We start from the raw sequence: 128,045 nt of genomic DNA on the forward strand, positions 1-128,045 counted from the left end.
AAAGGTGTGTTGAGATGGTTTGGACATGTGGAACGAATGAGTGGGTAAAGAACGGTAAAACAAATTCACGGGGCCAAGTTGGTAATAGAAGAAGAGGAAGACAGTCAGTTAGTTAGTTTTATCATTATAACAGTTTTCGTATTAACCTCCTTCCACGATGAGTGCATATATCGCTCACTCCTTTCAAGAACGTCATAAATCAAAAATTTGATTTTTCAGGATAACGTTTTAAATTTTTAATATATACTTAATACAATATTTTTAAAATAAGTATTAAGCCACTTATTGAACTTTTTACTGTGCAATAGATCTCTTTAGGTAAAACCTAAGGGTTTTTTCTCCATTTAAAAATATTTAGTATATTTAAAAAAAAAATAATTAAACAATACCTTTTCTTCAAAATGCAAAAACAACACTTTCTGCCCTGCCCTCTCTGCCCTGCAATAGATCTGTGCAATAAGATCTCTTTAGGTAAAAAAAAACCTAAGGGTTTTTTCTCCATTTAAAAATATTTAGTATATTTAAAAAAGTAATTAAACAATACCTTTTCTATAAAATGCAAAAACAACACTTTCCGCCCTGTAGCGGGTAAATATTAAGTTAAAAATATGCCTCTTTTGCTGGGATATAGTACATTTTCTGGGCATTCTGAAAATATGCACAACTGAAAATTGACGATTTTTTTATTTATGACGTTCTTGAAAGGATTGAGCGATATGTAATTTAACCGTGTTTAGTATTGGGGACAACGAAAAACATATAGATATATTTATTGATTTATTTAAGAAAAGCAGTTTCTTATTAGTCCATATAAGGATTTATGACGAATTAAGAAAGGGGGCAGTAGGTGATATTTGAACGCGTAGGATGCCTGAAGAATATCGGTAGATATGGTACTGTGCAGTGGCGTGCATTTCATATAGGCAGAAAACTATTTGTTGTCTGAATGTTTTTCGCAGATACTTTGTGGCACATTTATAAACTCTAGAAAATTCATCAACTGTATGGTGTACAGAGTGTGTGGAAGTTTTTGGTACCGTAGAACGGGGCTCCTTGAACTTTGATGTGTTACTTGATACCACGATCTAAATATTTTTTTGTACTGGGCTCAAGTAACACATCAAAGTTCAAGTAGCCCCGTTCTACGGTAAGGGATTGTAATTAACTGTGAGTATTTAAATGTTTTTAATGTTTTAGAATTTAAAAAACCCTGATGATGACAAGGTTCTTGTCGAAACCGGTTGGTTAAAGTGTACTAATAATAAAAAAGTGGTTAAAACAAAGTTGTTTAATTTTATAAAGAAAACTATTTTATCTGATTTGGTTCTTTGAAACATGCTTCTTACATTATTTTATTTATTGTTTCGGCATTCACTTTTATTTTAAATGAAAACACTTGTTTTTTTACCACTTGAGTTTATTTTATGACGACTAGTTTCGGAAGCCATGCTTCCATCTTCATAATAAATAATACATTGTTTCAAATTTCTTCACCTTTGCTTTACATTTTTCCTATATTTTCAAACTCCACCCTCTTGACTAACCCCCCTTCTCTCTTACTTTCACCTCTCATTATTTATAGAGCAGTTTATTATTTATTATGATTTAGTTTACATTTAGACCTGAAGATGGAAGCTTAGCTTCCGAAACTAGTTGTTATAAAATAAACGCAAGTGGTAAAAAAACAAGTGTTTTTAATTGAAAATTGCTGCTTACCTTACGTTTTTCTCATTTGTTTCTTTTAAACATGTTTCTTACCTTATGTTCCTTCATACCTACATCTACAGCCTTTTTAGATGAGAATTGCGTTTATTATTTACGTTCTTATTATGTACTAGTTTTATAGATCATTGATCAAGTGGATTTTTGTTTCTTCTAACTAAATAAAAATATTTTAGTTAAATCTGTGTTGGGAACAGGAGGGATGATCTAGTGTGGGCCAATCAGGAACTTGTCAGCATTTGCTCATTGCAACCACGTTGCACTCCTCAGGAGAAGGCGGACTGTTGACTGTCGTCAGCAGACCTTCCGTTCCACTAGAAGAGGTTCCGGCATTTTGTGTCCTAGCTTGTACCTCTACTGCCTATTCTAATTTATCTGTGTACGCCACTGGTACTGTGCAATATTTTAAAGTCCAACCCACTCGTGTGAACATAACATACATACATGGATGGTCCTCAAAAGATCTATCTCATGTGTGATTTTTTTTCTGAAATAATCAATCAACCAGTTGCCTGAGATATCGCTCACCAACGTCATATATAAAAAAAACCTTAGTTCAGGAGATAAAGTCTTTAAAATTTAAGAATATTATAAAATGTATTAAAAATAAATATCGAGCTACTAATTGAACTTTTTACTGTGCAACAGATCTTTTTAGGTCAAATCTGAAGGTTTTTTCTCTATTTGAAAAATATTTAGTATATTTAAAAAATTAATTAAATATTACCTTTTCTTCAAAATGCAAAAGCAACACTTTCTGCCCTGTAGCGGGTAAATATTAAGTTAGAAATATGTTAAACTAGAACGTCACTAGAGACATCTATTGATAGGATGAAAATAAGCTTTTTTATTGAGCAGAAACTCTTTTATTAGTATGTGAGGTCCGAATCCTGGATTATAATCACATACATGAGAAACACCAGAAAATATCATTTTCATTTTTACTTTTTTTAGCTTATAATTTGACCAGTTAATTTATTTACTATATAAATAAATTAAATAAGATTATATTTAGTCGCGTTTGGTTCCTTTAAACGTGCTTCTTACTTTGCGTTTTTTATATGCCTTATATTTATTATACCCATATTTAGTTTTATATTTTATATTTTTCCCCGTGTTAATTTTACTTTCTTATTTGTGTTTCAGTCTTGTTAACCTTAATCCCATTCTTTACATCTCACCAATATAGATGTCTCTAGTGAAGTTCTAGTGATTCAAGAACAATTTTTCAAAATTGTTTCATATATATATATATATATATATATATATATATATATATATATATATATATATATATATATATATATATATATATATATATATATATATATATATATATATATATATATATATATATATATATATATATATATATATATATGTATATATATATATATATATATATATATATATAGAACTTCCAAGAATTTGAGTATAGTCGTTTGTCAATAATGGGTAGAATTGGTGAATGCTACACTTGTGTAAAGTGATCATATAAACCAGCCTATGACGGTCGTCAGCCCCGTAAATGCCCAGACATCCATATTCTTCTTCATCTTCGATGAGATGTCAAAAAATATTATGAAAATAACTCATGTAATTGGAGATAATACAGATTTTGTGAACAATTATTTGGACACACTTAAAATGTCGTAATCCAATAAAATATTAATAACTTAATCTATTGAAATAAAATAAATCTTGTCTTGAAAACAGCTAGTAAAAGTGTGATTGTCACCGATCGCTAAATAAATTCAAGACAGATTTTTTTCAATTGGTCTGGGCATTTGTGATGTGTTTTTCACATCTACCTTAGTAAGGATAGAGATCCTTACTGTCCAGCCTGCAGACAAGTCTCTAAGAGTAGAGGTTTTGCGGGTTATTCCTTTAAGGAAAAATAAGTGAAAATTGGTAAAGTGCCAGTGTAAATTTGGATTATATTTTGAGGGAAAACTCACCATCCTCTCGAAGATTTTACATCTGTTGAATCATCCTCAATATCATGGCAAGTTCTCAGGAAGATGTGTGGAAATCTGGACCAGTTGTCGGGGTATGGAAGCACTTTGGTCGGAGCCCGCCGTGTGTCGAATATCAAACGCGGTATATTAATTCAATTACGTCGAAATGTCACCAGCTTTACAGCTAAACGAAACGAACTCGTCGGGTATCGTTACGAGCGCTCGCGCCACCCATTTCGGACACTTTATGTAACAGGGACTTCGGAGACGAACGGATGACGTTTGGTTCGAGATCGCTTATATTTACCGATATTAAAAGAGTGAGAAGATGATTATTTCCTGGGCTGGCGACCAGTTAGACGAGGGGAAGTGTCGCGAACGCGGATCTGCGTTCATCGAGTCCCGCGGACACGGTAGGCGCGTTCCCGCACGCAGAGCGCCCGCAAAAAGAAAAGCAACCAAAAAATCTAATTGTCACGCCTAAGGCCCGGTGGTGACACTCGCGAACTGCATGCCCGATGAAAAATCGATTCCTGGCGGACCACTCTACCCAGTCGCCATCTTTACGATATCCGGGTAGAATGCGGCCCCCTTTCGCGCGAATCCCGCCCTTAGCCGCTTCTGCTTCCGCTGCTTCCGGCGGCGAGAATGGCGCGAGAGTTCAGCGGCGCTTACTGCGCTCGGCCGACGTCGGCATTCGGAGGAACCCCGTGCAAAAAGGGGGCGGCCTACCCCTAACGGCGTGGTCTCGAGAGGGACGCCTTGTTGCGCGGGGCGCGTCGAAACGGAGTATTTTCGGCGAGCCGGCGGGATGCGCAGCGTAGGCGCCGGCGCCGCGACGCTGCGCCGGTGCTGCCAGCTAAAGAAAACACAGTACCTAATTAAATTTCTTAGAATTTTTTTTTATTTAATTTAACCATCTTAGTGTTGGATTATTTCCTGAGTTAATTTTGTAAAAAAATCTTTTTTTTTTCAACAGAATTATGAAAACAATGTGTGTTGTATTCATGCAGTCCCTAATTAAATATCTAACATTATTTTTTATTTAATTTAACCATCTTAGTCTCGGGTTATTTTCTGAGTTAGTTCACTTATTGAACTTTTTACTGTGCCACAGATCTTTTTAGGTAAATGCTGAATGTTTTTTCTCCATTTGAAAAATATCGAGTATATTTAAAAAAAAAATAATAATAATACCTTTTCTTCAAAATGCAAAAACAACACTCTCTACCCTGTAGCGGGTAAATATAAAGTTAAAAAGATGCCGTTTTTGCTGGGATATAGTATATTTTCCTGGCATTCCGAAAACATGCACAACTGAAAATTGATAATATTTGATATATGACCTTCTTGAATGGAGTGAGCGAAATGAGTAAAATTTCAAATAGCGTCTTGATAGCAGCAATCATCATAGCGTATATGATAACATTGAGTATGTAACAGGGCGTAATCAAAATATTGATCAAGAAATGTGAAAATCAAGTCAAGTAAATGTGTTTTTTTTAATTACCTAACGTCCAAGTGATTCTGAAATCTAGCTACGGCTTATGCAACACCGCTTATCATGACCCTACTCAAGCTTCAATTTTTTAAGTTTCATACCCTATTCTGATTGTAAGCACTATATACGATTGTAGATAATAGATTATTTTGTATGTTTTCTTTTTGTTTTATTGTATTAAAAGTAAAAGAGGTAATGAGGGGATCCCGAGGGGTGGGGATGAAGTGTCCTCTGTCCGTACATCCTCCCCCCCCCTCATTAATTGAATAGAGCAATATTTATTTCTTCAGAAATATTTTGAAGATTTTCCTCTATGTGCAGCTGACAGAGAGTCCCTCAGGACTCTATAACTGCTGCGGGTGGATGGCGGGCTCAGATTAAAAAAAAAAAATAGATAATAGACCATGCTAAGTTCTTCTCGGTCTTACTCTGCCCCTTTTTCCAACTACATTCTTCTCATGTATTTGTTTCACCAATATTTCCTTTAAACACACCTTTTTAAAAAATATATCAATATAGCTTATCTCAGCCTTGCATTATTTCCTTATTTTACCATTCAAACATCTATCAAACATCGTTTTGCCTCACATTTTAAAGAGTGATGAGGAGAGATTAAGCCTACTCACCTAACTATGAATAATTCAATGTTTTAGAATTAGTACATGTCTATCCATGCAGATGACAAGGTTCTTGTCGAAACCGGTTGGAAAAAAGTACCAATAAAAGTGGTTTAAAACAAAGTTCCAGTTTTATTTCATATAGTCGAACCTAAAATACGACATGAACGTCAAGCGATAGGCTAAAAACAAAATAATGGATCATTATCAGAAGGGAGGTATATATAATTTAACATACTAAACCTATTTTATCCGCCTCCATAGTGTAATGGTCACCACGCTCGACTATCATTCTGGAGGTCCCGGGTTCGATTCCCAGGGGGGAGTCAAATAAATATAAGTGATATTTTCACTCTAATATTTATTCAATATCACCCTGGACTGGTACCTGAAGCAGATGGCTGATCACATTTCCATCATGTGTTAACGATCAAGATAACACTGCGTTTATATGCAGTGCCCTATGCACCGTTGGGGTGCGGATAAGGGTTTGATGATGAAACCTTTAAAAGATTGAATTAGACTCGTGAAGTGTTCATAACAGCCGATATAATCAATATTTTCATTCATCATTTCCTTGAAGAAAATTCGCATTCGCAAATACGTTGTTTTCGTAAGTTGGTAATGAATGACGTCACAGAAATGATTGACTTATATCAATATTGGTAAAATTGCTAAATTATTGGCGGCTCTATTTGTTGATGTCTATGGTCCACCCTAACACCCCCCACCCCTCATATTTGTATAAAACAAATGGTGCTAAACAAACAATCCACACTACTACTATTACTGCTCTATAAACCATATGACGTCATAAAACGTTCGATGACGGAAATTTGATGACGTATGCGAACGCACGTTTTTCGTTTTATTACAATCTCTAAAGTTTAAACCTTCATATCTCCCTTAGTTCTCTACGGATGTCAATAAGAATGTTATCGATAGTCTTGTGATTTTTTATATTAATTTATTAGCTAATAAACCAGTATTGTGACAAAAATCTGTTGGCAAGGCGTCACTGTTGCACTCCACCTCTTTCGCAATGAATGATCGCCGCTAACCGCTTGTAAACGGGCCACATATATAATTATCTAGTTTTTTTTATTTATTTTTTTAATATTATTTTTTGACATCTCATCAAAGATGAAGAAGAATATGGAAGTCTGGGCATTTACGGGGCTGACGACTGTCATATGCTGGTTTAATAAATCACTTTACACACGTGTAACATTCACCAATTCTACCCATTATTGACAACCACACTACTAAAATTCTTGGAAGCTCTATATATATATGAACCAAGTTAGAAACCTTGTTCTTGAATCAGTAGAACTTCACTAGAGACATCTATTGGTGAGATGTAAAGAAGCTTTTTACTAAGCAGAAACTCTTATATTAGTATGTGAGATCCGAATCCTGGATTATAATCACACACATGAGAAACGCCAGAAAATACCATTTTCATTTTTATTATTAAGCTTATAATTTGACCAGATAATTTATTTACAACATTTTGAGTGTGTCCAAATACTTGTTCACAAAATCTGGATTATCTCCAATTACAGGAAAATAAAAAAATATGAAAATAACTCCTGTAATTGGAGATAATCCAGATTTGGACACACTCAAAATGTTGTAATTATCTAGTCATATAATAAAATAATCTACAAGAAAATAAATGTTGTTTTTAAACGATTTTATTGCAACGTACAGAACGGTACGTTGTTTTATAAGCGCTGTGACGTCATCAAGTCGTGACAATAAATCGTGAATATAATTATACTCGTATTTTCCATTAAAATTTCTTGGCCGCTCGATTAGAAATGATAATGAAGAACAGCCGTCTGAAAACCGTATTACATGGAGATTTTATTAATATAAACAAGAAAACTAATATTCTATTCATTCAAACCATTATCCGCACCCCAGTGGTGCATAGGGCACTGCATTATATAAACGCAATTTTATCATGATTAACGAACTTACGAAAATTGATTACTTATAAAGGCGAATTTTCCACAAGAAAAAGATGAATGAAAATATTGATTATATCGGTTAAGGTGGACCATAGACATCAAAAAATAGCGCGCTAATAATTTAGCAGTGACACCAACATTAAAATAACTCCATTGTTTCTGTGACGTCATTCATTGCCAACACACGAAAGTAACGTTTTTTCGAAGGCGAATTTTCCAAAAGAAAATGATGAATGAAAATATTAATTATATCGGGTGTTATAAACACTTCACGAGTCTAATACAATCCTTTATAGGTTGAGTATGTTAAATTAGATATATTTCTCTCGTCTGATAATGATCTATTTATACACTTTATGGTACTTTACATAGAACATGGATCCAAAACACTGGAACTTAAGTATCAAAAAAAACACACTTATTTTGGTAAAAATAACTTTGATTATTATGTGAAAAAGTTTAACAATCTGCTTCCATTATCCATAATATATAATATAAAACCCTTGTCCGCACCCAAATGGTGCATAGGGCACTGTGTCATATAAACGCAGTGTTATCTTGATCGTTTATACATGAAGGAAAGGTGATCAGCCCTCCGCTTCAGGTACCAGTCCATGGTAATTTTGAATAAATATTACAGTGAAAAAATCACTAATATTTATTTTACCCCCCTTGGGAATCGAACCCGAGACCTCCAGAACGGTAGCCGAACGTGCTGACCATTACACTACGGAGACGGAAACTTAACAAACAAAACCTGAAAAAAAAAACATTCCTATTTTAGTCAAAAGAACTTTGATTATTATGCAATAAAATCATACAATTTGCTTCAATTATCCATAAAGTCACTTAAAATATAAAGTTATTCATGAGAGCTATTCATAAATGGGTAATGGAAGTGATTAGATCTGAAATAGGCCGCATCTTTTCGGCTGTCCAAACTTAAAACACAGTAAGGGACATTTTTTTTGTAGTACGTATTTTTTGCATTTTTGGACTAAGTAGAATCTCCTTAGTCCAAAAATGCAAAATAATTGTACTACAAAATAAATGTCCCCTACTGTGTTTTGAGTTTGGACAGCCGTTTTTGTCATGTCGTATTTGATTGAACGTCATAAACAATTTTCTTTGATTTCTTGAATGTTTTCCACAGATACTTTGTGGCAAATTTTATAAACTTTATAAAATCAATCAACTTTGTTTTTAACACTTTTTTACTAATACAATTTAACCTACCGGTTTCGACAAGAACCTTGTCATCATCAGGGTTTATAAAATTCTAAAACATTAAAATACTCTCACCAAAAACTTCCTATCATTTTGTTTTATAAATAAAGATTGTAAAATGTGGCCTCGGTAAATTTTACAATATGAGATCAACAAAAAATCGAAACTCATTGAGGCTAGATTATTGTTATTTGTAATTTGTACTTGTGTGTATGATGAAATAAAAGTACACTTCATATTATTTTATTATCATACCACCGTTCACCTGTAGCGCCTGGATCGTGGCAATCGTCATAGCACGTAAGACAACATTTAGTATATAATCGGGCGTAATTATTTGTGCGTGTGTGCAGTGGCGTGAACATATAATTTATTAGGGTAAGCAGTAGAGGTAGGTAGCTAGGTACTATTTAGTAAAGAAGGGTAGGTACTGGTTGCGTTTTTATATGTCACGCGGGGAACTTAGGGTAGGCACTGCTTTTCTGCTTATAATGCACGCCCCTGCACACGCAGGGAGGTGCATGGATATACACGCACACACGTGCGTGTATTATCCATATCCGCTCCCTATGTTGACGATTTGTTAGCCTAGGGCGTCCTTGTAAAAGAGCAAGCTTGATAGCGGTTATAAAGGGTCATATGGGATGTACCATATGCATTTACTTGACTAATTAAACACTCAAAAATGCTAATCAAAACGTATTGTGTCCTACGCCTTATTTCTTCGTTTCTCACTTCAAGTCAAACAATTGAAGATCTTAAATTCGTAGTAGATTTGTTTTTTTTCAGTGTAATAGCCCGTGCAAGGTGCCTATCCTCACCGAGTAAAAATCCAATATTTATAGTGTTAAATGCAGTGCCTGCAAGTCTTAAACACACGCCTAGATATTTTTAAGGCTTTTATTTTCTGTTGCTGCAGTTAAAGTGAAATTTTTGGAAGTGGATACCGTCTGCACATGGAACCGTACCATTCTTAAAGCTACCGCCAAACATATCCTGGTAAATCATTGAAGCCTATCACTAAGACAAGTAAGATAAGATAAGGGAATACCAAACCAAATTATTTAAAAAAAAATGTATTTCTGAGGTTAGGAACATGTCAGCGAACTAAAGTGTTGGAATAATTAGAATATGATATTTCAGCTTGCAACATCGAGCGTGACAACCAACGGATGGCAGCATTATTTTGACATTGCCAAACATTGAAAATGGCGGTGCGACAAGCCAAGCCGCCACGTGCGGAAATTAAATTAAATAAAGCTCCCAAAACAAAAAGTAAACCTGACACGAAGGTTCTGCTGGTCGCGCAAGAGATCAAATTTGCCAAAATATTGGCCGGGAACGACAAGAAGGCCAGGGACAAGGTGCTCAAGAATTTGAAAAAATGGTTGACATATCGCTCCGCGAGCTCTTTCGGTAATTTTTTCTTTATATTGTATTGTGTTGTGAATCTTATTCCATTTTTTATAATCGACTAATAATGCAAGTGTGTTTTTTCAAGTGCAGTATATTTTTTTCGTTACATTTTTCACCTTCATTGTTTTTTCAAAACACGAGATTTTTAACCTCAAAATGTGACGGATGCTTAATATGGTAGAATTTGGTTTGTGCATACCGGATTTTTTAAATCGAAATCAGTATCTAAATTTTAAGTATCATTTTCTTTAATATATGTAGATAAAATACTTTATATTTTCATACATTCTAACGATTTGATTTATATTTTTATTTCTCCAGTTAGCTTATGTTACATTTAATACAAACTATTATTTAAACTTAATTTACATCATATGTAAATATGACACAAAACAGTACACAAAACCTTTATTTTTTAATTCTCTCAGACTCTTTTTTAATTAATTAATTTATTTATTTTTCAAAACATATTACATACATAAGTCATATATCCCTCACTCCTTTCAAGAACGTCATAAAAAAAAACTTGATTTTTCAGGAGAACGTTTTTAATATTTAAAAATATAACACAATGTATTAAAAATAAATATCAAGCCACTTATTGAACTTTTTACTGTGCAACAGATCTTTTTAGGTAAAACCTGAAGATTTTTTCTCGATTTGAAAAATATTTAGTTTATTTAAAAAAAAATAATAAAACAATACCTTTTCTTCAAAATGCAAAAACAATATCTTCTGCCCTGTAGCGGGTAAATATTAACTTAAAAATATGCCTCTTTTGCTGAGATATAGTACATTTTCTGGGCATTCCGAAAACACGCACAACTGAAAATTTACGAATTTTGATTTATGACGTTCTTGAAAGGAGTGAGCGATATATAACATTCCCGATGAGTAATTTCTATTTCTCATTTTGGGACATGGGATTAAGGTTAACAAGACTGAAACACAAATAATAATGTTACAAAAAAGATTTTTTTTAAAATAACCAAAACTAATACTAATACATGGCAAAATATAAAACAATAAACAGGTATAATAAATAGGCACAAGAAGCATATTTAAAAGAAATAAATGAGTAAACATAAGGTAAGAAGCATATTTAAAATAATCATATGAGAAAATAAAACAAATCACATAATATAAAAAACGTAAGGTAAAAACAAAATAAGAAAATATGACTAAACAGTACATATATCGCTCACTCCTTTCAAGAACGTCATAAATCAAAACTCGTCAATTTTCAGCTGTGCATATTTTCAGAATGCCCAGAAAATGTACTATATCCCAGAAAAAGCGTTGTATTTTTAACTTAATATTTACCCGCTACAGGGCAGAAAGTGTTGTTTTTGCATTTTGAATAAAAGGTATGGTTTTATTACTTTTTTAAATAATAATAATAAATAAAACCCTTATCCGCACCCTAATGATGCATAGGGCACTGTGTAATATAAACGCAGTGTTATCTTGATCGTTTACACATGAAGGAAAGGTGATCAGGCCTCCGCTTCAGGTACCAGTCTATGGTAGTATTGAATAAATATTACAGTGAATAAATCACTTATATTTATTTTACCCCCCTTGGGAATCGAACCCGGGACCTCCAGAACGGTAGCCGAGCGTGCTGACAATTACACTACGGAGGCGGACTTTTTTAAATATTCTAAATATTTTTCAAATGGAGAAAAAACCTTCAGGTTTTATCTAAAAAGATCTGTTGCACAGTAAAAAGTTCAATAAGTGGCTTGATATTTATTTTTAACACATTGTATTATATTTTTAAACTTTAAAAACGTTGTCCTGAAAAATCAAGTTTTTTGATTTATGACGTTCTTGAAAGGCGGAGCAATATATCATTCCATAAAGTATTTTTTCATGATTTTAAATGATTTGTATTTTGTTATTGCAGAATTCTCCGAACAAGACTTTATGAGGCTATGGAAGGGTTTGTTTTACTGTGTTTGGATGTCCGATAAACCCTTAATACAGGTAATTTATAATTAATTTTTATGATTTGGTGCTTTTTTTATTGCATGTATAACAAATTGTTGTCGCGTGGTTTTTTCATCATCCCCAACCCTAATTAGTTTACTCATTTGGGTCATTATGTGTGACATTACACATCCCTGTTTAACGCATTTAAAGATGCCATACGAAAATTAAATGAGCCACCTGCTCTAATGGATGCAACGCTATCCTCGTTGCAATGCTTTGGAATATATCTTCTTCTTCTTCATACCCTTATCCGCGCACTCTATGGTGCATAGGGCACTGCATCAGAGATGCCAAAACACAATGTAAAGATCAGAATTAGATCTACGATTATTTATGATCAGGTTAGTTTATAGAATGTTGAAAACTTTATAATATGCATCATTATAGTAATCAATACAATAAAATGTGTCGACTGCAATCAGTGTTAAACGCAGCAGCGAGACTAATTTTTGGAATTTCTAAATTCAGTCACATCACCCCACTACTTCACAAACTCCACTGGTTACGCTTTCCCCAAAGGGTTGAGTATAAACTCTGCCTACTCATGTATAAATCAATACACAATATGGCTCCAGAGTATCTTAAGGAGCTGTGTATTCCAGATGAATTGGTTGACAGACGTCTCACGCTTCGATCGGCTACAACATCTGCAATGGGCAAAGTGATCTTACCAGTTCGCAACCAACGCACTAAATTTGGCGAGCGTGCCTTTGCTGTTGCGGGACCGACGGCGTGGAATGCTCTTCCACCAATGGTTAGAAATAGTGAGAGTGAAATGATCTTTAGAAAAAGACTAAAAACGCATTTGTTTGCTAAATCATATCCACCATAATATTTTCCCCAATTCATTCACAGTGAAGCGCCCTTGAGGTATTTTTTTACGAAAATGGCGCCATATAAGTTGTCCAAATTTATTATTTATTATTATTATCATTAGTAATAATTGCATATTTAAAAAAAAAAGAGTTTTATGTGTTTTTATTATTTACAAAAATATTTCAATTTCATATTATTTCTGTGAGCCTAAGCGGCCCATTAAGAGAAATAGCTATCAAATTGTAGTAGAGTGAGCTCGAACTGAGAAAGTTTGACTCCGCGACACTAACCACGGGATCACAACCCGACACTTGATACTGACACACTTGACTTGATATGAGATGACGTCAATCGTGTCAGTATCATATCAAGTCTATGAAAAGTAAGCAAATAGAACGCTTATAAGCATCTCTCGCTCTCTACCAACAGTGTGTAAAACGCTTTTTATCAATTAGAACTTAAATCATTATTTTAAAACTATCCTTTGCTTAAAACAAACGCATTGTTTACGGGAAACACTTAAAAGCATCTTTTTCATACTGTTAGTAGTGAGCGGGAGAAGCTTGCGAGCGTTCTATTTGCTTACTTTAGGTAGAGCGCGAGAGACGCCTGCAAACATTGTACAGATGGGAATTGGGTGTTGCGGCTACTTGTGATTAGTATACTGAGGGTCGGGCGGCAGACTGCCAGAGTATAATTAGGGTCCTTTTCCATACTGTCGGTAGAGAGCGGGAGACGCTTGCGAGCGTTCTATTTGCTTACTTTAGGTAGAGCGCGAGAGACGCCTGCAAACATTGTACAGATGGGAATTGGGTGTTGCGGCTACTTGTGATTAGTATACTGAGGGTCGGGCGGCAGACTGCCAGAGTATAATTAGGGTCCTTTTCCATACTGTCGGTAGAGAGCGGGAGACGCTTGCGAGCGTTCTATTTGCTTACTTTAGGTAGAGCGCGAGAGACGCCTGCAAACATTGTACAGATGGGAATCGGGTGTTGCGGCTACTTGTGATTAGTATACTGAGGGTCGGGCGGCAGACTGCCAGAGTATAATTAGGGTCCTTTTCCATACTGTCGGTAGAGAGCGGGAGACGCTTGCGAGCGTTCTATTTGCTTACTTTAGGTAGAGCGCGAGAGACGCCTGCAAACATTGTACAGATGGGAATTGGGTGTTGCGGCTACTTGTGATTAGTATACTGAGGGTCGGGCGGCAGACTGCCAGAGTATAATTAGGGTCCTTTTCCATACTGTCGGTAGAGAGCGGGAGACGCTTGCGAGCGTTCTATTTGCTTACTTTAGGTAGAGCGCGAGAGACGCCTGCAAACATTGTACAGATGGGAATTGGGTGTTGCGGCTACTTGTGATTAGTATACTGAGGGTCGGGCGGCAGACTGCCAGAGTATAATTAGGGTCCTTTTCCATACTGTCGGTAGAGAGCGGGAGACGCTTGCGAGCGTTCTATTTGCTTACTTTAGGTAGAGCGCGAGAGACGCCTGCAAACATTGTACAGATGGGAATTGGGTGTTGCGGCTACTTGTGATTAGTATACTGAGGGTCGGGCGGCAGACTGCCAGAGTATAATTAGGGTCCTTTTCCATACTGTTGGTAGAGAGCGGGAGACGCTTGCGAGCGCACTATTTGCTTACTTTAGGTAGAGCGCGAGAGAAGCCTGCAAACATTGTACAGATGGGAATTGGGTGTTGCGGCTACTTGTGATTAGTATACTGAGGGTCGGGCGGCAGACTGCCAGAGTATAATTAGGGTCCTTTTCCATACTGTTGGTAGAGAGCGGGAGACGCTTGCGAGCGCACTATTTGCTTACTTTAGGTAGAGCGCGAGAGACGCCTGCAAACATTGTACAGATGGGAATTGGGTGTTGCGGCTACTTGTGATTAGTATACTGAGGGTCGGGCGGCAGACTGCCAGAGTATAATTAGGGTCCTTTTCCATACTGTCGGTAGAGAGCGGGAGACGCTTGCGAGCGTTCTATTTGCTTACTTTAGGTAGAGCGCGAGAGACGCCTGCAAACATTGTACAGATGGGAATTGGGTGTTGCGGCTACTTGTGATTAGTATACTGAGGGTCGGGCGGCAGACTGCCAGAGTATAATTAGGGTCCTTTTCCATACTGTCGGTAGAGAGCGGGAGACGCTTGCGAGCGCACTATTTGCTTACTTTAGGTAGAGCGCGAGAGACGCCTGCAAACATTGTACAGATGGGAATTGGGTGTTGCGGCTACTTGTGATTAGTATACTGAGGGTCGGGCGGCAGACTGCCAGAGTATAATTAGGGTCCTTTTCCATACTGTTGGTAGAGAGCGGGAGACGCTTGCGAGCGCACTATTTGCTTACTTTAGGTAGAGCGCGAGAGACGCCTGCAAACATTGTACAGATGGGAATTGGGTGTTGCGGCTACTTGTGATTAGTATACTGAGGGTCGGGCGGCAGACTGCCAGAGTGTAATTAGGGTCGGGGTTGATAAACAAAACCGCCCGACAACAATGTGTTAATTAAATAAATATTTATGAATATCATTTTGTCAGACACGGATGTTTGTCTCGGGAGATGGTTTGAATGTGCTTTACTTGCAGGAAGACGTCTGTGAAAACATCTCGAGCTTACTGGACTGCTTCGGTGACAAGAAGATGGACGCTCCGGCTCTGTTTTACAAATGCTTCCTCAAGACCATGACCACTGATTGGTTCGGGATTGACCAGCACAGGATAGACAAGTTCCTCATGGTAAATATACAAAGTTGATTACTTGTTGGGTACTATCGACGTGCCCTACGTAAAGTGCTCTAACTACATTTTGGTCAATTTTGAGATATTTGGTGTGCGTTCAAAACTGACCGTTATCTACAAATATAAATAAACATTTAGCTTAGCGTGCGTCAAAGAGGTACTAGGCAAAAATCTGTATTCCCAGTATTTGTACATAATGCAAACTATGCCATTTTCTCTCCCATTCCGCGGCTTCACATGTTAGCCAATGCTTTTGATAGTATAGATTTATTTAATATATTGCTATCCACCTTGAAGTCTGTACTTTCTCAGCATTTCTTCTCCATGTTATAATGGATAAATGTAAACATTGTATTTCTCTCCCTGCTCGCTGATAGTGTGTGAAGGAGATGTGTATTTACCAGTGTTTACTATTTGTTATTTTATTATTACTTTATGTTTAACATGTTTATTTTCTCTATTAGTGTATTTTTTATATTATACGAGGGCCGACCCAAAAGTAACAATAAAAAGTAAATTTTACACACTTCATTAAATGAATTTTTTTTGAAAATTTACACACTTATGTACCATGTTTTGAGCCAAAAAATAAAAAAAAATTGTTAAAAACGGTAATGTTTGGAAGTTTTTTTGACGTCTTTAGTCTCCCGATTTTTACGTATTTTTTCACTCTTATATTTATCAATATTACCTTGGACTGGTACCTGAAGCGGAGGGCTGATCACCTTTCCTTCATGTGTTAACGATCATGATAACACTGCGTTTATATGATGCATTGGCAAAATTAAACACGGTTATTGGATTGAATTCTACTTTATTTACATAAATATAATAATATGTGACGCGTTTCCTCTTATTAAGGCATTATCAAACACTGACCTGTTTAGTCTTAATAAGACGAATCGTGTCTTATTAGGACATTATCTTATTATTTACATATATATATATATATATATATATATATATATATATATATATATATATATATATATATATATATATATATATATTATATATATATATATATATAAATATATATATATATAATATATATATATATATATATATATATATATATATATATATATATATATATATATATATATATATATATATACATATATATACATATATATATGTAAACAAAGTAGAATTCAATCCTATAACTGTGTTTTATTCTGGATATTATTACCCAACCATTCAATATGGAATTCTACCAACTGTCTGCAGTTAACATAAATAACTTGATTACTTTTGGCTTATCCTTATACGGTTACCAGTTGTTTTCATTATTGGCTGTTTGTGTCCTAGTCCCCTTTTTTGGAATTCATTGAAAAAATTTCAATAAATGAATTAAATTATATCTTTTATTTCATTATTTTTATTATTATAATTAGACTTTTTAATTTAATGAATGATGAATTATCTAAACTACGATTGGTTTGTTTGGTTTGCCAGTTGGTGCGGCGCATGACCCGCGGGCTGCTCCGCTGCGGCAAGGCGCTGCACTGGTCTCCGGCGGCTCTGGCCAGCATCAGGGACAGCCTGCAGCCGGTGCTCGAGGACTTCCACGGCCTCGGCCTGCAGATGCACCTCGCCGACCTGTGGATGGAGGAAGTGGCCAAGGTATCACAGATTAAGCTTATATTTTGACCAGATAATTTATTTACAACATTTTGAGTGTGTCCAAATACTTGTTCACCAAATCTGGATTATCTCCAATTACAGGAGTTATTTTCATATTATTTTTTGACATCTCATCAAAGATGAAGAAGAATATGGAAGTCTGGGCATTTACGGGGCTGACAACCGTCAAAGGCTCACATACTAATATAAGAGTTTCTGCTTAGTAAAAAGCTTCTTTACATCTCACCAATAGATGTCTCCAGTGAAGTTCTAGGGATTCAAGAACAAGGTTTCTAAATTGGTTCATTTATATATATAGAACTTCCAAGAATTTGAGTAGTGTGGTTGTCAATAATGGGTAGAATTGGTGAATGTCACACGTGTGTAAAGTGTTCACTTAAACCAGCCTATGACGGTCGTCAGCCCCGTAAATGCCCAGACTTCCATATTCTTCTTCATCTTTGATGAGATGTCAAAAAATAATGATGTGTTATGGCGAGGAATGAAAAGAGTCCTTTCTTGGGAAGAACGAAGAAATAGACCGTGATCTGAGAGGTATACATATAAAGTTTTCAGCCAGATATTTAATGTTGAATCATTAATGAGATCTCTGGTGTTGATGCTCAGGTCACCGAAGGCAAGGTCGGTCCCGAGATAGTGGCGGAGCTCAGCCGCCCCTTCGCAGAGTACCTGTGCTACGGGCAGGAGAGCCGCCTGGCCGGCTCCATCATGAGGCACATCTTCACGCACCTCATCCGCCAGACGGACTTGGGAATAGACTACACGGAGAAGCTCAAGGCGTGGAAACAGGTGAACTTTTTTTATCATAAAATCTGATAAACAGAATTCAAATAAAATGAATTTATATAATTTTTCATTTTTTAATTAAAATATAACTTTGTTTTAAAATCACTATGAATATTTTATTATAACTTAATTATAACGATAACTACATTAGTATAAAAAAAAAGTATATTTTAATTATTCAACTATATAAATATCTTTTATACTTTGCGTAAAGGATATGTCGCTCACTCCTTTCAACAACGTCATAAATCAAAAAACTTGATTTTTCGGGAGATCGTTTTTAAAGTTTAAGAATATAATGAAATGTATTAAAAATAAATATCAAGCCACTCATTGAACTTTTTACTGCGCAATAGATCTTTTTAGGTAAAACCGAAGGTGTTTTTCTCCACTTGAAAAATATTTAGTATATTTAAAAAAATAATTAAACAATACCTTTTCTTCAAAATGCAACATTTTCTGCCCTGTAGCGGGTAAATTTTAAGTAAAAATATGCCTCTTTTACTGGGATATAGTACATTTTCTGGGCATTCCGAAAATATGCACAGCTGAAAATTGAAGATTTTTGATTTATGACGTTCTTGAAAGGAGTGAGTGATGTGTAAAGGATCTCTACCGATGGGTATGAAGCACGGCATTGAAAAAATAAAATAAATAAAATTATATGTAATTAACAAACCATGACGCCACTTTCTGCAGAGGTAGGCAGAGAGAATATATTTTTTGGAATTCAGAATCGAATTCTTTACAAACAATTTTCTCCTGTTCCACACTCTTGGCCTGATCACACCCAAGTACTTACTTGATCTTGGCATGTTTTCGTCGGTCTTCCTCTGCTTCTTTTAACAACTACATTCGCCTCATAAATTTGTTTTACTGTTTCAGGCGGGGTATCCGGGGGGCACCATCGACGCTATGACGAAAGTAGAAGAGAGTGAGGAAGAAGAGGAACAGTCGGATCAGGAAGACGACGATGATGAGGGGGCACCCTTCAAGAGGTAAGAGTAATGGAAATAGTCATGAGATAGTTGATATCCTTAAAATATCCTTAACCTTCCCCTTCCGGTAATATGTATTTACTACAACTCAAGTTTAAAAATTAAATAATTAAATAAAAATTTCAATTTTCAATTCAATTTATTCAATAATTAATATTTACATTACAAACTAACATTTAAGGCACGATATAACACAAATTAAAAAGTAAGCAAGAAGAATCTTGTAAAATATGTAAAAGAATCCCCTTTTGAATACTCCTTCAGACACATATCGGCTGTCCAAATTAAAAACACAGTAAGGGACATTTTTTTTGTAGTAGGTTTTTTTTGCATTTTGGACTAAGTAGATTCTACTTAGTCCAAAAATGCAAAAAAAATGTACTACAAAAAAAATGTCCCTTACTGTGTTTTAAGTTTGGACAGCCAATATAACAGATCAATATCCAGTGTGATATTGTTCAACATAGCGGTAGCTCTTCCTACAGGCATAACCATCGGCAGGTTGATCCTGTATACATATAGGAATGGAAAATAATCTATGCCGACGCTGTCTTGACAACTATCGGGAACATACAGACCAATGCTCCGGATAATTTCAGGATTATCCATCATACCGCGCAACAATCGATAAAACTGCATAATCAAATACACATTCCTATTAGTTATATTCTTAGTTATAAGCGCGGGCATGTTCATGTACGCCCATACTTCTTTGAGGAAAGTTTTTTTCCGACACCATGTATGATATATATCGTAGTGGTACAGGAGAAAGTGACCAACAACCAAAACGTGAAATGTTCAGGAGGGCCATTTAAGTCACTATTGCTTGGCAAGAAAATAAACACCAATGCAGTTAGTCATTTTTAACAAGTCAATATATTATACTTCCAAGTTTAAAATCCTTTAGGATTTTTTCAGGACAATATTAAGCTAGTAAGATATCAAATAGTCGATGATCAAGTATTGTGTGCTTGTCAGGAAGGTGGGCCTGGACGCGCGTGCCGGGCACGTGGATGCCGTTCTTCCGCAGCTGCCGGTGGATGGAGCCCTCATGGCCGCCATGCTGAAGGAGATGTCCTTGGACCCCCGCTCTACGCCCAACAACAGGAACAAGCTCAACTCTCTCGCTCGCAGGTACTAGCCTTCTCCCTCTAATTGGGATATCGCGCTCTCATTGCTTGTTTCAAAATCACTTTCAATATTTTATTATATTTAAAGATTTGTGGTTTTTCGCGGACTGTCGGTCAACTGCGGGACACGGCAAATGCCGTTTTTATCGGCTGTCGGTTATCGGCGGGAAACGGCAATATACGGGTTTGTTATCAGCGTGAAAAAAAAACGCGTTGAAGGGTAATCTGCTACCTGGGTGCTAGGCGACAGTCTGCTGACGTTATTTGAGATGCCTTGTCCGGATTGGCTAGTGTGTCGCTTGTAAAGGCATCGCCAGAAATCTACAGTTTTTATGCGATCTCAATCTCCAGTTTAGTTTGAGTCATTTCACGTATTGGAGTATTTTTCATACCGCTCGCACTGTTTTGTTTACTGTTTGGTATTTTATTATTTGAATATAATTAGCATTGTATAGGGAATGATACCTCAGAGGAGAAGACTATTTTTTAGAGTTTACAATGCTTCTAAAATTGTGAAATACGGAATACTTAATTAAAAATTATGGCTATAATTTATTTTTGATGATCAAATTTCATTTATGATTTCTTTGAAAATTTCAATCGAAAATATTATTTGGTTTAGAAATTGTGTCAATTTTAAGAAAGCGATATATTTTTGCACTAATCGCGAAAAACGTCCACTATAGGCTAGAGTCTATGTTCGAAGCGCCCGACTACAATGTGTTAAGATCTTTTACTGCAAATTATTGTATAATTGATCTTTTATTAATATGGGGTGTTTTTTTGTTGTTGTTAGCTTTGAAAGCCTCGCCTCCGGAGACTATCCCTTCAAGATGAAGGAGCTGACGATGCCCAACGACCCCAAGTTCCGGCTCCCCAAGGCGGGGAAGTCCGCCCTGGACCTGATGATCTTCGAGGAGATGAACGATGATGAGGAGATGAGAGGTAAATTGTTTTATATGTAGTTACAAAAAAATATTACAATTTAATTCATTAACTTTTTTTTAAAATTTTGTATAGATTTATTTAAATCACAATTTATACATATTTAGAACTTTTTTTTTGCAGAGATCCACCAAGCCACCTTGTGTGTCTTGTTGGTGGAGTTCTTTTTTAATATTTTTTTTTTGTTTTTAACGATTTTAACCTAATATACACACAAAAAAGAGAAAAAAATTAAGAATATACACATTTTACAATTTCATATAATAAACCTTTTAACCGCGTTAACCTTGTTCCTGAGAGACGCCCGTACGCGGCGGTATTTAGCCATTTTTAAAATGATTACTTTTATCATGTATTTAGTTAAGAAACGATTTATTTTCCTAAACAAAAACGTTCAATGGGATTCATTGTGCCTTTTTGGTACTCTATAATACACTTGTGTCACATTATTCTTGAAATATATCGTAATATAAACAAATAAGATCGTAACATAAATAAATCAAAGCAAGCATCGTGTGTCACTCTTACCCACTGGCGATGCGTAGCGTCGAGAGTGAGACAGATATAGGGCATGATTATGGCACGGACTAATTACCGACCGCGAGAAAAATCAGGGATCTGTTATTTTATTTATCCTTGTGATGTTACAAATTATTAGTCAGATATTTCAACAGATGTCATAAGGCCGAGGATTGACGTATTATTTTATCCAAAGTTCCACACCATGAAAAAATCCCTCCAAGTTGAACTGAGGTTCGAAACTTGGAGCAAAGTAAAAACACAAACGGTTATGTCAGCCGCGTATGGGGCATGTTTTATTAAAACACATACGGTTATGCGAGCCGCGTGGATCTGGTTAACTCTTGATCATTTACCCATTCCTTTATTTTGACCTCTAACATCCGTCGGCAACAAATTAAAAATGTTCGGATCGATATATTGCAGTGTTGGACTCCCATATTTACTGTTAATTCTTGGCACTATCAAATCATGGTTGTGTACTAAAGGATTTTGATATTTTTGTCTAGTTTGTTGTTCAACGATGATACTAATCCACAATATTCCACGTACCGGCAGTAATTTTAAATGTTTATATATCAAGATTGGATTGTCCCTTTGATTATATATTATGACTGGGCACAATGTTTTTTAATTTTTTTTTATTGCAGATTTTGAACCATTTTTAAATTTGTTTTTGTCAGATGTCCCCAAGACTTAATTCCATATCTTAACTACATGAATCTTCTTTCCAAATATCTTATACTATTTCCGTTGTACCTCTCTTTAAAAAAAACTAAGCTCTTGTGCTTGGAGAGAGACTTCCACTCAATGTTAATTTATTTTTCTTAATTAACGATATTTCTTGAATAAGGATATCCTGTCCACCTCCGTAGTGTAATGGTCAGCATGCTCAGCTACCGTTCTGGAGGTCCCGGGTTCGATTCCCAGAGGGGTGAAATAAATATAAGTGATTTTTTCACTCTAACATTTATTCAGTATTACCCTGGACTGGTACCTGAAACGGAGGGCTGATCACCTTTCCTTCATGTGTTTGCGATCGAGATAACGCTGCGTTTATATGATGCAGTGCCCTATGCATCATTGGAGTGCGGATAAGGGTTCGAAAGTACAAGAAATGCAGGGCTGATCACCTTGCCTTCGTGCGATTTACGATCAAGATAACACTGCTTCACTACCACGCAGTGCCCTATGCACCATTTTGTGCAAATAAGGGTTTGAATGAAAAATATGTAGAAGTATTTTTTATTAGTGTCATTATTTTATGTTTTCATGAAGAAAAAAAAACATTTTATTTTTTGAGTTCCATTTAAAACGTCTTATATATTTTTTATTTCCAGGAATGAACAAGCGACAGAGACGGAAGTACCTCATGCAGCAGAGGAAGCTGGCTGAGGAGGGGGAAGACGACAGCGATGAGGAGATCCCCCTGAAGCGACCCTCGCCCCCCAAGAAGGCCAAGAAAGATAATGGATTGAAGGTTAATATTGTGAATCCAACACCCTTTACTTACTATGTTTTTTTTTTTTAATCACAATTTTAAACATATTTAAAACAATTTTTCGCTGAGACCCACCAAGCCACTTTGTGTGTCTTGTCGGTGGAGTTTTTTTTTAATACATTTTTTATTGTTTTTAACGATTTTTACCTAATATACACACAAAAAAGAGAGAAAAATTAAGAATACAAACATTTTACAATTTTCATAAAATTAACTCTTGATCATTTACCCATTCCTTTATTTCGCCTTTGTTCCATATTTTATTTTGACCTTTAACCTCCGTCGGCAACAAATTAAAAATGTTCGGAATTATATATTGCAGCGTTGGACTCCCGTGTTTATTGTTAATTCTTGGGACTATCAAACCTTCGTTGTGTGTAAATCGTGTATCATGGTTGTGTACTAAAAGATTTTGATATTTTTGTCTAGTTTTTTTGGATGGGAAAGATATTTCTACCCGGTGGGTGGATTGATGCTTAACGGCGGGAAGGGTATTTATACCTTCTGCGCCGGCCTCATTTCAAAGGTAGTAACTTTAAACATAAAGAGTAAATCCACTCACAAGTAGGCATAGGCTATGAAACTTATAAAGTTGAAGCCTGAATAGGGACATGATAAACGGTGTCGCATAAGCCGTAGCTAGATTTCAGAGTCACTTGGACGTTAGGTAATTCAAAAAAAAAAAAACTCATTTCAAGGTAGAAAATAAGGAATTATCCAATGTTGATGAATATGTATCGCTCACTCTTTTCAACAACGTAGTATATCAAAAAAATATATATTTTCGTTGATTTTCAGCAATTTTTATTAAAATATTAGTATTATTTTCAAAGCAATTTATACCGAATTAAAGATATTTGCACGGGATTTATTTTGCCCGTCATCAGCAGCAAAATGAAAGTTTTTCTTTCTTTCTTTATTTTAAATTATTTTGCATTACACAAACATGACATAAATTCAAATACAAAAAAATATGAACAAAATACAAATACAAAAAAAGAACCCACAAAGGCATGGCCTGTGTGTGGGTATACAATATAATTTAGTCATAGTAAAAGGTATAAGGGTATAGGTATTATAAGTAGAACTAGAATAATAGTGTTTATATAAAATACAAAAAATACTTGACTATCTGAAAACAATAATAAATAAAAAATAACACTGACTGATATGGAGAATGTTATATTACCACACCATAAAGTGAACAATGCTTTTAATATACAAAATATTTACAACATTTTGAGTGTGTCCAAATACTTGTTCACAAAATCTGGGTTATCTCCAATTACAGGAGTTATTTTCATATTATTTTTTGACATCTCATCAAAGATGAAGAAGAATATGGAAGTCTGCGCATTTACGGGGCTGACGACCGTCATAAGCTGGTTTAAGTGATCACTTTACACACGTGTAACATTCACCAATTCTACCCATTGTTGACAACCCCTTCCATATTCTTCTTCATCTTTGATGAGATGTCAAAAAATAATATCAAAATATTTAAACTAACCGCCTGAAATGTGCTTTTTTTTCCAGAATGAACCCGGCGTCTGGCAGGTGGAAGACGTTAAGGAATCGGAAGACATTCGGCCCGATTCCAGCAAGAACACTCCGAAGAAAGCGACATTGAAAAAGGAAACCAAACCCAAGAAAGAACGGAATAAGGCCAAAAAGGAATCGGCCCAGACTATCCCGAACGGGGTCCAGAAGAAAAACAAATCTAAAAACAACAAAGAAAATAATAGCGCGTTAGATGCGTCCGCTACCCCGACCGAAAACAAGAAAAATAAGGATACTTTGGCGAAACATAGCGACAAAAAAGAAACTCTTAGATCTAATAAAGCTAGTTCTCCGGTAACGCCCAAAGCAAAAAAGGACACTACAATTAATGGCACAGACAAGAATATATCTACCTCTAAAGTAAATTTTAAGACTCCGGTTAAAAATAGTTCCCCTGTTGTTATAAACTCAGCTGAGATTGGTACGGGCAAGAATATATCGACGGCTAAAGTTAATTTAAAGACTCCTGTTAAAAATAGTTCTCCTGTTATTAAATCAGCAGAGATTGGTACAGACAAGAATATCTCAATAGCTAAAATCAATTTAAAGACTCCAGTTAAAAACAGTTCCCCTGTTGTGGCAAAATCATCAGAGAAAGTTGCAGCAAATAAATCAATCAGTAGTTTAGTAAAAAGTAAAAATACTCCAATAAAATTAGAGACTTCCGCTGTTAAAGAATCGCCTAAAAGTAGTATCAAAGCTAAAAATGGTCTAGATATTAAATTAAAATCACCTGGGAATAAGGCTTCGGAAGTATCGAACGACACGCCCGGAAAGAGAAGTCCCAAATCACTCGGAGCCATTTCTACCTCGACTCCAAAGCGCGGGGCAAAGTCGCAAGATAGCGGCGAAACGGAAATCGTCATTTCGGACAAGAAAACCCACGCCAAAAAATTGGCAGCAAAACAACGGCTCAATACGAGTGACACGGGCGTTCTGAAGTCACAAAAGAACAGATTGAACATACTGAAAGCTAATCTCTCGCTCACCTCTTCGCCTGGGAGGAAAAAGGTTATGATCGCGCTGAAAAACAACACTTCGCAAGGCGTGATCGACTATTTTAAAAGCGTCAAACAGAGTCCTGAAATTCCGTTTGATGGAGATAGAAGACCCTCCAAGACCTCCCTGAAACCCAACACCCTTCCCTCGCCCATAAACCCATTCTACAAAAAAAAACTCAAACTCAACTTCTAAGATGATTTATAACATTTTGAGTGTGTCCAAATACTTGTTCACAAAATCTGGATTGTCTCCAATTACAGGAGTTATTTTCATATTATTTTTTGACATCTCATCAAAGATGAGGAAGAATAAATTCTAGCGTTTCTCATGTGTGTAATTATAATCCAGGATTCGGACCTCACATACTAATAAAAGAGTTTCTGCTCAATAAAAAGCTTCTTTTCATCTCACCAATAGATGTCTCTAGTTCTAGTGATTCAAGAATAATGTTTCAAAATTGGTTCTTATATATCTTCCAAGAATTTGAGTAGTGTGGTTGTCAATAATGGGTAGAATTGGTGAATGTTACACGTGTGTAAAGTGACCCCTTAAACCAGCCTATGACGGTCGTCAGCCCCGTAAATGCCCAGACTTCCATATTCTTCTTCATCTTTGATGAGATGTCAAAAATTCTAAGATAATCATTCAATCTTTTTAAGTCGTCGGTTTTTGAGCTGCGCTTTTGAGACGTTTTTATTTTTTAAGGAAGCAGTCTGACTGTTGAAAAGTTGCATGGTTCAATTTATAATCATTGAAAACTTTAAAAGTTTGTATTTTTAATGACTGTTTTTGTCATGAAACTGCCTTATTTAAAAAAATAAATCGATATTCCTTGTGTATATATTGTATGACAATTAAGACCCTAATTTACGTCAACTTTTATATTTTGATATGTGGGATGTATATGTATAAAATTACAAATAAAACACTCGTTTTTCACCTCTTGAGTAATATATTGTTACGACTAGTTTCGGAACTAGTGCTGGATCTCTGCAACCTCATATGGAGAACGGGAACATGGCCTCAGGAATGACCAGAATTTGTTTTCATTCCTCTTCACAAAAAAGGCTCATCCAAAAAATGTGAAAACTATAAGACAATAGCACTTATCTCTCACACCAGCAAGATATTGCTATATGTTCTAAGAGCACGTTTACACAGTTACATTGGATGGCAAATACCAAAGGAACAAGCTGGTTTTGTGAAAGGAAGAGGAACAAGAGAGCAGATCCTTAACATCCGCCAAGTGATTGAAAAAAGTCGAGAATTCCTGACGCCAACAGTTTTATGTGTTGTCGATTACAAGTAAGCTTTCGATTGCGTGAAGTGGGAACACCTATGGATAGTACTCATGGAGATGGGAGTCCCATCCCATTCGATAAAACTCATCCATGGACTTTATGCCCAAAGTAAGGCAATCGTAAGAATCACTGCAAGTTTCCCCACTGAGAAAGGTGTAAGACAGGCATACCCTCCCCTCCCCTGACCTAATATCTATGGGGAAAACACAATGCGCAGGGTTCTCTACAAATGGAATGGAGGAGTGTCCATTGGTGGCGTCAAGCTGTCCAATATACGATAACTGGAGAAGAGTCATTTTGAATTGTTGGGTAATGTATCCAAAATAAAACAAGGTTTTTGTTGGATTGAATTCTACATTTATTTATGCATATCTTAATACGTGACGCGTTTCGTCTTCTTAGGACATTATCAAACACATGAATGTTGATTACCCATCAATTCAATATGGAATTGTACCAACTGTTTGCAGTTACAATAAATAAGAGTCTTTTGCAAGGGTCACAACCCTCAGCAATGAGGAATAAGACGGAGAAGAAGTTTCGGAAGCTACAGATGCTTCCTTCTACAGGTTTGAATATAATACTCAAGTAGTAAAAAAACAGGCGTTTAATTTATATTTTAATCATGCCTTACTTCAAAGCGAATGCCGAAACAATAAGTTACATGGTAAATGCATACGTTTCTACCTCTTTAGTACAGTGGTCAGCGCGTTCGGCTACCGCGCTGAGTTAACGGATTCAATTCCCTGGGGGTTTTAAATAAATATAAGGGATTCTACACTCTATTCATATTTATTTAACACATTGTTGTCGGGCGGTTTTTTCATCAACCCCGACTGTAATTGGTATACTAACTAGGGTTGTAAAAAAATTCCTATTACAATATCTTTGGCGTCTTTTGCGCTCTGCCAAAAGTAAGCAAATAGAACGCTCGCAAGCGTCTCCCGCTCTCTGCCAACAGTATGGAAAAGGACCCTGATTATACTCTGGCAGTCTGCCGCCCGACCCTCAGTATACTAATCACAAGTAGCCGCAACACCCAATTCCCATCTGTGCAATGTTTGCAGGCGTCTCTCGCGCTCTATGTAAAGTAAGAAAATAGAACGCTCGCAAGCGTCTCCCGCTCTCCCATCTGTACAATGTTTGCAGGCGTCTCTCGCGCTCTACCTAAAGTAAGCAAATAAAACGCTTATAAGCATCTCGCGTTCTCTACCAACAGTATGTAAAATACACGTTTCCTGCAAACAATGTGTTAATATTACCCTGGACTGGTATTTACAGCGCGTGGCTGATCACCTCTCCTTCATGTATTTAACGACCAAGAAAACTCTGCTTATATATGATACAATGCCCTAAGGTGAAGGATAATACGTATAGACACATACACACATACAAAGTAGGAATACAGGCTCACCGAGATGTTCACGATTCTGGCCAATGCTACAGCTCAAACAGCTGACTGAGACGGACAGTTTGCATTGTGATATTTGCATTAAACTACATTTAATATGACACGGGTAGGGTTAGAAAACAAGAAATACTACGTTGCGGATTTTTTATTTGTTATGATTGTATTTGTAAATAATGTTAGCCGATGAAATGTCTGTATTTGTTTTATCCATAATGTGTGCAATAATTCTTCTTCTTTCATTCTTTTTCACATGTTCGCTCCCTAGGTGGAGCATATCACTCACTCCTTTCAACAATGTCATATTTCAAAAAACTTGATTTTTCAGGAAATCGTTTTTAAAGTTTAAAAATATAATAAAATCTATAAAAAATAAATATCAAGCCACTTATTGGACTTTTTACTGTGCACTAGATCTTTTTAGGTAAAACTTGAAGGTTTTTTTCTCCATTTCAAAAATATATAGAATTAAAAAGAAGTAATCAAACATTATTTTTTCTTCAAAATGCAAAAACAACACTTTCTGCCCTGTAGCGGGTAAATATTAAGTTAAAAATATGCCGCTTTTGCTGGGATATAGTAGATTTTCTGGGTATTTCGAAAACATACACAACTGAAAATTGATGATTTTTGATATATGACATTGTTGAAAGGAGTGAGCGATATGGCCAACACGAGACGACTCCAGGTCACTCTGTCACGCGCCATCTCCTTAGCTTCATCCCAGGTCAGTCCGGCATCTCGAAGTTCCGCTGAGTATAGTCCATGAATGGTTGTCAGGCATCCTCGGGGTTGGAAGAAGAGACACGATGGCTTGATGCTCTTATTCTAAGGACTTGTCCCAACCATGTCCACATTCTCCTCTTCAGGACTTCCAGTATGAGGGGCTGTTGGGTTCTTCTCCTCACATCCTCATTCCTGACCAAGTTATACCACTTTACACCAATTATGAGCCTCAGGCACCTGTTTTCGAAACTTGCAAGTTTCTTGCTCTGAGCTTTTGTGAGGTGCCATAATTACATACATCGCTCACACCTTTCAACAACGTCATATATTAAAAATTGTCAATTTTCAGTTGTGCATGTTTTCGAAAAAAACTATAGTACATAAAATGTACTATATCCCAGCAAAAGCAGCATATTTTTAACTTAATGTTTACCCGCTACAGGCCATAAAGTGTTGTTTTTGCATTTTGAAGAAAAGGTATTGTTTAATTATTTTTTGAATATACAAAATATTTTTCAAATGGAGAAAAAGCATTCAGGTTTTACCTAAAAAGATCTGTTGCACAGTAAAAAGTTAATAATTGGCTTGATATTTATTCTTAATACATTTCATTATATTTTTAAACTTCAAAAATGATCTCCTGAAAAATCAAGTTTTATTTTATATATCGTAGTCGTACAGGAGAAAGTGACCAACTAACAAAACGTAAAATGTTCAGGAGGGCCATTTAAGTCACTTTTGCTTGGCAATAAAATAAACATTAATGCAGTTAGTCATTTTTACCAAGTCAATATATTATACTTACAAGTTTAAAATCCTTTGGGATGTTTTTCAGGGCAATATTAAGCTAGTAATATATCAAATAGTCTATGTTCACGTTTTTATAAAAGATGCACTTGGTCACTTTCTCTTGTATGACTACGATATGATGTTGTGAAAGGAGTGAGCGATATGTGTAATTTTACTGTGAAAATGTTTGTAATTTGGCAATCTTCATTTTCCAAATGAGAGTTTTTTTTTTAAAATGTGCTATGTCTCAAGTATCATTTTATAAAAAAAGGGTATTTAGAAATTGAAGCACTTGCATTGCCTACTATCTGACGTTTGATGACTTGGCCAACTATTTTCAAACATTTTTGATGATGGACCCTTTCGTAACACTAATGCCTTGAAAATACATACAACCCGGTTTTATATTCATTTTTTAATTATAACCATTTGATGATTACAAAAATAGTAAAATTATACATCACTGACTTCTACAGTACCTTAGAACGGGGTTACAGTACGGCTGTCCAAATTTAAAACACAGTAAGGGACATTTTTTTTGTAGTAGGGTTTTTTTGCATTTTTGGACTAAGTACAGTCTACTTAGTCCATAAATGCAAAAAAAACCTACTACAAAAAAATGTCCCTTACTGTGTTTTAAATTTGGACAGCCGAGTACCTTAGTACCTTACTTGAACTTTGATGCGTTACTTGAGCCCAGTACAAAAAAAATATTTAGATCTGTATTTGGTCTACAATAATGAACGTATCGACATGATTCATTGTTTCCCTGACAGGTGACACTTATTGTCACGATACGTTCTTTATTGTAGACCAAGTACAGATTTAAATCTATTTTTTTGTACTGGGCTCAAGTAACACATCAAAGTTCAAGTAGCCCCGTTCTACGGTAATATAAAAAATTTACCATCACAAAATGAGCTTTGCCTAACTGAGATTGATGATGAAAATTCCGGGAAATGGTTTATATTATATTGTATATTTTCCTAACTTTTCTTTTATGGTTAATGCAATTATTACATGTTCACTTATGAGTTAAATAAAAAAAACTTTGTTGTAAATCTTTCTTTTTATTTTCCTTTTTCTTCTTTGTTCATCTTTCTTCGGATCGGTGCTCTTGATTGGTGTGTGAACACTTTGCGTGTAAATTCAATCACGCTAAGCTGTCATAGACGCTTTTATTTTTCTAAACCGGACTGCCGGGCGGTAATATTCCGTGTAGTGCTCAAGCAGCTAAAGGTAGAGCAGTTAATAGGACATATTAACTAACAAACCATCACGCCGCTTCTCCGCAGGGGTAGGCAGAGAGAATAGAGCGCCACACCACTCTGTCCTTGCAAACATTCTTCGCCTCTTCCACGTTCATGCATCTCCTCATACATACCAGCCGATTGTTACAACTCCTAACCTGACCACTTTCAAGTATTTGGCATACCTGATTGTGCCATGTTTTCTTCGATCTTCCTCTGCTTCTTTTCCCACTAATATTCGCCTCATTAATTTGTTTTACCGTTCTTTCCTCACTCATTTGTTCTACATGTCCAAACCATCTCAACACACCTTTCTTAATTTTATCGATAATGCTTATCTCAGCTTTGCATTCCTTCCTTATTTCACTATTCGCACATCTATCATACATTGTTTTGTCGCACATTCTTCTGAGAGATCGCATTTCGACTGCATTCAGTCTACTTTCATCCTTCATAGGACATAGAGAACAGTTAATAGGAGAGAGAATATTGCAAACCAGGTGATTGCCATGGATCTTCCTCAAAAGACATCTAGAGGAAAACCAAAGAATTCATGGATGCTGCAGAAATCATTCAAAGGCTTGGCTTTGGTGACATTGTCCATGACAGAAGGACCTACAACCTGAGGACGAGGAGAGCTGACCCAAACAATCTACAAAGACGATAAGTTGGAACTAGGAAGAAGAAAACAGTAAGCTTCATAAAACCAAAAACATTCTTTTTGACTCTTTCTGGTCCCCCAAAATTAAATAATAATTTAGGTAGACAGTTACATTCCAATTGGAAATTTTTTTACTTTTGTCCTCTGCTCCACATACTGTTGTAATAGATACGAGTGACAAAAATGTAAGCTTGGAATTTAAATAAATAATGCTAATGATGAAAAAAATGTGGAATAACATGCGACATGGTACCAAGGAGCAAAAAATCTATGTCAAATGAGATTCCACATTGGACCAGTAAGGGTTAAGTATACAAGACAAACTTATGCATTTTATATCAATATAATTTTTAAAGGAAAAATTATACTACGCATCAAATATTTAAAAAACACAAATCGCTCACTCCTTTCAAGAACGTCATAAATCAAAATTCATCAATTTTCAGTTGTGCATGTTTTCGGAATGCCCAGAAAATTTACTATATCCCAGCAAAAGAGGTATATTTTTAACTTAATATTTACCCGCTACAGGGCAGAAAGTGTTGTTTTTGCATTTTAAAGAAAAGGTATTGTTTAATTATTTTTTTAAATATACTTTATATTTTTCAAATGGAGAAAAAACCTTCAGGTTCTGCCTAAAAAGATCTGTAGCACTATAAAAAGTTCAGTAAGTGGGTTGATATTTATTTTTAATACATTGTACTATATTTTTAAACTTTGAAAACGTTCTCCTGAAAAATCAAGTTTTTTGATTTATGACGTTCTTGAAAGGAGTGAGCGAAATGTAGCGACTAATGGTACTGGAACACTTATGACGAGGAAGACGGAAACGCGCAAATGAAGGTCAATTATTTATTTGCAAAATTATAAGGGCGAGAAGAGCAAATATATTTAAAACATTTGCATAAACTAATGTGGAAGAAATAAGTTTTATGCTGTAAAATGAATTTTATAAAATAAGGTATCTCAACATACTCTTGACAACAAATGAAATTGCCCATATTTGATTTACACCAATCAATAAATCATTGAAAAATTAAGACAATTTTTTTTTACATTTCATCATTTTGTGAAGATAATGTTTGAAGATTATTTTTGAATATCTACTAATTACTGTATCTAGCTTTATCTGGCTCCTTGTTGGCGTTTGGCTACCGTGTTGGAGGTTCCGATTTAGATCCCCAGGATTTCAAAATAAATATAAGTGATTTTTCACTCTAGTACTTATTTAAAATTACCTGAAGCCAAGGGTTAATCACCTTTTCCTCCTGTATTTAATAATCAAGATAATATTGCTTATATACGATGCAGTGCCTTATGCACCATTGGCTGTGGATAAGCGTGAGAAGAATTAGTGTTTTATTGATTACAAAGAAGAAAAATATATACATATATGTATATTATATTGATATTGGTCTTTTTAAAATTTATATAAAGTGCGCATGTACCGCCGAAAAGGAAATGTTAGTGTTGCAACTTGGAGAAAATGAATCGTAAATAAGTACGTACTTTTATTTAAAATAATATTTTTTATTGGAAATAAATATAGGTAAAAATTATAAATTTGTACCAAGCATTGTGCAAAATTGATTCCCTTGTCATTCTGGAGATCTGGTATTTGTGAATGAGCATATCGACGACCTCCTCATTATTATGAAGAAAAAATGTTTACGGAGTTGAAATCTGGCCATGGTTTATGTAACACCGCTTACCATGGCCCTACTAAGGCGCCAACTTTATAAATTTATATTGTAGTATACCTGCTCGTGTGTGGATTTTTCACATACTCTTTATATTTCAAGCTGCTATAATTTCATGAAATTCGTGAGTGAAAATTCTAGGCAAAAACACAGGCACCGGAGGATTTTTCTTTTACATAATTTAAAAATGTTATTATGCTTGGAGATTCGACACCAAAAATTTTAGCTAGAAAGAAATTAAACTCATAAAATGTAACGCCATAATCCCAATCGAGTGACCGAAAAGTAACGATTACTCATTTAGACACATCTATATTTGACAGCCTTCAAGGTCTTTTGAGTGGCAACACTCCAGTATGCGCATGTGCAATATTAAATAGCGTCTGGGAAGGTTTCGGCGGGTGGTGTCGGTATCTCCGCTGTCAAAATAAAAGTTTAAATGTGATTTATTACTGTGCAACGACTCGTCATGGGTACACAAAAGCCGGGCGAGTGGGCCAGCTCGCTGATTGCCCGATTCGAGGATCAGGTATGTATCCCTTACTATTTTATATAAATACGAGCTTTCGCAAAAGCTCGGGTATCTGTCAATCGTAAAATCAATACTTGCTACCCCTTTGCATGAATGAATATGCCTGTTGCGATTCATGATTCGGATATATTTTGTTTATTCGCTTCTCTACGATAATAATACGAGCAGTAGGTACTCGTTTGAGAATGGTAACTGTGTAAGATACGACAAAAACACAAGTTTCATTAATAAGGCAGAAGCTTTTGATGAACGTCAACACGATTTGCATAAAAAGCGCAAGAACGTAATTTCCATACATTTAATCAAACATTTATGTATGAAATAAATAAAAGTTATATTTTCAATAAATTAAAAAAGTCATGTAATTAAATTTTCTTTTATATAACTTTTACGGCAACTTATCGACATCGCGATAGAGTATTAAATCATATTTTAAAAGAAAAAATCTGTATTAAGATTTGCATATATAGACATAGTATGAGTTGCAAATTTTTTTTTAAAATTGCGTTAAACAAATAACTAATTATTAATAATATTTTTTAATATAATTTTTTTTATATTCTGTTGTATTTATCATATATTACTTATAACAGTAACTTATTAGAATCCAAGTAGAAAAACATAGAAGAATATATATATATATATATATATATATATATATATATATATATATATATATATATATATATATATATATATATATATATATATATATATATATGTATATATATATATATGTATATATATATATTTATGTATATATATATATATGTATATATATATATATATATATATATATATGTATATATATATATATATATATATATATATATATATATATGTATATATATATATATATATATATATATATATATATATATATAAATTTATATATACATATATTTATATATATATATATATATATATATATATATATATATATATATATATATATATATATATATATATATATATATATATATATATATATATATATATATATATATATATATATATATATATATATATATATATATATATATATATATATATATATATATATATATATATATATACTAGAACTTCACTAGAGACATCTATTGGTGAGATGAAAACAAGCTTTTTATTGAGCTAAAACTCTTTTTTTAGTATGTATTTGGACACACTCAAAATGTTGTAAATAAATTATCGGGTGAAATTATAAGCTTAAATGTTAAAAATGAAAATGATATTTTCTGGCGTTGGATTATATAGTATTGGATCAATATAAATAATAATTTATATTAGTGTAATATAAGTTACTTAAGAAAAAATATACTTTATCCAGAAAACTACAGGAAATGACGTGTGATTGGTTGATGAATAATCTGAAAACTGCAAAGATTCCAGTCATTCATGTGAGCAAGTGAATGACTGGAACTTTGACCCGGAACTTGACAATTTTCCTCATTTTTCCAGCTACCGTGCCGCCAGAGTCCCCAAACCACGCACTCCCGCTACAACGAGGAGCAGTGCCGGGCGTGTCTCATCCAGATAAGCCGACACAGATTCTCCCTCGTCATCTCGGGGCTCACCAAGATACTGCAGAGAGTCAATGAGCTGGTGAGCGCTTTATTCTTTTTCTCTTTTATCTAATTATCATCTTATTTTTTGACATCTCATCAAAGATGAAGAAGAATATGGAAGTCTGGGCATTTACGGGGCTTACGACCGTCATAGGCTGGTTTAAGTGATCACTTTACACATGTGTAACATTCACCAATTCTACCCATTATTGACAACCACACTACTGAAATTCTTGGAAGTTCTATATATATGAACCAATTTAGAAACCTTGTTCATGAATCACTAGAACTTCACTAGAGACATCTATTGGTGAGATTTAAAGAAGCTTTTTACTAAGCAGAAACTCTTATATTAGTATGTGAGATCCGAATCCTGGATTATAATCATCCACTTGATGCTATTGAAGAAGCGGTGTTTGCAACGGCACATGTCGCTTGCTCCGTTCAACTTTTTTTTTTCAAACCCAAAAAAAGACCGCAAAACTGATGTCGCGGATTAGATTCCACACCTACACTAACATAAGAAAGAAATCCAACAACAGTGCGTAATGCATCACAGTTATACATTCATCCGAACCCTTATCCGCACCCCAATGGTGCATAGGGCACTGCATTATATAAACGCAGTGTTATCTAGATCGTTAACACACGAAGGAAAGGTGATCAGCCCTCCGCTTCAGATACCAGTCCAGGGTTATGTTGAATAAATATTAGAGTGAAAAAATCACTTATATTTGTTTGACCCCCCCTGGGAATCGAACCCGGGGCCTTCAGAACAGTAGCCGAGCGTGCTGAGCGTGTCTGCGGAGGTGGACAAAAGCGGATGCTTTTGAAGGAGCAGTGTTTGCAACGGCACATGTCGCTTACTCCTTTCAACGTCATAAATCAAAAAACTTGATTTTTCAGGAGAACGTTTTTAAAGTTTAAAAATATAATACAGTTTATTAAAAATCAAGCCACTTATTGAACCTTTTACTGTGCAACAGATCTTTTTAGGATAAACCTGAAGGTTTTTTCTCCATTTGAAAAATATTTAGTAGATTTAAAAAAATAATTAAACGACACCTTTTCTTCAAAATGCTAAAACAACATTTTCTGCCCTGTAGCGGGTAAATATTAAGTTAAAAATATGCCGCCTTTGCTGGGATATAGTACATTTTCTGGGCATTCCGAAAACATGCACAACTGAAAATGGAGGATTTTTGATTTATGACGTTCTTGAAAGGAGTGAGCGATATGTGTAACTTTCACTAATTCTACCCATGATTGACAGCCACCCTACTCAAATTCTTGAAGCTTTTAATTAAATTGATCAATTTTGAAACCGACTGCTTGAATAAACTAGAATTTCACTAGAGACATCTATGGTGAAACGCTACATAAAGCACTGGGTGAGACATCTACGAATACTGTCTCACCCAGTGCTTTATGCAGCGTTTATATGCGGATAAGGGTTTTTTGGTCCACTGTGTGGTGCTCGAGTAGGTTCTACCGTCGCAACGTACGTACATCGTCACAACCATGTCCACTCTCTGGTTTTGTTTCCAGTTCCAGCCACTGTGCGGCAACAACATGCGCCCGCACCCTTCAGACGTGGAGAAGTCGTACTACGAGAGCCTGCTCATCATCCTGGACACCCTGGAGAGCTGCCTCAGCGCGGTGCCCAAGGACACCACCAAATTCGACGAAGCTATGAACGTCAAACTGCTCCTGAGAGAGATATGCCAGTTTATCGGTAATGTCTACACCGAGGCAAAATAACTTATGCTTAGGACCCGTCATCGGTTAACGTCTAATTTTTTTTCTATTTGTTTTAACCTTTCATAGTCAACAATATAAAGAACATATTTGCTTGAATTAAAAAATAAAAACTGCACCAGTGTAAATGTTTTATATAAATATAATTGTGTTGCTGTTATGTTCAATAGATGGCGCTGCCATTTTGGAAAAACTTGTTTTTACTTGTGACAAATAAAAACGCACACATTTGATCACAACCTTTGTCAAATTTTTTTTCAAAATAATTGAATAATTTTAGGTGATTGAAGACTTTGAACGAAGAACATTAACTTTTTAATTTATATATGCATGTACGTGTAATATATTTTAAAAATAAATTTACAACTGCAAAGCCTCTACTTTAAGAGGCTTATCTGCAGGTAGGATAGTAACGATAGGGAAGGTAAATGTAATAAACACATCACAAACACCCAGACCTATTGAAAATAAATCTTTCTTGAATTTATTATGCAATGGCGGGAGTCGAACCCGCATCTACCTAACTACCCCACGACGCCTGTCTTAACACATTGTTTGCGGGAAACGCCTAGAAGCGGCTTTTACATACTGTTGGTAGAGAGCGGGAGACGCTTGCGAGCGTTCTATTTGCTTACTTTAGGTAGAGCGCGAGAGACGCCTGCAAACATTGTACAGATGGGAATTGGGTGTTGCGGCTACTTGTGATTAGTATACTGAGGGTCGGGCGGCAGACTGCCAGAGTATAATTAGGGTCCTTTTCCATACTGTCGGTAGAGAGCGGGAGACGCTTGCGAGCGTTCTATTTGCTTACTTTAGGTAGAGCGCGAGAGACGCCTGCAAACATTGTACAGATGGGAATTGGGTGTTGCGGCTACTTGTGATTAGTATACTGAGGGTCGGGCGGCAGACTGCCAGAGTATAATTAGGGTCCTTTTCCATACTGTCGGTAGAGAGCGGGAGACGCTTGCGAGCGTTCTATTTGCTTACTTTAGGTAGAGCGCGAGAGACGCCTGCAAACATTGTACAGATGGGAATTGGGTGTTGCGGCTACTTGTGATTAGTATACTGAGGGTCGGGCGGCAGACTGCCAGAGTATAATTAGGGTCCTTTTCCATACTGTCGGTAGAGAGCGGGAGACGCTTGCGAGCGTTCTATTTGCTTACTTTAGGTAGAGCGCGAGAGACGCCTGCAAACATTGTACAGATGGGAATTGCGTGTTGCGGCTTCTTGTGATTAGTATACTGAGGGTCGGGCGGCAGACTGCCAGAGTATAATTAGGGTCCTTTTCCATACTGTCGGTAGAGAGCGGGAGACGCTTGCGAGCGTTCTATTTGCTTACTTTAGGTAGAGCGCGAGAGACGCCTGCAAACATTGTACAGATGGTAATTGGGTGTTGCGGCTACTTGTGATTAGTATACTGAGGGTCGGGCGGCAGACTGCCAGAGTATAATTAGAGTCAGGGTTGATGAAAAAACCGCCCAACAACAATGTGCTAACCAGTCCGGAGTATGGACGTAAATGAACGTCAGTGCGTATTTTCCTTAAAGGAGTATCGACGTTAATGAATGGCGAAGTCCGTCTGTCAATTAGTATGATGTAACTTGTATAGCAATGACATTTGTGGATATTTGTGTGTAATTTTGTCATAATTGAAAAATATTTCAAACAGGTGTTTTTTTTAAATAAAATTATTTTAACACAATTTCTATCTTCATAATACATAGAAATTATGAAAATAATATATATTTTTTTCATGTTAACACATTGTAGTCGGGCGCTTCGAACAATAGACTCTAGCCTATAGCGGGTGTTTTTCGCGATTGGCGCAAAAATATATCGCTTTCTTAAATTTGACACAATTTCTAAACCAAATAATATTTTCGATTGAAATTTTCAAAGAAATCATTAATGACATTTGATCATCAAAAATAAATCATAATCATAATTTTTAATTAAGTATTCTGTATTTCACAATTTTAGAAGCATTGTAAACTCTAAAAAATAGTCTTCCCCTCCGAGGTATCATTCCCTATACAATGCTAATATATTCAAATAATAACACACCAAACAGTAAACAAAACAGTGCGAGCGGTATGAAAAATAGTCCAATACGTGAAATGGCTCAAACTAAACTTGAGATTGAGATCGCATAAAAACTCTAGATTTCTGGGGATGCCTTTACAAGCGACACACTAGCCAATCTGGACAAGACATCTCAAATAACGTCAACAGACTGTCACCTAGCACCCAGGTAGCAGATTACCCTTCAACGCGTTTTATTTCACGCTGATAACAAACCCGTATATTGCCGTTTCCCGCCGATAACCGACAGTCGACAAAAACGGCATTTGCCATGTCCTGCAGTTGACCGACAGTCCGCAAAAAACGGCAAATGCCGTGTCCCGACGACGTGTTAAAAGAACCCACTCCCCAGAAAAAGTCGGACATCAATTTTTGTACTCCGGAAAGGTTAAATTTAATATTAATTTATTGTATTACAGGAAAAAATAACTGGCTCCTTCAAGATATGAACCTGGGACCGCCCGATGTGCGACCCAGCGCTCTATCCACCGAGCAGTGCAGTACCCTGACCATTAAACTGATGAGTCCCTACCACGGTAATGACCTTTCATTACTCTTGAATATTGTGGCAAATTATCTGTGACTCTGTAGGTAAGGTAAGGTTAGGTTAGGTTAAATTTTGTTAGGTTAGGGCGTTGATTCTTCCTGGAGCTCCCGGGATTAAAACAAACAAAGACAAGAGTTTAATAAAATAAAAACACTTTGTTTTTAACCACTTTTTATCAGTACTTTTCTCCAACTGGTTTTGACAAGAATCTTGTCATCATCGAGGTTAAACGTGTCTTTTTACCAGAAAAAAGTGGTTAAAAACAAATAAGTTTTCTTTTGTTCCACAAAGTATCTGCGACAAACATTCAAGGAGCAACATTTTGAGTGTGTCTTGATTATCTCCAATTACAGGAGTTATTTTCATATTATTGTTTTGACATCTCATCAAATATGAAGAAGAATATGGAAGTCTGGGCATTTATGGGGCTGAAATGTTTCAAAATTGTTTCATATATATAGAACTTCCAAGAATTTGTGTAGTGTGGTTGTCAATAATGGGTAGAATTGGTGAATGTTACACGTGTGTAAGTATCACTTAAACCAGACTATTACGGTCGTCAGCCCCCTAAATGCCCAAATTCCATATTCTTCTTCATCTTTCAAAAAGCAAGACAAGAGTGATTTTTACTCTAATATTTACTTCAAAATTCTTATGAAAACGTTCACTGTGTATTAACCTTTTAACCGCGTTCACTTTGTTGCTGAGAGACGCCCGTGCGCGGCGGTATTTTGCCGTTTTTTAAATGATTACTTTTATCATGTATTTAGTAAAGAAACGATTTATTTTAATAAGCAAAAACGTTCAATGGGATTCATTGTGCCTTTTTGGTACTCTATAATACACTCGTGTCACATTATTCTTGAAATATATCGTAATATAAACAAATTAGATCGTAACATAAATAAATCAAAGCACGCATCGTGTGTCACTCTTATCCACTGGCGATGCGTAGCGTCGAGAGTGAGACAGATATAGGGCATGATTATGGCGCGGACTAATTACCGACCGCAAGAAAAATCAGGGATCAGTTCTTTTATTTTTCCTTGTGATGTTACAAATTATTAGTCAGATATTTCAACAGATGTCATAAGGCCGAGGATTGACGTATTATTTTATCCAAAGTTCCACACCATGAAAAAATCCCTCCAAGTTGAACTGAGGTTCGAAACTTGGAGTAAAGTAAAAACACAAACGGTTATGTCAGCCGCGTACAGGGAATGTTTTGTGAAAACACATACGGTTATGCGAGCCGCGTGGACCGGTTAAAAAATGTCATATAAATAAACATACATAAAGTCAGAAAATTTTGAAAACACATCTTTAGGAAGACCTCAAAAAGATGGTCCAGCGACATAACCTCTATGAGGGTAAAATCTGGCTACAAGCAGCAACCGACCGAAGATATGAAAGTATACAAAAGAGGCCTATATCCAGCAGAATAGGACACAGAAAGCTAATGAAGAAATAAAAAAAATAAGTGTATTTCTTTGTGTTTTTAAAGCACATAAAACCGGCTATGAATTGTTATCTTTATTCAACCTGTTATCTGTAAAATGTATCGGGTTGTGGTTACGTGGTTAGTGTTGCGGACTCTTGAGTCAGAGTTTCAGAGTCACTCTATCATAATTTGATACCTATTTCTAATAATGAGCCGCTGAGGCTCACAGAAATAGTAAGAAATTAAAGTATTTTTGTAAATAATCAAAAAGAAATATTTCCAATACAAATGTGTCCAAATACTTGTTCACAAAATCTGTATTATCTCCAATTATTAATTATCAAAATGTTATGAATAAATTATATGGTCAAATTATAAGCTTAAATATAAAAAAATTAAAATGATATTTTCTGGCATTTCTGCTCAATAAAATCTTCTTTTCATCTCACCAATAGATGTCTCTAATGAAGTTCTAGTGATTCAAGAACAATGTTTCAAAATTGGTTCTTATTCATATATATATATATATATATATATATATATATATATATATATATATATATATATATATATATATATATATATATATATATATATATATATATATATATATATATATATATATATATATATATATAGAACTTCAATAATGGGTAGCATTGGTGAATGTTACACGTGTGTAAAGTGATCACTTAAATCAGCCTATGACGGTCATCAGCCCCATAAATGCCCAGACTTTTCCATATTCTTCTTCATCATATTTCTCTTTTTTACCACCCTACTCTCGGGTTATTTTCTGTGTTAATTCTGTAGATAAAAAATCATGTTTTTTTTCTACAAAATTATGAAAACAATGTTTGTTGTACTCATACCTGATTTATTTTTTGCCATAATAGGCACTTTTCGGACGGAGCTGATGTACTTTTTTGTTAGCGTGTTTCCTTTGTCTTGCATTAAATATTTTTGGCACAGAGTGAGCGCAATGGTGCGGAAAAAAGACGCATATCACATATCGCTCACTCCTTTCAACCACGTCATATATCAAAAATCGTCAATTTTCAGTAGTGCATGTTTTCGGAATGCCCAGAAAATGTGCTATATTCCAGCAAAAAGGCATATTTTTAACTTAATATTTACCCGCTACAGGGCAGAAAGTGTTATTTTTGCATTTTGAAGAAAAGGTATTGTTTAATTATTTTTTTAAACATACTAAATATTTTTCAAATGGAGAAAAAACTTTCAGGTTTTACCTAAAAAGATCTGTTGCACAGTAAAAAGTTCAATAAGTTGCTTGGTATTTATTTTTAACACATTGTATTATATTTTTAAAGTTTAAAAACAATCTGAAAAATCAAGTTTTTTGATATATGACGTTGAAAGGAGTGAGCGATATGTGTAGGGCAATTAATTTTAAAAAAAAAAATTGTTGGCATGTATACTGACGTTACTTGTTATTATGTTAGACATGCAGACGGAAGCGCAGTACCTGAGCTTGCTCAAACATTTGGCCAGCAAAGTTCTGTTTGCCTTGAGTCAGAACTTCTTCAACGCTGTCTTCAACCGGATATCTGCCCGACTTCAAGTAAGTTCCGTTATTTTTTATTAATATTCAATGCTGCCGCATCATTTTCAATTCAATAATTAATATATACATTACAAACTAACATTTAAGGCGTATACATTTAAAAAAAAAATTAAAAAGTAAGAAAGAAGACTCCTGTTAAAATGTGTAGAAGAATCCCGCTTCGGAAAACTCCTTCGGACACATAGAACAGATCAATATCCAATGTGATTGTTATTGTTGCTATATATTGTTTAAAATAGCGGTAGCTCTTCCTACAGGCATAACCATCGGCAGGTTGGTCCTGTGTATAGGAATGTGAAACAATCTATGCCGACGCTGTCTTAGGTAACTATCGGGAACAAACAGACTAATGCTCCGGATAATTTCAGAATTATCGAGCATACCGCGCAACGATCAATAAAAATGCATAATAAAATACACATTTTGCACATTATCATTCTCAAACCAATTGAAACTTCTTTGCCCAGTCACGCTAGGGCTAGACTAGAAACTGGCTTGTAATGTTGTACATACTATATATCAGGGGTTCCCAATCTTTTTCAGCCCGCGGCGCACTTACAAGCTTAGTATTTTGTACGGCGCCCTACATTAGTAAGCTATTTGAAATAGATATAGCGACTATATATAGGGTCTTTCAATAAAGACTAAAACTTTCACAGTCAATAGCGACCATATTGTTGATGCTACATCTCTGACGCACACTTTGTTTTATTAAAATTTAAAGATAGAAAGCACTGAATGAAAGATCCTGTATATATAATATTATAGTCCAAAGAAATAGGTACCTACAATAATAGTAGTTGGGTAGATAGGCACATAAATTAAAATTAAGTTTTATTAAATTTGTAAGAATTCAGACTTGAAACAGTAATTATAAAACCCTCATCCGCACCCCAATGGTGCATAGGGCACTGCTTCATATGAACACAGTGTTATCTTGATCGTTTACACACGAAGATCAGCCCTCCGCTTCAGGTACCAGTCCAGGGTAATATAGAAAAAATATTACAGTGAAAAAATCACTTATATTTATTTGACCCCCCCTGGGAATCGAACCCGGGACCTCCAGAACGGTAGCCGAGCGTGCTGACCATTACACTACGGAGGCGGACTTGAAACAGAGAACAACAAAAAAAAAAGAAAATATTTGTGGTTTCGGACACTGATAGAGGATCGACTCACGGCGCCCCTCTTTACTTTCCTAAGGCGTACCAGGGCGCCGCGGCGCATACTTTGGGAACCCCTGCTATATATATAGTTTATTTTGGTTGTCATACTTTTATAGGAACTTTCTTCACCTTCGAATGAAGAGAACCCCGACTACTCCGACATAGAGTTGATACAGTGGATCAATGTGGACATATTCCGGCTGATCCGCCTCTTCACAGGTAAGCTTATTCAATTTATCGTTTATCCACATTTTGGGACCATCCAAATCCTTATCCACAAATCTGGGTTTCTCCACTTACCAGTTATTTATAGATTTTTGATATCTCAACATAGATGGGGAAGAAAATGGAAGCCTGGGTATTTACAGGGCTTACCTGTATACTCTGATAAATGCTGTATTGCCACAAGTAGAGAGTAAGACAGTTAGACTACCCCGCTTTCGTTCCATCTAAATATCCGGCCTCTCACTTATAGTCGCGCTGTGCTTTCGAAAAATGTAATAAAAAATGCATAAAGAAATAAAACATACATAAATAAAACTGTTCGCAATACCATCCTGAAGTTTGAGTCTCAGTGTTCATTAGATTATAATACCTGACCAATTAGACTACATATTGCTCACTCCTTTCAAGAACATCATAAATCATAAAACTTGATTTTTTACAAGAACGTTTTTAAAGTTTAAAAATATAATACAATGTATGAAAACTGAATACCAAGCCACCTTTTGAACTTTGTACTGCCCAACAGATCTTTTCAGGTGAAACCTGAAGGTTATTTCTCCATTTGAAAAATGTTTAGTATATTTCAAAAATAATTAAACAATACCTTTTCTCCAAAATGCAAAAACAGCACTTTCTGCCCTGTAGCGGGTAAATATTAAGTTTTAAAATATGCCTCTTTTGCTGGGATATAGTATATTTTCTTGGCATTCCGAAAATATTGATTTATGACGTTCTTGAAAGGAGTGAGCGATATGACGCGGTCCAAAAGTCAGGTTGTTTACTAATCCGATTCTGGTTGTCGCAGAGACCATCCAGAAGTTCCGGACGCTCCGCAAGTCTGCCCATCTGGTGCTGATCAACTCTCTGGAGAAGGCCGTGTGGAACTGGATGGACACGTACCCTCAGGAGTTTGTGGAAATCCAGCGCCGCCCCAACGACGAGCTGTCACGCTGCTGCGACGCGCTCTTCGACACTCTCCAGGACTGCTTCGCGGAGAATAAGAAGCACAGAGTGGCCATGTGGCCTCTGCAGATCATGCTGCTTATACTCAACCCGGTGAGTTATACCCTCTCGGCAGTTCTGCTCTCCCGGTACTGGGTTATATTCTAGCTAAAAATTCTGCATTCAGTAGGCAGAGAATAGAACCTATCCACATTCATCCATCTCTTCTACTTGATTACTTTAAGTAGAGCGCGAGAGACGCCTGCAAACATTGTACAGATGGGGATTGGGTGTTGCGGCTACTTGTGATTGGTATACTGAGGGTCGGGCGGCAGACTGCCAGAGTATAATTAGGGTCCTTTTCCATACTGTTGGTAGAGAGCGGGAGACGCTTGCGAGCGTTCTATTTGCTTACTTTAGGTAGAGCGCGAGAGACGCCTGCAAACATTGTGCAGATGGGAATTGGGTGTTGCGGCTGCTTGTGATTAGTATACTGAGGGTCGGGCGGCAGACTCCCAGAGTACAATTAGGGGCGGGGTTGATGAAAAAAACCGCCTGACAACAGTAAAAATGTTATTTTAAAAAATGCATTAAAATGAAGGTGCACCCCACCTATAGTTTGTAAAATATGGTAATATTTTTTTTTTTTTGTTTTACAGAAAGTTTTGGAAGAAATAGTGAATGCAGACAGTGGCGCGCCTTGCAGCCCCAAACACAACAAGAAAAAATATTTTATTGACTCCATTAAAAAAGGATTAGGTGAGTCAATATGCTATAAATATATTAACTTAGCCGAAAAAGCTCCGAAAAACAGTAGTGATATTACGGAGGTTAAAGGTCAAAATAAAATATGGAACACACCCAAAATAAAGGAATGGGTAAATGACTTCAATTTAATTCTGTGAAAAGTGTAAAATAATTTAAATTTTGAATTTTTTTGTGTTGTGAACATATTAGGTTAAAATGGATAAAAACAATAAAAAAACGTATGTAAAAAGAACTCCACCGACAAGACACACAAGGTGGCTTGGTTGGTCTCTGAAAAAATTTTTTTTTAAATATGTATATAATTGTTCTTTTAAATAAATGTACATAATTTATGTAACTTTATGTAAATTAAACTTACTTACTTACTTACATATAACCCTTATCCGCACCCAATGGTGCATAGGGCACTGCATCATATAAACGCAGTGTTATCTTGATCATTACTAACACGAAGGCAAGGTGATCACTCTTGCGCTTCAGGAACCAGTCCAGGGTAATATTAAATAAATATTACAGTGTAAAATCACTAATATTTATTTTCACCCCCCTGGGAATCGAACCCGGGACCTCCAGTACGGTAGCTAAACACGCTGACCATTACACCACGGAGGCGGACAAACTAGCAAGCTTTATTTGAAATATTCCCTTTATTGTTAAAAAAAAATAAAAAATTGACTTGCGCTTCCTCAGTCTGCAGTGTTTGCGTTATCATAATTTCTAACAATGTACCTGTTTGATTTCCGGAGGTCCTCACGCAAGTTCAAAGTTGATAACGGAAGCAGCGGTCGTGACGAGTGTTAAACTCTGCAAGGCCAGCACTTACGTCAACATCACAGACTCTGGGAACGTCACCTTCACACTTGTGCAGTGCGTCATCGCGGATTTGAAGGTACGCCCATTTCGTGCTCTTTGCGGAGACAAAATAACACAAAGGGTGTGTCACATATTTAATTTTTTTTAATTTGAAATTTATTTAATATACTAAAAATTTTTTTTTTGTAATTCAATTAATTTTTTGATTTTTTGCTCACTCTTTTCAACAACGTGATATATCAAAAATCGACAATTTTCAGTAGCGCATGTTTTCCGAATGCCCAGAAAATGTATTAAATCCCAGAAATAGCGGCATATTTTTGACTTAATATTTACCCGCTACAGGGCAGAAAGTGTTGTTTTTGCATTTTGAAGAAAAGGTATTGCTTAATTATTTTTTTAAATATACTTAATATTTTTCAAATGGAGAACATTCAGGTTTTACATAAAAAGATCTGTAGCACAGTAAAAACTTCAATAAGTGGCTTGGTATTTATTTTTAAAACATTGTATTATATTTTTAAACTTTAAAAACGATCTCCTGAAAAATCAAGTTTTTTCATATATGATGTTGTTGAAAGGAGTGAGCGATTTGTACTTTACAATCTCAAAATTAGTAGTTCTCTCCAATAAAGAGACTAAGCTCTTTTGCTTGGAGAGGGACTTACACTTATTATCTATCGTTCATGTTTGTGTGTGATATAATTTATTTTTATAATTATTATTATATTTTTTTTATAAAGATGCAGTAGATTTTCAAGTAAAGCATAAATACAGCTTTCGATACTTCAGTAGTAAAGTAGCCAATCATGGGTAGAATGGTGAATGTCACACATGTCACAGTTTATAAAGTGATCATTTCATTAATGTTTTCCGCAGATACTTTGTGGCACATTTCATAAACTTTATAAAGTTAAATAACTAAGTTTTAACCACTTTTTTTATTAATAGAATTTAACCTACCGGTTTTGACAAGAACCTTGTCATCATCAGGATTTATTTTAATTAAAAAACATTAAAATACTCTCACCAAAAAATCCTAAAAAGGATTTTTACGGAGTGTGTGGTGTTTTTGGTGAGAGTATTTTAATGTTTTTGAATTATAATAAATCCTGATGATGACAAGGTTCTTGTCGAAACCAGTAGGTTAAATTATATTTATGTATTAATTTTAAATCAAACACAGATTTTTTGAGTCTACTAAGTTGTATTTTATTAACAAAAACACATAAAAAATTATATTGTGACAATTGTTTCGCCTTGTTAGGGCATTATCAAACGAATGTGAAGATCAAATGGACTACGGTCCTTATGTAGCTATACAATTCTAAGTGACTCAAAAAATCTGTGTTTGATTTAAAATTAATACATAAATTAAAATGGAGTTCTACAAATTAAACACCAAATCAATAAATAAATTATATTTATAAAAAAGTGGTTAAAACTAAACTCACTAACTAACCATCACGCCGCTTCTCCGCAGGGGTAGGCAGAGAGAATAAAACACCACACCATTCTGTCTTTGCAAACATTCTTCGCCTCTTCCACGTTCATGCATCTGCTCATACATACCCGCCGATTATTACGACTCCTAACCTGACCGCTTTCAAGTATTTGGCATACCTGATCGTGCCATGTTTTTCTCGGCCTTCCTCTGCTCCTTTTTCCAATTACATTCGCCTCGTAAATTTGTTTTACAGTTCTTTCCTCATTCATTCGTTCTACATGTCCAAACCATCTCAACACACCTTTCTTAATTTTATCGATAATGCTTATCTCAGCTTTGCATTCCTTCCCTATTTCACTATTCAAACATCTATCATACGTGGTTAAAACTAAGTTATTTAATTTTATAAATTTTATAAAGTGATCACTTAAACGAGCCAATGATTTGTCGCGTTGATCCGATGCACCACTGGGTGCCAATAAGGGGATGGTTTGATTGAACTTAATGTTCCAGGCTCTGCTGTTCAACCCGGCCAAGCCGTACAACCGGCCGCAGAGCTTCTTCCCGCACTCCGACATGGACCTGATGATCGACTGCTTCGTGTCCTGCTTCCGGATCATGCCGCACAACAGTGACGCCATGAAGGCCTGCCTGAACCTCTCCAGCCCCATCATATACCACTACGTCATCATCACCTCGCTTCTCAAGTGAGTGACTAAAGATCTCTGGTAAAGAACAATATTGTATAAATATTGTATTTTACGGACTATATGGTACACGCAACCGAAAATAACAGCCTTCAAAAGGAACTGGGAGTGCGATTAGGACTCGCAGGGTCCGCATTTAACAGTATGAAGGCTGTTTGGAGATCGGATTTATACTCGGTGAAGACCAAATGCCGCCTATACAATGCCTGCATTGCTCCTTTGTTTAGGTGGTCTTCCTGGGGGTCTGATCTTCCCACATGATTTCTCCAGAAACGTCTTCTTTCTTTTCCCCATCGCACATCTTTAACATGGCAAATTTTTTTAAATTCAGAGTTGCTAACTCTGTCGCGAAGTGTTAGGCCTGCAATGGGTCGTAGAGTCTTCGTTTCGGATGTCCTAAGAAGGATTTTTGTTCTTGCGGTGTTGGCTCTTGTTTCCGTGCCGTATGTCAAGATCGGTCTTACGCAGGTCTTATAGATTCTCACCTTGCATGTATTTATTTCTCCATACAAAATTTTTTAAACATCCAGCTACAGCTGAGGCCTTGATTATTAAAAAAAAACACCTTTTTAATACCACTGAATGAGTTTTTTTTTATATTATTTTTTGACATCTCATCAAAGATGAAGAAGAATATGGAAGTCTGGGCATTTACGGGGCTGACGACCGTCATCGGCTGGTTTAAGTGGCCACTTTACACACGTGTAACATTCACCAATTCTGCCCATTATTGACAACCACACTACTCAAATTCTTGGAAGTTCTATATATATGAACCAATTTAGAAACCTTGTTCTTGAATCACTAGAACTTCACTAGAGACATCTATTGGTGAGATGTAAAGAAGCTTTTTTATTAAGCAGAAACTCTTATATTGGTATGTGAGTTTTTTTTTAATTACAAAGACTAGTTTAAAAAACCACAGATGTTTTCATCTACAGTTTTATTATTCACCTGAAATCAATTGTGTTTACATTTTTATTATTTTTCTTATTTTCTTCCACTGGTGAAGAGTTAATTTCAACAACAGCAAACTATTTCAGTTTTTGTTTATTTGTTTTATATATTGGAATTTTATGAAGCAAATGCCAACTTGATCAAATTATTGAACATTCCAATATTATAGGATTATCATGCAGCCTCGGCTGAGCTGGTGGCCCCAGGTGGAGCTGCTCTACAGCAGGTCTGCGGAGCTGCGGGCCATGTTTACGGACACTCTCAACAAAGCCACGCAGGTACCGCCTCCGTCTTACTCCTATACTGACTCTGATATGCACAAAATAGTGCATACAGCACTGTATCATATGGCAACATATTATAACTAGCATCGTTACTAACAGTAATCCTATCTTGAGGTGGGGATAAATAAAGATTTTTAAAAAAATGTTTTAATTTTACACATATTTGATATACATAGTATGTACTCTTATTTTTTGATGAATATGGAAGTCTGGGCATTTACGGGGCTGACGACCGTCATAGGCTGGTTTAAGTGAGCACACTAGTCAAATTCTTGGAAGTTCTAAATATATGAACCAATTTTGAAACATTGTTCTTGAATCACTAGAACTTCACTAGAGACATCTATTGAATATTTGAGTAGTGTGGTTGTCAATAATGGGTGGATTTGGTGAATGTTACACTAAGTGATCACTAAAACAAGCCTATGACGGTCGTCGGCCCAGGCAGGTATGTCAAATACTTGAAAGCGGCCGGGTCAGGAGTCGTAATAATCGTCGGATATGTATGGAGAGATGCATTAATATAGAAGAGGCGAAGAACGTTTGCAAAGACAGAGTGGTGTGGCGTTCGATTCTCTCTGCCTACCCCTGCTGGGAAACGGCGTGATGGTTAGTTAATTAGTTAGTTTTGAATGTAGATCTGAGTGTGAAATATTGGTGAATAGGAAATTATGGAACAAGCAGATGATTTCGTATATTTGGGAAGAATGTTCTCTAGGGATGGAAATATTGATAAAGATCCATAAAGTGAGGTCTCTCGCTGATTTTGTATGATAGTGAAGCGACGTGATGGTTAGTTAGTTAGTTGGTTAGTTCAATTTTTTATGTCTGCCAAATTGAGCCATTTTGTGAAGCCGTCATTCTTGTATGTTACCCTGTTTGTGTCACTAGAGAATGTGTTCTGTGTTTCCTCAGGGTTATATCGCTCACACTCCGCTGCGCATGATCACATCTCTCACCCTCAAGTCCAAAGATGTCCAGGGCAAGATCAACCGCTCCGAGGAGATCCCGGTCTACAGGAACCTGCTGATGTACCTCGTGCGGCTTATCCACGCTGATCCCATGCTGATGCTAAATGTAAGTGCCGCGGTGCAATTTTTATATACTTTTTTCTTTATTTCAAATTCTTTTGCATTTCACAATGTCGGTAGTGTAAAGGCAAAGGGGTGTATCGTTCACTCCTTTCAAGAACATCAAAAATCGACAATTTTCAGTTGTGCATGTTTTCGGAATGCCCAGAAAATGTACTTTATCCCAGCAAAAGAGGCATATTTTAAACTTAGTATGTACCCGCTACGAATGCCAATTGTGGGTTTTATTGTTTAAAATATTTAAATACTTGAAAACCCTGCTAAAAAATACTTAAAAACAGGGTTGTATTTCAAACTCCGCTAAATTCATGAAACTTGCTTTCTGACCCATATCCGCCAATCAGAGAGCGGGGATAAGTCAAAAATTAAGATGACGTCATTATCGGTTTGTGTCTTGTGTTTTTTTTTTTTAAACAAAACAAAATCCAAAAAAATGGGATAATTCTCTATTTCAATTCTTCTTTCAATTAGCGTTCTATTTGCTTACTTTAGGTAGAGCGCGAGAGACGCCTGCAAACATTGTACAGATGGGAATTGGGTGTTGCGGCTACTTGTGATTAGTATACTGAGGGTCGGGCGGCAGACTGCCAGAGTATAATTAGGGTCCTTTTCCATACTGTTGGTAGAGAGCGGAGACGCTTGCGAGCGTTCTATTTGCTTACTTTAGGTAGAGCGCGAGAGACGCCTGCAAACATTGTACAGATGGGAATTGGGTGTTGCGGCTACTTGTGATTAGTATACTGAGGGTCGGGCGGCAGACTGCCAGAGTATAATTAGGGTCCTTTTCCATACTGTCGGTAGAGAGCGGGAGACGCTTGCGAGCGTTCTATTTGCTTACTTTAGGTAGAGCGCGAGAGACGCCTGCAAACATTGTACAGATGGGAATTGGGTGTTGCGGCTACTTGTGATTAGTATACTGAGGGTCGGGCGGCAGACTGCCAGAGTATAATTAGGGTCCTTTTCCATACTGTCGGTAGAGAGCGGGAGACGCTTGCGAGCGTTCTATTTGCTTACTTTAGGTAGAGTGCGAGAGACGCCTGCAAACATTGTGCAGATGGGAATTGGGTGTTGCGGCTACTTGTGATTAGTATACTGAGGGTCGGGCGGCAGACTGCCAGAGTATAATTAGGGTCCTTTTCCATACTGTTGGTAGAGAGCGGGAGACGCTTGCGAGCGTTCTATTTGCTTACTTTAGGTAGAGGAACTTGTGATTAGTAATTGGTGTTGATGATGTGGATGCTTTCGGTCGGTGTTGTAGAACCAGGGCAAGGCGGGCCATGAGGTGCAGAGCTCCACGCTGGAGCTGATGAACGGGCTGGTGTCGCTGGTGCACCAGGGCTCCATGGGCGACGTGTCCCAGGAGGCCATGGAGGCGCTGCTGGCGCTGCACCACCCCACCCGCATACACATGTGGAACCCGGAGGCGCCCGTCAACACCTTCTGGGACATCAGGTGTGTTCTAGATAAATACGACTAAGTTTGGAGTTAGGTTAGGTTATTTCTTTAATGTTTTCCGCAGATACTTTGTGGCACAAGTTATAAAATCTTTATAAAATTAATTAACTTAGTTTTCACCACTTTTTTTTATTAATACAATTCAACCTACCGGTTTCGACCAATACCTTGTCATCATCAGGGTTTATTTTAAATCAAAAACATTAAAAATAAGAATAAAAATAACATTTACGATTTTTATGGAGTGGAAGTTTTTGGTGAGAGTATTTCAATATTTTTAATGTTTTTGATTTAAAATAAACCCTGATGATGACAAGGTATTGTCAAAACCGTATTACTAAAAAAAGTGGTGAAAACAAAGTCAATTAATTTTATAAAGATAGGTTAGGTTAGTTTAGGTAGATAGTAAAGTAAGCTGTAAGTATAGTAAGGTAGGTGCTGGTTGCGTTTTTATATGTCACAAGGGTAAGTTAGGATATGCACTGCTTTTCTGTCTATATGGAAGGCATGCCCCTGGCTGTCTGTAGGGTCATTGGGGCAATCTTGTATGGTTTTTTGGGTACGAGTATAAATATGCACTGCTTTTCTGTCTATATGGAAGGCATGCCCCTGGCTGTCTGTAGGGTCATTGGGGCAATCTTGTATGGTTTTTTGGGTACGAGTATAAATATGCACTGCTTTTCTGTCTATATGGAAGGCATGCCCCTGGCTGTCTGTAGGGTCATTGGGGCAATCTTGTATGGTTTTTTGGGTACAAGTATAAATGTGCAAATAATCGAATATGGACATGAAAAATGTTGATACTAGTAATGTCTTTGCACTGTTCCGTGTCTGTCTGCTGTGCTGGTCAGGGTTGTGGGCTTCTATATACCTGTCAACGTCGAGTGGGAATCGGATCTAGCCGACTAATTAAACTAAACACTAATCCCTTTCACTGCCTACACCGGGGTACTTCTAGAAAATTTGGTGATGGACTTACAATCTTGTATTTATTTAGATTGGCAGTGGCAGGTATATTGAAAGCTTTTAAATGTAAATTCAAAGTAAAATCGGGATACAATTTTATATTGTTTCACATTTTCAATCAATTTCGCAACTTAGTTAAAAAAAATAATAAAATGCTTAGCAGGAGCAGATCTGTCAGGAAGCCTAGATGCTTCCGTATCAGATCTGGGCATGCGGTGGGACAGCTTTCAATGATACAAGTAACTGCAGATATTTGGACATAAATTAATTAATATCCTTTGGTTTGTCGGCGTGCAGCTCCCAGGTGCTGTTCAGCATCAGCCAGAAGCTGATCCAGCACCAGATCATGAACTACACGGACATTCTGCGCTGGCTGCGGGAGATCCTGCGCTGCCGCAACGCCTTCCTGCTGCGCCACAAGGACTACGCCAACGTGGGCAGCCAGATCGCCATCTGCAAGCAGGCCCACATCAAGCTGGAGGTAACCTTCCTCACTCCTCCCAGTACCATGCGGAGCGGAATGTACCTTCCTGCTGCGCCACAAGGACTACCAGGTGCCAGAAGCAACCTAACCTAACCGGAACATGTGTCCAGGTGGTGTTCTTCATGTACCTGTGGTCCATCGACATGGGCGCCGTGCTGGTGGCCATGTCCTGCTGTGCCAGGAGCAACCTAACCTAACCTAACCTGTCTCACTTCATGACTCCCCAGTATGCAGATTTTGTATGGAGGATAACGAAACGCCAATCCACATTCTCTATAATTGTGACGCATTCGCTCACAAACGAAGTCACATCCTTGGAGGACCTCTACTGGACTCGGAGAAGGTGAAGCTCCTACCACCAAGACAAATCGTGAGTTACATGACTCATGTAGGGCTTGGCAGTGACCTGTAATACAGAGAGAAGTCACAATAGACCTAATATGGTCGCAGTGATATAAGGATTGCAAGATCCCTTGACCCCAAAAAAAAAAAACCTAACCTAACCTAACAGGAACATTTGTCCAGGTGGTGTTCTTCATGTACCTGTGGTCCATCGACATGGACGCCGTGCTGGTGGCCATGTCCTGCTTCGCGCTGCTGTGCCAGGAGGCCGACATCCGCTGCGGCACGGACGAGGTCACCGTGACCTTCCTGCTGCCCAACTACCACCTCTACCAGGAGATCGCGCAGGCCAGCACCGTCCTCACCACAGGTACCTCACCTGACCTAACCTAACCTATACTGTTTTTATTTGAACCATTCTTTACCTAACCTAACCTAACCTATATTTTATATATTTAAAGCATTCTTAACCTAACCTAACATATATTTTATGTATTAATCTGTTAACCGAGCGGGACGCATAAATACGTCAAACGTAAGCAATATGGTGTACGGGTAGGACATATGAATACGTCCTTGAAATATATGTTTATTATATTATATATATGGACGTATATTTATCCAACAACAAAGGTATTAGTCTACCGTACATGTCTCAACATGAATTTAATACACGGAGTGAATCAGTATTCGCGCCCGTTACAAGTTGCGTAATTGGACCGCCCCGTTAACAGGTTATAAGCATTTTTAACCTAACCTAAACTAATTTTTATATAATAAAAGCATTCTTTACCTAACCTAACCATATTTTATAAATTAAAAGCATTCTTAACCTTGCCTAACCTTTATTTTATAACCTAACCTAACCTAACCTAACCTATATTTTATAAATTAAAAGCATTCTTTACCTAACCTAACCTTTATTTTATATATTAAAATTAAACATTCATTATAAGGTCTACTATGTTATACATGATGATGGTTTGACTCTGGCTAATGTCTGTACATGAAGTATTCTTCAGTTCTTTGTACAGTGCAATGAAGAAGTGAGGATGTTGCAATGAGGATAGCCTGGAATGACTCGTTGTGATCGGTAGCTTGGACGGGAAGAGAGGGAGAGGAAGATCCCCTCACGACGGAGTTATCAAGTTGCAGCAGCAGGCACCCCGGTGGTTGGAGCGCTATTCTAAATTGGCAATAACAAATTTTCAGGACGTGCGGCATTGCAGAAAAGGATAATGGCTCTACTAAGGAAGATCGAGCACTGCGTCAATGGCGTCCAGCCGGCCTGGGAGGAAACCTTCCGGAATTGGTGAGTACCTATCCGCCTCTTGCACCACACCAATCCATGCATCTCTATTTGACTTCAGAATTTTTCTACCATATTTAATGTTTTTTACGAAGATTGTTCTTCTGTGCATGTCATGAAAGGTTCCCCCGACATTGACTATCACTTGAGAGTAATTGTCCTTGTCTCGGGCAGCTGTAGAGAGTCCTGATCCCCGTCCAATCTCGTATATTCCGGAACCAGGAGATACCTCACCTCGTGGACCCTCCACTAGGTGCAATCGCTCGTACTTGTCTCCTCTCAGCACATGCCCCAGATAGGACACATGGACTTCAATCATGTATAAGTGGAAGGATAGCTGAGTACGTTCGGCAGTGAACTGTCAGCCCCTCAATGTTCCGGTGTACTTGCAGGGACTCGACGTGCAAGTCGCTGCAGTCGTACCCCAAGGTGGGCAAGGGCACCGAGGAGTGCCCCCTGGAGGCCCTGCCGCGCATCACCAGCAAGCGGAGAGCCTCCCACCAGAGCAGCGAGCATGACTTGGAGGTCAGTAGACATCTATATCATACATATATATGTACAGCTTCATTCACATATCGCTCACTCCTTTCAAGAACGTCATAAATCAAAAATTGTCAATTTTCAGTTGTGCGTGTTTTCGGAATGCCCAGAAAATTTACTATATCCCAGCAAAAGAGGCATATTTTCAACTTAATATTTACCTGCTACAGGGCAAAAAGTATTGTTTTTGCATTTTGAAGAAAAGGTGTAGTTATTTTTTTCAAATGGAGAAAAAACCTTCAGGTTTTATCTAAAAAGATCTGTTGCACAGTAAAAAGTTCAGTAAGTGGCTTGATATTTATTTTTAATACATTGTATTATATTTTTAAACTTCAAAAACATTTCCTGAAAAATCAAGTTTTTTGATTTATGACGTTCTTGAAAGGAGTGAGCGATATGTGTTTGTGTGTATTTACTTTATATTTTCATTAATTGATTCGGCAGTCACGTTGTGGTTAAACCTATCAATTCTTAATTTTAAAAAATTACTTAGTAAATACCACTATTTCTTAAAATCCACTGTGACATGTGTTTCGATGCGTTCCGCAACATTTTCAAACACCGTATGTGAAGGTAATTCTAAATTGTAGAGTTGGGTCCTTGGGACGTTGAAGGTTGAAGAGGGGGTAGGAGCTGTTTCTTGTTTTTATTTATTTATTTAATTTTTATTATTAACATAGACAAAAGGGGGGATGCTTTAGTCATTGTCGTATTGTTAATTATGGGTTTATTGTTATTTTTATTTTATGTTATAATAAAAGTGACTTCAAAATATCATTTTATTCTGAAACTGGTAGTCATTTCATGACTACCAGTTTCAGAATAAAATGAACAATGAATGATAGGGAAAAGTGTTGTTTTAATTGTGTTTAGTGTGCTTTGCTGGGGGTTGTTTTAAATGTTGTAAGTATTTTAGATGTGAATTTCAGATACCGAGCCGGCGCACGGTGTGTGCCAAATGTGGTGTGGGTATTACTCCAGGTAGCACAGGCTGTGTGTCAACCGCAGACCACACCAGTTCCACCCTGGAATGGTGAAGTCACAAACTGTGTGTCGACTGCAGACCACACTAATACCTCCCTGGAATGGTGAAGTCATAGACTGTGTGTCGACCGCAGACCACACCAATTCCTCCCTGGGATGGTGAAGTCATAGACTGTGTGTCGACCGCAGACCACACCAGTTTCACCGTGGAATGGTGAAGTCACAGACTGTGTGTCGACCGCAGACCACCTCAGTTCGCCCCTGGAATGGTGAAGTCCTTTTTTGAATGTGTTTTTCCTTCCTCCAGGACCAGATCAATGAGTGGGCCAACATGACGTCGTTCCTTTGCGCCTTGGGCGGCGTCTGCCTGCAGAAGAAGGGCACTCCGCCTCCTCGACCCGTTCCGCCTTCCTCTCTCGGCTGCCTGACTATATCCAGTGCTTCTTCACTCCATGGAGGTCAGATTGTAGTCACAGACATGTCCATACAAGAGCAATGAAGCTGACAGAGAAAAACCAAGATGGTTTGATATGAAAGACTTGCTGTGAACATAAAGGTGCTATCTTTGTTTTGCAGAGCAATACAAGTCTAATATTTGAGAAAAAGTGTTTTTTTTTTAAATTATTTTTAACTTGAACGTGAATATAACTTGAGAATAAAAGTAAAACCTCAACATGAGTAAAACTTCAATGTGGTTTACGAAGAGAATTTGTAACTTACATTATAAAACTATTTCTGTGTGAGTTTTTATGACAGGAGTATCTGTTTACAAAAAAGTGAAGATAAAAATGAAGATAGAAAAAGTGAAGATTTTATATATTGTATTGTTTCCAGGTCTAGTTGACACCCGGAAATGCACTCTACCGAACAGCTCCCAGGATGTCCAATACTGCCCTGTAACACAGTGAGTCAATGTTTTAGCCTTCAAATACCCTTCAGTATGTGCCAAATGACTATATAATTCTGCCCTATCGACCCCATGGCATTACTGCAATGGCCCTACAGGATGGTCCCAAGGACCTCACAGAAAAATCATGCTCCGAATGACTACAGCACTGCGCCAAAGACCCTAAAGAATGGTCCCAAAAACCCTACCAGCGCCTTCAATGACCCTTCATGATGCTTTCAAAGATGCTACTTGACGCCTTCAAAGCCTTCAACAACCCTTCAGGAAGCCTTGAAAGATCCTTCATTATGTGCTAAATGACCTTATAATATTGTTCCACCACGTGTGTGCTACGGCACACTGGTGTACCGTGGTGATTAGTTTGTGTGCCGCGGAAAAAAGTCTACTACTACTACTACTACCATCACGCCGTTTCCCCGCAGGGGCAGGCAGAGAGGATGGAACGCCACACTCTTCTGTCCTGACATACACTCCTCGCCTCCTTCACATCCATACATCTAGTCATACATGCCCTCCGATTACGCAGACTTTTGACACCGCCAGATTTTAGGTTCTGATTGATCTGATCGTGCCAAGTCTTTTTCGGTCGTCCACGTTCTGTTTTCCCTCTCACATTCGAAAAAAAGTCTAGTTCTGTGAAAATAACACAGTTGCTCCAAATTTTGATTGCCGGCGCTCAGTCAAGTAGGCTCACATTTCGCATTAAACATAATATGTTACCATAATACAGTAAATATGCACCTATTAAATTTATTAATTTGGTAGGTGTACCTTGAACAGAACAAGTTTGCGGAGCACTGCCCCATAACATGGTCCAATGACCGTACAACGCTTCCCTAAAGAACAGCCCCATCTAACATAATTGTATCGTGAATGCTTCCAGGTTTGTGGGCCAACTGCTGCGACTCCTGGTGTGCGTGAATGAGAAGTTTGGGCCGCAGATACAGAAGCACGTTAAGGAGCTGATTGGCCACGAGATGTCCTCGGCTCTCTACCCGATACTGTTTGACCAGCTGAGAGCCATCATCGACAAGTTCTTTGATGCCCAACAGCAGGTAAACTTATTCCACTACTCAAATTCTTGGAAGTTCTATATCTATGAACCAATTTTTAAACATTGTTCTTGAATCACTGGAACTTCACTAGAGACATCTATTGGTGAGATAAAAGGGAATGTAATTAATTATGAGTATTTTAATGTTTTAGAACTTAATAAACCCTGATGATGATAACCACTTTTTATTGGTAAACTTAATCCAACCAGATTCGATGTTTTAGCATTTAGTACATAAACCCTGATGATGACAAGTTTATTGTTGAAACCGGTAGGTTAAAGTGTACTTATAATAAAAAAGTGGTTAAAACACAGTTCTTTAATTTTATAAAGTTGATAAAATTTGCCGCAAAGTATCTGCAAAAAACATTCAAGAAAATTTCCAGTTTTGTTTATTTTCTTTAATTTATAATTGTTATTATGGTTTCCTTTTGTACCCAGGTGATGTTGACGGAGGTCAACACCCAGTTCGTGGAGCACACCATCTTCATCATGAAGAGCATCCTGGACAACAGCAAGAACGAGCAGCCGGCCGAACACCTCAGCGTCACCTCCATCGAGGGCCTGATGCTCGCCATCGTCAGGTATTCAATGGGTTCTATCACTCCAGTGTGGAAGTTTGGGATCATTTCATTCACTTGTATAACTTTGATGTATGTACGCACTGTTGTTGGATTTCTTTCGTATGTTAGTGGAGATGTGGAATCGGATCTGCGACGTCAGTTTTGCGGTCTTTTTTTGTTGATTGGATTGACATATCGCTCACTCCTTTCCAGAACGTCATAAATAAAAAATTTTCAATTTTCAGTTTCAGTTTGATTTTTCAGGAGATCATTTTTAAAGTTTAAAAATATAATAACATGTATGAAAAATAAATATCAAGCCACTTATTGAACTTTTAGGTTAAACCTGAATGCTTTTTCTACATTTAAAAAAAAAATTAAACAATACTTTTTCTTCAAAATGCAAAAACAACACTTAGCGGGTAAATATTTAGTTAAAAAAATGCCGCTTTTGGTGGGATTTAGTACATTTTCTAGGCATTCCGAGGCTAAAAAAGATTGGGAACCCCTGATATATGATGTTGTTGAAAGGAGTGAGCGATATTTCCTATGCACAACTGAATTCATACGTTGAACCAATCGAGATGTATACATTATTCCAGGGGTTTCCAACCAATAATATGTTTTTTTTTTAAGTATATTATTGTTCGAAAGTACTTATCCAAACGATGATTAGCAGGTAAAACAAACTTTTGTATGTTAGTAGATGTGGAATAGAATCTCTCCTCTCTGGTTTCCAGATACGTCCGGCACCTGGACATGACGGTGCTGTCGGTGCACATCAAGACCAAGCTCTGCCAGGTGGTGGAGGCCATGATGCGGCGCCGGGACGACCTCGCCTTCCGCCAGGAGATGAAGTTCCGCAACAAGCTCGTGGAGTACCTCACCGACTGGGTGCTCGGCACCAGCCATCAGATAGCGCCGCCCGTCTGCGGGGACGTCACCACCATCACCAGGTGAGCCGGCACCCCCGTGGCAGCGCCGTCTGTTGGATGCAAGAGTAGCGCATGCTTGGAGACGTGACCGCCGTCACCAGGTGAGCCATCTACCGTGATGGACACCCCAATGGCAGCGCCGTCTGTTGAATGTAGCGGATGCAATACTAGGGGACGTGACCGCCTACACCAGGTAAGCTGTTCCGGAATGAGCGTCTACCGTGATGGATACCTCTATGGCAGCGCCACCTGTCTAATACAAATGTCACATTTCAATGTCTCTTTTTGATTGACAAGATACATTTATCTACTATAATGGCGTATCATTGTGTTACCATGATAATAATTGATATTCAGGAATGAATATGAGTGCACCAACCCACATATTTCAACTTCTTCTCTGTGCTTCCAGGGAGTTGGACCAGGCTTGCATGGAGGCCGTGGCGTCTCTCCTCCGAGGCCTGCCGCTGCAGCCCGAGGAGTCCGACCGAGGAGATCTCATGGAAGCCAAGAGTCAGCTCTTCCTGAAGTAAGTCGTGAACTCGGTGACCCAAGGCTTTTGGTAGAGGACACCATACGCTCTGTCCGGCTAATTTGGCACAACTCCTGGACTTAACAAGACGAGACACACTTGTATCTCAGCTAATGCTGTGCATTTCTTCTATTTCAACCCTGAGAATCGACTAAGTACATATCTGGATATGACTAGAGTACACAGAGATACTATTGAATTTTAAATTTTAAATTTTCATTTTAATTTCAATTTATTTAAAATTAATATATACATTACAAACAATGTAGAAGAATCCCGCTTCGGAAAACTCCTTCAGACACATAGAACGATCAATATCTAATTTGATATTGTTTAACATATAGCTAGCTCTTCCTACAGGCATAACCATTGGCAGGTTGGTCCTGTGTATAGGAATGTGAAACAATGTATGCCGACGCTGTCTTAGGTAACTATCGGGAACATACAGACCAATGCTCCGGATAATTTCAGGATTATGCATCATACCATGCAACAATCCATAAAAATGCGTAATCAAATAAACATTCCTTCTAGTCTCCATGAAGTATCCATGTCTGGACATGATTGAGATATATTTATAATATGTATTACATTATTGTCGGCCGGTTTTGTTCATAAACTAGGACCCTGATTATACTCTGGCAGTCTGCCGCCCGACCCTCAGTATACTAATCACAAGTAGCCGCAACACCCGATTCCCATCTGTACAATGTTTGCAGGCGTCTCTCGCGCTTTACCTAAAGTAAGCAAATAGAACGCTCGCAAGCGTCTCCCGCTCTCTACCGACAGTATGGAAAAGGACCCTAATTATACTCTGGCAGTCTGCCGCCCGACCCTCAGTATACTAATCACAAGTAGCCGCAACACCCAATTCCCATCTGTACAGTATTTGCAGGCGTCTCTCGCGCTCTACCTAAAGTAAGCAAATAGAACGCTCGCAAGCGTCTCCCGCTCTCTACCGACAGAATGGAAAAGGACCCTAATTATACTCTGGCAGTCTGCCGCCCGACCCTCAGTATACTAATCACAAGTAGCCGCAACACCCATTTCCCATCTGTACAATGTTTGCAGGCGTCTCTCGCGCTTTACCTAAAGTAAGCAAATAGAACGCTCGCAAGCGTCTCCCGCTCTCTACCGACAGTATGGAAAAGGACCCTAATTATACTCTGGCAGTCTGCCGCCCGACCCTCAGTATACTAATCACAAGTAGCCGCAACACCCAATTCCCATCTGTACAATGTTTGCAGGCGTCTCTCGCGCTCTACCTAAAGTAAGCAAATAGAACGCTCGCAAGCGTCTCCCGCTCTCTACCGACAGTATGGAAAAGGACCCTAATTATACTCTGGCAGTCTGCCGCCCGACCCTCAGTATACTAATCACAAGTAGCCGCAACACCCAATTCCCATCTGTACAATGTTTGCAGGCGTCTCTCGCGCTCTACCTAAACTAAGCAAATAGAACGCTTCAAACATCAAACCGTGTAAAACTTGTATGTACTTGGTAACTTGCTAAAACTTGTACTCCGCACATCTCTTGTAATCTCGGTGTTTAGTTATTGTTGTGTGTGTGTTGTCAGGTACTTCACGCTGTTCATGAACCTGCTGAACGACTGCAACGAGGCGGAGTGCACGGCCATGGAGGAGCCCGGCCGGCAGCGCTCGGGCAAGCCCTCCACGCTAAGGAACGCCACCATCCAGGCCATGTCCAACCTGCTCAGCGCCAACATAGACTCGGGCCTCATGCACAGCATAGGTCTGTCGCCTCTTCATACCCACTTGCTGCCTCTCGTCACATGTGTAATATTCCCCACCATCCAGGCCATGTCCAACCTGCTCAGCACAACATAGCCTCATGTATATTCTACCATGTATATCACCCAGTTAACCTTAATCAACACGGTCATAGGAATTGCCAGACAGAGTGTCCCAAAATTAATGATAATAAAACCCTTATCCGCACCCCAATGGTGCATAGGGCACTGCGTCATATAAACGCAGTGTTATCTTGATGGTTTACACATGAAGGAAAGGTGATCAGCCCTCCGCTTCAGGTACCAGTCCAGGGTTATATTGAATAAATATGACTGTGAAAAAATCACTTATATTTATTTTACCCCCCTTTGGAATCGAACCCGGGACCTCCAGAACGGTAGCCGATCGTGCTGACCATTACACTACGGAGGCGGACCGTAATGGCGACCGTAATGGCGGACCGTAATTTGGTCCCAAAATTAGGGAACCAAAATATTTATTTTAATGGTAGAAAAACGTCGCATTTTTTTGATCAGAGTAGCTGATCAGTTATGAGAAAAAATGGTCAGAGTGGAAAGGGTTAATGTCTGATATGCTCTTCTTCATCACTCCCGTGTTGTTTCCAGATCTCGGCTACAATCGGGACCTTCAGACCAGAGCCGCCTTCATGGAAGTCCTTACCAAAATCCTTCAGCAGGGTACCGAGTTCGACACATTGGCGGAGACCGTGCTGGCAGACAGGTAACATTTATAGCAATGGTTCTCGACGGTGTTGGAGGTACCGAACCCCACCAGCTTAATTGAAAAAATTAAATATATGATTTTTTCAAATTATATACGACAGTTACAATTTGACTATTGGACGGCAGTGTTGCCAGGAAATGATCACTTTTCTATTCTATGTGATTCCCCGATTTTGCACATCATCACACATTTCACATTTCGCAATGAAAAAATCTGTAATAGTAGTAGTGTGGATTGTTTGTTTACCACTATACTACCATTTGTGTTATACAAATATGAGAGGAGGGCGTGGGAGGTTGACCCATAGACATCAACAAATAGAGCTGCCAATAATTTAGCGATGACACCAACATTAAAATAAGTCCATCGTTTCTGTGACCTCATTCATTGCCAACTTACGAAAATAATGTTTTTTTCAAAGGCTAAATTTCCAAAATAAAATGAAGAATGAAAATATTAGTTATATCGGCTGTTATAAACATAAAACGAGTCTTATACAATTCTTTATAGGTTGAGTGTGTATTTTTGTTTTTTTATATATTTGTATAGATTTATTTAAATCACAATTTTTACATATTTAGAAATTTATTTTTTTTGCAGAGACCCACCAAGCCACCTTGTGTGTCTTGTCGGTGGAGTTCTTTTTCAATACATTTTTTATTGTTTTTAACCGGATCCACGCGGCTCGCATAAGCGTATGTGTTTTAACAAGACATGTCCCATACGCGGCTGACATAAGCGTTTGTGTTTTCACTTTGCTCCAAGTTTCGAACCTCAGTTCAACTTGGAGGGATTTTTACATGGTGTGGAACTTTGGATCAAATAATACGTCAATCCTTGGCCTTATGACATCTGTTGAAATATCTGACTAATAATTTGTAACATCACAAGGATAAATAAAACAACAGATCCCTGATTTTTCTTGCGGTTGGTAATTAGTCATTATTTTACAATTTTCTTCAAATTAACTCTTGATCATTCACCCAATACTTTATTTTGCCTTTGTTCCATATTTTATTTTGACCTCTAACCTCCGTCGGCAACAAATTAAAAATGTTTAGAACGATATTTTGCAGTGTTGGACTCCCATATTTACTGTCGATTCTTGGGACTATCAAACCTTCATTGTGTGTAAATTAGATATTCCTCCCGTCTGACAAAGATTGCCTCTTTTGGTTCTAGATTCGAACAGCTGGTGCAGTTGGTGACCATGATTTCCGACAAGGGGGAGCTGCCGATCGCGATGGCGCTCGCCAACGTGGTGACCACGTCCCAGATGGACGAGCTGGCCCGAGTGTTTGTCACCCTGTTTGATGCCAAGCACTTGTTGTCGCCGCTGCTTTGGAACATGTTCTACCGGGAAGTGGAGGTGAGCCCATTTCCTGTATTTTAACATACACACTGAGGGCTAGTGAAGACGCTATAGGCCGTGGCGTGATCAGAAAATTAATTAGGGTAGACAATAGAGGTTTCTCTTTCACAGTAGGCAGCTTGGCTTGGCAGTAGAGTGATTTTTTCACTATAACAAGGGTTCCCAAAGCTTGCGCCGCGGCGCCCTGGTGCGCCGCAGAAAGTAAAGAGGGGCGCCGTGAGTCGATCCTCTATCATTATCCGAAACCACAAATATTTTCTTTTTTGTTGTTCTCTGTTTCAATTCTGAATTCTTATAAATATTTTCAAACCCTTATCCGCACCCCAATGGTGCATAGGGCACTGCATCATAAAAACGCAGTGTTATCTTGATCGTTAACACATGAAGGAAAGGTGATCAGCCCTCCGCTTCAGGTACCAGTCCAGGGTAATATTGAATAAATATTACAGTGAGAATGGGTTCGATTCCCAGGGGGGTTGTAAATAAATATTAGTGATTTTACACTGTAATATTTATTTAACATTACCCTGGACTGGTTCCTGAAGCGCAAGAGTGATCACCTTGCCTTCGTGTAAGTAATGATCAAGATACAACACTGCGTCAATTCGATGCAGTGCCCTATGCACCATCGGGTGCGGATAAGGGTTATAAGTAAGTAATAAGTAAGTTTATCAATTGATTTCGTTGAATGTTCCCAGGTATCGGATTGCATGCAGACGCTCTTCCGCGGGAACTCTCTGGGCTCCAAGATCATGGCCTTCTGCTTCAAGATCTACGGCGCCTCGTACCTGCAGGCCTTGCTGGACCCCATGGTCAGTCCGCTCCTGGAGCAGGCTGACGAGGAGGACGGCCACAGGATCAGCTTCGAGGTGGACCCGGCCAGGTGACTCCTAGCCCCGACACCGCTTTTGAATTACAATTTTCATATTATTTTTTGACATCTCATCAAAGATTAGGGAAGAATTTACATATTCTGTGTTAAAGTGGACGTACGATTGCCTCTAATAAATGTCAATAACTGTTATATTAATAATAAATAAAAACCCTTATCCGCACCCCAATGGTGCATAGGGCACTGTGTCAGATTAACGCAGTGTTATCTTGATCGTTTACACATGAAGGAAAGGTGATCAGCCCTCCGCTTCAGGTACAAGTCCATGGTAATATTGAATAAATATTACAGTGAAAAAATCACCTATATTTATTTTACCCCCCTTGGGAATCGAACCCGGGACCTCCAGAACGGTAGCCGAGCGTGCTGACCATTACACTACGAGTGACTCTGAAATCTAGCTACGGCTTATGCAACACCGTTTACCATGTCCCTACTCAGGATGAGTGGATTTACTCTTTATGTTTAAAGTTACTATAATTTCATGTAATTCTTGAGTGAAAATTCCAGGCAAAAACACTTGCACACTCACTACTCCAATTCTTGGAAGTTCTATATATATGAACCAATTTAGAAACATTATTCTTGAATCATTAGAACTTCACTAGAGACATCTTTTGGTGAGATGAAAAGAAGCTTTTTATTGAGCAGAAACTCTTTTATTAGTATGTAAGGTCGGAATCCTGGATTATAATCACAGAAAAATAATATATGAAAATAACTCCTGTCATTGGAGATAATCCAGATTTTGTGAACAAGTATTTGGACACACTCAAAATGTTGTAAATTCAAATTTTATAAATTAAATGTTACTTTGTTTTAAAATCACTATAAACATTTTATTATAACTTAATTATAATGTCTACCGGTTTCCAAGCTAACCGCTTCTTTATCAAGACTGATTAATACTAAAACACTATCTACTTAACAAAATTCTAAATATTTAGACGGCTGGGCAAAGGAGCTTGGGTAGACCTCAAGTGGCTTTATTTTTGTGTTGATTGGCAGTTACAGTCTAAAGGGCTTAACACGTTGTCAGCGGGACACGGCATTTGTCGTTTTTCGCGGACTGTCGGTCAACTGCGGGACACGGCAAATGCCGTTTTTGTTCGACTGTCGGTTATCGGCGGGAAACGGCAAAATACGGGTATGTTATCAGCTTGAAATAAAACGCGTTGAAGGGTAATCTGCTACCTGGGTGCTAGGCGACAGTCTGTTGACGTTATTTGAGATGCCTTGTCCGGATTGGCTAGTGTGTCGCTTGTAAAGGCATTGCCAGAAATCCAGAGTTTTTATGCGATCTCAATCTCCACTTCGGGAGTCGTAACAATCGGCGGGTATGTATGAGGAGATGCATGAACGTGGAAGAGGCGAAGAATGTTTGCAAGGACAGAGTGTGGCGCTCTATTCTCTCTGCCTACCCCTGCGGCCAAGCGGCGTGATGGTTAGTTAGTTAGTTAGTTTTTTATATTGTAAGTATATAAATAAGTTATATTTTTCTTTGAATTAGTTTCATTAGCTAAAGTATGTTTTTTTTTACATTTTTGCAGACTGGAAGCTAATGAGGATATTGAAGAGAACCGGCAGAACTTGATTGCCCTGACGCAGAAGGTGTTCGACGCCATCATCACATCTGCGGAGAAATTCCCCCCGCAACTCCGGAGCATGTGCCATTGTCTCTACCAGGTACGTCCGTACAGTTACCTGTTTCTAGGGACTAACAAGAAGAGTCAACTACACATGGCCTGTTCAATAAATACGTAGACTGACGTCATAAAACAAAACATTCGAATTTCATGTCTGAGTCCCCTACAAATATTCACCTCTCCGACGCACGCATTGACCACTCTCCTTATCATCACATCTTGTTCACTTTGTGTAATACCACTTAAAAAGAAAGTTTAAATCAAAGATACTTTCTTTTAAGTGGTATTACACAAAGTGAAAGATGAATGATAAGGAGAGTGTTATATTATCATACCGCAAAGTTGTTTTTATGCTTTTAACACACTTGGGACGGGAAAGGTATTCCTACCCGTTGTGTGATACGATAAGATAACACTGCGTTTATATGATGTAGTGCCCTATGCACCATTGGGTGTGGATAATGATTTTCAAAAAATGAACAATTTTGTGTAATACCACTTAAAAAGAAAGTTAAAAATAAAGTCAGTTTGAGGTATTTCACAATGTGAACGATGAATGATAAGGAGAGTGTTATATTATATCATACTACGAAGTGTTATATTATCATACCACTTTGAACGGTTAAGGTATTTCTACCCGCCGGGTGGATTGATGCTTAAGAACGGAAAGGGTATTTTTACCTTCTGGGCTATCCTCATTGCAAAGGCAGAAAAGGAGAAATAACTACTACTACTACCATCACGCCGTTTCTCCGCAGGGGTAGGCAGAGAGGATGGAACGCCACACTCTTCTGTCCTGACATACACTCCTCGCCTCCTTCACATCCATACATCTAGTCATACATGTCCTCCGATTACGCAGACTTTTGACACCGCCAGATTTTAGGTTCTGATTGATCTGATCGTGCCAAGTCTTTTTCGGTCGTCCGCGTTCTGTTTTCCCTCTCACATTCGCCACATATATTCTCTTAGTCATTCTCTCGCTATCCATTCGCTCCACATGTCCATACCACCGCAAAGAGCTCTTCCTAATCTTTTCAATTATTCCTCGTTCAGCCTTACATTCCTTTCTTATATTGTCATTTTTAATTCTGTCATACAATGATTTTCCACACATTCGTCTGAGGGAGCGCATTTCTACAGCGTTCACTCTGCTTTCATCCTTCCTTTGCCAATTCCATGTTTCGCTTCCATACATTAGTGTCGGTACTAGCACGCCGTTGTGAACCGCTATTTTCAGGAGAAATAATCCAATGTTTTTATATGAATTTTATATACCAATCTCTTTGCTAAGGTCTTAACTATATGCACATAATCATCAAATCCCATTGCCAGCGGACTGCAGGCATAAAAAATACCCATCTGAAATAAGTTAACCTTTTGACGTGTTAACTTTGTTTCTGAGAGACGCCCGTGCGTTGCGGTTTTTTAAATTACATATTACTTTTATCATGTATTTAGTGAAAAACTGATTTATTTTCCTAAACAAAAATGTTCAATGGGATTCATTGTGCCTTTTGGGTACTCTATAATACACTTGTGTCACATTATTCTTGAAATATATGTCGTAATATAAACAAATAAGATCGTAACATAAATAAATATAAAAAAACCTGAATTCTAATAATAATTTATTAAATAATATATTGTTTCAAAATTCTTCACCATTGCTTTCCATTTTTCCTTTGTTTTCAAACTCCGTCCCTAGACTAACCCCTTCCCCTTACTTTCCCCTCTCCTTATTTATAGAACAATTTTACATTTTAGTTATTATACAGACCTGAATGATGGAAGTTTAACTTCTGAAACATGTAGTCTATAATTAAACTCAAGTGGTAAAAAACGAAGTGTTTTCTTTAATCATTGTAATAAATCAAAGCACGCATCGTGTGTCACTCTTACCCACTGGCGATGCGCAGCGTCGAGAGTGAGACAGATATAGGGCATGATTATGGCGCGGACTAATTACCGACCGCAAGAAAAATCAGGGATCTGTTCTTTTATTTATCCTTGTGATGTTACATATTATTAGTCAGATATTTTAACAGATGTCATAAGGCCAAGGATTGACGTATTCGAAAAAATCCCTCCAAGTTGAACTGAGGTTCGAAACTTGGAGCAAAGTAAAAACACATACGCTTATGTCAGCCGCGTTTGGGGCATGTTTTGTGAAAACACATACGGTTATGCGAGCCGCGTGGATCCGGTTAATGGAACAACTGCGTGTTGCGAGTTGTTTGCTGTCTCGTACGTCATGTAAGCCCATGTGAACTCCATCAGCTGTAATGGCGAATACATTTGCAGGTTTTGAGCAAGAGGTTTGCCCAGTTTCCTCAGACAAGCATTGGAGCCGTGGGAACAGTCCTTTTCCTGAGATTCATCAATCCTGCTATTGGTAATAAATATTTTTATTTTAATCCCCATGTGTGCCATTTCTTTGTTATGTATTCTGCTAGATACTGGATTGTTCATCCTATAGATCACATATCAATATGTAATATCGCTCACTCCTTGCAACAATGTCACATATGAAAAAACTTCATTTTTCAGGAGATTGTTTTTAAAATATATAATGAAATGTATTAAAAATAAATATTAAGCCGTTAATTAAACTTTTTACTGTGCAACAGATCTTTTTAGGTAAAATCTGAAGGTTTTTTCTTCATTTGAAATATATTTAGTATATATGAAAAAATAATTAAATAATACCTTTTCTTCAAAATGCAAAAACGATACTTTTCTGCCCTGTAGCGGGTAAATATTATGTTAAAAATATGCCGCTTTCGCTGGGATGTAGTACATTTTCTGGGCATTCCGAAAACATGCACAACTGAAAATTGACAATTTTTTATACATGACGTTCTTGAAAGCAGTGAGCGATATATTATCCGTACAGTGATAGAATATGTTATTAAAAATGTCAACCACTTGAACCAAAAATATAATAAGTTATTTTTTATTTATTTAAAGTTTACACGTTTTGTCGCAATTTTTGATAGAATTCAGTAAACAAAACAGATTTGCATTAAAAGGATTTTTTTTGGTGCGTTTTTGGTGGTAGCTTTTTGGTGCGGACCTCCACAATTATGTGTTTGATGAAATACAAGTAAATGAATACCCTCGTTTGTTCCAGTGTCTCCGCAGGAGATGGGCATCGTCTCGAAGCAGGTGCCGGCCTCCGTGAAGCGCGGGCTGATGCTGATGTCCAAGATCCTGCAGAACATCGCCAACCACGTGGAGTTCTCCAAGGAGCAGCACATGCTGCCCTTCAACGACTTCCTCAAGGCTCACTTCGAGATTGGCCGCAGGTGAGAGACATCATGACTGACACTCTCCTTGTCATTCATCGGTCACTTTGTGTCTTCTCCTGGCTCCATCCCAACTTATCGTCTTTGTAGACTGTTGGAGTCAGCTCTCCTCGTCTTCAGGCTGTAGGTCCTTCTGTCATACAACGTCACCTAGGCCATGCCTTCAAATCATGTTATCTTTCTGTAGCATGTTGGGGTCATCTCTTCTCATCCTCAGGTTGTTGGTCCTTTTGTCATGGACAACGTCATCTAGGCCATGCCTTCAAATCAGATCAAATCAGAAGTCTGGGCATTTACGGGGCTGATGACCGTCATAGACTTCTTCTTCATCTTTGATGATATGTCAGAAAATAACAAAAAAATCCTCCTATAATTAGAGATAATCCAGATTTGTAAACAAGTATTTGGACACACTTAAAATGTTGTTCTATAATTGTTTTATATTTTAGTTATCACTCAGAGCTGACGATGGAAGTTCAGCTTCCGAAACTAGTAGTCATTAATAAACTCAAGTGCCATAAAAACAAGTGTTTCCTTAATCATTTTAACCGGATCCACGCGGCTCGCATAACCGTATGTGTTTTCACAAAACATGCTCCATACACGGCTGACATAAGCGTATGTGTTTTTACTTTGCTCCAAGTTCAAACCTCAGTTCTACTTGGAGGGATTTTTTCATGATGTGGAACTTTGGATAAAATAATACGTCAATCTTTGTCCTTATGACATCTGTTGAAATATCTGACTAATAATTTGTAACATCACAAGGATAAATAAAAGAACAGATCCCTGATTTTTCTTGAGGTCGATAATTAGTCCGCGCCATAATCATGCCCTATATCTGTCTCACTCTCGACGCTACGCATCGCCAGTGGGTAAGAGTGACACACGATGCGTGCTTTGATTTATTTATGTTACAATCTTATTTGTTTATATTACGATATATTCCAAGAACAATGTGACACGTGTATTATAGAGTACCAAAAAGGCACAATGAATCCCATTGAACGTTTTTGTTTAGGAAAATAAATCGTTTCTTAACTAAATACATGATAAAAGTAATCATTTAAAAAACGGCGAAATACCGCCGCGCACGGGCGTCTCTCAGGAACAAAGTGAACGCGGTTAAAAGGTTAAACTCATGAATTACATGAAGTTATAGTAACTTTAAACATAAAGAGTAAATCCGCTCACGAGTAGGCATAGGCTGTGAAACTTAAAAATTTGAAACCGGAATATAAGGTCATGATAAGCGGTGTTGCATAAGCCGTAGCTAGATTTCAGAGTCACTTGGACTATAGGTAATTCAAAAATAAATAAATAAGGGGGGGGGTTAAAGAACGAGACTTTTTGTAAAAGGAAACATAGATAGTAATGGTGACGTATTAAAAAAAATATATATATATTATTAATTCATGTTTTATCAGAATTTTTTCTAATTTTATCATTATTTAAATTGTTTTGACTTTACCTTTGTTTGTAACTGAGTGTAATAATAAGCGGACGTGAGTTGAATGAGTCGATTGTGCAGTAATGTTGGTGTTTCTCGGGCAGATTCTTCATCCAAGTTGCGTCCGACTGCGAATCGGTGGACCAGACAACCCACTCGCTGTCCTTCATCAGCGACGCTAACGTGCTGTCACTTCATCGTTTGCTCTGGAGTCATCAGGTACAATTATTTACCAGTTTTGTGCTGCCATTTTTTGGTGGAACTGCATTTTATATAATAAAAAAATAATAATAAAGTTTATAATTTATATAAGAAGCACTAACTTTGTGATTTTCCATTTTATAATTCAAATAACTTTACAATATTTTTTGACATCTCATCAAAGATGAAGAAGAATATGGAAGTCTGGGCATTTACGGGGCTTACGACCGTCATAGGCTGGTTTAAGTGATCACTTTACACACGTGTAACATTCACCAATTCTACCCATTATTGACAACCACACTACTCAAATTCTTGGAAGTTCTATATATATGAACCAATTTAGAAACCTTGTTCATGAATCACTAGAACTTCACTAGAGACATCTATTGGTGAGATGTAAAGAAGCTTTTTATTAAGCAGAAACTCTTATATTAGTATGTGAGATCGGAATCCTGACAAATCAAATAACTTTGTTTGAAAATCACTATAAATATTTTATTTTAACTTAATTATGATGTCTACCGGTTTCCAAGCTAACCGCTTCTTTATCAAGACTGATTAATACTAAAACACTATCTACTGTACAATATTCTTATGCTCATTTCCAGGAACGAATCGGTGATTACCTGTCCTCGAGCCGCGACCACAAGGCCGTGGGGCGGAGGCCATTCGACAAGATGGCCACCCTGCTGGCTTACCTCGGCCCCCCAGAGCATAAGCCGGTCGATTCACAGTATGTCAACTCACAGTATGTCTATTCTTAGTATGTCTATTTACCATATATCAATTCATAATATGCTGTGGATTGCACGGATTATGGTGCGCTTGCGTCCACCATTCATTGGTTCTCAGAAGGTTGCGTTTATGAAGGATGATAATTAAATTAGATAAGCACTTACTTGGTTTCACATTTTATTCTGCAATATTTCATTCATTCAAACCGTTATCCGCACCCCAATGGTGCATAGGGCACTGCTTCATATAAACGCAGTGTTATCTTGATCGTTTACACATGAAGGAAAGGTGATCAGCCCTCCGTTTCCGGTACCAGTCCAGGGTAATATTGAATAAATATTACAGTGAAAAAATCACGTTTATTTATTTGACCCCCCCTGGGAATCGAACTCGGGACCTCCAGTATGGTAGCCGAGCGTGCTGATCATTACACTGTGGAAGCGGACAAAATCTGTAATATTTAACAATGTTATAAGACTTATCTTCTCCGTCTTAATCCTCATTGCTGAGGGTTGTGACCCTTGCAGAAGCAATGACTCTTCTCCAGTTATCCCTTGACTGCGCTGCACGTAGCGCTCCAACCACTGAGGTGCCTGCTGCTGCCTTAATTTGATTGGTCCATCGTGTGGGGGATCTTCCTCTCCCTCTCTTTCCCTCCAGGCTACCGATCACAACTAGGCGTTCCAGGCTATCCTCGTTGCCACGCGCAACGTGTCCAAAGAATAAGACTTATAGCTATGTTATATTTGTAAGAGATGGATCACTGACCACGTTATATTTTTGATTTTAAATAGCTTATTGAAATGACTATGCGGCTAGTGGTAACTGTAGATAGGTCTGGTTGCGATGGTGGCTGACGACAAGGGAGAATGAATTCCCTGTTGCCAGTCCTTCTAAAGATTCCATGTTCTCTAAGCCTAAGACAAATGTCGGAAAGGAAAACTAACCCAAGCAACAGCTCAATAAGGTACACAAAGCACAACATATCGCTCACTCCTTTCAACAACGTCATAAATCAAAAATCGTCAATTTTCAGTTGTGCATGTTTTCGGAATGCCCAGAAAATGCACTATATCCCAGCAAAAGCGGCATATTTTAAACTTAATATTTACCCGCTACAGGGCAGAAAGTGTTGTTTCTACATTTTGAAGAAAAGTTATTGTTTAATTATTTTTTTAAATTTACTAAATATTTTTCAAATGGAGAAAAAACCTTCAGGTTTTACCTAAAAAGATCTGTTGCACAGTAAAAAGTTCAATAAGTTGCTTGATATTTATTTTTAATACATTTCATTAACTGGAGAAGAGTCATTGCTTCTGCAAGGGTCACAACCCTCAGCAATGAGGAATAAGACGGAGAAGAAGACATTTTATTATATTCTTAAAGTTTAACAACAATCTCCTGAAAAATCAAGTTTTTTTTTATAAATGACATTGTTGAAAGGAGTAAGCGATATGTAAAATCACACACATCACACTAACATTCAAACAGACCTAAACAAATCAGCTTGGTATATAATAAACAAGGGATTTCAAAGAGATACAACAATAAAAAAAAAGTATAAGCAGAGCGTACTAAATATTTGTAATTCTCATTCCAGCCTCCTGTTCTCTTCGTACGCGCGCTGGTCTTCCATCGACATGTCGTCCACGAACTTCGAAGAGATCATGGTGAAGCACAACATGCACGAGAAGGAAGAGTTCAAGAGCATCAAGAGCCTCAACATCTTCTACCAGGCGGGCACCTCCAAACAGGGCTACCCCGTCTTCTACTACATCGCGCGCAGATACAAGTAAATACCTCACGCCTTTCTACTCTACTTCTTGTGTGCTAGTGGGACGGAAGGTCTGCTGATGACAGTCAACAGTCCGCCTTCTCCTGAGGAGTGCAACGTGGTTTCCTCCCAGCAATGAGATAATGCTGACAAGTTTCAGATTAGCCCACACTAGATTATCCCTCCTGTTCCCAACACAGATTCAAATAAAACATATTTAACCGGATCCACGCGGCTCGCATAACCGTATGTGTTTTTACAAAACATGCCCCATACGCGGCTGACATAAGCGTTTGTGTTTTTACATTGCTCCAAGTTTCCAACCTCAGTTCAACTTGGAGGGATTTTTTTCATGGTGTGGAACTTTGAATAAAATAATACGTCAATCCTCGGCCTTATGACATCTGTTGAAATATCTGACTAATAATTTGTAACATCACAAGGATAAATAAAAGAACAGATCCCTGATTTTTCTCAAGGTCGGTAATTAGTCCGCGCCATAATCATGCCCTATATATGTCTCACTCTCGACGCTATGCATCGCCAGTGGGTAAGAGTAACACACGATGCGTGCTTTGATTTATTTATGTTACGATCTTATTTGTTTATATTACGATATATTTCAAGAATAATGTGACACAAGTGTATTCTAGAGTACCAAAAAGGCACAATGAATCCCATTGAACGTTTTTGTTTAGGAAAATAAATAGTTTCCTAACTAAATACATGATAAAAGTAATCATTTTAAAAAAAGGCAAAATACTGCCGCGCACGGGCGGCTCTCAGGAACAAAGTTAACGCGGTTTAGCTAGAAGACACAAAAATCCACTAAATGATCTATAAACCATGTACATAATAAGCAAAGTAAATAGTAAATGCAATTCTCATATAAAATAATAATAATAATAATAAAAGACTCGCTTGATATTTAAATGCTAAAAATGAATTAAATGAATTATATATATCGCTCACTCCTTGCGACCATATTCGGTCTATTGTGACCTTTCTCTGTGTCATAGCTCACTCCCAAGACCTACATGAGTCATGTAACTCACGACCTGTCTTGGTGGTAGGAGCTTCACCTTCTCGGAGTCCAGTAGAGGTCCTCCAAGGATATACTTTAATTGCGAGCGAGTGCGTCGCAATTATAGAGAATATGAATGGGTGTTTCGTTATCCTCCATACACACTCTCCGATTATTCCAACTCCTGACCTAAGTATGTGACATATCGCTCACTCCTTTCAACAACGTAATAAATCAAAAATGATCAATTTTCAGTTGTGTCCAATGTTTTCAAAATGCCCAGAAAATGTACTATATCCCAGCAAAAGCGGAATATTTTTAACTTAATTTTTACTGCTGACAATTCGTCGGCAGTTCTCGTCAGAACTTCGGGACGCGGATCTGACTTGGGAGGATGCGAGGGAGCTGGCAGCCGACAGAAAAGCCTGGAGACAGTTTGTGGACTCCATATGCTCCACCTATGGAGCGGATATGGTTATAAATAATTTTTACCCACTATAGGGCAGAAAGTGTTGTTTTTGCATTTTGAAGAAAAGTTGTCGTTAATTTTTTTTTAAATAAACTTAATATTTTTCAAATGGAAAAAAACCTTGTTTTACCGAAAAAGATCTGTTGCACAGTAAAAAGTTCAATAAGTGGCTTGATATTTATTTTTAATACATTTTATTATATTCTAACTAACTAACTAACTAACCATCACGCCGCTTCCCCGCAGGGGTAGGCAGAGAGAATAGAGCGCCACACCACTCTGTCCTTGCAAACATTCTTCGCCTCTTCCACGTTCATGCATCTCCTCATACATACCCGCCGATTGTTACGACTCCTAACCTGACCACTTTCAAGTATTTGGCATACCTGATCGTGCCATGTTTTTCTCGGTCTTCCTCTGCTTCTTTTCCCGCTAACATTCGCCTCATAAATTTGTTTTACCGTTCTTTCCTCACTCATTCGTTCTACATGTCCAAACCATCTCAACACACCTTTCTTAATTTTATCGATAATGCTTATCTCAGCTTTGCATTCTTTCCTTATTTCACTATTCGCACATCTATCATACATCGTTTTGTTACACATTCTTCTGAGAGATCGCATTTCGACTGCATTCAGTCTACTTTCATCCTTCTTTTGCCAACTCCATGTTTCACTTCCATACATTAGAGTTGGAACCAGGACTCCGTTGTGCACTGCCAGTTTAGCTTCCGCTGATAGGTTTTTATTTGCTATAACTGATTTCAGTGCACCGTTCACTTTGTTCCCAGCATTCACTCTCCTTTCTATATCTTTATCAATCTTTCCATCCCTAGAAAACATACTACCCAAATACACGAAATCATCTACCTGTTCCAAAATCTCTCCGTTTACCAATATTTCACATTCAGATCTGCATTCTTCTCTTTCAAAAACCATAATCTTAGATTTGCTAACATTCATCAATAAGTCACTTTCCTTGCACACATTATACACTTTTGTCACCAACGCCTGCAGGTCTTCTCTGCTATCGGCAAGAAGAACAGCATCGTCAGCATACAAAAGGCAACAGACAGTCAAATTATTCATTCTGGCTCCAACATTTAAATCTTTCAGTTCTTTCATGCAATTATCCATGTATAGGTTAAACAGCCACGGTGACATTACACATCCCTGCTTAACACCTTTAGAGATGCTAAGCCAGGATGAAAATGAACCACTTACCCTTATGCATGCAGTGCTATCCTCGTACAAGGATGCTATGCCTTGGATAAGTTTACTGCTTACCCCATACTCAGATAACACCTTCCATAGCTTCGTTCTATCAACTCGGTCATACGCTTTCTGCAAATCCACAAAAGCACAGAAAAGCTTTTGGTTTTTGGACAAAAACTTTTCAGTAATGTTGCGCAAGGCAAAAATTTGATCCGTACATCCTCTCCCATTCATAAATCCACTCTGGACATCCCACACTTTGTCCTTTGTTATGGTTCTCACTCTTTCAATAAGGATTCGACCATACATCTTGCCAACAGCACTCAATAGACTGATTGCTCTATAGTTCCCACATTCCACCCTAGAACCTTTACCCTTGTAGAGAGGCATTATAACTGCCCTTCTCCAATCCACCGGAGTATAACTCTCCTCCAGACAACGGTTAAAGAGCCTATGCAACCATGTGAGAACTATTTTGCCACCATCGAAACTTTAAAAATGAAATCCTGAAAAATCAAACTGAAACTGAAAATTTACAATTTTTGATTTATGACGTTCTTGAAAGGAGTGAGCGATATGTCAATCAAATCAACAAAAAAAGACCGCAAAACTGACGTCGCAGATCCGATTCCACATCTCCACTAACATATGAAAGAAATCCAACAACAGTGCGTACACACGTCAAAGTTACAGATGTGAATGAAATGATCCCAAACTTCCACACTGAAGTGATTGAACCCATTGGATACCTGACGATGGCGAGCATCAGGCCTTCGATGGAGGTGACGCTGAGGTGTTCGGCCGGCTGCTCGTTCTTGCTGTTGTCCAGGATGCTCTTCATGATGGAAAAGAAATGCTGAGAAAGTACAGATTTCAAGGAGGATAACAATATATGAAATAAATCTATACTTTCAAAAGCATTAGCTAACATGTGAAGCCGCGGAAGCGGAGAGAACATGGCATAGTTTGCATTATGTACAAATACTGCAAATACAGATTTTTGCCTAGTACCTCTTTGGCGCATGCTAAGCTTTATTTAATTTAGGAGATCAGGGCTGTCCAAAAAATTGTTAAGAATTTTATATAACAGAACCATGTAGAGATACCTCAGAAACTTCTTAATACCATCCCTTATACCAATATCATCCCTTATACCATACCTCATACCTCAGAAACTTCTTAATCAAGTAATTGCTCTTTCCTTAACAGGATCGGAGAGACGAACGGAGATCTCCTCATCTACCACGTGATCCTGACCCTGAAGCCCTTCTGCCACGCGCCCTTCGAGCTGGTCGTGGACTTCACGCACACATGCTCCGACAACCGGTTCAGGTGAGCATCACATCCTCGCGGAGAGCCGTATCCGCGAGCCGTACGCCATTTCTTCCAGTGACCTTTGCCCGCGTCTTGTTTCCAGGACCGAGTTCCTCCAGAAGTGGTTCTACGTGCTGCCGGAAGTCGCGTACGTGAATATCCACGCGTGCTACATTTATAACTGCAACAGCTGGGTGAGGGAATATACCAAGTTCCATGATCGAATGCTGGCGCCTATCAAGGTTGGATTTTTAAAAATATAATCTTGATTTTTTTTAACGCATTCGGCATTTACTTTTTGGCGAGAAATGATTAAATTTTATCAAAACTAGTTTTTTTACCACTTGAATATTATATTGTGACATCTAGTTTCGGAAGCTACAGTTGCTTCCATCTACGGATTTAAATATATACCGTAGAACGGGGCTACTTGAACTTTGATGTGTTACTTGAGCCCAGTACAAAAAAAAATTTAGATTTGTATTTGGTCTACAATAATGAACGTATGGACATGATTCATTGTTTCCCTGACAGGTGACACTTATTGTCACGATACGTTCATTATTGTAGACCAAATGCACATATTTTTTTTGTACTGGGCTTTTGTAACAACACACCAAGATGACAACACCAAGTTGTAGTAACAGCACTAAGATGAAGCTTGTCAGGAGCTTGGTCCACTCCATTTTTCTCTATGCTGCTGAAACATGGACTATAAAAGCAGCAGAAAGGAGAAAAATTGATGCCTTCGAAATGTGGTGTTGGAGGCGCATGCTCCGAATTCCATGGACAGCTAGACGCACCAATGAGTCCATTCGCCAGGAACTACGCTTGGATGGCTTGTCTCTGGCCAATATCTGTACCCGACGGATTCTCCAGTTCTTTGGACACGTTGCGCGTGGCAACGAGGATAGCCTGGAACGACTAGTTGTGATCGGTAGCCTGGGGGGAAAGAGAGGGAGAGGAAGATCCCCCACACGATGGACCGATCAAATTAAGGCAGCAGCAGGCACCTCAGTGGTTGGAGCGCTACAGCGCAGTCAAGGGATAACTGGAGAAGAGTCATTGCTTCTGCAAGGGTCACAACCCTCAGCAATGAGGATTAAGACGGAGAAGAAGAGGGCTTTTGTACTATACGTAGTTAAGTAACACACCAAAGTTCAATTAGCCCCGTTCTACAGTACTTTGGAAAATAGTTTTATTCAAAAGAGTGTTTTGTCTTTATTTAATGAAAAAAGTAATCTAACTATCACCGAGAATCTAACGCCATAACGCTCTTTGCCTCTTCTGCATTCATGCACCTTCTCAAACATTTTTTTATCTATTTATTTATTTATTTATTTTCATAATACATAGATACATTCAATATACATATTCATTTCATATACACATTTATTATACGTATTACGGCTCTTTAGGCATGGCCTGTGTTGAGCCGAATACTAACATGGTAATACAAAGTTTATATATATTTTTTTTAATTTTTAATATATATATAATTTTTTTAATGGTTAGATTATAAACATAACATACAGGAGATACAAAAATATTTTATGTTTTAAGGTTTTTCAATGTGATAATTACACCTGGACTTTAATTAATTCACTTTCCACCTTGTCCCTTCCAATGTTAAGTAACCATCGACGGACACTGTTCTTAAAGACCTGATCACTCCTGGAAATCTTAATGGTTTCGGGCCCACTGATCATTTGAGACAGCTGACTACGCCCAAGTATTTGACACCAGTGATCACTTTGTAAAGTAAAGCATGATTCTACATTTTCATTTCATAACGTGGTAATATTTTTCTTTGTAATTAAGTGGTTATGAAATAGTAAAATAAACAATGCGCTGCTTTGTAATTAAAGAAACGACAATCAAAGTCTATTCTATAATAATCTTTTATAATTCACATATCGCTCACTCCTTTCAAGAACGTCATAAATCAAAAAACTTGATTTTTCAGTAGAACGTTTTAAAAGTTTAAAAATATAATACAATGTATTAAAAATAAGTATCAAGCCACTTACTGAACTTTTAACTGTGCCACAGATCGTTTTAAGTAAAACCTGAAGGTTTTTTCTCCATTCGAAAAATATTTAGTATATTTAAAAAACAATTAAACAATACCTTTTCTTCAAAATGCAAAAATAACACTTTCTGCCCTGTAGCGGGTAAATATTAAGTTCAAAATATGGCTCTTTTGCTGGGATATAGTACATTTTCTGGGCATTCCGAAAACATGCGCAACTCAAAATTTACGATTTTTGATTTATGACGTTCTTGAAAGGAGTGAGCGATATAATATGACACATTCACCAAACACCATATTTTTTCATCTGACGTCTATTGTTTTTCCCAGTGCGACACATGTGCCACGTCTGGTGGTAGATTTGCGCGATCTGCCTTACCGACTGTCACAATTGTGATGGTCGGCACTACATGTATTTAATATAATCTGTTCTTAGGTATTTTATTTACATCTCCTCCCTCGGGGAAGAAAATTCACAGTAAAATTTTCACTCATCCTCCTATGGATCATCTCTTTCTCACCTCCTACCCATGATTAACCGGATCCACGCGGCTCGCATAAGCGTATGTGTTTTAACAAGACATGCCCCATACGCGGCTGACATAAGCGTTTGTGTTTTCACTTTGCTCCAAGTTTCCAACCTCAGTTCAACTTGGAGGGATTTTTTCATGGTGTGGAACTTTGGATAAAATAATACGTCAATCCTCGGCCTTATGACATCTGTTGAAATATCTGACTAATAATTTGTAACATCACAAGGATAAATAAAACAACAGATCCCTGATTTTTCTTGCGGTCGGTAATTAGTCCGCGCCATAATCATGCCCTATATCTGTCTCACTCTCGACGCTACGCATCGCCAGTGGGTAAGAGTGACACACGATGCGTGCTTTGATTTATTTATGTTACGATCTAATTTGTTTATATTACGATATATTTCAAGAATAATGTGACACACGTGTATTATAGAGTACCAAAAAGGCACAATGAATCCCATTGAACGTTTTTGTTTAGGAAAATAAATCGTTTCATAACTAAATACATGATAAAAGTAATCATTTAAAAAACGGCGAAATACAGCCGCGCACGGGCGTCTCTTAGGAACAAAGTTAACGCGTTTAAAAGGTTAAAAAACTAAAATTTCGGACATTTTATTTATGCTTGAATATAGTAAATTTTGGGGACATCTTTGTCTTATTTTTTGACATCTCATCAAAAATGAAGAAGGATATGAAAGTCTGCGCATTTACGGGGCTGACGACCGTCATAGGCTGGTTTAAGTGATCACTTTACACACGTGTAACATTCACCAATTCTACCCATTATTGACAACCACACTACTCAAATTCTTGGAAGTTCTATATATATGAACCAATTTAGAAACCTTGTTCATGAATCACTAGAACTTCACTAGAGACATCTATTGGTGAGATGTAAAGAAGCTTTTTACTAAGCAGAAACTCTTATATTAGTATGTGAGATCCGAATACTGGATTATAATCACACATTGGTGAATGTTACATGTGTGTAAAGTGATCACTTAAACCAGCCTTTGACGGTCGTCAGCCCCGTAAATGCCCAGACTTCCATATTCTTCTTCATCTTTGATGAGATGTCAAAAAATAATATGAAAATAACTCCTGTAATTGGAGAAAATCCAGATTTTGTGAACAAGTATTTGGACACACTCAAAATGTTTTAGACATCTTTGTCATCCAGCATGCGTTCGTGTCTCAATGTATACTTCTTCTTCTTCTTCTTTATGTAGATCCTAGGGACCTGTTGGTGCCTCCCCATGTCGCTCTTGGGATGTTGACTCCCAGCTGCCTTTCCATCTTTTCGCAGGTCTGCCTGGGGGTCTGCGTCCTTCAGGGTTGCCTTGGAGGGCGAGGGTTGCCTTGGAGTCTGTCTTCTGACATTCTGTTTATATGTTACTTCCAGTATCGCCTTCGTTGTCGTCCCCGCCTCACGATATCCTGTGTATACTTGACATATTATTTTTTGACATCTCATCAAAGATGAAGAAGAATATGGAAGTCTGGGCATTTACAGGGCTGACGACCGTCATCGGCTGGTTTAAGTGATCACTTTACACACGTGTAACATTCACATTAAAGTGAATGTTACACGTGTGTAAAGTGTGTAAAGTACAACATATTATTTTTTGACATCTCATCAAAAATGAAGAAGAATATGGAAGTCTGGGCATTTACAGGGCTGACGACCGTCATCGGCTGGTTTAAGTGATCACTTTACACACGTGTAACATTCACATTAAAGTGATCACTTAAACCAGCCGATGACGGTTGTCAGCCCCGTAAATGCCCAGACTTCCATATTCTTCTTCATCTTTGATGAGATGTCAAAAAATAATATGAAAATAACTCCTGTAATTGGAGATAATCCAGATTTTGTGAACAAGTATTTGGACACACTTAAAATGTTATACTTGACATCACTTATTGGGTGTTTCAGGGAAACAGGAAGCTCATATTCATAGACAACAAGGACAAGCTGAACGACGTCATCGAGATAGACCAGCAGAAGCTCCCCGGAGCCACGCTCTCTCTGGACGAGGACCTGAAGGTCTTCAACAACGCGCTGAAGCTGTCCCACAAGGACACCAAGGTGGCCATAAAGGTAGGTGGCAGAGTACCAGACTGTAGACCTTCACAAAGGCACGCCGGGAGCAGTCGAGTGCATGGAGAGATGATCTGAGACTGTCAACAGCCCAATGAACTATACCAGTGTTCCGCAAACTTTTTCTGTTCAAGGTACACCTGCACAGAGTGAATGGTGCACTGAAATCAGTTTTAGCAAATAAAAATCTATCAGCGGAAGCTAAACTGGCAGTACACAATGGAGTTCTGGTTCCAACCCTTATGTATGGAAGCGAAGCATGGAGTTGGCAAAAGAAGGATGAAAGCAGACTGAATGCAGTCGAAATGCGATCGCTCAGACGAATGTGTGGCAAAACGATGTTCGATAGATGTTCGAATGATGAAATAAGGAAAGAATGTAAGGCTGAGATAAGCATTATCGATAAAATTAAGAAAGGTGTGTTGAGATGGTTTGGACATGTGGAGCGTATGAGTGAAGAAAGAACGGTTAAACAAATTTATGAGGCGAATGTAGTTGGAAAAAGAAGCAGAGGACGACCGAGGAAAACTTGACACAATCAGGTATGTCAAATACTTGAAAGCGGCCGGGTCAGGAGTCGTAATAATCGTCGGGTATGTATGAGGAGATGCATGAATGTAGAAGAGGCAAAGAATGTTTGCAAAGACCGAGTGGTTTGGCGTTCGATTCTCTCTGCCTACCCCTGCGGGGAAGCGGCGTGATGGTTAGTTAGTTAGTTAGGTACACCTGCCAAATGAAGAATTTTTAGAGGAAAAGAAAAAAAAACAAGTTTATTTTAAATTGATTTATTATAAAAGTTAATATAATCTGAAAACATATATTATATAACATATCGCTCACTCTTTTCAAGAAAGTCATGAATAAAAAAAACTTGATTTTTCAGGAGAGCGTTTTTAAAGTTTTAAAATACAGTACATATTATTAAAAATAAATATCAAGCCACTTCGAAATTGGTTCATATATTTAGAACTTCCAAGAATTTGAGTAGTGTGGTTGCCAATAATGGGTAGAATGGGTGAATGTTACACGTGTGTAAAGTGGTCATTTAAACCAGCCTATGACGGTCGTCAGCCCTGTCTTCCATATTCTTCTTCATCCTTGATGAGATGTCAAAAAATAGTATTTGTTCATTTGTTTTAGCTCCAATGTATTCACAGACGAATTGACATTTCTAGGTGGGCCCTACGGCCATCCAGATAACCTCTTCGGAAAAAACCAAAGTCCTATCGCACTCCGTACTGCTGAACGATGTGTACTACGCTTCCGAAATTGAAGAGGTACTACATTTTATAAGTATTGCAAGCGTTTCTAGCATGTACTGAAGCACTTTGAACATATGTTTGAGAACTATAATTTATATTTTAATCGATCTAAGGTCGAATTTCAGGTCTGCCTTGTCGACGACAACCAGTTCACTCTGACCATTACCAACGAGAGCGGTCCACTCAGCTTTATACACAACGATTGCGACAGCATCGTGCAGTCTATCATACACATACGCAACCGCTGGGAGCTCAGTCAACCGGTAAGGCTTGTTCATATACACAATCGCTGGAAACTTGATTGGGAAGGCTTGTTCACGTACGCAATTTCTGAGAACCCAGTCGACCAGTAAGGCTCATTCATGAACACAATCGCTGGGAACTTGATTGGGAAGGCTCGTTCATGTACACGATTGCTGGAAACTTGACTGGTAAGGCTTGTTCACGTACACATACGCAATCGCTGGGAGCTCAGTCAACCGGTAAGGCTTGTTCATATACACAATCGCTGGGAACTTGATTGGGAAGGCTTGTTCACGTACGCAATTTCTGAGAACCCAGTCGACCAGAAAGGCTCATTCATGTACACAATCACTGGGAACTTGACTTGTAAGGCTCGTTCATGTACACGATTGCTGGAAACTCAGGCGACCAGTAAGGCTCATTCATGTACACAATCGCTGGGAACTTGACTGGTAAGGCTTGTTCTTGTACACAATCGCTGGGAACTTGACTGGTAAGGCTTGTTCATGTACACGATTGCTGGAAACTCAGGCGACCAGTAAGGCTCATTCATGTACACAATTCCTGGGAACTTGACTGGTAAGGCTTGTTCTTGTACACAATCGCTGAGAACTTAACTGGTAAGGCTTGTTCACGTATACAATTGCTGGGAACTTGATTGGTAAGGCTTGTTCATGTACAGGATTGGTGGAAATTCAATCAACTGCTAAGGCTTGTTCACAATTTCTTAGAACCCATAATTTTTCGAATTATGACATTATTTATGAATCAAATAATATGTATTAGATAAATAATATCTAAAAGATCACTATCATGATTGACCGAGGAGTTTCCCCCAGGACTCGGTGACGGTGCACCAGAAGATCCGGCCCAAGGACGTGCCGGGCACGCTGCTCAACATGGCGCTGCTGAACCTCGGCAGCGCGGACCCGTCCCTGCGCACGGCCGCCTACAACCAGCTCTGCGCGCTCACCGCCACCTTCGACTTAAAGATAGAGGGCCAGCTGCTGGAGACCTCAGGTGAGAGACAAAACTCCCAGACAATCCAGATTTGAGGTTATGTTGACTTAGATGACTTGCGTTTCGCATTTTTTACTTCTTAACACACTATCTGTGGGCGGATTCGCGCTCATAATAGAGTTAAATATTATTTATTGTAACTGCAGACAGTTGGTAGAATTCCATATTGAATTGTTGGGTTATATATCCAAAATTAAACATAGTTTATTTGGTTGAATTCTACATTTATTTATGTATATGTTAATACGTGACGCGTTTGTACGCGTAACAAAATATCATTATATACTAACAATACATAATTGCAATTATTAGGTCTAGGAGTACAAATAAATTCCACCGAAATACCCACCATTATATGTTAATGTGATGAATACGATGCAGTGCCCTATGCGCCGTTGGGTGCGGATAGAGATTTAAAAAAATGTGTATTTAACTGCCTTGATATAAAATTTTCAGGAATTTTATCTTTGTAATTTTTTCACCCACCTAATTTTTTTTCCTATAGGTCTCTGCATACCCTCCAACAACACCATCTTCATCAAGTCTGTGAGCGAGAAGCTGGCCACCAACGAACCACACCTTACCTTGGAGTTCCTCGAGGAATGCATACAGGTAAGTTCAGACCAGGTTCGAATCCAGCTACTATACTGCACTCTCCGCGAAATTTGGGAATATCAAACACGACAGGCGCCGTGGCGTAGTTGGGTAGACGCTCGACTGCGAAACTGGCGTCGCAGGTTCTATCCCGCCAATTGCAAAATGAATTCAAGAAAGATTTATTTTCAATTGATCTGGGTGTTTGTGATTTATTTTTCACATTTACCTTCCCTGTCCTGACTATCCTACCTGCAGACAGGCAACTTAAATAGACGCTTTGTAGTTATTACTTTAAAAATAGTGCGTTCCAATACGAGGCCTTACTCATTATTATTCTAATAATTCAAACCCCTCAAAATATCCTACAATTACAAAAAAAACCTGTTTTTTTATGGACCGGAAAGGGTTAATAATTGTTTTAGATTTGTATGGAAATCATAGTACGCAGCTCGCAGCAAATATGAACTGGGGTATTTTGGTACCCCCCTTCGGATCACGTGCATGATCAGTAAGGGAAAGATTAAATATAACTAACTAACTAACTAATCATCACGCCGCTTCCCCGCAGGGGTAGGCAGAGAGAATAGAGCGCCACACCACTCTGTCCTTGCAAACATTCTTCGCCTCTTCCACGTTCATGCATCTCCTCATACATACCCGCCGATTGTTACGACTCCTAACCTGACCACTTTCAAGTATTTGGCATACCTGATCGTGCCATGTTTTTCTCGGTCTTCCTCTGCTTCTTTTCCCACTAACATTCACCTCATAAATTTGTTTTACCGTTCTTTCGTCACACATTCGTTCCACATGTCCAAACTATCTCAACACACCTTTCTTAATTTTATCGATAATGCTTATCTCAGCTTTGCATTCCTTCCTTATTTCACTATTCGCACATCTATCATACATCGTTTTGTCGCACATTCTTCTGAGAGATCGCATTTCGACTGCATTCAGAAATGAAAGTGAAAGATTAAATATGATGTTATGTTTTAGGGTTTCCGGGGATCCACCATAGAGCTGAAGCATTTGTGTCTGGAGTACATGACCCCGTGGCTGGCCAACCTAGTCAGGTACGCTATCCTTCTGAGATACTTTTTAAAATTATTCAAATGTGATATTAACTTAAATTACTTGTGATTTTATTCGGTTTCGGGATATCATGTTGTCACGATAGTGAGATACTTCCATATATGGGATATGATACAAACTACGCACGATGGAATATTCTTTTGGTGATTTTATGTACTTATAGAAAAATGTGTGATTTGCTCCGCGGGCCACAAAAAGACACCCGGCGGACCGCATGCGGCCCACGGGCCATGGGTTCGCCACCCTTGCACTAGACGATACAATACTGTTAACCTTTTAACAGTGTTAACTTTGTTCCTGATAGCCGCCCGTGCGCGGGGCGGTATTTTTCCGTTTTTTAAATGATTACTTTTATCATGTATTTAGTTAAGAAACGATTTCCTAAACAAAAACGTTCAATGGGATTCATTGTGCCTTTTTGGCACTCTATAATACACTTCTGTCACATTATTAGTGTATAAACAAATAAGATCACAACATAAACAAATAAAAGCACGCATCGTGTGTCACTCTTACCCACTGGCGATGCGTAGCGTCGAGAGTGAGACAGATATAGGGCATGATTATGGCGCGGACTAATTATCGACCTCAAGAAAAATCAGGGATCTGTTCTTTTATTTATCCTTGTGATGTTACAAATTATTAGTCAGATATTTCAACAGATGTCATGAGGCCAAGGATTGACGTATTATTTTATCCAAAGTTCCACACCATGAAAAAATCCCTCCAAGTTGAACTGAGGTTTGAAATACGGGGCACGTTTTGTGAAAACACATACGGTTATGCGAGCCGCGCGGATCTGGTTAAACTTGTGATAAGTTTTGTAATAAAATAGCATGTATTAATTGTGTGTAGGTTCTGCAAGCCGTCCGACGAGTCCAAGAGGCAGAAGCAGGTGGCGCAGATCCTGGAGAAGCTGATCATCCTCACCATCGAGGAGGTGGAGATGTATCCCAGCATCCAGGCTAAGATCTGGGGCTCCATCGGCCAGGTGCCCGAGCTCATCGACATGGTCCTAGACAACTTCATCCAGAGGAGCGTCTCCTCGGGTAACTGCGCCTTCCCGACTCCCCGTTCCGCTGCTGATTCCGGATTTGTGTACCCCGTCAATTTAAAATCAACGCAACCCTATTTTGTAACATTTTGAGTATGTCCAAATCCTTGTCAACTCGGCTGTCCAAACTCAAAACACAGTAAGGGACATTTTTTTCGTAGTACCTTTTTTTGCATTTTTGACCAATTGGTTGCTACTTAGTCCAAAAATCCAAAAAAAAAAAGTACAACAAAAAAATGTCCCTTACTGTGTTTTAAGTTTGGACAGCCGAACTGCTTGATACAGACATCATACATTATTAAACCCTTATCCGCACCCGATGGTGCATAGGGCACTACATCATATAAACGCAGTGTTATCTTGACCGTTAACACATGATGGAATGGTTATCAGCCCTCAGCTTCAGGTACTAGTCCAGGATAATATTGAATAAATATTAGAGTAAAAAAAGCACTTTATTCATTTGACCCCCTCTGGGAATTGAACTCGAGACCTCCAGTATGGTAGCCAAGCTAGCCAACCATACACTACGGAGGCGGTGTATCTTCTACATACAATACACATTTAAAAATAAGCATTAATATATTAATCTCTTTTATATTGGTAGTATGTTGAGTTCTTCTCTCTAATATTTTTACATTCTAAAGGTGAAGACTGACCTCCACTTTTGGTCCTAACAAAACACGTTACGATACGAGAATTCATATAGTCAGTACAGGGAGCCGAGCGCTGCATCCATAGTTTCGGATGGTTGCCGCAAGCGATGTTACGACGTTACGTTACGACGAAACGCTCCGGTCAGTCTCCACCTTTATATCTTTTTGTCTGGTGTTGAGTGTTGAGTGATGGTCTGGGAGGCTCATGGTGGTTTGACTCCGCAGGTCTGGGGTCCCCTATGGTGGAGATCATGGCGGATACCGCGGTGGCGCTGGCCTCGGCCAACGTGCAGCTTGTAGCCAAGAAGATCATCGGCCGGATGTGTCGGGTAAGGAGTTTGTATAAGAAAATTTATAGAATTAAGAAATATAAAATACATTTTTCAAACTCAAATAAGATTTGATTAACACGCTGTCGGCGGGACACGGCATTTGCCGTTTTTTGCGGACTGTCAAATGCCGTTTTTGTCGACTGTCGGTTATCGGCAGGAAACGGCAATATACGGGTTTGTTATCAGCGTGAAATAAAACGCGTTGAAGGGTAATCTGCTTCCTGGGTGCTAGGCGACAGTCTGTTGACGTTATTTGAGATGCCTTGTCCGGATTGGCTAGTGTGTCGCTTGTAAAGACATCGCCAGAAATCTACAGTTTTTATGCGATCTCAATCTCCAGTTTAGTTTGAGTCATGTCACGTATTGGACTATTTTCATACCGCTCGCACTGTTTTGTTTACTGTTTGGTATGTTATTATTTGAATATATTAGCATTGTATAGGGAATGATGCCTCGGAGGGGAAGACTATTTTTTATAGTTTACAATGCTTCTAAAATTGTGAAATACGGAATACTTAATTAAAAATTATGATTATAATTAATTTTTGATGATCAAATGTCATTTATGATTTCTTTGAAAATTTCAATCGAAAATATTATTTGGTTTAGAAATTGTGTCAATTTTAAGAAAGCGATATATTTTTGCACTAATCGCGAAAAACGTCCGCTATAGGCTAGAGTCTATTGTTCGAAGCGCCCGACTACAATGTGTTAAAAGAGATTTTTTGCAATGAAACTCCGCACAGTCATATTCCAATTTTGAAATAATAAAATGGTCAAAAAATGCAAAGAAAGCAATGCATGGAATCTTTATTTTGTAGAATCTGTTTGAGTTTTCCAAAAGCCGGCAGTGCGTTTGTGTTCTATCCATTTTTAATACAAGTTTTACTCCGTTAATACTCTATCTTAAAATTATAGTGACACGTGTTTTGATACGTTCCGCATCATTTACAAACAATGTGTATTTATTTATTAATTTCAGGTGGTGGACAAGACGTGTCACTCCCCGACTCCGGCGTTGGAGCAGCATCAGATGTGGGACGACATTGCCATCCTCGCCAGATACTTGGTACACATGTCGCTCACTTTTTCAAGAACGTCATAAATCAAAAAACTTGATTTTTCAGAACGTTTTGAAAGTTAAAAAATATAATGCAATGTATTAAAAATAAATATCAAGCCACTTATTGAACTTTTAACTGTGCAACAGATCTTTTTAGGTAAAACTTGAAGGTTTTTTCTCCATTTGAAAAATATTTAGTATATTTAAGAAAAATTATTAAACAATACCTTTTCTTCAAAATGCAAAAACAACACTTTCTGCCCTGTAGCGGGTAAATATTAAGTTAAAAATATGCCGCTTTTGCTGGGATTTAGTACATTTTCTGGGCATTTCGAAAACGTGCACAACTGAAAATTTATGATTTTTTATGTATGACGTTCTTGAAAGGAGTGAGCGGTCTTATCTCTTGTCTTCTCTAGTTTCAATCCCGTGGATCGGTTGAAAGAGGAGTCATTTCTTCCTCCGATCCGTTTCGATCTCCAGAGATCCTCTTTGGGCCCTTTTGGGATTTGCCATTCCCTATTATTCCCTCTTGGATACTATGCGGAAGACCTAACCTAACATGCGCATTGCATGAGTCTGGGTGAGGACCTATCCAACATCGAATCCATGCTAGTTCGTAAGGAACTCTCACAAGTATAATAAAAGTATATTATTTTTTCGATCGTCATAGGCTGGTTTAAGTGATCACTTTACACATGTGTAACATTCACCAATTCTACCCATTATTGACGACCACACTACTCAAATTCTTGGAAGTTCTATATACATGAACCAATTTAGAAACCTTGTTCTTGAATCACTAGAACTTCACTTGAGGCATCTATTGGTGAGATGTAAAGAAGCTTTTTATTAAGCAGAAACTCTTATATTAGTATTTGGACCCACTCAAAATGTTGTAAATTATAATAGTATAGTAATTAACCTTTCCCTTCCGGTGCTAAAATAAAACACAATTTAGCGATTTTAAATCTGAGATGCGAATATAGTGTCGCGGTTCCCATACACTCTTCACTTGCTGTTTATACGCAAATTTGTTTCCGATATTCACTAAATACCTCCGATGTACCCTCAGACGAATGTGTGGAAAATCATTGTATAACAGAATTAAAAAGGAAGATATAAGAAAGGAATGTAAGGCTGAACGAGGAATAATTGAAAAGATTAGGAAGAGTTCTTTACGGTGGTATTGACATGTGGAGCGAATGGATAATGAGAGAATGACTAAGAAAATATATGTGGCGAATGTAAGAGGGAAAACAGAACTAGGAGGACCGAAAAAGACTTGACACAATCAGATCAATCAGAACATAAAATCTGGCGGTGTCAAAAGTCTGCGTAATCAGAGGGCATATATGGATGTGAAGGAGGCGAGGAGTGTATGTCAGGACAGAAGAGTGTGGCGTTCCATCCTCTCTGCCCACCCCTGCGGGGAAACGGCGTGATGGTAATAGTAGTAGTAGTAGTAGTAGATATTATGGTTATTAGAAGCAATGTGTACAAGGTACACAACACCGGGAAGGGAGGGTCAATGTTGGGATCGATAAATAAACCGCCTGATAACAATGTGTTGTCCTTCATACATAAAAAATAGGATTAATTACTATATCTCAATTCCAGTTGATGTTACTTATGTACTTATGTCTCAATTCCAGTTGATGTTACTTATCTACTTATGACTCAAATCCAGTTGATGTTACTTATGTACTTATGTCTCAATTCCAGTTGATGTTACTTATGTACTTATGTCCCATTTCCAGTTGATGTTGTCCTTCAACAACTGCTTGGATGTGGCCCGCCACCTGCCCTACCTGTTCCACGCGGTGACCTTCCTCGTGTGCTCCGGCTCCCTGAGCATGCGCGCCTCCACGCACGGCCTGGTCATCAACGTCATCCACTCCCTCTGCACGTGCACCAAGCCCAGCTTCTCAGGTGACTCTCTATGTTCTCTGCCCTACCTGTTCCACCTCCACGCACAACGCAATGAGTGGTCTAATACAGTGTTCCGGAAACTTTTTCTGTTCAAGGTCAACTGCCAAATGAAGAAATTTTAGAGGTACACCAAAGATAAAAACAAAGTTTGTTTATTATAGATTGATTATTAAAATTAATATAATGCGAAAATAAATATTACATATTATGTTTAATGCAAAATCTAAGCCTGCTTAACCCGTAAGCTGCGCATCGCATTTTTTGTCGTTTTTATAGTGTGGTAACCCACAACATAATCGAACGAACGAGCATAATCGAACACGCAAGCAAGAAATGCAGAAGGAAGCCGAGCTCGGTCCGAACAAAAACCAGGGCGTCCCATTCCGCTACCGCTCGTCCAGTGATCGAGACGCCCTTCTCCAACTGCGCTTACATTAGAATCACGCGATTATTCTTAAATATTTCTTGACTGTCATTTTCTAGAACTGAATAAATCTGTGTTAAAAGTAATCCGCTTTCATCTTGCTTTCCTTCTGTTAATTTAAGTAGGTGTTCAACTAGAACCCACAATAGAAGTACCGTTCACTGCGCATTGCATGCATAGTCGTTTTTCAACTTTACATATTTATATTAACACCTATGTATAATTTTTTGCACTTAAATTTGGTTTGAGGCATGGATGAATTAGTTCTCTTTGATTTAGTGTCGTAAAATATCAAAATTATTTAAATTTAGTGTCAATTTTATAATGAATACTTCCGGTCGTCCCGTGTTCGTCGCATGCTCTTAGTATCGTATAGTCTGTTCAATCAGTTTAGGCAATCTAAATTATCATTAACTATTTCAATCATTATTATATTTATTAGCTGTTTGGAACGAAAAGGAAGTTATAATTAACCTGTTAACCGGGCGGTCCGCTGTCCAATTCCGCAACTTGTAACGGGTGCGAATACTGATTCACTCCGTGTCTTAAATTCATGTAGAGACATGTATGGATGACTAATACCTTTGTTGTTGGATAAATATACGTCCATATATATATATATATATATACTATGATAAATATATATTTCAAGGACGTATTCATATGTCCTTCCCGTACCCGATATTGTTGACGTTGGACGTATTAATGCGTCCCGTCCGGTTAACAGGTTAATTTAATGATGGATAAACTTATATTGGTGTTCTTTGCAGAGGAGACCCAGCGAGTCCTGCGGCTGTCTCTGGACGAGTTCTCCCTGCCCAAGTTCTACAACTTCTTCGGGATCTCCAAGGTCAAGTCGGCGGCCGTCACGGCCTTCCGCAGCAGCTACCGCCACCCTAACGATAGGTGGTAAGACCTTCACCTCTGTCTTCTCTTTCCTCTTCTTTCTGGCTGCTCTACTGTAACTGCATCTCTCTATTCTACTGTCTTCTTACTACTGTTTCTTCTCTCAATCTTTCTTAGATTTTCTGATAGTTCAGTTACTCAATAGTATTGTAGGCGTGTAGCTACACTGCCAAGTTGGCAACACTGAAAATACGAATTCGCCACGGAGATTCCCGAACGAATTCAACAAAAGCGACCAACCGAAGAGAGGAGACCGAGATTCGCCTGCATCGTTTGGTTCTAAAGGACGTGTATCTAGCTTCACATTTTAATTCAAAGTTTCATTAATTAATTAGATTAAATTATAATAGTTAATATCAATAGTAATTGAAGAGTAAGAACTTATATCAATAAACGATCTGTAAGTAAGAATTCTTTAAATATCCTTTTCTGGCTTCCCGTTTTAATAACACACACACACACAAGGTGACCAAAGTATAGACATGCGTTTTTTACGCCTGCGGTCCGCTGGTGACGGGATTTCGATTTAATTCAGTTTCAATCACTACCATTTTTATACATCTCGCCATAGATAAAGAAGAATATGAAAGTCTGGGAATTAACGGGGCTTACGACCATCATAAGCTGGTTTAAGTGATCACCTATGATTGACAACCACACTATTGAAATTCTTGGAGGCTCTATATATCGCTCACTCCTTTCAAGAACGTCATAAATCAAAAATTGTCAATTTTCAGTTGTGCATGTTTTCGGAATGCCCAGAAAATGTATTATATTTCAGCAAAAGAGGCATATTTTAAACTTAATATTTACCCGCTACAGGGCAGAAAATGTTGTTTTTGCATTTTGAAGGCAAGGTATTGTTTAATTATTTTTTTAAATATACTAAATGTTTTTCAAATGGTAAAAAAACCTTCTGTTTCCGATTTAAATCTTTCTTTTCCTAAAATCGGACATACCCACACTAAACGAGGGACATCTTGCGATGACGTCTCATCACATTCACAAGTAGTTCATTTTTTCATTCAAACCCTTATCCGCACCCCAATGGTGCATAGTCCGCCTCCGTAGTGTAATGGTCAGCACGCTCGGCTACCGTTCTGGAGGTCCCGGGTTTGATTCCCAGGGGGGGAAGTAAAATAAATATAAGTGATTTTTTTCACTGTAATATTTATTCAATACTACCCTGGACTGGTACCTGAAGCGGAGGGCTGATCACCTTTCCTTCATGTGTTAACGATCGAGATAACACTGCGTTTATATGATGCAGTGCCCTATGCACCATAGGGTGCGGATAAGGGTTTGAATGAAAAATGAAATGGTGCATAGGGCACTGCATTATATAAACGCAGTGTTATCTTGATCGTTAACACAAGACGGAAACGTGATCAGCCCTCTGCTTCAGGTCCAGGGTAATATTGACCCATTTTTTATTAATGTTTTACTTGGTAAAAACCACTATTTCTTAAAATCTACTGCGACACGTGTTTCGATGCATTCCGCATCATTTTCAAACACCGTGTCGGAATGCATCGAAACACGTGTCACAGTAGATTTTAAGAAATAGTGGTATTTACCAAGTAAAACATTAATTAAAAATGGATAGATTTTACCACAAAGTGACTGCTGAATCAATTAATAATATTGACCCCCCTGGGAATCGAACCCGGGACCTCCAGAACGGTAGCCGAGCATGCTGACCATTACACTACGGAGGCGGACAAGGAGGTCACAAGTAGAGTTTTGTCTTATTTTAAAACGGAAGAGGTATTCCCGAAATGCAATACTCTGCTGTTAAATTAATTTGCTTGTTTATTTGTTCAGTCGGCTCGGCAACGAGAGGGCGTTCGCTTCCGGAAGCACAGGAACGGATCGGGAGAGGCTGTCCCTGACTTCTCTGGAGGTCATCACCGATGCGCTCCTGGAAATCATGGAGGCCTGCATGAGAGACATTCCCAACTGCGACTGGCTGCACACATGGTAAGTCTGCATACAAAACTAGTGCCCTAGTAAATATCAGAAATCTTTTTACTACTACTACTACTACTACTACTACCATCACGTTTTCATCATCCCCGCAGGGGTAGACAGAAAGGATGGAACGCCACACTCTTCCGTCCCGACATACATTCACCTCCTTCACATCCATACATCTAATCATACATGCCCTCTGATTACGCAGACTTTTGGCACCACTCGTCGTTTCGGTCGTCCTCGTTCTGTTTTCCCGCTCACATTCGCCACATATATTTTCTTAGTCATTCTCTCGTTATCCATTCGCTCCGCATGACCGTAAAGATCTCTTCCTAATCTTTTCAATTATTCCTTGTTACTTACATACCTTTCTTATATCTTCATCTTTAATTCTGTCAAACAATGATTTTCTCACATTTGTCTGAGGGCGAGCATTTCAACAGTTCTCTTTGCTTTCATCCTTCCTTTGCCAGTTCCATGTTTTGCTTCCATACATTAGTGTCGGTACCAGCACGCGGTTGTGAACCGCTAGCTTGGCTTCCATGGACATAAATCTTTGTATTAAATTTTGAGTCACCTTAGTCATTGTTCAGCCGCGCGTGTGTGTCACGGCACACTGGTGTACTGTGGCGATTAGTTACTGAGCCTCGGAAAAAATAAAAAATATCACAATGCTCCAAATTTTAATTTGGAGGCAGAAAGGATGGAACGCCACACTCTTCTGTCCCGACATACACTCCTCGCTCCTTCACATCCATACATCTAGTCATACATAAATAATATTATTCAGTATTATATAATTGTCTGTCTCTTCCTCAGGACTTCTCTGTCCAAGAGTTTTGCTTTCTGCTACAACCCGGCACTGCAGCCTCGGGCGCTCATCGTTTTTGGATGCATCAGTGAGTATCAACCAAGACACAAACATGTGATAATATGTGTGACAGATGTTCAAATGGTGAAATAAGGAAAGAACGCAAGGCTGAGATGAGCACTATCCGTCAAATTACTATTTAAAAATTTTGTTAATCGCAACGAATAAGGCTACGTTTGCCTTGCATTTTGTGGCAAATTTTTAATTAGTTGTTACAGGATATGACTAGTATGGAATTATCTGAATGCAGTTGGAATGCAATCTTTCAGACAATGTGCAGTAAAATTATGTATGATAGATTTTCCAAGGGTGATATAAGGAAAGAATGCAAGGCAATTGAGTATTGACAATATTTTTTAAATACTGAAAAACTTTCCAAAATATAAGGGAAAATTCTCTATTTTATAATATTTCATCTAAAGATAGACAAATCTTTGAAACATAAATGTTACCCGGAGAATTTGGCATTTTTTGTAAAATCGACTTATATGGATCTGTGGGATTTTGAAAGTAGGCGACACATATAGGAGTTCCAAAACTTTGAGTAGTGTACTAAAACTGACATTGATAACCGTCAATCGTGGGTAGAATTGGTGGATGTTACACATGTGTAAAGTGATCACCTAACCCAGCCTACGATAGCCGTAAGCCCTGTAAATACCCAGACTTCCATATTCTTCATTATCAATGTTGAGATGTAAAAAAATGTAATGAATGATTGCGGAGCGCTGCGTTAATGGGTGATTGGTGTGTTGCCAGGCAAGAGCATCATGGACCAGGACATCAAGCAGCTGCTCAGGATCCTGGTGAAGGCGTTGGAGTCCTTCTCCGACATAGCGCTGCTGGAGGCCATCGTGATGTGCCTCACGCGTCTGCAGCCTCTGCTGCGTCCGGTACGTACAATACAATTCTGAATGAACTCATAATGCTCTGAAACACATGGATCCACAAGGTTTTAGCTACGGGTCTATGATGCTCCATGAATGTTTTTTGTGGTGCTATACGGGAATCGTATATGCACACATGGATCTACAAGGTTTTAGCTATGGGTCTATGATGCTCCATGAATGTTTTTTGTGGTGCTATACGGGAATCGTATATGCACACATGGATCTACAAGGTTTTAGCTATGGGTCTATGATGCTCCATGAATGTTTTTTGTGGTGCTATACGGGAATCGTATATGCACACATGGATCTACAAGGTTTTAGCTATGGGTCTATGATGCTCCATGAATGTTTTTTGTGGTGCTATACGGGAATCGTATATGCACACATGGATCTACAAGGTTTTAGCTATGCGTCTATGATGCTCCATGAATGTTTTTTGTGGTGCTATACGGGAATCGTATATGCACACATGGATCTACAAGGTTTTAGCTATGGGTTTATGATGCTCCATGAATGTTTTTTGTGGTGCTATACGGGAATCGTATATGCACACATGGATCCACACAGTTTTAGCTACGGGTCTATGATGCTCCATGAATGTTTTTGGGGTGCCATATGGGAACTGTTTATGCACACATGGATCCACAAGGTTTTAGCTACGGGTCTATGATGCTCCATGAATGTTTTTTGTGGTGCTATACGGGAATCGTATATGCACACATGGATCTACAAGGTTTTAGCTATGGGTCTATGATGCTCCATGAATGTTTTTTGTGGTGCTATACGGGAATCGTATATGCACACATGGATCTACAAGGTTTTAGCTATGGGTCTATGATGCTCCATGAATGTTTTTTGTGGTGCTATACGGGAATCGTATATGCACACATGGATCTACAAGGTTTTAGCTATGCGTCTATGATGCTCCATGAATGTTTTTTGTGGTGCTATACGGGAATCGTATATGCACACATGGATCTACAAGGTTTTAGCTATGGGTTTATGATGCTCCATGAATGTTTTTTGTGGTGCTATACGGGAATCGTATATGCACACATGGATCCACAAAGTTTTTGCTACGGGACTATGATGCTCCATGAATGTTTTTGGGGTGCCATATGGGAACTGTTTATGCACACATATGGATCCACAAGGTTTTAGCTATGGGTCTATGATGCTCCATGAATGTTTTTTGTGGTGCTATACGGGAATCGTATATGCACACATGGATCCACACAGTTTTAGCTACGGGTCTATGATGCTCCATGAATGTTTTTTGTGGTGCTATACGGGAATCGTATATGCACACATGGATCTACAAGGTTTTAGCTATGGGTCTATGATGCTCCATGAATGTTTTTTGTGGTGCTATACGGGAATCGTATATGCACACATGGATCTACAAGGTTTTAGCTATGGGTCTATGATGCTCCATGAATGTTTTTTGTGGTGCTATACGGGAATCGTATATGCACACATGGATCCACAAGGTTTTAGCTACGGGTCTATGATGCTCCATGAATGTTTTTTGTGGTGCTATACGGGAATCGTATATGCACACATGGATCTACAAGGTTTTAGCTATGGGTCTATGATGCTCCATGAATGTTTTTGGGGTGCCATATGGGAACTGTTTATGCACACATGGATCCACAAGGTTTTAGCTATGGGTCTATGATGCTCCATGAATGTTTTTTGTGGTGCTATACGGGAATCGTATATGCACACATGGATCCACAAAGTTTTAGCTATGGGTCTATGATGCTCCCTGAATGTTTTTTGTGGTGCTATACGGGAATCGTATATGCACACATGGATCCACAAAGTTTTAGCTATGGGTCTATGATGCTCCATGAATGTTTTTTGTGGTGCTATACGGGAATCGTATATGCACACATGAATCCACAAAGTTTTAGCTACGGGACTATGATGCTCCATGAATGTTTTTTGGGGTGCCGTATGGGAACCGTTTGTGGACTCATGGATCTACAAGGTTTTAGCTACGGGTCTATGATGCTCCATGAATGTTTTTTGGGGTGCCATATGGGAACCATTTGTGGACTCATGGATCCACAAGGTTTTAGCTACGGGTCTATGATGCTCCATGAATGTTTTTTGGGGTGCCATATGGGAACCATTTGTGGACTCATGGATCCACAAGGTTTTAGCTATGGGTCTATGATGCTCCATGAATATTTTTTGGGGTGCCATATGGGAACTGTATATGCACACATGGATCCACATGTTTTTAGCTAAGGGTTCCTTCTGGATGCTACTAAAAAAATGTGGTGTCTTATGGGAATCGTATATATATATATATATATATATATATATATATATATATATATATATATATATATACATGGTTCCACATAGTTTTAACTAATGTTCCATGATGTTCCAAGAATGTTTGTATGGGAATCGTATATGCACACTTGGATCCACATGGTATTTGCTACGGGTCTATGATGCTCCAATAATGTTTTTTGGGGTGCTATATGGGAATTGTATATGCACACATGAATCCACAAGGTTTCAGCCAAGGGTCCATTATGCTCCATGAACTTTTCTTGGGGTGCCATATGGAATAGGTATTTGCTCACATGGATCCACAAGATTTTTTAAAATCTGGTATGATTGTTTATTTTTGTTTAATTGAACACTTGTGAAATGAGTTAATTCAGTTTTATTTCATTGCACATGACTAGTTTCGAAAACTACAGATGTTTTCATCTACAAGTGAATATTAAAACTAAAAAGCAAAAAAATCATTCAAGTATATATAGAGGTTGACAGGTTAATAATAAGAGGGGGGGTTAAGAAACTGAAATTTTTGTAAAAGGAAACAGATAATAATGGTGACGTATACATTATTGATTAATGTTTTATCACAATTAAAATTTTTATGTATTTCTAAATTGTTCATGACCTGAGCTTTGTTTGTATTTTAGTGTATGATTGTACTTTGTTAGCGTTTAAAGCAAGGGTGGCCAACCCGCGGCCTGCGGGCTTCATGTGGCCCGCCGAGTGTCTACTTGCGGCCCGCAGAGCAAATCACACATTGTATTCCTTTAGTGTACACAAAACCACCGAAAGAACATTCCATCGTGCGTAGTTCGTGTCATATCCCATATATAGAAGTATTTCACTATCCTGGAAATTTCAAGACGCATAATGACGTCAAGTAGTGAAGACGTTGGACTAAAGAAGAGAAGAGTAACAGAAGAACTGACAAGTTTTCAAGACAGATGGACTATAAACTGTTTTTTCGTGGAATTTAAAACAAAACCGACATGCCTGATATGCAAGGATTCTGTTTCTATCTTGAAAATGTATAATATTTAACGGCATTACGAGGTTAACATGCAAATAAGCAAAAAGTACCTAATATCTATCTTCTTTGCTTTGAATAATATAATAAATTTTGTTTTACGGCCCGGTAGGAAATCTCATTTCTAAAATCTGGCCCGGCTACTGAAAATGTTGGCCACCCATGGTTCAAAGCGTTACCCGCAAACAATGTGTTGAAAAGTTGGTAAAATAGGCAATCTGTTTGCAGGAATCCCCTATACATCGGGCCCTGTTCTGGGTGGCCATTTCGGTCCTGCAGTTGGACGAGCCCACCCTGTACGCCACCGGGCTGGCCCTGCTGGAGCAGAACCTGCACACGCTGGACTCGCAGGGGCAGTTTGAGTCGCAGGTGCGTATTGGGAGGAACTTTAACCCACTGGTTATTGGCTGAATAGGGTCTCTTTAAAAATTGGGGATGGTGTTGCAAATGGGATGTGCATCAAGTGGTTATCTCCTGAGTGGATTGATCCCAGAATTATGAAAAAACGATTTGAACATACTCCAAATATTTCAAACAAATAAATGATGAGTTTTTTGTTCCAGTCTCTGGAGCAAGTCATGATGGGCACCCGGGAACCTCTGGAGTGGCACTTCAAGCAGCTGGACCACGCTGTTGGCTTGAGGTACATATCAATCTGCACTCGACCATTGTGTGAGGACTAATCCCAACCTTTCTGGCCAACCTCATTCGGGTTGCCATGTCACTCGAGTTGCCATGTCACACGGGTTGCCATGTCACTCGGGTTGCCATGTCATTGTTGCCATGTCACTCGGGTTAGTGTAAGTTTGTAAAACTACCACCAAATTTTCTGGTAGTGTCCCGGTGTTTGCAGTGAGGGATCAGTAGTTAGTTAGTTCAGTAAGTCGGCTAGACCCGATTCGGACCTGACATGTGGTGTGCTTGCAGCTTCAAGTCCAACTTCCACTTTGCGCTGGTGGGGCACCTGCTGAAGGGGTTCCGCCACCCGTCGGGCACCACGGTGTCGCGCACGAGCCGCGTGCTGGCCGTGCTGCTCGCCATCACGGCCGGCACGCACGACAAGTTCCAGGTCACCAGGGACACCATCGCCTACCTGACTGGTGAGTGATGCCGAATTCAAGGTCAGATATTAACGCCGTCTGAATACGGGTGCAAATCATTGATTTCTATTGAAATAAATATTCCATGCATTTACAGTGTTTGAAAATCACGCGGAATGCATGGAAACAGAGAGTACGGCTATTATCCTTTTATCTACCCGACCGAGTTTCTCCAGGGTATGCTTGGCTACTATAGTTTAGAGACTAGAAGGAATGTGTATTTGATTACGCATTTTTATACATTGTGTGTGGTATGATGGATAATCCTGAAATTATCCGGATCATTGGTCTGTATGTTCCCGATAGTTACCTAAGACAGCGTCGGCATAGATTGTTTCACATTCCTATACACAGGACCAACCTGCCGATGGTTATGCCTGTAGGAAGAGCTACCGCTATGTTGAACAATATCACATTGGATATTGATCTGTTTCATGTGTCCGAAGGAGTTTTCCGAAGCGGGATTCTTCTACACCTTTAGCAATACGGCTGTCCAAACTTAAAACACAGTAAGGGACGTTTTTTTTGCATTTTTGGACTAAGTAGATTCTACTTAGTCCAAAAATGCAAAAAAAAACGTACTACAAAAAAAATGTCCTTTACTGTGTTTTGAATTTGGACAGCCAAATAGTATTCTTGCATATTTTCGATTTTAATGTATACGTTCAAAAATTTTTAGTTTGTAATGTATATCGTAGTCGTACAGGAGAACGTGACCAACTAACAAAACGAAAAATGTTCAGGAGGGCCATTTAAGTCACTCTTGCTTGGCAACAAAATAAACATCAATGCAGTTAGTCATTTTTAACAAGTCAGAATATTATACTTCCAATTTCAAAATCCTTTGAGATGTTTTCAGGGCAATATTAAACTAGTAAGATATCAAATAATCAATGATCACGTTTTTGTAAAAAATGCACTTGGTCACTTTTTCCTGTATGACTACGATATGTTAATTGAAAATAAATCAATTTAACTGAATTAAACACGTGTCACAGTAGATTTTAAGAAATAGCGGTATTTACTATGTAAAATTTAAATTAACTCACTGGCACTCTCAGTGGACACTTACGAACTCTGAGTTAAAGCTAATTGTGTGATGTTTCTTCCAGCCCTGGTTTGTGTCTCCGAGGAGGTGCGCTCTCGCTGCCATGTGAAGCACTCCCTGCCAAGATGGCTCCCAGACTGCACCGACAACAGCCTCATGATGGACCACCCGACCCCACAGCTACACGTAAATCCTCCATCTTCTCATTGTGCTTGTCACAACTTGACCTCTCATTTCGGTCACAACTGCCTTTATAGTGATGACACAATGTTGTCTCTATAGTGATGGCACACCCGTATAGCAGCACTGTTAGTATGATAACCATTGTTGAGTTAGATTAGACACTTATTAATCGTCTGGAGCGTCTTCAGAATCATGGTATTCGCAACATTTTGAGTGTGTCCAAATACTTGTTCACAAAATCTGGATTATCTCCAATTACAGGAGTTATTTTCATATTTGTTGTAAATATCTGGTCAAATTATAAGCTTAATAATAAAAATGAAAATGGTATTTTCTGGCGTTTCTCATGTGTGTGATTATAATCCAGGATTCGGATCTCACATACTAATATAAGAGTTTCTGCTTAGTAAAAAGCTTCTTTACATCTCACCAATAGATGTCTCTAGTGAAGTTCTAGTGTTTCATGAACAAGGTTTCTAAATTGGTTCATATATATATATATATATATATATATATATATATATATATATATATATATATATATATATATATATATATATATATATATATATATATATATATATATATATAGAACTTCTAAGAATTTAAGTAGTGTGGTTGTCAATAATGGGTAGAATTGGTGAATGTTACACGTGTGTAAAGTGATCACTTAAACCAGCCTATGACGGTCGTAAGCCCCGTAAATGCCCAGACTTCCATATTCTTCTTCATCTTTGATGAGATGTCAAAAAATAACATGGTATTCACTTTATTTTTAACTTAAGGAAATATGACCATGTTTCACCCTGTCGCACTGAATTAAAATGGCTTCATTTTAAACAACGCATAAATTCACAATCTCTCGCCCTACTATATAACATTCTTCACGACCCCAGTGCACCAATTTATCTTGTGGAAAACATCGTTTACCTTTCTGATCATGGTCTATCTTCCCAAGAGAGAACACTCTCCATTCCTTGCCACAACACAGCATTCCTCAGTAATTCCTTTACTGTCCAAGCGGCTAGACTATGAACTACCTCTACACGTAAAAAATGCACCTTCTATTTTAACCTTCAAAAAACGCCTGAAACATCATTATCTTACCTTAGAACTCTAACTGTCCATCTCCTCCTCCCCTGACCCCTCCTCTCTTCCTTAAACTTGCTACCTGATTCTACCTATTTATCATTAGAATCCTAGAATACTTTTTTGTCTAATTGTTAATAATTGTTTTTTAGTTTTTTGATAAAATCTATTACATCAGACAATAATATGTATTAACTTTTAAAATCGTCTGAGACATTACTATCTGTCATTAGAATCCTAACTGTCCATCAAACCTCCTCCCTCTACCTCCTTCCCTAAACTCCCTTCTTCCTTTGCCCTCCTTATTATCGTCTTTTGTTAATTTATGTTTCTTTTTAAATGTCAATTTGTAATTTATGTTTTTTAAATGTTCAAGTACTATCTGCCCACTGATTGCAAACGGCTATATATGGTATCAAACGTTTTGATCAATATCACTAGTCCGTCTTTGGTCGGTTGGAAGATATTGCTTTTTAGCAATAAGCCCGCCAATGTACTTTTTATTTTCTGTACATGAAGTTTAAATAAAAAATAAAATAAAAAAATTATAATTGCGTAATGAAGAGGCTAAAATAAATAAACCTTAGTAATAGAAGGGTTATAAAATAATGTGTTAGAAAATACTGATAACACTATGATGTCCCTTTTGTGATATTTACCGGAATTAAAATATTGTATTTATTACTGTTGTATTTTTGTCCGCCTCCGTAGTGTAATGGTCAGCACGCTCGACTACCATTCTGGAGGTTCCGTATTCGATACCCAAGGGGGGTAAAATAAATACTAGTGATTTTTTCACTGTAATATTTATTCAAAATTACCATGGACTGGTACCTGAAGCGGAGGGCTGATCACCTTTCCTTCATGTATAAACGATCAAAATAACACTGCGTTTATATGACAGCGCCTATGCACCATGCACCATTTGGGTGCGGATAAGGGTTATATATATATATATTTATTACTGTAATTAACGGTAATTTACAGGGTAGTTCAATAATAAGTATGTTAATTAATATAGCAACCTTAAGAGCTTAGTCTCTTTATTGGGGACAGTGAAATTGATTTTAAGATCTGTGAAGTAGAAATATCTAGAAAATTAGTTGAATTATAAAAAATAACTCTTGTAACTGCATTAAATAAATAAAATAATATAAAAAATAATTTAAAATATCAGCCGGCACCATCTATTGTCAGGAAAATGGAGTTGAATTTATAGGTATGGTTGTCGGTATGTTTTCAGCAATCGGGCTCCAGTTTCGGGCTCTCGCTCAACTTCCTGTCCATGCCCATCTCGCTGTCCAACCAGCTGCTGACCTCCTCGGACGGCGGGCGCCGCCAGAAGTCCTGGGACGTGCTGGACCAGCCGGTCCTGTACTCGGCGTACAGCAGTGAGTCGCCACTCCCCCCATTCGCCTCTGTATGCCTCTCTTAGCTAGTCACCGCGCCCATCCACCCCATCCGAGTCTGTGTGCTTCTCTATACCTCCCTATAGCTAGTCACCATGGCCATCCACCCGATCCGCCTCTGCGTTTCTCTCTATAGCTCTCTATAGCTAGTCACCGCTTCCATTCACCCAATCCGCCTCTGTGTACCTCTCTAAAGCTAGCATACCAAATAAATAGCCAAAATAAATGCTATAGTTTTTTCGCACTAATACTCATTTGACGTTATCTTATCTACATTTTTGAAATACTACTTCTTTGGCAGTGATTTAATAATAATCTATGACTGTACGACAGTTGACAGTGAAATTAGAAGGATGCATCACGTTTATCCATTCACCAACCTGCCGATCCACTCGATCTGCCTCTGTAGTGTGCTGATGGCCCCGGGTTTGATTTCCAGGAGGAGAGGGGTGTCAAAATAAATATTATTTACTTACACTTATAACCCGTATCCGCACCCAATGGTGCATAGGGCACTGCATCAAATTCACACAGTGTTTTCTTGATCATTACTTACATGAAGGCAAGGTGATCACTCTTACGCTTCAGGAACCAGTCCAGGGTAATATTAAATAAATATTACAGTTTAAAATCACTAATATTTATTTCAACCCTCCCTGGGAATCGAACCCGGGACGGTAGCTAAACACGCTGACCATTACACCAGAAGGCGGACGAAATAAATATAGTTTTTCATTTTGTTACATGAAAGAGAAGAAAGATATCGTAGTCATACAGGAGAAAGTGACCAAGTGCATTTTTTACAAAAACGTGATCATTGACTATTTGATATCTTACTAGCTTAATATTGCCCTGAAAACATCCCAAAGGATTTTAAACTTGGAAGTATAATAAACTGACTTGTTAAAAATGACTAACTGCATTGATGTTTATTTTGTTGCCAAGCAAAAGTGACTTAAATGGCCCTCCTGAACATTTTACGTTTTGTTAGTTGGTCACTTTCTCCTGTACGACTACGATATTTGATCAATTATGCAATGTTTTTCGGGATCAAAGATAAGAATGATAATGTCAAAGTCCTTATCACTGGGGGCAAGTAAGTTAATTCTAACTAGCGTGTACAATCCGCATACAAATCCGCGGACTAAATACAATATTTAGTCCGCCTCCGTAGTGTAATGGTCAGCACGCTCGGCTACCGTTCTGGAGGTCGCGGGTTCGATTCCCAAGGGGGGTAAAATAAATAAAAGTGATTTTTTCACTGTAATATTTATTCAATATTACCATGGACTGGTGTACCTGAAGCGGAGGGCTGATGACCTTTCCTTCATGTGTAAACGATTAAGATAACACTGCGTTAATATGACACAGTGCCCTATGCACCATTGGGGTGCGGATAAGGGTTTTATTATTATTATTATTAGCGTGTACAATCCACCACATGTTCTAATGGCCAGGGTGACAGCGGCAGGAAGATTAGTAACCATTCTAAGGGACTCTTAAGTCCTAAGGAGGAATATCAAGCAACCTGAGCTACTAAAGCAAATATTTCCACTATAGGTGTATGTAAATGTCTTTGCACTGTTCCGTGTCTGTCTGCTGTGCTGGTCGGGGTTGTGGGCGTCTGTGTACCGGCCAACGTCGAGTCGGAATCGGATCTAGCTGACTAACTGAACTAAACACTAATCCCTTTCACTGCCTACACCGGGGTACTTCTAGAAAATTTGGTGATGGATTTACAAACTTGTATTTATTATTTATTTAGATTGGCAGTGACAGGGGATATTGAAAGCTTTTAAATGTAAATTCACAGTAAAACCGAATATGTTGTTTCACATTTTCAATAAATTTCGCAACTTAGTACAAAAAAAATTATTTGCAAGAGCAGATTTGTCAGGAAGCCTAGATGCTTCTGTATCAGATCTGGGAATGCGGTGGGACAGCATTCAATATATGTGTATGTGTATGTTTCAGGCAAGCAGTCCAGTATCGTCTCTTGTGACCGGACCTACAATGTGGGGCCCAGCATTCCGGTAAGTACTCCACATTTTGAAAACTTACATTTCTTTTATTTAATTAGCTGTATACAGCCATGACTTTCTGTGGCTCAGTCTAGTTTAATGGAAAGAGGAAACACATATTTCCATATGTTTTGGTAAAAATGCGTACCATCTCCCCAGTTCCGCAGCTGTAGGCAGAGAGAATCAAACGCCATCTATGCAAAAATGCCTCTTTCACATTCAAGCATCGTGTTTTAAGAAAATCACCTTATAATTGTAAAAATGGTGGAAAATTACAATCTGCAAAACCACGGCAATGATTTTGCGGACTGTATCGATATCTAGAATATATCACTTCCTAACTATGTATAAAGTGATAATAATTACAATATTTCAGGCTAATTCCTTGTACAGGAGAAAGTGATCAACTACCAAAACATATAATGTTCAGGAGTGCCATTTAAGTCACTCTTGCTTGGCAACAAAATAAACATCAATGCAGTTGGTCATTTTTACCAAGTCAATATATTATACTTCCAAGTTTAAAATCCTTTGGGATGTTTTTCAGGGCAATATTAGGCTAGTAAGATATCAAATAGTCAATAATCACGTTTTTGTAAAAAATTCACTTGGTCACTTTCTCCTGTGTGACTACGATATGTTCATTCTTGTTTGGGTAAGTAATTTCCGAACCAATATTGTACTTGGAAAGAGAAAACATAATATTTTATCATAATGAATACATGTGATTTCATATTATGTACCAATTGGGTACAGCCGTAAATGAAGGGAATTAAAAATATATATATTAAATATATATAGCGCAAGAGTGATCACCTTGCCTTCGTGTAAGTAATGGTCAAGATAACACTGCGTCAATTCGATGCAGTGCCCTATGCACCATTGGGTGCTGATAAGGGTTATAAGTAATATAAGTAAATATTAAAATCATGGTTAATAATTCTAACCTTACCTTACCTATCTTAGTATGTGTATGATTCTAAGTAGGTACCAAGTTTTGAAAAAAATCACCTTATAATTATTAATGATAAATAAGTCCGCCTCCGTAGTGTAACGGTCAGCACGCTCGGCTACCGTTCTGGAGGTCCCGGGTTCGATTCCCAAGGGGGGTAAAATAAATATAAGCGATTTTTTCACTGTAATATTTATTTAATATTACCTTGGACTGGTACCTGAAGCGGAGGGCTGATCACCTTTCCTTCACGTGTAAACGATCAAAATAACACTGCGTTTATATGACGCAGTGCCCTATGCACCATTGGGTGCGGATAAGGGTTTTATTTTATATTTATTTAAATAAATCATGTCTTTTGTATCGCCATTAATAATTATTATCTAAGTAGGTACTTAGTCTTGAAAAAATTGCCTTTTAATTATTGATAGTAAATAAATAATGACGTATGTATTGCCACTAAATCGCCTTAATTATTATCTAAGTAGGTACTTAGTTTTGAAAAAATTGAAAATTTGATGTATGATAGATGTTCGAATAGTGAAATAAGGAAGGAATACAAAGCTGAGATAAGCATCTTCGATAAAATTAAGAAAGATGTGTGGAGATGGTTTAGACATGTGAAACGAAAGAACGATAAAACAAATTGATGAGGCGAATGTAATTGGGAAAAGGAGCAGAGATAGACTGAAAAAACATGGCACGATCAGGTATGCCAAATGCTTGAAAGTGGTCGGGTTAGGAGTCGTAATAATCGGCGGGTATGTATGAGGAGATGCATGAACGTGGTAGAGGCGAAGAATGTTTGCAAAGACAGAGTGGTGTGGCGTTCTATTCTCTCTGCCTACCCCTGCGGGAAGTGGCGTGATGGTTAGTTAGTAAGTTAGGTAGACAGTTACATTCCAATTGGAAAATTCCTTTGTCCTCCGCTCCACATACGTTGTAATAGATACGAGTGACAAAAATGTAAGCTTGGAATTGAAATAAATAATACTAATGATGAACAAAATGTCGAATAACATCCGACATGGGACCTAAGAGGAAAAAATCCATGTCTAATGAGATTCCACATTGGACCAGTCATGGTTAACATTATTTTAAAGTCCTCCCTTCACACTATTCAAGTAAAAAATAATTTTAATTTTCATGAACATATTACTACATAGAAATAATGATAAAATAAGACTATTTTTTTAAAAAACTGGGTCGCAAGATTGTTTAAGAGGCGAAAAATGTTTGCAAAGACAGAGTGCTGTGGCGTTCTATTCTCTCTGCCTACCCCTGAAGCGGCGTGATGGTTAGTTAGTTAGTTTTGCCTAATAACTATTCATTGTAAATAAATAATGACTTTTGTATCTCCACTAAATCTCCTTAATTATTATCCAAGTAGGTACTTTAAATTTAATAATAAAAGGTGAATAATTTTATTGTAGGATTCCGAGCAGATGAGTTCCCACCAAACGGGCGACAGAATGATGCCCGGAGACTCAGACAGTGGATTTGAGGTATTTTACTTTTTATCTTCTTATACGGCTGTGAAACATGGCACCTTACAAGGGTCCAGAGCAGCCGTGTACTAAGCTTTGAGAATAGGTGTCTGCGGAGAATTTTAGGCGTGCGGTGGTTTGACTTTGTGAGGAATGAAGAGATAAGGCGTATTACGCAGCAAATCTTGGTCACAACTGTCGTCAAGAAAAGGCGATTCAGTTGGCTTGGCCATGTACTCCGCATGCCCTTGAGAGCCGCCATCAAGCTTGCCTCTTTTACAAGGCATCAGGTTCCCAACCACTGCTGTCAATTCGTCGGCAGTTCTCGTCAGAACTTCGGGACTGACTTGGGAGGATGCAAGGGAGCTGGCAGCCGACAGAAAAGCCTGGAGACAGTTTGTGGACTCCATATGCTCCACCTAGGGAGCGGATATGGTTTAATCATAATAATAATATCTTCATGCATATCCCTCTCACCCAGATATAGAGATGAGCTTAGCAGCGACTTTTAAGTCACCTGTATACCGGCTACAGTGACTTATAAGTCACCCCTTCTTTTAACAGCGACAGTATCAAATTATGGGAAAAAATCAAATCAACCTAGTTTGTTCAAACAGTGTATTTAATATATAAAGTATAAAAAATATTTTATTTTTTTTAGTTAGTCAAGTTGTTCCCGGATTTTGACATTTTTGTAGCCCCCTTTTGTCTGGAATTCCCGGATAAATGTGACTAAATTCACCCCTTTTTTAAATTGAAACCACAAATAAAACCTTTTTGAGTGTGTCCAAATACTTGTTCACAAATCTGGATTATCACCAATTATAGGAGTTATATTTCAGTATATCGATTATCAGGTACCAGTTCAGTAATTAAAATAATAAATTTTGATTATTCATATTATTTTTTGACATCTCATCAAAGATATGGAAGTCTGGGCATTTACGGGGCTGACGACCGTCATAGAATCACTAGAATTTTCATGAGAGACATCTATTAGTGAGATGAAGAAGCTTTTTTATTGACCAGAAAGTCTTATATTTGCATGTGAGGTCCAAATCCTGGATTATAATCACATAAAATGTTTCGAAATTGGTTCATATATATAGAACTTCCAAGAATTTGAGTAGTGTGGTTGTCAATAATGGGTAGAATTGGTGAATGTTACACGTGTGTAAAGTGATCACATAAATCAGCCTATGAGGGTCGTCAGCCCCGTAAACGCCTAGGCTTCTATATTCTTCTTTATCTTTACATGATAGAGTACCGCTATTATCCTTGGCTCCACCTGACCGAGTTTCTCCAGGGTATGCTTGGCTACAATAGTTTAGAGACTAGAAGGAATGTGTATTTAATTAAGCATTTTTGTCCATTGTTGCGCGGTATGATGGATAATCCTGAAATTATCCGGAGCATTGGTCTGTATGTTCCCGATAGTTACCTAAGACAGCGTCGGCATAGATTGTTTCACATTCCTATACACAGGACCAACCTGCCGATGGTTATGCCTGTAGGAAGAGCTACGGCTATGTTGAACAATATCTGTTCCATGTGTCTGAGGAGTTATTCCGAAGCGGGATTTTTCTACACCTTTAGCAACAGTATTCTTGCTTATTTTCAATTTCAACGTATTTTAATGTATATGCTTTAAAATTTAAGTTTGTTATGTATATCGCACACTCCTTTCAAGAACGTCATAAATCAAAAATCGTAAATTTTCAGTCGTGCATGTTTTCGGAATGCCCAGAAAATGTAGTTTATCCCAGCAAAAGAGGCATATTTTTAACTTGATATCTACCCGCTACAGGGCAGAAAGTGTTGTTTTTTCATTTTGAAAGAAAGATATTGTTTAATTATTTCAAATGGAGAAAAAACCTTCAGATTTTACCTAAAAAGATCTGTTACACAGTAAAAAGTTCAATAAGTGGCTTGATATTTATTTTTAATACATTGTTTTATATTTTTAAACTTTAAAAAATCAAGTTTTTTGATTTATGACGTTCTTGAAAGGAGTGAGCGATGTGTTAATTATAAATAAATAAATTTAAATTTATATTACATAAATTGAATCTTTGATGAGATGTCAAAAAATAACAGCAGATCTGTAAATTTGAACATTTTTAGGTGGTAGGAGATGATGCCCCTGCCAGTAGTGTGACGGATGCTGGCGCGGATGACGATGACCCCGACACTTCTAAAGTAATTAATTAACCCTTTTTTTATTTATTTTGTCCGCCTCCATAGTGTAATGGTCAGCACGCTCGGCTACCGTTCTGGAGGTTCGATTCCCAAGGGGGGTAAAATAAATATAAGTGATTTTTTTCACTGTAATATTTATTCAATATCACCCTGGACTGGTACCTGAAGCGGAGGGCTGATCACCTTTCCTTCATGTGTAAACGATCAAGATAACACTGCGTTTATATGACACAGTGCCCTATGCACCATTGGGGTGCGGATAAGAATTTTTAATTATTATTATTATATGTTCATTATTGTAGACCAAATACAGATTTTATTTTTTTTTGTACTGGGTTCAAGTAACACATCAAAGTTCAGGTAATTCAAATTCTAGGGTATATTATTTATTTATTTAACCCTTTCAATGCCGGAAGGTATTAATACGGCTGTACCCAGCAGGCCGCGATTTTATTCACTACCTGAGTAAAATCAAAAACTAAAATCATACACCTAAGTAACTACACCTAAGTAACTTCACTGCTAACTTAGAATCAATGAAACGTATAAACTCATGCCTCTAGCGAGATTGCGAGTGTTTTCTACCTAGAATTTTCACTCATGAATTACACGAAATTATAGTAACTTTAGTCCGCCTCCGTAGTGTATTGGTCAGCACGCTCGGCTACCGTTCTGGAGGTTCCGGGTTCGATTCCCGAGGGGGGTAAAATAAATATAAGTGATTTTTTCACTGTCATATTTATTCAATATTACCCTGGACTGGTGCCTGAAGCGGAGGGCTGATCACCTTTCCTTCGTGTGTTAACGATCAAGATAACACTCCGTTTATATGACGCAGTGCCCTATGCACCATTGGGGTGCGGATAAGGGTTTTATTATTATAGTAACTTTAAACATAAAGAGTAAACTAGTAATAGTATGAAACTTAAAACGTTGAAGCCTGAGTAGGGTCATGATAAGCGGTGTTGCATAAGCCGTAGCTAGATTCCAGAGTCATTTGGACGTTAGGTAATTTAAAAAAAAATTAAAAAATGAGCGGCCATTTACTCAGAAAAATACAGTTTACATATTCAGGGAACAAGTATTTGGACACACTCAAAACGTTGGTTTTATTATTACTTGAAGTATTGAATCGGTCGCATTACAGGAGAGAAGTGGCAGGGTGTCCGTGTCGAATGAGAACAACATCCTCCTGGATCCTGAGGTGCTCAGTGACTTCACGACGCAGGCTCTGGTGCTGACTGTACTGGCCACGCTGCTCAAATACACCACAGGTCAGTCCGATACTTCACACATTCTGAGCCTCAGAAAACATAGCTGGGTCAAAATATAACAGGGGGATTGAAATCCCCCATATTTATTTATTTATTGAACGGCTGAAGCCTTTAAGATAATATATATATATACAGTATCTAATATAAAAAAATTAAAAAAATACACTAATAAATACACTAAACAAAATATACGAATTTTAATTCCATAACTTTAGTATTATAACAGCTACTTACTCCATATTTTGAAAATATGAAGTAAGTAGCATATCTGAAAAATAATATTAAGGAAAATTATCCCTTTTTATCTTTATAATTCATTCTAATATTTATTCAATATTACCCTGGACTGGTACTTGAAGCGGAGGTTTGATCACCTTTCCTTCATGTACTAATGATCAAGACATCACTGCGTTTATATGATGCAGTGCCCTATGTAAAAAGAACTACACAAGACACACATTCGGTGGCTTGGCTTGGTGGGTCTCTGCAAAAAATATTTTAAATATGTTTATAATTGTCCACCTCCGTAGTGTAATGGTCAGTACGCTCGGCTACCGTTCTGTAGGTCCCGGGTTCGATTCCCAAGGGGGGTAAAATAAATATAAGTGATTTTTTCACTGCAATATTTATTCAATATTACCATGGACTGGTACCTGAAGCGGAGGGCTGATCACCTTTCCTTCATGTGTAAAACGATCAAGATAACACTGCGTTTATATGACACAGTGCCCTATGCACCATTGGGGTGCGGATAAGGGTTTTATTATTATAGTAACTTTAAACATGAAGAGTAAACTAGTAATAGTATGAAACTTAAAACGTAAGGCGGATAAGGATTTTATTATTATTATTATTATATGTTCATTATTGTAGACCAAATACAGATTTAATTTTTTTTTGTACTGGGTTCAAGTAACACATCAAAGTTCAAGTAATTCAAATTCTAGGGTAATTTTTTAGATGGTTTTCAAGTCATGTTATCCTGGGATGGCGCACTCTCTAACAAATGTTTTTTTTTCCACTACAGATGAATCGGAAACGAGAATCTTGTATCAGTATTTGGCGGAAGGATCCGTTGTCTTCCCAAAAGTTTTTCCTGTCATGTAAGTATAACTCTAGTACAGAGGTTCCCAAACTCTTTTATCTCGTAGACCCCTTGCCTTACCTGATATCGATTTTTATCAAATTCATTGATTTCAAAAGTATTTTTGACAGCCGGTATATGTAGTGCTACTCACTTTGAACCACACATCGCTCACTCCTTTCAAGAACGTCATAAATCAAAAATCGTCAATTTTCAATTGTACATGTTTTCGGAATGCCCAGAAAATGTACTATATCCCAGCAAAAGTGGCATATTTTTAACTTAATATTTACCCGCTACAAGTAAGAAAGTTTATTATTGCATTTTGAAGAAAAGGTATTGTTTAATTATTTTTTTAAATATACTAAATATTTTTCAAATGGAGAAAAAACCTTCAGGTTTCATCTAAAAAGATCTGTTGCATAGTAAAAAGTTCAATAAGTGTCTTGATATTTATTTTTAATACATTGTATTATATTTTTAAACTTTAAAAACGTTCTCCTGAGAAATCAAGTTTTTTGATTTATGACGTTCTTGAAAGGAGTGAGCGACATGTTAGGTTTTATACATTTATATTTTAAATTCAAATTAAAACATAGACCCCTTGCAAGTTGTCATAGACCCCTGGGGGTCCATATAGACCACTTTGGGAATCACTGCTCTAGTACGTAAGGGTCGCCGAACAAGACAGGGATTGAAAATTGTTGAAAGTTGACAAAATTAATTTATGTAATATAATACTGTCCGCCTCCGTAGTGTAATGGTCAGCACGCTCGGCTACCATTCCGGAGGTCCCGGGTCCCAGAGGGGGTCTAATAAATATTAGTGATTTTTTCACTGTCATATTTATTCAATATTACCCTGGACTGGTACCTGAAGCGGAGGGCTGATCATCTTTCCTTCGTGTGTAAATGATCAAGATAACACTGTGTTCATATGAAGCAGTGCCCTATGCGCCATTGGGGTGCGGATAAGGGTTTTATTATTATTATTAATATAATAATGTCCGCCCCCGTAGTGTAATGGTCAGCACGCTCGGCTACCGTTCTGGAGGTCCCGGGTTCGATTCCCAGAGGGGGGTCTAATAAATATAAGTGATTTTTTCACTGTCATATTTATTCAATGTTACCCTGGACTGGTACCTGAAGCGGAGGGCTGATCACCTTTCCTTCATGTGTAAACAATCAAGATAACACTGCGTTTATATGATGCAGTGCCCTATGCACCATTGGGGTGCGGATAAGGGTCCGAATGAAAAATATAATAATTGACAAAATTTTGAGTATGCACAAATAAATTTACTGGTCAAATTATAAGCTAAAAATAATTAAAATTAAAATGATATTTTCTGGCGTTTCTCATGTATGTGATTATAATCCAGGATTCGGACCTCACATACTAATAAAAGAGTTTTTGCCCAATAAAATACTAATAAAAGAGTTTCTGCTCAATAAAAAGCTTCTTTTCACCTCACCAATAGATGTCTTTAGTGAAGTTCTAGTGATTCAAAAACAAGGTTTTTAAATTGGTTCATATATATAGAACTTCCAAGAATTTAAGTAGTGTGGTTGTCAATAATGGGTAGAATTGGTGGCTATTACACGTCTGTAAAGTGATCAATTTAACCAGACTATGACGGTCTTCAGCCCCGTAAATGCCCAGACTTCCATATTCTTTTTCATCTTTGATGAGATGTCAAAAAATAATACTTCTTGCTAACATTGTACTTGTGTTTTCAGTCACAGTTTGCTGGACATGAAGATCAACCATGTGCTCACTTTGTGCCATGACCAGGTCATACTGAGCGCGGTGCAGAGCATCATACAGGTCAGTGTGATCACCTCGGTGGATTATCTACAGGGTGTAGACAAGTTATGCATTCTGTTATGACGATAAATTAGCTTGCGTTATTTCCTTTATTTATGCCGATTTTAACTCGCAGAACATGATATCTTCGGAAGACGCGAGTCAGCAACAACTGCACTACATGCAAAGCTGCGGTTTCGGAGGCCTCTGGAGATTTGCTGGACCCTTTACTAAGGTAGCTATTCCATCTCTACCCATTATCCGACTATCACTCGTATAGCTATTCCATTTTTATCCAGTACCCGGCTAGCACTCATATAGCTATTCCATCTTTACCCAGTACCCGGCTAGCACTCATATAGGCAATAGCAATGGATCTTCCTCGAAAGATATGTAGAGGAAGACCAATAAATTCATGGGTGCTGCAAAGAGAGAACATGGTTCGAAGACATGGCCTAGGTGACGTTGTCCGTGACAGAAGGACCTACAATCTGAGGACGAGGAGAGCTGATCCCAGCAGTCTACAAAGACGATAAGTAGGGATGTAGCCAGGAAGAAGAAGACTCATATAGCTACACCATCTCTAACTATTACCCGGCTAGTACCTTTGCGCTCATTCTATCTCTACCCATTATTAAGCTTGCACCTTTATACAATTTTATCTCCACCCATTACCCGGCTAGCACTCGTGTAGCTAATCCATCTCTACCCATTACGTGGGTGGCACCTTTGTGCCCATTCCATCTCTACCCTTTATCCGGCTATCTCTTACGTAGCTACTACATCTATACCTATTACTCGGCTAGTACTCATGTAGCTACTCCATCTCTACCCATTACCCGGCTAGCACTCATGTAGCCAATCCATCTCTACTCATTATCCGGCTATCTCTTATGTAGATACTACATCTGCACTCGACTAGCACTCATGTAGCTATTTTATCAATACCCAGTACCCGGCTAGCACTTATGTAGCTACGCTCTGAGACCCGCAAGCCAACATCCAAATCAACTTTATACGATATTAATGACAGAATCCGACGTACAAAAAACGCCTTTAATACTAATGTGTATAATGAACAGAATCACATACTCTATTAGATTGTTCTTAGTGCGCGCGTTGCTTTGACAGTTTACTTTTGAGCTTGAAGACTAAAGTTAAACTATTATTGAATATTATGAACCTGCAATTTACTTAATAATTTAAATAAATAAAAATGAATTGATGATATTTTGTATCTGTAATTATTGAGTTTTGGATTTATAGAGGTGGCATCTAGATGTGCATATTTGATATCTAGTACGTAGTAAGATGAATATAAATATTTAATGTCCAGCATCCCTTCTACAAAAAGTCACCGACCGCCACTGGTGTTCACATGTTGGGTGTGTAGGTGTGCCTATTTCATCTTAACCCATTACCCGGCTAGCTTGATCTCACATTGCCTCGTGTCGGGTGTGTTCCAGTGCAACAACTGCACGGCGGAGAGCAGCGAGCTGTTTGTGAACTGCCTGGAGGCCATGGTGGAGACCTGCCTGCCGGCCGAGGAGGCGGAGGGGCTGCGCGAGCACCTCGGGGGCTCCCTGGGCAGCCTGGCCCTGCCTAGCCCCACAGGTGAGCTCTAGCGACCGCCCCAAACAACTTGCCAAACATAACCAAAGTGCTACACACCTGTGCGCAGGACCATCTTCGAGATACTGTACATATTTCGTTACTAGCTGTGCCTAGCTACGCGTGAAAAAGAAATAAAATAGAAGCACATGTCGCTCACTCCTTTCAAGAACGTCATAAATCAAAAATTGTCAATTATTGGTTATGCATGTTTTCAGAATGCCCAGAAAATGTACTATATCCCAGCAAAAGAGGCATATTTTTAATATAATATTTACCCGCTACAGGGCAGAAAGTGTTGTTTATGCATTTTGAAGAAAAGGTATCATTTAATTATTTTTTAAATTAAGTAAATATTTTTCAAATAGAGAAAAAACCTTCAGGTTTGACTTAAAAAGATCTGTTGCACAGTAAAAAGTTCAGTAAGTGGCTTGATATTTATTTTTAAACTTTAAAAACGTTCTCCTGAAAAATCAAGTTTTTTTATTTATGACGTTCTTGAAAGGAGTGAGCGATATTTCTAATTATTTTTAAAAAATTTGAGGAATGACCCACAAAGCTTCTATTCTAGTGGCTTGTTTGCAGGCAGGAAAGGGAAAGTACATGTGAAAAAATGCAAAAAAAACACTCTGCCCTGTAGCGGGTAAATATTAAGTTGAAAATATGCCTCTTTTGCTGGGATGTAGTACATTTTCTGGGCATTCGGAAATCATGCACAACTGAAAATTGACGATTTTTGATTCATGACATTCTTGAAAGGAGTGAGCGATTTGTGAAGTCATTAGCGTGTCATTAATCACACATTGTTTTGAATATAGGACTGTCCACCATGTCATGCAATGTCGCTAGGATGAAAATTCTCGCTTTGTCCATGGTTGCCAGGTTGCAATTCCGAAACTTTTAACCAATCAGTTATATACGTTTTTTTTGCAGAATATTCCTCGGAGGAGTGCTACGCGTCCCCGCCTCCCATCCATAGAGCCGGGACTTCTCAGGGAAAATAACAATACCTGAACCAGCGGAGGGATAGCACTCTCATATAACGCCATACCCAAAGCAATAATCCTTCTATTGGAGCAGTGTTATATTAAAAGCAATTGATAAAAGTCGGGATACATTTTTTTGTATTTTATGCAGTAAAAATATATTTATTTTTATGAATTTTGATATTTTAAAACAACTTTGTTGATCAAAAACTAATATTTTTGATTATTGATATATGATTGGTTTGTGAGACCTTTCCGGGAGTATGGTCATAAATGAACATGGTTGCAAATTTCCCTTTTTATTATGTATTTACAAAAATAATGTACATTTATTTAAAGAACTATTTTTAAAATATCGTAGTCATACAGGAGAAAGTGACCAACTGCATTTTTTTTACAAAACCGTAATCGTTGACTATTTGATATCTTACTAGCTTAATATTGCCTTGAAAATGTCCCAAAGGATTTTAAACTTGTAAGTATAATATATTGACTTGGTAAAAATGACTAACTGCATTGATGTTTATTTTGTTGCCAAGCAAAAGTGACTTAAATGGCCCTCCTGAACATCTTACGTTTTCGTAGTTGGTCAGTTTCTCCTGTACGACAACGATATTTAAAATATTTTTTGCAGAGACCCACCAAGCCACCTTGTATATCTTGGCGGTGGAGTTCTTTTTACATACATTTTTTATTGTTTTTAACCATTTTAACCTAATATACACACAAAAAAGATAGAAAAAATTAAGAATTCAAACTATTTTACAATTTTCATAGAATTAACTCTTGATCATTTACCCATTCCTTTATTTTGCTTTGTTCTATATTTTATTTCACCTCTAACATCCGACGGCAAAAAATTAAAAATGTTTGGAACAAAGAAGTATCAATGTTAATCAACGTCCAAGTCTGTCTGTCAGTTGGAATAATGTAACTTGCACAGCAATGACATCTGTTGATATTTCTATGTAGTTTTATCATAAAAGAAAACCTAGAGATGGTGAGTTTATTTTTAATAAATTATTTTTACATAATTTCTATCTTCATAATACATTAATTTCGTGGATAAAAATTAATGTAAAATGAACCCACTCCACAGAGAAATTTGGACATCAATTATTGTACTCCCGGAAAGGTCATTGTTACATAATTTCTATATAAACGCGCAATATTAGTGCTTTATTTATATTGTGGTTTAAAACCACTTTTTAAAATTTTTGTGATTTTTTTAAACAAAGTACCAAACCACTTTTTTGTATTTACCAGTGTTTTGAAACAAATCTTTAAATATATATATATATATATATATATATATATATATATATATATATATATATATATATATATATATATATATATATATATATATATATACGATATATATACGATATATAAATATTTATTTGATATATTTGTAATGTAACCGCAGGCTTTGCGGTCTTGTATTGATGTAACGTAACAAAATTTCAACATTAGTTTTAAAACACGCGAAATTAGCGATATATTTATGCCGTGGTCCAAAACCACTTTATGAAATTTTTGTGGTTTTAAACAAAGTATGGAACCACTTTTTTGTATTTACGTGTGTTTTGAGACAATGTTGAAATTGTCATTAGGTAAAGTACTTTATATTTATAACCAAAGAACAAAACACCAATTCTCTATTGTTGCACTTTTAAGAGTTAAGTACAAATAGTGTTAATGTGTCTAGCTATAAGGTTTTATACCAATGTTTGGTTTCCATTTGGACGAAATATATAATAATTTTAATGTTTAATATATAAGATAATTGGTATATTGCTGAATATGTGGTTCACATTTATATTTCTTTGATTGAGACCACTTTTATCTATTTTAAAAAAAAAACAGCAACAAAATTAACATTTCTCGAACTGATTATACAAAGATGACCCTGGTTCATATTTGTATGGAAATCGTAGTACGCAGCTCGCAACAAGTACCAACTCACCTCCAACTGAGTCATAGACGAGACGTCCTCCTTTCCAACACTCAGCCATGCGCTGACTGAGCGAAAACCAAAGACCGGAAATTGGATCGAATGAAAGCAAAGTAATTTAATTCTCTCTCACTCTCTCTCTTTCCTTGTGGTAATACCACATTCATTCTTCTTCTTACCCTCATTTGCACCCAATGGTGCATAGGGCACTGCATCATATAAACGCAGTGTTATCTTGATCGTTAACACATGAAGAATAGGTGATCAACCCTCCGCTTCAGGTACCAGTCCAGGGTAATATACTGAATAAATATTAGTGAAAAAATCACTTATATATTCATTTGACCCCCTCTGGGAATCGAACCCGGGACCTGCAGAACGGTAGCCAAGAGTGCTGACCATTACACTACGGAGGCGGACATTCATTTGAGTGAAAGAAATAATATGTCGCTAGCAGACAAAAAAATAACGTGCTGATATATAAGAATGTAGATCTCGCGGTACTGACTGTGTTTTTTATTCAAAGCAATATTTTAAAACATTTAACAATTTGAAATTATAAAAATTTAAAAGGAAAAATTTTCATAAATAAAGATTACAAAAAATATGAAGTACCCACAGTTGTATAGCTATATAAGGACCCTCAGTCCATCCAATCTTCAGATTAGTTTGAAAGTGCCATAACAAGACGAAACAATTGTCACAAAATTTATTTTTATGTGTTTTTAGTAATAAAATACAATTTAGTAGCCTCTAAAAATCAGTGTTTAGTATTTAATATGTAAATTAAAATGGAGTTCTACACATTAAACGCCAAATCTATACATAGTATGTTCCTTACATGACAGCCTGTACTTTATGATTTGTATTATGTAGGATTTTCTGTGTTCGCAAAAGAGTAAATTTATATGTTAAGAAGACCAAAGTATCGCAATATTTTTAAACTTATTTTTGTAGCATTTTTTGCAAAGGATGAAAATAAAACTTAAAAAATCGTACAGCCTGTTACTTAGTTGTGTACTTAGTTTTTATTTGATGTATTAAGCGGTGTTATATTCTAGACTTCTTCTTTGGACACGTTGCGCGTGGCAACGAGGATAGCCTGGAACGACTAGTTGTGATCGGTAGCCTGGAGGGAAAGAAAGGGAGAGGAAGATCCCCCACACGATGGACCGATCGAATTAAGGCAGCAGCAGGCACCTCAGTGGTTGGAGCGCTACGTGCAGCGCAGTCAAGGGATAACTGGAGAAGAGTCATTGCTTCTGCAAGGGTCACAACCCTCAGCAATGAGGATTAAGACGGAGAAGAATATTCTAGAAACGCCTCACACATTGGTATCTATCCTTGGAACACATAAGGTGGAGACTGACTGGAGCATTTCGTCGTAACGTAACTTGTTACGATGCGAGTATTCAGGCAGTCAGCACACCGAGCTGAGCGCTCCATCCATAGTTTCGGGTGCTCGGTGATGCTCGCCGCAAGCTATGTTACGACGTTATATTACGACAAAATGCTCCGGTCAGTGTCCACCTTAAGGGAAGGGTTAACCATACAAAAGCTAATTAAAAATATTGACTTATTTTTTACACTATTAGTTTGTAATTACGTTGACTGAAAAATCTACTCAACTGATAAAAAAAGCAATAAAAATTTTATTAATAAAAAACAGAAACATATCACTCCACCCAATAATTTACAATTTTTGTAGCGTTTAGTTGTTACATATTGCAATATGTTTAAAAAAGTCTGATATAATTGATCTTATTTTTATTGACTGTTGAAAACACTGAACTCCTCATTCACATGGTAAACAAAATTACATTGAAAGACACGCAAGATGGTGTGTCCAAATCCTTGTTCACAAATCTGGATCGTGTTGGGACAAATCTGGAGCGTGGACGCCTGCACACATTGTACAGATGGGAATTGGGTGTTGCGGCTACTTGTGATTAGTATACTGAGGGTCGGGCGGCAGACTGCCAGAGTATAAACCCTAAGTATAGACCCTAAGTATAGACCCTAAGTATAGACCCTAAGGTCCTTTTCCATACTGTCGGTAGAGAGCGGGAGACGCTTGCGAGCGTTCTATTTGCTTACTTTAGGTAGAGCGCGAGAGACGCCTGCAAACATTGTACAGATGGGAATTGGGTGTTGCGGCTACTTGTGATTAGTATACTGAGGGTCGGGCGGCAGACTGCCAGAGTATAATTAGGGTCCTTTTCCATACTGTCGGTAGAGAGCGGGAGACGCTTGCGAGCGTTCTATTTGCTTACTTTAGGTAGAGCGCGAGAGACGCCTGCAAACATTGTACAGATGGGAATTGGGTGTTGCGGCTACTTGTGATTAGTATACTGAGGGTCGGGCGGCAGACTGCCAGAGTATAATTAGGGTCCTTTTCCATACTGTCGGTAGAGAGCGGGAGACGCTTGCGAGCGTTCTATTTGCTTACTTTAGGTAGAGCGCGAGAGACGCCTGCAAACATTGTACAGATGGGAATTGGGTGTTGCGGCTACTTGTGATTAGTATACTGAGGGTCGGGCGGCAGACTGCCAGAGTATAATTAGGGTCCTTTTCCATACTGTCGGTAGAGAGCGGGAGACGCTTGCGAGCGTTCTATTTGCTTACTTTAGGTAGAGCGCGAGAGACGCCTGCAAACATTGTACAGATGGGAATTGGGTGTTGCGGCTACTTGTGATTAGTATACTGAGGGTCGGGCGGCAGACTGCCAGAGTATAATTAAGGTTTAAAATTTTTAATTTTGAAATCATATGAAAGGGGAGTTCAGTGTTTATTTTAGATTTTATTATCCTCACATTTATACATTGTTAACAATATAACTAACATTTTAAGCAATAATTTTGTGATTTTCCATTTTATAACATTCAAAAATAGTTTTGTTATAAAATAACTATTTATATATATATATATATCAATCCTTGAATAATTTAATGAGTTATAAAAAATCTTAGCAATATAAAATTCACATTAAAATAGTTAAATTAAAACATGGATATACAGTCGAACTCGGTTATAACGAGGATGAAGAAACCGACTGAATATGCTCGTTATAACCGTTCCTCGTTATAACCGAGAATATGTATTTTTTTTAAAACATACCTATCACATGAAGTATGTTATCTGTAATGGTCACATAACATGTATATATGTCGCAATTGAAACAAAATTCATACAATTCACCCTTTACACACATCGCTAACTCCTTTCAAGAACGTCATAAATCAAAAATCGTGAATTTTGAGTTGTGCATGTTTTCAGAATGTCCAGAAAATGTACTATATCCCAGCAAAAGAGGCATATTTTTAACTTAATATTTACCCGCTACAGGGCAGAAAGTGTTGTTTTTGTATTTTGAGGAAAAGGTATTGTTTAATTATTTTTTTAAATATACTAAATATTTTTCAAATGGAGAAATAACCTTCAGGTTTTACCTAAAAAGATCTGTTGCACAGTAAAAAGTTCAATAACTGGCTTGATATTTATTTTTAATACATTGTGTTTTATTTTAAAACTTTAAAAACGTTCTCCTGAAAAATCAAGTTTTTTGATTTATGACGTTCTTGAAAGGAGTGGGCGACATGTCATATTTTTCATTCAATCCAGTTTTTCTATAAAAATTGGATAATCCGGTGCTTCTTTGAGTACAAAACCATTGTAGCAGGTTCATCAAAATTCGTACAATCACGGTTGCTATTTTTTATTTCGAGAGTGTGATATTCTTTTTAAATGCAAATAAAAATACAATGTTGACACTAAGAATGATGAAAACTATTAAAAAAAGATTCTTTGCTTGCTATAGCCGAGAAGCTGCTCGTTATAACCGTGGATTGAGAAAAACCAACTAACTAAGAAACCATCACGCCGCTTCCCTGCAGGGGTAGGCAGAGAGAATAGAGCGCCACACCACTCTGTCCTTGCAAACATTCTTCGCCTCTTCCACGTTCATGCATCTCCTCATACATACCTGCCGATTGTTACGACTCCTAACCTGACCACTTTCAAGTATTTGGCATACCTGATCCTGCATTGTTTTTCTTGGTCTTCATCTGCTCCTTTTTCCGATAACATTCGCCTCATAAATTTGTTTTACCGTTCTTTCCTCACTCATTCGTTCTACATGTCCAAACCATCTCAACACACCTTTCTTAATTTTATCGATAATGCTTATCTCAGCTTTGCATTATTATTGAAAAAAACAAAAACCGAAATTTCAACAAATGTTTCCTCGTTATATCCGAGATCTTGCTATAACCGTGCTCATAATAACCGAGTTTGACTGTATTTAAATGAAATATTGTGTCTATATTTCAAAGCAATCGGTATAATATACCTTAATGACTTTTAAGCAATATCACATTTACATTTTTATTTATATAGATAAATAAAACAACTGCGTATTTTAATGAAAAATTGTGTCAAAATTTCAAAGCAATCGGCTGATAAGAAAAACAAAGCAATAATGGGATTTAAGGTTAAAAATCTAACGTTTACATTTTTACTCTATAGATTATAACAACGACCGATTTCCAAGCAAAGAGCTAATTAAGATTTAATAGATTTTATAACAAAGCTATTTTTCAAGTTTTATTATTAACAATTGCTTGCTAGAAACTGAACAAATGAATATATTCATACAATTTACCTTTGTTATATCGCTCACTCCTTTCAACAACGTCATATATCAAAAAACTTGATTTTTCAGGAGACTGTTTTTAAAGTGTAAGAATATAATAAAATGTATTAAAAATAAAAATCAAGCCACTTATTGAACTTTTTACTGTGCAACAGATCTCTTTAGGTAAAAACTTAATGTTTTTTCTCCATTTTAAAAAAATCTAGTATTTTATTCAAATTAAACACTGGAATAATCCACTTTATTAAGTTTTATTTTTATTTACGACTAGTTTCGAAAACGACAATTGTTTTCATCTTCTGGTACAAATTAAAACTGTTTTAATTTGTACCAGAAGATGAAAACAATAGTCGTTTTCGAAACTAGTCGTAAATGAAAATTAAACTCGATAAAGTGGATTATTCAAGTGTTTAATTTTAATAAAATAATCATGTCATTCCATAAAGTTAATGCCGAATCATATTTAGTATATTTAAAAAATAATTGAACCATACCTTTTCTTCAAAATGCAAAAACAACACTTTCTGCCCTGTAGCGGGTAAATATTAAGTTTAAAATATGCCGCCTTTGCTGGGATATAGTACATTTTCTGGGCATTCCGAAAACATACACAACTGAAAATTGACGATTTTTGATTTATGACATTCTTGAAAGGAGTGAGCGATATGAAGCCAATGTTTGTGTTTGATGGAAAGTTGTATTTTTAAATTATATGTTTAAATTTAATTAAAGACAGTGGAACCTCGTATAACAAGCGTATGTTCTAGTATCTTACGCGCAGAAGTCCCGGCTCACAAAACAATGTCGTGAAAAAGGGACTTGCCCTTCGTTTTACTCGTTATATGAAATTTCGCTCGTTGAAGAAGTAACTTTTTCACCATTTTATGAGAGGTTCCACTGTACTTTTTAAAAATCTTAGTGAGAGTAAATGTATAGGATTGGAGACATTGTACCGATGACTTCACACAACCCTGTTTTACCAAAATGTTACCACCTGACTGAGTCACAATACGATTGTGTTTACCTCAAAATAAGATTATAAAATGAGATTTTTTGTGTCGTAAAATAAAAATATATATTTATTTTTTATTAATAA

The 128,045-nt window shown here is 37.7% G+C and overlaps 2 protein-coding genes across 2 annotated transcripts; both read left to right on the forward strand.

Annotated features, from left to right (window-relative positions):
• The first annotated feature begins 10,166 nt into the window (after positions 1-10,166).
• On the forward strand, positions 10,167-26,993 carry LOC148313103 (ribosomal RNA processing protein 1 homolog). The gene is made up of 10 exons (XM_088267809.1): positions 10,167-10,417; positions 12,327-12,406; positions 15,814-15,963; positions 17,425-17,592; positions 18,220-18,402; positions 19,285-19,397; positions 20,376-20,531; positions 21,324-21,472; positions 23,332-23,471; positions 25,029-26,993. The coding sequence occupies exons 1-10, from the start codon at positions 10,210-10,212 to the stop codon at positions 26,244-26,246; spliced, it is 2,565 nt and encodes an 854-aa protein (XP_088123935.1). The 5' UTR covers positions 10,167-10,209; the 3' UTR covers positions 26,247-26,993.
• A 7,264-nt stretch (positions 26,994-34,257) lies between these two features.
• LOC148313104 (neurofibromin-like) lies at positions 34,258-121,599 on the forward strand. The gene is made up of 63 exons (XM_088267823.1): positions 34,258-34,418; positions 35,880-36,023; positions 37,535-37,721; positions 40,246-40,362; positions 43,278-43,396; positions 44,685-44,787; positions 45,599-45,849; positions 46,395-46,494; positions 47,250-47,392; positions 49,277-49,470; positions 50,597-50,705; positions 51,627-51,788; positions 53,061-53,254; positions 54,521-54,704; positions 55,233-55,419; positions 56,262-56,361; positions 56,751-56,883; positions 58,190-58,340; positions 58,717-58,786; positions 59,673-59,844; positions 60,285-60,427; positions 61,147-61,362; positions 61,754-61,870; positions 63,450-63,625; positions 64,251-64,365; positions 65,551-65,737; positions 66,439-66,623; positions 68,183-68,318; positions 70,583-70,673; positions 71,412-71,586; positions 73,141-73,255; positions 73,849-73,973; positions 75,576-75,767; positions 79,666-79,788; positions 79,874-80,012; positions 84,278-84,442; positions 85,618-85,719; positions 85,830-85,967; positions 86,787-86,967; positions 87,473-87,579; positions 88,564-88,640; positions 89,515-89,708; positions 90,595-90,698; positions 91,684-91,770; positions 93,525-93,696; positions 94,891-95,029; positions 96,851-97,006; positions 97,820-97,899; positions 98,631-98,764; positions 102,321-102,461; positions 102,656-102,735; positions 103,020-103,192; positions 104,305-104,426; positions 106,756-106,903; positions 108,896-108,954; positions 111,328-111,399; positions 113,506-113,580; positions 114,728-114,854; positions 115,882-115,957; positions 117,678-117,765; positions 117,881-117,979; positions 119,211-119,358; positions 120,289-121,599. The coding sequence occupies exons 1-63, from the start codon at positions 34,359-34,361 to the stop codon at positions 120,357-120,359; spliced, it is 8,430 nt and encodes a 2,809-aa protein (XP_088123949.1). The 5' UTR covers positions 34,258-34,358; the 3' UTR covers positions 120,360-121,599.
• Positions 121,600-128,045: the final 6,446 nt, after the last annotated feature.

The sequence above is a fragment of the Brachycentrus maculatus genome, unplaced genomic scaffold (assembly GCF_059751285.1).
Source record: "Brachycentrus maculatus isolate JH-2025_06_01 unplaced genomic scaffold, ASM5975128v1 h1tg000020l, whole genome shotgun sequence".
NCBI lineage: Eukaryota > Metazoa > Arthropoda > Insecta > Trichoptera > Brachycentridae > Brachycentrus > Brachycentrus maculatus.

What these genes read in the sequence shown, in the direction of transcription:
- LOC148313103 (XM_088267809.1), top strand. Translation starts at nt 10,210, where the DNA reads ATGGCGGTGCGACAAGCCAAGCCGCCACGTGCGGAAATTAAATTAAAT. An exon ending in GAGGGGGCACCCTTCAAGAG is followed by an intron (nt 19,398 to 20,375) that starts GTAAGAGTAATG and finishes TGTGCTTGTCAG; the next exon opens with GAAGGTGGGCCTGGACGCGC. An exon ending in AGAAAGATAATGGATTGAAG is followed by an intron (nt 23,472 to 25,028) that starts GTTAATATTGTG and finishes TTTTTTTTCCAG; the next exon opens with AATGAACCCGGCGTCTGGCA.
- LOC148313104 (XM_088267823.1), top strand. Translation starts at nt 34,359, where the DNA reads ATGGGTACACAAAAGCCGGGCGAGTGGGCCAGCTCGCTGATTGCCCGA. An exon ending in TGTGCCATTGTCTCTACCAG is followed by an intron (nt 68,319 to 70,582) that starts GTACGTCCGTAC and finishes ATACATTTGCAG; the next exon opens with GTTTTGAGCAAGAGGTTTGC. An exon ending in CATCGTTTTTGGATGCATCA is followed by an intron (nt 97,900 to 98,630) that starts GTGAGTATCAAC and finishes GTGTGTTGCCAG; the next exon opens with GCAAGAGCATCATGGACCAG.